Raw genomic sequence first — 134,745 nt, 5'->3', positions numbered from 1 at the left:
AGAACGAGGTGCTTGGTCGGATCAAGTCGTGGAAAACGATAATCGAAAAGCAGATAGGAAAAAAGATCATGTGCTTGAGAACTGACAAAGGGTTAGAATTCTGTTCTAAAGAGCTTAGTCGGTTTTGCATAGAGGAAGGCATGGTAAAACACCGCACTGCTGCCGATTCACCACAGCTAAACGAAGTTGCAGAACTGATGAACAGAAATATATTGGAGAGAGCTCACTCTTTACTCTCCAATGCTGGATTAGAAGAAGATTTCTGGGCTGAAGCCATGAATACCGCTTGTTGGTTAGTGAACATATCACCATCACCAACAGTTGATTAGAAAACTCCTGAGGAAACGTGGTCAGGTAAGTCTGCTGATTACATTGGATTGAGAGTGTTCGGTTGCCCTACTTATACTCGTGTGAGTGATGGCGCGCTAGAGCTGAGGGCAAGGAAGTGCATATTCCTAGGCTATGCACATGTGGTGAAGGGAGACAAGCTGTGGTGCACTGAGGAAAATTCACCCGATTTTATGTTAAGCAGAGATATTATATTTGACGAATCTGCTCTGTTTCAAAATAAGAGTAAGGTATCAATTGGGGGGGAAAGATCTAGACGGTGTTCAAAAACAGGAGGAGCTTCAAGTAGAGCCTAGAGATATTCAAAGTACAATTGATGTGACAATGTCTACAAAGTCGCTAGATTACATAGCAGCCGATAGTTATTCCAAGGTCACTAATGATGAAGTTTCGAGGTGGTCAGCGGAAGTGGATGAGATAGAACGACAGTTGTAAGCAAAAATTTGAAATAGATAATTTGGGTGCAGTAGAGACAGCTTCGGGTTTGGAGATGCAGAGAGAGATTGCTAGAATGTTGTGAGTGACTCGGAGGAGTTATGTTGGGAAAGCGTCAAAGCGCTTCAACATGCAGTTGAGAAATTCTGTAAGTAGCCTACTTGCTACACATTATAAATTGTCTAGTCTGTCACAGTGTACTTTGATGGAGGTGGAGCAATTGTCTCATGCTTCACATGCTAGTACTGTTGGTTACTTAAATTATGTCATGGATAGTACTAGGCTTGATCTATCATATACAGTCAGGAGAATGTATACGGTTAATCTAGGTATACATTGTGATGCTCTGAAATGAATCCTCCTGATTTTATTGGGGACAACAGACATTGAGGTATGTTTTGGAGGATGTAATTCAGATAGTGTGGTAGTAACTGGGCTTGTGAACCCGGGTCATGCAGGGAGCCCGAAAAACGGTTGATTACTGAGCAGTTATGCCTTTACTTCTGTTAGTTGCTCTATGAGTTGAAAAGCGTCGCTCGGAGACACTATGGTTTTGTCGACGTTTGAGACTTGGAAACATGGTAACAACGGAAGGAGTTGAAGAGGTGGTGCAGTCTAATGACTTGGTTAGTGATGTTGACATGAGACATCCAGTTGATGTGATGTTTGGTGGAGGTTAGAGATATCACTAGAGAATCGAGTTAATTGGTGATTGAAATTTCTGCATAAGAATTAGCATGTCAGGAAAGGATGTGACTGTGAAGAAATTTCTTGTGGCGGAGAATCCTATGGACATGTGGACCGAGTTCATTCCTCTAGACAAGTTCAAGCTTTGCTTGAGCTTTATAGACGTCTGTGATGGTTGAATGCTCGTCGGGGCGTTGGGAGAGTCAACGTGGATGATGAGCACTATGACTTAGCTTCAAACATCGAGCCAAGGTGGAGATTGTTAAAATTATGTCTCGAGTTTGAGTCGTTTACGGAATCCGCGGTTTAAGGATATATCTAAAGAAATCCAAAGAATTCTAATTGGATTAGAATTGTTTTTGAAGGCCTATAGATATATGTATGTTGGAGATTTGTTTCCGTTGAAACAGAAAAAAAAGGAAGGATAATATCCAAGTTTGACCGGTTGACCAAGATTACTTAACGTGGGCGCCTCTTCTTTGGTCGTGGTCAACAAGATTTCCAAAGGTGATGTTATCTTTGCCTTTCTTAGGGCTGCACATATAATATATAAGAAAAAAAGAGACTCAGCCGCGGAAGTGGAACAGAAAGAAACAGAAGGCCCGCGTGGCTTGTGGATTTATTCTGTCCATTTTGGTCGTGCACAGCAGCAAGACGTGCAGTGAAGAAATCCACAGAGGCCGCACGAAGGAGCTCTGTACACGAGTAACACACGGATTTATACTGTGAGTTGTTTTATTTGTAAACAATTTTGGGTTTGGGCGTAAATCTAGATGTGGAAAACATTTGAGCAGGTGAGCGATTGAAACTCTGTAATTCTCTGACTTGATAGTGGATTATTTGCTGCTGGCTCTCCCCATGAATGTAGGTACCGATACTCGGATCAAATCACGTAAATCTTTGGTGTCCTTTATTGTTGCTCGTTTATTTCTCTAGCGATTTCGCATTGATTTAATGGCAAGATCCGTTAGCGTTTCCGCATTATATCACAACATCAACAATAGGCTTTGTTCATGATCTGTGGACGCATCAAAATTTGCATGGTCAATCTCCAAAATGTAACTAATTTTATCGGATGTCTCTGAAATGTAACTAATGAAAAGTGCCAACTTAAATTAGTATCACTATGAAAGAGTATCATTTGATCAGTATAAAATTTAAAAATTGTCTAACCAAATATGAAATAATTCAAGCTCTTGTTGTCCATGTACTCGTAAAGCAGGATTCTCTCCTCTCCCTCAATGCAACAACCTAGAAGTCTGACGAGATTCCGGTGTTGAAGTCACGCGATCAAGAGTGCTTCATTTTTGAACTCTTCAAGACCTTGCCCTGAACTCTTTGATAGCCTCTTGACTGATAATATCTGTCCTGTCTGAAGATTTCTCTACACAATGGCAGCATTATAACGCATTTATTAGTTCGGCGTAGAACTCTATATGATGTAAGTTAAACTCCATACCTTGTAAACAGAACCGAAGCCGCCAGCTCCAACCAGATTGTCATCAGAGAAGTTGTTCGTGGCACTTACAAGGGTGGCCAGATCGTATAATGGTAAGTCAATATCTTCTTTTGTGATTCCTAGATCTAGTAAAGTAATATCCATCGATTTGCATCAGCATAGAACTATGAGAACGAGCTATCGCGCGGATTAAACCAATTAAAGCACTGCAGCTTCTAGTTTATAACGAAATCTGCCTTAATTGAAGGTCGGGCTTACCTCCAATCCTGATTCTCCTTTTCTTATGCTTTACGCACCACAATGCAGTTCCGACCGAAAGCATTCCACCAATGATTGAACTTGATGTGACACCGACTATAATTTTTTTCCTCCTAGTACGGTCACGAATGGCGACTAGAGTAGAGAAAAAGAGGTGCATAAATTAACCATTTCCACATGTCTCTTGCCCAAATAACAAGAATTTCAATAATTTAGCAGAAAAAGAGTGAATCAGCATCAGTATGCATACCTAGTATGGAAGCTGATACGCGTATGTATAGAGTTTGCACGTGGTTCTGTTCTTCGAGCACTCTCATGTCGATCGAGTCCCCAAACCACATGAGACATCTACTGCCTCCTCCTCTGATATCTGAATTAGCATAAGCCGTGCACGAACAGTTCTTCAAGCACTCATCCTTGCATTCCTTGAGGCTCATACTCTTGTTCAGTGGAACCTCTAACAGGTCGGGCAGTTTAACATTTGTAATTTCCAAGAACCGTTCTCCTTTTGAACAATTCGTGGGTGTTGTCCTCTTGCATCCGCTGGAAAACTCAAGGACCATCCATTTGTCGGGCGACTTAGGCATGAACCCTTTCACACATTCGCACAAGCCAACGTTACAGATGGCATTAGCACCACTTGTCATATATATCGCAAGCATCACTAGGGAACTCATGCATGAGATTCCACGTGAGGGTTCTCGATCTATCCAAAACGAAAACCTGCAGCACTCCCGAATAGTTTAATGTCATTTTCCAGAAGAGTTGACTGTTATGAACCTCAAACATGAAGGAGATCTCAGTTTCATCGTACACGAAAATGGGTACATCAGCTCGATTTGGTATTTGTATAGGGGGAATGCCAACAAATTGAACTCCGTTCGATTGCCCGGTTCGAAATGTTTTGCTATGCACATCCACTTGGACTACTTCATAATGAAGTAGACCCTGATTGTAGTGTAACAGATTTACATAATCTCTAGGAGAAGGGTCATCCATGCTTTTCCACACAGTCAGACGCCATTCGAGACCTGTTTTCAAATTCAAGGCCAGCTTCATACCGGCTAAAAGCATGTCCGACGGGTAATCGAAGCTTTGCCATGAGTAGGCTTCATCATAACTCGAACCAGATTTATCCCAAAGAACAAGATTTCCCGAATCCAGGAGCTGCGCAACTGGATTCCGGATGACCCTAGATGACTTTGAACACCAAACTACACTATTCGACTGGTTGAGAACAACTAGATTGCCCACATTGCTAAATGTGAGAACACCGCTACAATCGGCAAGTGGATTGTTTCTGTTAGCAACCCACATGACCGTTTCAGGACTGAACTTGTACCAAATGCCCAAGTAGCTCATACTCGAGTTGCCAGGAGTAAAGAATCCTAGTTCAAAGGTTAGGTTTGAAGAAACCAATGTTTCTCCACAACGGATGGACCAGTTCATGCCCAAAATATCGGCTGCAAGTGACAAACTGATCGCAGGGACAATGATGAAAATGTAGAATGTGATCGTTGCCATTGTTTGCAAATGTCCTCTTCTAAGTTCTAACTTCATCTTTATATGCGAATCATTTCTAAACTAGTCCACAACATGAACACAGTTTGTTGAGGAAAATCCCTAATTTGTTTTGAAGAATAACAAAACAATCTTTTACTGACCACAATTACACTTAAGTTATTTGATGCAGGTAAATGCTGAGTCATCAGACTTAGTCGATGAAAGGACTTTGTTATCAAACTCAAAATTACTCGTTAGATTCAATAAGTGTTATTTTTGGCAAGTTTATGCAGGATAATCAAATTGATATTTCAAGATATCTTAATTAGCAATTACAAGATCATTCCTTAAACACGAAGAACTACACTTATGGAAACCTTGATTTGATTGTATGGGCGATCAAATCACCTGGAGATAATGGTTATTTTTCTAATGGCTATGCATTTTCTTTTGGGAAGTTTCTCCAATGGGTTGATTTGGAGATAAAATCCTCTGAAGAATGTCCAACGGATAGTTTGGATTTAGAGGAGTATAAAAGGAGTGCAAATGTCGCACAAGGAGAGTAACCAGAATCGAGAATTCCAAAGTCTAAGTAGGGCTTCGATCTTACACACTTGTGATTACTGTATTCCACATTGTGACTTTAGAAAGAAAATTACTTGAGTGAAGAGTGTATGTGATAGTGCAGTCTATCATCTGAAAAGCACTGCTCTTGTAATCTTTTGGTGATTCAATAGTGAAACACAACCAACAGGCTGCCAGCGTGGAGAGTGGACGTAGACTTGATAAAGCCGAACCACTATAAAAATCTGTGTGCAGTATTCTCTATCCCTAAACTTTCATTTATTATTGTTGACATTATACTACATACATATCTGTCAAACGAGTTAGTTAAAACATCATCATAGTCATCAGACGCAATCATCCGACGGCAACTTATATACAAGTTTGTCATATGCATTCGTCTGATATTGATCATACGAGTTGTTGACCTCGACTATATTCATTCCGCACGTTTAAATCATCCAATTTGATAAAATCACCTATTCACCCCCTCTAGGTGATAACACTAGCCATAACATTTGGTATCAAAGCCTAGTGCTCATTTTTTTTTGAAGTGTTAATTTACTTATAAGCTAACGATTCTTGATGGCTAGTAATGCTGAGTTAGGTCACAACAATAGATCGCCTTATTTCAATAGAACTGAGTACAGTATATGGGAAAACAAGATGAAGACATTCATCTTGGGAATAGATCAAGATATATGGGACATCGTTAAACATGAAATCATTCCAAATGTTTCAACCTAAACAAAATCTCCAGAAACTTCCAAAGGGAAAAATAAGACACCTTCTGCCGAAGGAATTAGAGAGCAAATCTGACCTCAAGCTCTACTTCTCTCGACCAAGGAAATTTCCAAAAGGATCCACCTGGATGCAAAGATCAGAACGGCCATATACAATAGTCTAGCAAGTGTTGAATATAAACGAATTGCAAATCTCAAAACTGCAAAAGAAATTTGAGATCGTCTCAAGCTTGTTCATGAAGGAACAGAGAGAGTCAAGGAGACAAATCTCAATATTCTCCTTGGGCAGTACGAGTCCTTCACTCAGAAACCAAATGAAACAATTTCCGAGATGCAGAGCAGATTCACTGAGATCGTAAATGGGCTTGAATTCCAAAACAATCCCATCCCAAAACCTATGAAGGTGAACAAGTTGCTAATAGCTCTTTCAAAAGAGTGGAACAACATCAAAATTTCTATTCGAAAAACTCAGGGAATTAGACCACTTATGGTGGATGAACTTATCGAAACTCTTCAATCCTATGAAACTGAAAAATTCTTAGAAACTGAAGAACCCAAAGGTAAAAAATCCATAACTTTAAAAACTAACATTGATTCTGATGACATAGATTCAAATGAAGATGAGGATGAAGATGAAGAGTTGGCAAACTAAGGAAGATGGCAAAGAAGGTGAAGATGAATAAGTCAAAGAAGCGATTCAAGAATTCTAAGCCATCAAAAGACAAGAAGCTAAACTTTCAGAAGAAATCAAGTGGCAAAGATGAAGAAAACAAGGATGTGATATGTTTCCACTGCAAAAAGAATGGACACATAAAGCCAAAATGTCATCTTCTCAAAAAGAACAAAGGAAAGTATGAACAATATAAGAAGGCTTTCAAAGCTGAAACGTGGAGTGATTCAGATGATAATGAGAGCAAACAAGAGTATGCCAATATCTGCTTGATGGCAAATTCAAACTCAGAATCAAGTTCTGATGAAGAAGACGAAGTAAGTAATTCTAAAATTCCTGAAGCAGTTGCTAATTATATTGATGAGTTAATCTCTGTTAACAAAATCGCTTTCAAAAAGATTTCTGTATTGAAGAAGAAGATTTTGTCTTTAGGAAGTGTGACTCAAAACACGGAAATTGATGAGTCAATTGAATGCTTAAAAAAGGAAAACAATCTTTTAAAATAGCAAGATATCTCACAAAAGGATAAGATTGATTTTTTGCAAAAAGAATTTAATCTTATCAAGGAGAATAAAGAATTCCTTGAAAAGAAAAATGATTTATTGAAAAAAGAAATTTCTGATCTGAAAAATATTTCTAAGGAAAGTTTTGATCATATCTCTAATGAAAAAGAACTTCTGAAAAATGAAATTTCTAATATTACCAAGAAATTCTCAATGGGTTCGAAAAATCTTCAGCATATTTTGTCAATTCAAGTTCCCTATTATAATAAATCAGGTTTAGGTTTTGAGAAAAATACTAAATTGAAAAATGCTTTTCTCAATGTCAAAGAAAGACTAAAGAAAAGACCCCCCAAATTTGTGTATCAAAATCACTTTCAAAAGCAATTTGTGAAATTCAATGGTCAAACTTCCTATAAGTGCTCAAATTGTGGTGATTCAAATCACTTTAAGAGTGATTGTCCTAAAGTTTGGAAACCTGTTCAAAGAGACATTCTGAGAATGATTGATCCTAATCAAAATGGACCCAAGAAAATATGGATACTAAAGAAAAAGTGAGTTACTTATCTTTTGCAGGTACCAAATAAAAGAAAGAACAAGTGGTACCTTGACAGTGGTTGCTCAAGATACATGACCGGAGATCCTCTGAAATTCATCCAGTTAGAAAGAATTAAAGGAGGAAGTGTATCCTTTGGAGGCAACAACAAAAGAAAAATAATTGGTAAGGGAACTGTCAGAATCGAAAATCTCATCATCAACGAAGTCTCACCTGTTGAAGGTTTGAACTTCAATTTAATTAGCATTAGTCAATTATGTGATATTGGTTACAGAATCACTTTCCAAGAAAACAAATATTCAGGGATAAGTAAAGACAACAAACAATCATTTACGGGTCAAAGACATGGGAATATTTACTTACTAGACACAAAATCTAATGACTTGCAATGTCTCATTTCCATAAAAGAAGAATCTAATCAGTGGCACAGAAAGCTCGGACATATTAGTGTCGAGTTAATTTTCAAAATAGCTTCAAAGAAACTTGTCAAAGGACTGCCAGAACGAAAATTCAAGAGCATTGAGTTATGTTCAGCTTGCTCTAAAGGTAAATAGGTAAGAAGTTCATTTAAATCAATAAATTATGTCAGCACTAACCGAGCTTTGCAATTGCTTCATATGAATATTTTCGGACCTACTCAAACTCTAAGTCTTGGAGGTAAGAAATACTGTTTAGTTATTGTAGACAATTATTCAAGATTTACTTGGGTATTCTTTTTGACTCATAAAAGTGAAACATTTGAATATTTCTCAAAATTTGCCAAAAAGGTATAAAATGAAAAATGTTATACTATTTCGAGCATTAAATCTGATCATGGAAGAGAATTTGAAAATCAAAATTTTTCTAATTTCTGTGATGAAAATGGTATTCAACATACCTTTTCCTCACCTTATACTCCTGAACAAAATGGAGTAGTTGAAAGAAAGAATAGAACTTTGCAAGAAATGGCTATAACTCTTCTATTTGAAAACAAAACTCCAGCACATTTTTGGGCAGAAACTGTATCAACAGCCTGTCATATTTCAAATAGAATTTTTCCAAGACAAATTCTTGAAAAGACCCTTATGAATTGTTCAAAGATAAAATTCATAATGTCTCGTATTTTCGGATATTTTGATGTAAATGTTTTATTCTCAAAAATCCTAATGATCGTGTTGGTAAGTTTGATGAAAAGTCAGATGAAGGAATCTTTCTTGGATACTCAACTACAAACAAAGCTTACAGAGTATACAACAAAAACACTCAAACAGTGGAAGAATCATTGAATGTCAAGTTTGAAGATTCAATTCAGACTCAACAAGATGACTCTGACACTGAAAATCCAGTATCTGAAGAATCTGACAAAGCATCTGATGAATTGACGGTAAGTGGAAATGATTAGAATCAAAGATCTGATGAAGCTCAGGAATCATTCAACCAACAAGATAATGAAGAATCATCAAATTTCAATGATGAAAACGATGAAAGATTCAACAAAAACTGGAAGCAAAAATTCAGTCATCCCAAAGACCTGATCATTGGAAATTTAGATGAAGGAATCAAAACCAGAGCAAAGGTAAAAGAAGTCATAAATATGCTAGCTCTCATTTCTGAAGTCGAACCAAAGAATGTCGAAGAAGCCTTGAAAGATGAAAGCTGGATTGAAGCCATACAACAGGAACTATTACAATTCAAGATCAATCAAGTATGGGAACTAGTTCCTAAACCCAAGAACCACTCAGTTATTGGAACAAAATGGGTATTTCGAAATAAACTGGATGATTAGAGAAAAGTCATTAGAAACAAAGCAAGACTTGTGGCCAAAAGATGTTCACAATAGGAAGGAATAGATTACGATGAAACATATGCTTCGGTGGTCAAGTTAGAAGCAATAAGAATTTTACTAGCTTATGCTTGTTTCTGTGATTTTAAATTGATTCATATAGACGTCAAAAGTCCATTCTTGAATGGATACATCAAAGAGGAAGTATATGTAGAACAACCTTCAGATCTTGAAGATCCTCACAAGCCTGATCAGGTATATACTCTCAAGAAAACATTATACGGTCTCAAACAAGCACCACGTGCTTGGTACGAAAGACTGAGCAGCTTTCTAGAACAAAATGAATTCACAAAAGGTAATATAGACACTACCCTATTCATCAAAAGAAATGGTAAAGATATTTTAATTGTTCAAATATATGTAGATGATATTATTTTTGGTTCTACAGATGAAAACCTGTGTAAGAATTTTTCTAAAATGATGCAAAGTGAATTTAAAATGAGCATGATGGGTGAGTTAACTTTCTTCCTTGGCTTCCAGGTTAAACAAACCAAAAATAGCACATTTCTTTGTCAAGAAAAGTATGCCAGGGAAATTGCGAAAAAGTTTGGTATGGTAAATTGCAAAAAGACAGAAACTCCAATGTCATATTCCATTAAACTATACAAGGATGAAAAAGGAAAACCAGTAGATAAAAAATTATATAGAAACATGATTGGCTCACTTTTATATTTAACTGCTTCAAGACTAGATATTCTGTTCAGTGTTTGTTTATGTGCAAGATTTCAGTAAGAACCAAAAGAATCTTATCTTATTGCAGTCAAACGAATTATTAAATATATTGGCACCAATCCTACACTTGGGTTGTGCTATCCAAATGAATAAAATTTTACTCTTATTGGATATTCTGATGCTGATTATGCTGGTTGCAAGATAGATAGGAAGAGTACTTCCGGAACGTGTCAATTGCTAGGACACATGCTTGTTTCATGGTATTCAAAGAAGCAACAAACTATAGCCCTTTCTACAGCAGAAGCAGAATACGTCTCACTTGGAACTTGCTGTGCTCAAATTCTTTCGATGAAGCAATAATTAAGAGACTTCAACATCAAAGAGTCAACCGTGGAGATCAAGTGTGACAATACCAGCGTCATTAATCTAACCAAGATCCTATTCTACGTTCAAGAGCTAAACATATCAATATTAAGCATCATTTTATCCATGATCATATTTTAAAAGGAGATATTAATGTTCAATTCATAGACACGAAGCAACAATTAGCTGACATTTTTACAAAACCCCTAGATAAGAAAAGTTTCGAGCTTATTAGAGACAAACTAAACATTATTAACCCGCTTTATTGAGCTGTACAATATAAACTCATATTGCATCTGATGACTTATTTGCATCAAGCACATATTTAAAGCATTTAGTTTTGGCACGCAACTCATCTTATAAAAGGTATATATCTCTCATATATTTTGAATGGTATGATTGTTTGAAATAAGTTGTCTTGAATGATATCATTTGGGAATTAAAATCCCAAAATTTTCAAAATATAATTTCCGAAATTTCCATTAACTGTCAATTGACAGTTTCCAAAAAGGGTTTTGTGAGAATCGATATATTGCACTTGTCGGTTTAAACCCCTTTTCTTCTTCTCTCTTAATATCACTCTCTCCGAACACATAATTTCCTCTCTGAAACCCTAAAAATCCCATCTTTCTCTTTCGAAACCTAAAATTTCTTCAATGGCGCCTAAATCGACCTTTGAATCAAAGAAAGGAACCAAGGGCTCCAAGAGATCAAACCGTCTCGCGGGAATGTTCACCAGAGCAAAACAAGATAGAGAACCTGAGAAGATCGATATCTCTGACACGGGTTCTGACAAGGAGTCATCTGAAGATAATAAATCTCTGAGAATCCCTGTCCATGAACACGGTCGTTTTGTTAGAGTAAGGCAACTGATAAAAACCATCAAACCACTTCAAGAAAATCGAAGTGATCAGAGCACTGTCAATGCGGTATGCAAGACACTAGGTTTTCTGTCTGAACGAGAAGTTATGGATGAATATGAAAGGGGTATGAGGATTGGAAAAACACCTGCTGCTGAAAAGGGTATTGTACTTAAAGAGACATCTAATGTTAAAGAAACCCCTACGACAGAGAAGAAAAGAATTTCTAGAAAAGGAAAAGAGAAAATAGGGGTGCAGATGAATCTGTTGGTGAGGAGGAACTTCAGATTGTAGAGAAAAGCAAAACATTGACTCTAGAAAGGAGGATAATGACGAGAAATTATACACTGAGTTTGTGTCTATTTCTGAAATACCCCTTGATGATAAGAAAAGCGACAGTTTGTTCATAAACAAAACACATCAGGTTGCTTACAACTCTCTCTTAGCCAGAGGAATCATGAATAACAGAGTAGTAGACTTCAATTTCTTTGAAAACTTCAATATCAAGATTCAGAAGTTGATGGAAAATCTTGATTTTCAGAGAATGTGTTCTCTCTCCCACAAGATTTACCCTAAACTCACTCCTTACTTCTATTCTAATTTATCCTTCAATTATCCTGCTGAGATTGAATTCTCTGTCTTTCAACAAGATTATAAGTTAATAGCTTTTGATCTCTCTGCCATTCTAGAAGTAAAACATACTGAATTTTTTTTTATTCCTACCACCTCTGATTCGGCATACTGATCTTTGTCTGGTAACTCATCTTTCGTCAGAGGTTCCACATCTCACGTTTCTCACATTCTTTTTCCTCTCAACTCCATTATGTTACACAAAATCATCATAAACTATCTCAGACCCAAAGGATTTTCCAAAACTGATGTTTCTAGATATGAGGCAAAGTTGATTTGGGCAATTCAAAATACTTTTCCTATTTCTTTGTCCCATTTGATCCTTCTACAAATGTACAGATCTGTCAAGAAAAGCAAAGGTCAACTTCCTCATGGAGCTCTGATCACTGCTATTTTTAAGTTCTTAAAAATTCCCATTCCTGATGAACTCAAAGGTAAACCTCTTCAAACCATGACTGTAGGAGAACTTATAATGATTAAGATGGGATATAGGTTTGATGGAGAAAGTTGAAAGGATAAGAAGGGTAAGATTATTCTAGTCGAACTGATGAGCGAACAGAACAAGGGCTCTATTAATATCCTTCATGAATCTGATGAGGAGGAGTCGATTGAACCTCTAGTGAAAAAGAGAAAAGTGAAGCAGACTGCCTCAAGATCAAACAGACCAGCCAAAAGAATACAAGCTGTGGCCAGTGATTATGATGAAATGGAGATATCTGATGAACAATCTCAAGCTAATGACAGAAGCCTTGAGGAAATAAGATTTACGCAATGGCTACTTTATCAAGAAGCCAAGCATAAAGCTCATGTAGACAGGCATGTTGCAACTCAGCTGGAAATTCAAATGATGCGAGATGAAGATGAAAGCTTGATGAAATCACTTAGTAACCTCATCAACAAAATAGTGATGAAAAATCAGCAAGAACACATGGTCACTGCAGAAAAAGTAACTGGCGAAGGACCCTCTAGGAGATAGGGGGAGCTTGAGCATGAACATGTCATAGAGGCTGAAAGGCAAGATGAGTATGAGCAACATAATAGCTTTAATTTTCTGACATCTAGGAGGAGCAAAATCAGAATGCACAAGAGGCAAACCCTTCAGAAGCAACATTTGGAGACTTCCCCCTTGAAGGAGATGAACATGAAAATGGTCCATCTGAAGCTCAACAGAAAGGAAAAGAGAAGGAAACAGAATATGTTGACATTCAAACCACAAACACTCCCTCTGGTTATAACATCTCCTCATCTATATCAAATCAGGTAGCTATTACAGATCTGAGATGGAGGCAAGCTGTTGTTCAGAATGAAGTCAGGAAACTCCGAAATGAATTTAAAGAAGGAATTCAGGAGCTCAATGACTTGATGGAAGTAAGAATCAATAATCTAAAGATACAAGTAAGAACTGATGTATAAATTGTAGCAATTCACACTGCAAATATGTGAATTGCTGCAAATATTGAAGGACAGATTCATCAGCTCTCCTTACATATTGAGCAACAATTGAACCAACTTTCTAGCTTCAATCTTGTCCAAGTGCCTTTCCCACCTGCACCTTTTGGACCTTCTTCATCCGAACCTTCAGGACCCTCAGCTCCTCCAGCAAATCAACCAAACTAATCACATATCTTCCCATCAATTAGTTTCTGAGCTATTTGTTTCAGCATTCAATATTTGTTTTTGTTAAGTTTTTCACTTGGTGTGATCTTTGGATATTGACTTGTGATTCGACACTAGTTGTTAAACTCTTATGTTGAACTCTTATTGCATTCTTATTAATTATGCTATTGCTACTAATCATTTATGCTGATGTCAGAAAAGGGGAGAAGTATTATAAAGATTATAAATGCAAATATGGCGTGAGCGGCAGAATGAGAACTGATTATGAATGCAAATGTAGCGTGAGCGGCAGAATGAGAATTGATATACTTAAATATTATGTTGGTTTCAAAAATTAATAATGCTTTGTATACTTTGAATGTTATATCCTCTTAATAGACTATTTTGTTCAGCATATGGATAGTTTTGTCATCATAAAAAAGGAGAAGAATGTTGAGGAAAATTCCTAATTAGTTTTGTAGAATGACAAAATAATATTTACTGAACACAATTACACTTAAGTTATTTGATGCAGGTAAATGCTAAGTCATCAGACTTAGTCGATGAAAGGATTTTGTTATCAGACTCAAAATTACTCGTCAGATTCAATAAGTGTTATTTTTGGCAAGTTTATGCAGGACAGTCAAATTGATATTTCAAGATATCCTAATTAGCAATCACAAGATCGTTCCTTAAACACGAAGAACTACACTTATGGAAACTTTGATTTGATTGTATGGGCAATCAAATCACTTGGAGATAATGGTTCTTCTTCTAACGGCTATGCATTTTCTTTTGGAAAGTTTCTCCAACGGGTTGATTTGGAGATAAAATCCTCTGAAGAATGTCCAACGGATAGTTTAGATTTAGAGGAGTATAAAAGGAGTGCAAACATCGCACAAGGAGAGTAACCAGAATCGAGAATTCCAAAGTCTGAATAGAGTTTCGGTCTTACACACTTGTGATTACTATATTCCATGTTGTGACTTTAGAAAGAAAATTACTTGAGTGAAGAGTGTATGCGACAGTGCAGTTTATCATCTAAAAAGCACTGCTCTTATAATCTTTTGGTAATTCAATAGTGAAACACAACCAACAGGCTGCCAGTGTGGAGAGTGGACATAGGCTTGATAAAACCGAACCACTATAAAGATTTGTGTGCAGTATTCTCTATCCCTAAACTTTCATTTATTATTGTTGACATTATACCACGTACATATCTGTCAAACGAGTTAGTTAAAACATTATCATAGTCATCAAACGCAATCATCTAATGACAACTTATACAAGTTTGTCATATGCATCAATCTGATATTGATCATATGAGTTGTTGACCTTGACTATATTCATTCCGCACGTTTAAATCATCCAATTTGATAAAATCACCTATTCACCCCCTCTAGGTGATAACACTAGCCGTAACACAATTCAAACGGGTCCTTGAAGTCTTAAACATTTTTTGTTGCCTTTCGCTTTAAGACTTATCGGTTCCTTGTACTGGTTTCCGCCCATATTCCCTTGGTTCTTTGTTCTTTTCTAGCTAAGATGTCAGATGAAAGTCAGAGACTTCAACGTGAACATAACACGTTTGTCTCTATCAAACCCATCATTCCTTGGAGGGTTGTTTTGACCCTTCAAATGGGTTGGATGGTATGGCAAAAAGAATTAGACGAAAGCAGCCGACATTTGTGGATAGCAGTTACTATAATACTTGGAATTAGAATAATGAAATAAGAGGCCAAAAGCCCAAGTTTTATTTAAGCCAAGCCTCAGCCCATTTTTCAATTCTCTCTCCAGCTGGAAAAGAGATAAATAAGTGAACAGAAGGAAAAGAAAGAGAAGAGGACCGTCAAAAAAAGGAAAAGTGTCAGAAAAGTCATAAACATATTATATTGATGTCAATGTAGTTATAAACTTTTTTTAGTGCCAATTCAGTCCTCCAGACTAATTTTAGTCGGATATTACTGACGTGGACACCGGCTGCCCTACGTGGCACCGCCAACGATGACGTGGATAAATTTTAATAATATTTTAATATTTTTCGAATTATTTATTTATTTATTCTTTGTTTCTTTCTTTTCCTTTCTTCTTCCTCCAACCAGTCGCCTGTCCGGCAACCGGTTGGAGGCTAGGGTCAGCGAGGGACCTCGTCGGCCTCTGGCAAGCCCCAACGGCCACTGGCGAGGCTTACCTTCGCTAGTGACGGTGAAGGCAAGCCTCGCCCACCCGCTAGGTGTCACGCCCCGAACCCTACGGACGTGCAACATCCCACTATGGTCATCACAATGCGACGTCACAGGACTCGTTACCGACCCTTCATTTTATCTTTTAATTACGCATGCGGAAGCGATAACAACAATCACCCGGACAACTACAATAAATAAGGATAGATAGGAAAAAGATTCACAATAGTTAAACAACAACACCAATTTTTAGTGTTCACTTGATTAACCCCTGGGAACATTTTTACAGGCCCACTACAGGCAATACCACAAAAGCCATCAAAAAGATACCAGGCTGGGGCCAATCTACTTCACCAACAAGCCGATCTCAAAAAGCTAGCTTCCAGACCCCCGAACCAAACTGGGTGCACCAACATGATAAGGGCCTGAAAAATGGTTAACAGCAACAAATGAGACGAAAGTCTCAATAAGTTAACGACCTAAGCCCCGTTTAGAAGGCCAACTCGCACGGAGGTCCCTAATCATGTGACCACGCATTGGACACAAGTCATTAATCAACCACAGGCATCCTTACCCTGCTTTGGCACACGTATAATGCATGACATAGGTAGTCATATGCCACAGCGATGCATCAAACATATCATATAACCAGAGCATATAATAAGAATTCGCATACATCAATGCATCACAGTCACGCGTGTCTTGATTATAAGGCAAAACCCACTTGGGCACGTCTCATACCATGTCTAGCAGTTTCTACCCCATAATCAATCATTATGCATCACACGTATTCCAGTTATTATGCCCCCTCGGGACCACTACACATCAAGCATCTGCAGCAAGATGATAGTCTTTCGGCATGACCGGGCTCCGTCCCGCCCCGTCGGGCACGGCTACGTCAAACAATACACAGGATGACAGCATTCTAGTACGGCAACATTAAACGATACAGAGTAAGATGGTATCCCGTAAGGAGCATAGGATCCGCCTTCGGGCCGCGATCCGGCATCCGGAGTATCGTCAATCCAGATAATCTCCAGGCATCCGATAAACCGAGCGCGATACGCAGCAGACCTCGATAAATCGGGCATCGTCAAGCGATACACAGCGAGACGGCTCCAACATGTGATCACACGAGCACACGAGCATTCAAGCCAATTCTTATCTTTTCAATTAGCCAATGCATATATGAACCGTGCTCATGATAATGCCACATACAATTTCACGTGATCACATATGTAAATAATCGCTCAACTTTGTAAAAATATCATTTCAAAACATGTTTTATTTCTCAAGGCATCAAATTCATTTCTCAGACATAACTCTAAAATAATTTATTTCAAAGATTCAAAATCTTTTCTTGAAAATAATTATTCCAATAATTTAGCTAAATACGCTAATTTTATACGGTGAAATTCAACCTCAAAATCACAATCCATGCATGAAACAATTGCAAATCGATAATAAAAATCATCCGAAAATATTAATATTTAATTTTCAGAAATTAAATTTATTATTATTATTATTATTATTATTATTATTATAGAATAAAATATTATTATTTAATTCAGAAAATTAATTTATTTAATAAAATAAATAATACTAATAAAATAATTGATAACTTATCATTAAAATAGCGATAACTTATCACAAACACAATAATAGCTTATCACGCAAATAATAATAACTTATCGAACCATTACCGATAACATATCGCTAAAAACACCGATAACCTATCATCCAATCCCCGATAACCTATCGTCACATCCAAAAATAACTTATTATACGAACGATAACCTATCGCCAAAGGTTATCTAATAATCCAATAATAACTTATACACTAAACTTACTTAAATAACCATTAACCTAATCTAAACCTAAATTAAACCACCCTAAGCAAGTTTGACACCCTAAATGAGGGATTAGGGGTTAACTTACCCGCTTAACGACGACGTTAACACGAGAACGACGTCGAGAATGCCGGCTCGCTCGCGATGGCTCTGGTTTTGCGTTACGAGCGATGAACGGCGGCGATCCGGGTGTGGCGAAGGAGCGGCTGCTGTGGTGGCTGGTCGGGGCTGCTTGGGGGCTGTTCCGGGCGTGAAATGGTGGCTGGTGGTGTCGGCTAGGCGGCTGGACAGCAGCGGACCAGCAGCTGCAGCGGCGGGGACGGACGACGGACGATGAAGTTGGCGTTCCAGTAGAAACCAGCCGGCTGTGGGCGGCTATTTGGCGCTGCTTAGAGGGCTGAACCGGGGACGAAATGGCGGTTGGTGGTGGCGTCTTGATGGCTGGGACGGCAGCGGACAAGCGGCTCAACCGGCGGGGCAACCGGCGAGCAACGAAGCTAGAAACTCGGCTGGAAAATAGCCGGCGACGGGCTGTTCCGAGGCAGCGGGGGCGGTGCTGCACGGCTAGGGAGGAGCTGGGGTGGCGGTGGTTCGGTGGCAAGGTGGAGCGGTTCTCGGCGTGGCTCTTTACGGCGAGAAATGGACTGGTCCGGCGATTGAAAATGAGAAGCAAAACAAAGAAACAGAAACGAAGAGGAAGCAGCAGCAGCAAAGGAGCCGAGCGGAAGGAAGACCAGCCGAGAAGAAGAAAGGAAAGAAGAAGAAGAAGTGGGGGAAATGATGGGTAGTTGGTGGGGGCTGGTGGGGGTGTCAGCCGAGAAAAGAGGGAAGGGAAGAGAGAGAGACGAAAAGTCAACATTCTTAAGCCCACAAAAATAAAATATTTCCAAACTTCTTCTTTGATTGACACGTGTCCCACTAAGTTCAATTTTTTTGAAATTTTCACAGGTAAACTCGCAAAATTATGAGGCGACCTAAGGTTCTGTCCGTAAATCCTTGAAAATTCGACACTAAAATCGGATCGTAATTTGTGTTCGAAATCGATTAATCGCAACTATAATAAATCTCGAACTAGCGGGTGATTTTTAGGAATAAATCCTCAGTAGCTTTTTCCCTTTGGTTAGTATTCTCTGGATGATCAAGCCAGAGTAAGAATTACTAATAGAGCAATCGATGAAATCACCATTTCATATATCACCAAATTGTGTTGAATTTTCAAGATATTACACTAGGCGAGGCACGACCTTGTCGGATCTAGCCAGGTTGGGCCTCACCCATGGCCAGCAAGGCTCAACCCTCACCGGCCCAACACGAGGCCACCCTCGCCGCTCTTGGCCTCCAGCCGGAGGAAGAATAAAGGAAAAGCAAAAATAAAAAATAAAAAATTAAAGAATTTAAAAATTAAATAAAATATTCAAAAAAATATTAAAATATTATTAAAAGATGTCCACTTCATTGCCGGTTGTACCACGTAGATCGACCGGTGTCCACATCAGCAATATCCGGTCAAAATTAGTTAGAAGGACTGAATTGGCATAAAGACAAAAGGTTTAGGACTGAATTGACACCAAAAAAAAGTTTATGTTATAAATTGGCATCAATTTAATAAGTTTAGGACTTTTTTGACGCTTTTCCTAAGTTGTATTTAAGCCAAGCCTCAGCCCATTTTTCAATTCTCTTTGTAGCCGGAAAAGAGATAAATAAGCGAACAGAAGGAAAAGAAAGAGAAGAGGACCGTTAAAAAAACGAGAAAAAAAAAAAAGGGAAGAACGGAGGCCGGTGAAGTGTCAAACGAGAAATATGAAGGGTTAATACCACAAAAAATCTCTAAACTAATAAGTCTGTGATAAATTTACCATAAACTAATTTTTTGATCATAAAAAACCTCAAACTGATACATCTGTGACAAATTCACTCTAAACTAATTTTTTAACCACTAAAAACCATAAACCGGTACACTTGTAACAGATTTACCTTTCATTAGTTTCTATTAAATTAGATAATATCACAAAAAATCACAAACTAATTCACCTGTGACAAACGGATGATAAAACCCCAAACTGGTATACTTGTCAATTGTCACATGTCATCCAGCTCAACAATTTTACGTTAAACTTTAACAGAAACTAATGAATGGTAAATTTATCACATGTGTATCAGTTTGAGATTTTTCATAATATGAACCCAAATAGGAAAGGGGTTCATCGTATCCATGCGTTGGAGGCCTTCACAAGTGAGATTAACTCCATTTTATAGCACCCAGTAAGGATTCATTCTCTTTAATCATCTAATAAGTTTTGGAGTTGAGCCCTAAATTCGGATCCATGTATTTTTAAGTTTCTGTGTCTAATTTAGCAATTGCTTGGCTGTGAAATTATGTGGGAATGATAAATTAGGGTAATGTGGAGCCATAAGATTTTACAGAAGTGGATTCTGAGTAACAATTTCATCAAAATGAATTTTTAGAGTTTTGCACTCTTTACTGCTCGGTTTCCAATTTATGTTTTTGGTGATAATTTTCGCTTGGTTCGGCCTTCTTTTGAGTTGGTGAAATTTACAATTTTTTAGTACTTTGATTAGGTTCTCTGTTGACAGTAAGCACACTTGAATTTGAGTTCAGTAGAGAGAGATATGATGCAAGAGTTGCTATTCGTCGGAGTTGGCCATTCTTGAGATTTTTTGTTGGCTTGTAGTGAATGATTTGACTCGGAAATTGTGTCACCTAGTTGAGTCTTAGTTAAGGTGATTATTTACTTGAGTTATGATATCATTTCTCATTGTAGGATTTCGAGTTTGTCTACTTGAGATGACTTTTGTGGTTTGATTTAAACTTTTCCAAGTGAGTGATGCTTATTTCTTCTTTGAATTTGTAAACTTATGTCTTGAAAATGATGGAGATTAAATACATTATAAGTTATTAAATGACATTTTTATTGTATAAAATCTATATTTACTACTCTTTTGATTATTTTAATTTGGCATGGTAAAGCATTTTTAGAAATTAATGAATTGATTCTTTGTGAAGAAGGTTTGAGAAATGCTTTATGAAAGGAATTGCAAAGCGCTATTTGTATTAATTCGCAGACATGGTTTATGAATTGTATTCCATTTTGAAAAAGTGTATGTTTTGGTTTGTGTAATGCATTCTAATTTATTATATGGTTCTAGATTAGGGTGAATTATTGGAAGATGATTGTATTATACTTATTATCTCTGTGAACTCAGTTATGGTTTTCTGTGCATTCATATTGGTTTCAGGATATCCTTTTAGACTGAGCTACCGGCTAATAATAGGTGGATACCTTGCCAATGGGAGAATCGTGGTCACCTTGTCATTAGGTGTTATGTCGTACCATTATTGATAGTGAGCATAAGACTGATCAATGGAATGGACCCTTCACGTGTGATTTGAAATTGATCAACGGATGGACCATTAATGTGTGATTCGATGTTGTCGATTTAAATGACTATTTCTGATACATAAAAAGCTATATTGTAATGAAATAACGTATATTCAATTTGTACGCATGTTATAATATGTCTTTGAATTATTTAGCTTCTGGTATTGTTTTATGCTCAATCTATTTAGAGAAAATATGTACTACTCACTAAGCTGTGGTTACTCACTCCATTCCTTCCAGATCTTTTTCAAATTCTTTAGCTAGCACCAAATAGAACGAGAGCGATATCGACATAGAATTTTTGTAATTAAACTTTTAGGTATGAGTTGGGATATGTTGATATATGTCCGAAATGGTATTTGTTGAGGTTTAGTTTGTTTGTTGGGGAACATATATATTCTTGATGGATTTTAAAAACTCCAATTCTGTAACCAACTCACTGTTTTATCAGATATATCACTATTTATGTTGTATTAATCTAGTAATTCAGATAAATGTTAGACAGTGGTTACGGAAAAGGTCAATGTGAACAAACTTGGAACATTTCCAATTACTTTTTAATTAAGCCTAGTACGTGCACTAGTATCGGACGCGAGTATGGACTAAAAGGGCTAGAAATCATTCACATGCAATGGATGTGTGGCATCAATTAATACAATCTTCGTGTTACTTCTTTTGGCTTTCTTTTCTTTATTCCCATTTGAGGAGTGAAATTACTTCGTTTTGTTTCGTCCGGAGGTTAGTATAATGCGGGTATGTTATGTTCTAACAATGATATTTCGGAACATGGGATCAGGCGTAATGTATGGGGATGGAATGAGGAGCTTCAATGGATGGTTAGAGCAACAAGAGGTAAAGATTTGGCAGCGAAACTCCTCAAAATATCTTTCCTAGCGACTGTATATTGCACTTGGATGGAGCACAACCATAGGCGGTTTCAAAACAATCCAACTGACATTCAGATTATTTTGGCGAAGGTGCGGAAAAATGTAAGAGGTAGAGCTTCGCTATACCAAAAAATCAAACCTTCGCAAGCAAACTTTGTTTTAGCTACTTTATGGAGACTTCTTATCTCCATATTCTCGAATTATTAGTACTAGTTGTAATGCCGGGGAATGCCTCTAAGGCTGCGCATGACAACTTGCCAAACAGTGTTTGATTCTGTTCTTTTGTTCCCAGAATCAGTTTGGGAACAGAAATGCGTTTGTTTAATTTTTTGATTCTGGGCACAATTTTGTCAAAAATTGTTCCCAGAATCAGTTTTGGAGCAGAATCAAGAATAAAAAAAAAGTAGCTTCTTGATTCTGGGAACAATTTTGAGAATCAATTTTTTTTTCTTCTTCCTTTTCTTGGTTTTTAATTTAGCTTCTAATGTCCGGCCCGATGACCGCCACTCGCCGGATCTGACGAGAATAAAATATTTTAATAAAAAACATTATTAATAAAAAATATTTTACCAGCCATGGCCGACGACCATGCCATGGCCATAAAAAAGAAAAATATATATTTTAAAAAAATATATTATTAATAAAAAAAATATTTTACCTGCCATGGCCGGTGATCAGGCCATGGCAAAAAAAGAAAATATATATATTTTTAATAAAATTATTTTAATAAAAAATATTATTAATGAAAAAAAAAATTTACCGGCCATGGCCAAAAAAAATAAAAATGTATATTTTTAATAAAAATATTTTCAAAAAAATTATTAAGAAAAAAAATATTTTACAGGCCATGGCCAACAATCAGGCCATGGCCAAAAAAAAGAAAAATATATATTTTTAATAAAAATATTTTAATAAAAAAAATATTTTACCAGCCATGGCCGACGACCAGGCCATGGCCAAAAAAAATAAAAATATATATTTTTAATAAAAAATATTATTAATAAAAAAAATATTTTACCGGCCATGGCCGGCGTCCAGGCCATGGCCCAAAAAAATAAAAATGTATATTTTTAATAAAAATATTTTAATAAAAAATATTATTAATAAAAAAAAATATTTTACCGGCCATGGCCCAAAAAAATAAAAATGTATATTTTTAATAAAAATATTTTAATAAAAAATCTTATTAATGAAAAAAAAATTTACCGGCCATGGCAGGCAACCAGGCCATGGCCAAAAAAAAATAAAAATATATATTTTTAATAAAAATATTATTAATAAAAAAATATTTTACCGGTAATGGCCGGCGACCAAGCCATGGCCAAAAAATATAAAAAAATACTTTTAATAAAAATATTATTAATAAAAAATATTTAACCGGTCATGGCCGGCGAGCAGGCTATGGCCAAGAAGGAGGAAAAGAAAAAAAGAAAAGAAAAAAAGAAAGAAATATTAAAATATTTAAAAATATTATTAATAAAAAGAAATTTTGTGGCGTTACCAAACGCATTTCTGTTCTTTTTCTATTCCAGGGATGAAATTTTGGGCCGTTAACAAACGCCTTAAAATGCTCAGAATCAATTCCGGGCACAGAATTAAAAAGAATCATTTCTGAGCAGAATCTGTTCCCGGGCACAGAATCGTTGTCATGCGCAGCCTAAGCTGCTGTACATCATCTGATATATACTACTTACATTTTACACAAAAAAAAATGATATTTCGGAACGTAGAAACTTGAAATAAACTATCACGGATCTGTATGTCGAACCCTAGTCACAAGATCCGGAAGACTCTTTGGACAGGTTTTTGGTCTAAATTTTTGGGACAAGTTTAAGAGTTCTGGTAAAAAAGCCTAAAATAGCGCGATCGGTCCCTAGTCAAAGCCTAGCCCTATCCAACCCGAAGATTTGCATATGAAAATTTTATGTGACTTTTCTTAGCTTCCACTTTTGGAAAGGGGAAAAAGAAAAATTTGAATAGTCAAAGAAGCAGAAAGTGGAAGCCTTCAATTTATGGAAAGGGGCCGAGAGCTAGGCCACAGAGAGAAGAAAGAAAAAAGAGAGAAAGGAAAGACAGAAAAGAAAGAAGAAGGAAGAAAGAAGAGAGGTTTCGCGTATATTTCATGGAAGTTTCATCAAATCCAATTAACTACATATCGCAACACCCGGTAAATGCTCGCGCCCTTTATTTGTCTAATCGGAGTAATTTTCGGAATTATATTGTGACATCCTGAATTTTATTCATTTGGGATTTATGAAATATTTGGTTCTATGAACGCACTCGTAGTTAGTTCTTGCCCGGAACTCATCATTCCTGGGATACTAACCATTAGGGAAAGGCTAACTGGGGATTTAAATTCGTGCGACTAAGAGAAAATTCGATCGTGAATTGATTTTCGATCATAAAATCGCCGAGGTGACATTTTGAGCCATTGTAGACCGATCCAAGGATAGCTAGGGGCCAGTTCGCCACTGTCATAGTAGTGGATCGCGGGTGATTCCGCTGGACCACGAAATGAATTGGCAAACGATCCTGAATCTATACCAAATGATCATGCCCCTCGGATCTAGCGATTGATCCTCGCGATTTAAATGACAACCACAGTCGTCACGAACCAAATGAACTTGCACGTGACTCGATTTATTATAAGTCATAGGTCGAATATACGAATTTCCCCAAAAAGCCGTCCGTTAGTTTGAGAAACAATCGAGTTGCGTTTAATAAAATTTAATTATTTAATTGAGCCCAAATTGGACATCGAAAAATTTGGAAGTCACAACGGGACGTTAGGACGACGTTGTGGTTGGGACGTGCAACTTTAGAATGTCCCGAATCCTTCAGAAAAAGTGACCAAAAATGGAAAAGTGACCATTTTACCCTTGGAAATTTATGAAGGGCATGTTTTATGAGGGAGGGGTATTTTGGTCATTTTGCCCTAACTTTTTGGTTTGACATTTTTGCCCTTGGAATTTTATGAAATTCTCAAATTGCCCTTGTATATTTTTGGGAAAGATTCAATCTCGGCCGTCGGTTTCAAGATAAAATCGAATATGGACCGTCGATTTAGATTGTGAGAGAGGGGCAAGATGGTAATTTGCCACTTTTGGTCAAAGTTTGAATATTTAAGTCCAAGAGTCTCTCTCTCTCTTCATTCTCTCTCTCTATCTCTTGGCCCATCTCTCTCTCCCCTCCCGATCGCCCTCCTCCCTCTTGGCCGTCCGCTGATAACCACCGCCGCCGGTCACGCCGCCGAGCCACCGCCCGTCCGCCGCCATACCGCACCACCGCTACCCCCTCCCCCCCACGCCGCCGTCCCTCTCTTTCTCTCTCTCTCTCTCCCGCCCATGTGACCGTGGGTCACGGCCAAGGAAACCGAGGCCGCCGCCGTACGCCGTTCGCGCCGCCAATCGCCGCCGCTTTCCGCTCTAGCCGCGTTAGTCTAGAGCTCGGTAAGTCGCGCCCTAAACTTATTCAGGACGTCGGGTATCGACTGATAATTTTCTGGTGAAATCGGGTTTAATTAGGTGCGAAATTGTACGATTTAGGAGCGGAATCGATTAGCGAGCCTTAGAATTGAATTTGGGAAATTTTGGTGGAAATTTTGAGGTCGAAAGCGGGCTGTGGATGGCTGATTTGAGTGCTGTGATGCTCGGTTTGGTACGCAAATTGGATATTTAGAACCGGCGAATAATTGGGGAAAAATGTTGTGAAGAGCCGGAACTGATTTGACGTAGTTTGGATATGGAAAAATGTCAATTTGTATGTTGATTGTGTGTTTGTACTGTGGTTGAATTGTGTTGGTGAAATTGGGTGCATTTATGTGCAATTGATTGATTGAAATATGCCTATTGTGTGTACGCTCGGGCCAGATCGAATTAATTGTCAAATTGGCCATGTTGAATGCTTGTTGAGCATGAAAAATATATGTGAATTGTTGCGTGCACGGGCCACGTGTGATTGGCCAATTGATTGGCAAGTGAGTGTTGAGCATGTAAATGAGAAAAAGATCGTGTGTGGAATGGTATGTGTGGCCGTGGAAATCCCTGAGGCGGTATTACTATGCGGGGATGTTTCCGTCCTGAGGCGGTACTACTACGCGGGACGATGCCCGGTATTACCGGAAAACTGCCAACCTGAGGCGTGTACTTCAACGCGGGTTGTGCAGTAGGTGGTAGATGTTGAGCCTGAGGTGTGTACTGTAACGCGGGCCTTGGAGTGTACTAATGAGATAGTCGCAGTGAACCGAGGCTTGTACCGTAATGCAGGTCACTGGCGAATGGTGTGGAACAGAATGTGATGAGGCAAGCATAAATGCGTGAAATGTGAATTGAATGTACATGTGATTGGAAAATATAGTATTATGGCTAACGTGCAGGTTGCACGCTGAGAAGGCCAGGTAAGTGTTGATTGTGTGCCTGCTATGTGATGGTTGGGTGTGTGATTGTGTTTTGTGATTGTCTGGAGGTACGTGATAGCCTAGGTGGGGTTTAGGGGTGTACTTACTGAGATATAATCTCACGGTTGTTTCAACCAAACATTTCAGAACCTCAGCAGGAATAATGAATCCTCAACCGCCGCTGCCACCTGAGCGTTTTGGAGTACCAATGCACGCCGAGCATGATGTCGTAGAGTTTCCTATGGAAGACAATATGACATGGACTAGGCATACTACTGTAGTGTTTGTAGATGTAGGATTACCCATGTGGGAGCCCCATACATACACCGCCTGGTTCTTTAGGGACGGGGTTAGATGAGTTCGGTCCTGTCCACGGATTTAATGTCCCTTTGATGGAGTTGGGGACTGGGACCCTTCTGCGATTCCTCCCCCGGATGGCGAATTGACTAGTGTAGAGACCAGTCTGGCGCAGTCAGGACAACATCCGGCGCCCGTAGCACCACGGTCTTCGGGGGCTGAGCACGAGCCAGAGCCAAAAGGGTCTCTAGCGGGAGACGACCCCATGGATGTGGATCTTGAGCCAATTCCAGAGGAAGAACCGGAACAAGAAGGGGCAGAGGCCGAACCCAAAGATGTACCTGCAGAACCGGAAGACGAGCCTGCAGAAGAACCGGAGTATATACTCCCGTTTGAGCAGTGGATGGATCCCAATTTTGTACCCGAGGACGATTTCTTTGAGGAGCCGGTCGAGGAGGAACAGATCGAGGTTCCAACTGAGTTTGGTGATATAAACCACTCGATCGAGATAGTGGCAGAGTCGAAGTCCTCGGAGGAACAAGCTGATCAGGGAGGTTCAGATTCAGAGAACGAGGAATCAGGCTCAGAGTGGACGTCGAGTAAAGGGCGTAGGGGGTTAGCGTAGGGGTTGGAAATAGGTTTTGGGAGATGTACCATTTTTGGCGATAGAATATCCAGGTCATCGATCCTTTTTGGAAAATCGGTGGTTTTGTGGTATGGTGTGCATATGTATGTGGCGGATGTAAATTGTGAATGTTGTATAAGTTTGGTAAATGGAAATGAATATGGGTATTCTCCCTGATTCCCCAGTCTTTAATTGTCCGGGTATCTGTGGTTTCCACTGTTGATTTAAATCTCTGATATTTATAAGTAATGTCGGCGATACCCTGGGATGTCGCACAAATCGACCAGTGTAGGGTGTCGCGAGCTCGATGAGGTTCGGGGTGTGACATCCCCGTTCGAATTGGTATCAGAGTAAGGTCAGCTCAATATAAACTGGTCGAAGTTGGAGTGATATGGAGCAGAGACCCTGGGGTAGTAATTTAGGGAGACTTTAGTGAGTTATACGGCGGAATAAGCTATACGTGCCTCCAGATTGTTTGTTGTGGTTGATTGAGTGAATTGATTGTGGTGATTATTGAAATGCAGGTGCGTCTGGACCTGAGGTATGTGTTCAGACCCTACTGATTGTGGCCTTGTGACTCTAGTGATCGATTGCCTGCTAAGTGAATCTTTGCGTTAAATTCACTGCCTAGGACTAGACCGATCTAGTTGGCCTAAGTTACTAATTCCTGAGTGGAATTATAGCAGGTAAGAGAGTGATAGGAAGCTGATACAATGAGCAGCGAAGGAAGAGATGTAGAAAGAGTCCCAAGAAGCGGCGCAGGAAGAGGAACAAGAGGTGGAGGTCGTGCTCGAGCTAGAGCTGTAGAGGACCTCCGAATGTATGCTAGAGCAGTAGAAAACCCTGGAATTGATGTTGGAGTTGCAGTGGATCCCAGAGTTGATGTTAGACCTGCAGAGGATCCTAGAATGGAAGCGGTCATGAGGACCCTAGAGCAGATTGGTAACATAATAGGACAGCAGACTCAGGAACGAGCTGCTACGATTGCCCAAGCTACCGAGGCCGCTGCTGCTAATAATAACAATGGAAATCAAGGGCAAGGGCAAGTGAATGTGAATAGACCAATGCACCAACTGGTCGAGCAGTTTATGAAGCTAAAACCGCCTAAGTTCTTTGGAAGAGGTGACCCTGAGGCTGCACCCCGATGGGTAGAGGAACTTGAGAAAGTCTTTGAGGTGTTAGAGTGCACCGATAATGAGAAAGTAACCCTGGCGGTATACCAGTTACAGAATAACGCGAATGATTGGTGGAAGGCCACCACAGATAGAATATTTCCCGAAGGTACCGCCCGAACTCGGGCTGCTTTTACCGAGAGTTTTTATGAGAAGTATTTCTCGGCCAGCGCTAGGGAGAGAAAGCTAGCAGAGTTTATGAGATTCCGCCAAGGCCAGATGACGGTAAATCAATATGAGGCGGAATTTGCTAGATTATCTAAATTTGCGCCGAGAATGGTAGAGCATCCCGATGACAAGGCGCGAAGGTTTCGGGATGGATTGAAAGCTGACATTCGCAGCCAGTTGTTACTGGTGAATTTGAGGACTTATGAGGAAATATTTGATAGGGCTCAGGTGCTTGAGCATGATCAGGTAGATAGGGCAGCCGCATCTGGGTCGCGATTTGTCCAGGGTAGGGACAATCGTAATCTCGGGAAGAGGCCGATGTCGAGTAATAGACGTTTTGTCCCTCCTATTAGAAGGAATATCAGGAAGCCGGCCCGTAATCAAAATAGTCCATGTAGGGTATGTGGGGAAAGGCATGGAAATGGACCTTGTCCAACCCGAGGTGGAGCATGTTTTGGGTGTGATGGATTTGGTCACCACATAAGAACTTGCCCCAATCTCAGGCAGAATAGATCGCCTGCGCTGCCGCCACCTCGGAACGGGAATCAGACTGGAGCGGCCCAGACAGAAAATCAGAATAGGCCACAGGCGCAAGGACAAGTGTATGCCATGGCTAGAAGAGAGGCTGAGAACGCGCCAGGGGTGGTCACAGGTACGATTTCTCTGTGCAACCATGCTGCATATGCTTTATTCGACCCTGGGGCATCACATTCTTTCATATCTAAGCAGTTTGTTGAGTTGATTGAAATAGAACCGCAATTGCTTGATGTCGTGTTATACGTGACGACTCCCTTGAATGATAAGATGCTGGTTTTATTGGGGTGTCCAAATTGTAAAATTGTGATTGAGGATAGGGAGGAAAGGATTGATTTAGCGGTTCTAGCTATGTACGATTTCGATGTGATAGTGGGAATGGACTAGCTGTCTAAGCAAAGGGCCATAATAGATTGCAATAGCAGGGTGATCCAATTTAATCCCGTTGGACATCCGGAATTCAAATTTGTAGGAAGTCGAGGAGGACCCTCGATTCCATGGATTTCATCGCTGGAAATGACGAAGTTGTTGAGTGAAGGGTGTCAAGGATTTCTAGCGGCTGTAGTTGATTCGACGGCTGAAGAGCCGAGGCTTGAGGATATAGCGGTAGTGTGTGAGTATCCTGATGTGTTTCCTCAGGAATTGCCAGGATTGCCGCCGGAAAGAGAAATAGAGTTTGTAATCGAGTTGGCACCCAGAACTGAGCTAATCTCAAAGGCACCTTATAGGATGTCGTTGTCGGAGTTAAAGGAATTAAAGGTGCAGATGCAAGAATTATTAGACAAGGGATTTATTCGTCCGAGTGCGTCCCCGTGGGGAGTGCCGATCTTATTTGTAAGGAAGAAAGATGGATCATTGAGGCTATGTATCGATTATAGGCAGTTGAATCAGGTGACGATCAAAAATAAGTATCCCTTGCCGAGGATTGATGATTTGTTTGATCAGTTACAAGGGGCTTCGGTGTTCTCTAAAATTGATTTGAGAATGGAATATCATCAGTTGAGGATTAGGAAGGAGGATATACCGAAGACGGCATTTAGAATGAGATATGGACATTATGAATTTACAGTAATGCCGTTTGGATTGACAAACGCCCCTGCTGCCTTTATGGATCTAATGAATCGGATGTTTAAGGAATTCTTAGATCAGTTCGTGATCGTTTTTATAGATGATATATTGGTGTACTCGAAAAGCCTAGAGGAGCATGAATTTCATCTGAGTCGAGTGTTGCAGACTTTAAGAGAGAACGCGCTGTATTCTAAGTTTAGCAAGTGCGAATTTTGGCTCAATCGAGTAGCATTTCTCGGACATGTGATTTCTGGGGAAGGAATCTCGGTAAATCCATCGAAAATTGAGGCAGTAATGAAATGGTCTAGACCGACGACGGTAACAGAAGTTCGGAGCTTTCTAGGTTTGGCCGGATATTATCGTTGTTTCGTGGAAAGATTTTTGGCGATAGCAACACCGTTAACACATTTGTTGAAAAAGGAAACGAGATTTGAGTGGACCGACAAATGCGAAAGGAGTTTTCAGGAATTAAAGCATAGATTGACAACGGCACCGGTGTTGACTATTCCATCAGGACCTGGAGGATATGAAATTTATAGTGATGCATCGTTGAAGGGATTGAGGTGTGTACTCATGCAAAATGGGCAAGTAGTGGCCTACGCGTCAAGGCAGTTAAGACTGCATGAGTTGAATTACCCGACGCATGACTTGGAATTAGCCGCAATAGTATTCGCCCTGAAGATTTGGCGACATTATTTATGCGGAGAGAAATTTCAAATCTATACCGATCATCAGAGCCTCAAATATTTGTTTTCTCAAAAGGAATTAAACATGAGGCAGCGTCGGTGGATGGAGTTGCTGAAAGACTACGATTGCGATATATTATATCATCCCGGGAAGGCTAACCGGGTAGCCGATGCTTTGAGTCGGAAGTCGAGCATCACCCATTTGATGGTCAAGGAATGGACATTGTTACAAAAAGTGCGAGACTCGGAGTTCAGATTTCAAGTAAGTCAAGTCTCGAGCTTGCTGGCTACTCTTAGGATTGAACCGGAAATTCAGGCTAAGATTAAGACCTTGCAGTCTGTGGATGGGGAAATCCAAAAGATTCTAGAGATGGATAAGGCCAAGAGAAACCCAGATTTTCAGGTATCTGAAGATGGGATATTAAAGTTTCGTGGACGATTATGTGTGCCTGACGATGCGGAACTTAAGGAAGAGATTCTGTCAGAAGGGCATCGTAGCAGGTATAATATCTATCCAGGTAGTACTAAAATGTATCAAAATTTGAGACAACACTACTGGTGAAACGGTATGAAGGGAGATATAGCCAGACATGTGGCCAAATGGCTGACGTGCCAGCAGGTGAAGGCGCAACATTGTAAGCCCAGAGGATTATTACGACCTTTGGAAATCCCAGAGTGGAAATGGGAGCATATAACTATGGACTTTGTGACGGGATTGCCAAGGAGCCAAAGAGGCCATGATGCTATTTGGGTGATTGTCAACAGATTGACTAAGTCGGCACACTTTTTGGCTGTGCGAAAAGATTTCGCATTAGATCGGTATGCTGAGTTGTATGTGCAGCAGATAGTTCGTTTGCATGGGGTACTAGTGACTATTACCTCAGATCGTGATCTTAGGTTTACCGCCATTTTTTGGAAAAGTCTATAGACGGCATTAGGATCCAAGTTGCAGTTTAGTACAGCTTACCATCCTCAAACAGATGGCCAGTCTGAGAGGACAATTCAGACCATAGAGGATATGCTTCGGGCATGTGTGTTGGATTTTCAGGGTAAGTGGGAACAGCAACTGGCCCTAATAGAATTTACTTATAACAATAGTTTTCAGCAGAGCATTGGAATGGCGCCCTTTGAAGCGCTATATGACAGGGCTTGTAAGACGCCCGTGTGCTGGAACGAAGTAGGAGAAAGAAGCATAACCGGGCCAGAGTTGGTTCAACAGTCGATTGAGGCAGTTAAAGTTATTCGCGAAAGGCTGAAAACCGCACAAAGCCGTCAGAAGAGTTATGCAGACAGAAGGCGAAGGCCTTTAGAGTTTCAAGTGGGGGATCACGTATTTCTTAAGGTATCGCCCATGAGAGGACTTTCCAGATTCGGTAAGAAGGGTAAATTGAGTCCGAGGTACGTGGGACCTTTTGAGGTTTTAGAAAGGATCGGGGATTTAGCGTATCGCCTTGCACTTCCACCGAATTTGTCGCAAGTGCATAATGTGTTCCACGTATCAATGTTGAGGAAATATGAACCAGACCCAAATCATGTGTTAAATTATGAGGAGATAGAAGTCGATGACAAGGTGTCATATGTCGAGAGACCAGTAAGGATTGAGGATCGGAAGGAACGGGTTCTAAGGAACAAGACGATCCCGATGGTCAAGGTTATTTGGGAGCATCACGGGACTGAAGGCGCAACTTGGGAAAGTGAAGAGATGATGCAACGTCAATACCCCCAGTTGTTTGAATAGTAGTAGGATTTGTAAATTTCGAGGACGAAATTTTTGTAAGGGGGGAAGAGTTGTGACATCCTGAATTATATTCATTTGGGATTTATGAAATATTTGGTTTTATGAATGCACTCGTAGTTAGTTCTCGCCCGGAACTGATCATTCCTAGGATACTAACCATTAGGGAAAGGCTAACTGGGGATTTAAATTCGTGCGACTAAGAGAAAATTCAATTGTGAATTGATTTTCGACCATAAAATCGCCGAGGTGACATTTTGAGCCACTGTAGGCCGATCCAAGGATAGCTAGGGGCCAGTTCGCCACTGTCATAGTAGTGGATCGCGGGTAATTCTGCTGGACCACGAAATGAATTGGCAAACGATCCTAAATCTATACCAAATGATCGTGCCCCTCGGATCTAGCGATTAATCCTCGCGATTTAAATGACAACCGAAGTCGTCATGAACCGAATGAACTTGCACGTGACTCGATTTATTATCAGTCACAGGTCGAATATACGAATTTCCCTAAAAAGCCGCCCGTTAGTTTGAGAAACGCTCGAGTTGCGTTTAATAAAATTTAATTATTTAATTGAGCCCAAATTGGACATCGAAAAATTTGGAAGTCACAACGGGACGTTAGGACGACGATGTGGTTGGGACGTGCAACTTTGGAATGTCCCGAATCCTTCAGAAAAATTCAATTTCGACAAGAAAATGGAAAAGTGACCATTTTACCCTTGGGAATTTATGAAGGGCATGTTTTATGAGGGAGGGGCATTTTGGTCATTTTGCCCTAACTTTTTGGTTTGACATTTTTGCTCTTGGAATTTTATGAAATTCCCAAATTGCCCTTGGATATTTTTGGGAAAGATTCGATCTCGGTCGTCGGCTTCAAGATAAAATCAAATATGGACCGTCGATTTGGATTGTGAGAGAGGGGCAAGATGGTAATTTGCCACTTTTGGTAAAAGTTTGAATATTTAAGTCCAAGACTCTCTCTCTCTTCATTCTCTCTCTCTATCTCTCGGCCCATCTCTCTCTCCCCTCCCGATCGCCCTCCTCCCTCTTGGCCGTCCGCCGATCACCACCACTGCCGGTCACGCCGTCGAGCCACCGCCCGTCCGCCGCCGTACCGCACCACTGCTACCACCCCACGCCGCCGTCCCTCTCTTTCTCTCTCTCTTTCTCCCGCCCGTGTGGCCGCGGGTCACAGCCAAGGAAACCGAGGCCGCCGCCATACGCCGTTCGCGCCACCGCCAAGCCGCGCCACCGATCGCCGCCGCTTTCCGCTCTAGCCGTGTTAGTCTAAAGCTCGGTAAGTCACGCCCTAAACCTTATTTAGGATGTCGGGTATCGACGGATAATTTTCGGGTGAAATCGGGTTTAATTAGGTGCGGAATTGTACGATTTAGGAGCGGAATCAATTAGCGGGCCTTAGAATTGAATTTGGGAAATTTTTGTGGAAATTTTGAGGTCAAAAGCGGGCTGTGGATGGCTGATTTGAGTGCTGTAATGCTTGGTTCGGTACCCAAATTGGATATTTAGAACTGGCGAATAATTGGGGGAAAATATCGTGAAGAGCCGGAACTGATTTGACGTAGTTTGGATATGAAAAAATGCCAATTTGTATGTTGATTGTGTGTTTGTACTGTGGTTGAATTGTGGTGGTGAAATTGGGTGCATTAGTGTGCAATTGATTGATTGAAATATGCCTATTGTGTGCACGCTCGGGCCAGATCGAATTAATTGTCAAATTGGCCATGTTGAATGCTTGTTGAGCATGAAAAATATATGTGAATTGTTGCGTACACGGGCCACGTGTGATTGGCCAATTGATTGGCAAGTGAGTGTTGAGCATGTAAATGAGAAAAAGATCGTGTGTGGAATGGTATGTGTGGCCGTGGAAATCCCTGAGGCGGTATCACTACGTAGGGATGTTTCCGTCCTGAGGCGGTACTACTACGCGGGACGATGCTCGGTATTACCGGAAGACTGCCAACCTGAGGCGTGTACTTCAACGCGGGTTGTGCAGTAGGTGGTAGATGTTGAGCCTGAGGCGTGTACTGTAACGCGGGCGAGAGACATGGCCTGAGGCGTGTACTGTAATGCGGCCCCTGAAGTGTTGTGATGAGATAGTCGCAGTGAACCTGAGGCGTGTACTGTAACGCGGGTCACTGGCGAGTGGTGTGGAAAAGAATGTGATGAGGCAAGCATAAATGCGTGAAATGTGAATTGAATGTGCATGTGATTGGAAAATATAGTATTATGGCTAACGTGCAGGTTGCACGCTGGGAAGGCTAGGTAAGTGCTGATTGTGTGCCTGCTATGTGATGGTTGGGTGTGTGATTGTGTTTTGTGATTGTCTAGAGGTACGTGATAGCCTAGGTGGGGTTTAGGGGTGTACTTACTGAGATATAATCTCACGGTTATTTCAACCAAACATTTCAGAACCCCGGCAGGAATAATGAATCCTCAACCGCCGCCGCCGCCTGAGCATTTTGGAGTACCAATGCACACCGAGCATGATGTCGTAGAGTTTCCTATAGAAGACCATATGACCTGGATTAGGCGTACTACTGTAGTGTTTGTAGATGTAGGATTACCCCTGTGGGAGCCCCATACATACACCGCCTGGTTCTTTAGGGACGGGGTAGATGAGTTCGGTCCTGTCCGCGGATTTGATGTCCCCTTTGATGGAGTTGGGGACTGGGACCCTTCTGCGATTCCTCCCCCGGATGGCGAATTGACTAGTGTAGAGACCAGTCTGGCGCAGTCAGGACAACATCCGGCGCCCGTAGCACCAGGGTCTTCGGGGGCTGAGCACGAGCCAGAGCCGGAAGGGTCTCTAGTGGGAGACGACCCCATGGATGTGGATCTTGAGCCAATTCCGGAGGAAGAACCGGAACAAGAAAGGGCGAGAGGCCGAACCCGAAGATGTACTGCACGGAACCGGAGGACGAGCTCACGAGAAGAACCGGAGTATATACTCCCGTTTGAGCAGTGGATGGATCCCAATTTTGTACCCGAGGACGATTTCTTTGAGGAGCCGGTCGAGGAGGAACAGATCGAGGTTCTAGCTGAGTCTGGTGATATAGACCACTCGATCGAGATAGAGGCAGAGTCGGAGTCCTCGGAGGAACAGGCTGATCAGGGAGGTTCAGATTCAGAGGACGAGGAATCAGGCTCAGAGTGGACGCCGAGTAAAGGGCGTAGGGGGTTAGCGTAGGGGTTGGAAATAAGTTTTGGGAGGTGTGCCATTTTTGGCAATAGAATATCCAGGTTATCGATCTTTTTTGGAAAATCGGTGGTTTTATGGTATGGTGTGCATATGTATGTGGCGGATGTAAATTGTGAATGTTGTATAAGTTTGGTAAATGGAAATGAATATGGGTATTCTCCCTGATTCCCCAGTCTTTAATTGTCCGAGTATCTGTGGTTTCCGCTGTTGATTTAAATCTCTGATATTTATAAGTGAGGTCGGCGATACCCTGGGATGTCGCACAAATCGACCAGTGTAGGGTGTCGCGAGCTCGATGGGGTTCGGGGCGTGACATATATCATATATTCGAAATTTTGTGAAAATCACGCCGCGTAGTCCGATTATTGAGTTGTTGAGTTGTGGGATTTCATGGAAATGGTAGATTATGGCATTGTAAATTTTCCCAGGGTTGTTTTTTAACTTTTCCCAGGGTTGCCTATTACATTGTTAGAAGCCTAAAACCTACCAACGATGTTCATCATTCCATATTTGGTAGCAAGTTAATCTTATTCAATACTCCATATTCAGCTATTATCAAACAACATGGCTTGTTTGCTTGGATTTAAAATATAAAAAAATCGTTTTCCTGACAATTTTTAAAGAATTTTTGGAATTAAAAAAATATGGGAATCTACTTGTTAAAAATTGAGTGTGTGAAAGTTTTTGGAGTTTCGGTTAAAAAAATTATCAAAGTGCGCTGAAAACTTATAATTTAGCACTTAATGAGGTTAAACTTGGCTGATAACTTAGCATTGAGTTGATATACTCAATTAAGTCAAAAATCCACTTAATGTGGTAAGTAATGGAGGGATTACTTAATTCATTCAACAATAAAAAAAAATTGATGGCAACTAAAATTGCCAAAATTGTCATTGCTATAGCTTTGGTAAGAAATCGAAAAAATTTAGCTATTACTTTTCAATTATAGTCAAATGATTTTGTTTTCTATTTTCAACACTTAAAAATTAACTACTTCAATTTTCAGTACCCTGTTTGACAAATTTGTTATTGAAATTTACACCATCATATGCTTCTTCTGCCCTTTGAACCCGAAAAAAACCAGTCTACAATCTGCAGAGACATCCTCGACGGCATTCTATCGACCTTCTGGCAATGTGACCGTAATAACGTTGAGTGTGTAGCCTTCTTCCTTAACTAAAGATGCATCTGAGCTACCTGAACTCCTCTCCATGAAGAAACCAGGCTCTTTAGGCTGGGGCAAGGTTGCTCCTTCATTTGCCAACATGAAAACAACACTGGACATTGTCGGCTTATCTTCAGGAAACTTTTGGACACATAACAAGCCCACCTGAGCGCATCTCTCTGCTTGAGACTCGACGACAGAGTCGCATAAAGATACATCAATGAGTTCCATGGCCCTTCCTTCACTCCATAGCAACCAAACCTGAAAAATTTTAACTATTCAAGATTACCACTGCCTGTGCATCAACAAGAAAACATGTCTACGGGTACAAAGAACATATGGGATGAGGTTTTAGGAGAAACTAAATATCTCATCTTGCTTAGCGAAAAAGAAATGGCAGATCTTAATAATCCTCGACCACTTACGTGCCCAAGAAGGTTGTGATAACGATCAAGATGCTGGAATCCTCTATTCCTTTTGCTACTTACCGTCTCTAACAAAAGTACACCAAAGCTAAAAATGTTGGACTTCACAGAGAATTTTCCGTCAAATGCATACTCTGGGGACATGTAACCACTGCATCAAGCAAATCAGGCGTCAGTTCCTCCAAATACTTGTGGATAGTGCACTGTTCGAATGAATCAAGATAAGAAACTTACTATGCACCAACTATTCTTCTCGTCTTTGCCTGTGTCATGTTCTTGAAAGTTCCTTGTCAAGCCAAAATCCGAAATCTTTGGATTCATGTCAACATCTAACAAAATGTTGCTTGTCTTAAGGTCTCTGTGGATAACTTTTAGTTTTGAATCCTGGTGGAGATGGAGAAGTCCTCGAGCGATTCCTAAAACAATGTCAAATCGCCTTTTCCATTCCAAAGAGGAACTCCTATCATGATCTGCACACACTCAACCCCATCAAAAACTAATTAAGTTTTTAGCAGTTGGCTGTATTTTCTGGCGAAGGAATCAATGGATAGAACAAAAGCACAAGGAATCAAGTAAAAAGGAACTCACGAAGATCAAGTGGTTCTGACCAAAGATGAAATAATCCAAGCTTTTGTTTGGCATATATTCATAAATTAACATTCTTTCTTCTCCCTCAATGCAGCAGCCAACAAGTCCAACAAGATTCCGGTGCTGAAGTCTGGCAATAAGGACTTCATTCATAAACTGATCAAGACCTTGTCCTGAATATTTTGACAGCCTTTTTACTGCTACTTCTTGTCCTGTGGAAAGGCTTCCCTGCATGTATTTTACTCATTATGGGCCTCTTTAGTTATTTGAAATCATTGATTTATAACTTATTACCTTGTAGACCGAACCGAAGCCGCCTGCTCCTAGCTTGGTTGCTTGAGAGAAATGGTTGATGGCAACAGCAACGGTTGCAAAATCATATAATGGCAAGTCAATGTCATCCATCTCACTTGGCAAGCCTACAACTACAAGGGATGTAAATTAAATTCTCAAACCATACCATAATATTAACAAGCAATCCGGAATTTGACCACATGAAGTAAAATAAAGGTAGTTAGCTTACCTCGTCTTTTCATTCTCCTCTTCCAGATTATGCTCAATGCCGTGCCCATTATAAGCAATCCCGAAATGGCTGAAGCCACTGTGATAGTCAACAGTTTCTTGGATGGACTGTGGATTGAATCTAGCATAAAGGAAGAAGTGAAGAAACTAATTCGGAAAAAGAGTTGATGTGTAAGCTGATGGATCTATCTCCATTAGATGAGATATAAATACTAAGTAAAAGAGCAATAGTTCAGTCTGGCATTGACAAAGGACGCATCGATGTAATGAAAGTTTAGAATAAAGAAGAAAAAAGCAAATTGACCAAACCAATTAGCTAATTTAGATTCAATATATGCATTTACCTAATTCAAAAGCAGGTAGCCGTAGGAAGAGATATTGCTTATTTTCAATCTCGTCAATTTCCTTAATATCAATGAGATCACCAAACCATATCAAGCAGCCTTCTCCTTTAATATTCGAATTAGCATAAGCCAGGCAAGAACAATTCTTTAGACACTCAATTTTGTACTCCTCAAGGCTCATATTCTTGAATAGCTGGAAATCTACCAAGTCAGGTAATTTCACCAGTGAAAGTTTCAGAAAGCTGTCGCCACAAATGGAATTTTCCTTATGCACCCTTCTGTCGAATTAAGCATGTCCCACTCATCTCGTGACTTGGGCTTGAAACCCTGCAAGCAAAGGCATCTTGGTCTTTGGTTAACTCTGCACACGCCATTAGAGCCGCACTGTCCATAGCTGTCACAAGGATCATGAGGGAATGAGTAAATTAGATCCCACTCCGTGCTTCCACTCTTCAGTAGATGACACTCAATGATACCATCCCGGCTTATCACAACTTTGGCAGTGATGTCTTCCTTTAAAGTTTTAATCGTTAAATAGGCATCTGTTGAATTGTTAACAATGACGGGATTAACAACACTATTCGCCTCCATGGAAGCACCGCTGAATGCAACTCCATTCCATGGCCCAGTTCGATATACTTTGACGGAACCCTTGCTGACAACTTCAATTTGAGGTAACCCGTCGATTTTGTATGTGTATGTAAAATCTCCACGGGAAGGATCGTCTGTACTTGTCCAGGAAGTCAGATGATGCTCCAAACCAGTCCTAAAGTTCAACCCCAGCTTCATTCCGACTAAAAGCGTGTCAGACAGGTAGTCGAAGCTTTGCCACGAATAGGCTTCATGAGTACTTGAACCGGAATTATCCCAAAGAACAAGATTTCCCGAATTCAGGAGATGCGCAACTGGATTCCGGAGGATCCTGGACGACTTTGAAGACCAAACAACAGCATTCGACTCGTTGAGAACAACTAGATTGCCCACATTGTTAAATGTGAGAACACCATCACGATCGGCTAGCGGGTTGTTTCTGTTAGCAACCCACACAACCGTTTCAGGGCTGACTTTGTACCACATACCCAAGTAGCTCATACTCGAGTTGCCAGGAGTAAAGAATCCTAGCTTAAAGGTTAGGTCTGAAGAAACCAATGTTTCTCCATAACTGATGCATCGGTTCGTGCCCAAAGTATCTGCTGCAAGTGACAAACTGATTGCAGGGACGATGATGAAATTGGAGAATGTGATCCTTGCCACTGTTTGCAAATGTTCTCTTCTAAGTTCTAACTCCATCTTTATATGCAAATCATTCCGAAATTATCCCCAACATGAACACAATTCAAACGGGTCATCAAGGTCTAAACATTTTTTATTCCTTCCCGCTAATATTTATCGGTTTCACTTTATTTATAGCAGCTTTTTTGAATTCCAGTCGGATAATAAGGGGTAGGAACTCATGCTCACGGACCACTTTTCATTTCGGCCATGTTCATATCCTAAGTAGCACCGACATCGACACGCGACACGGAACACGGCACGACACGTGATAGTCATTTCTCAAAAAATAGATAATTCCGACACATTGGGACACGTTATATATTAAATATATACATTTATATATACATAATAAATTGTTATTTTTAAATTTGATTCAAATAAGTAAATAAATGATAAAAAAAAAAAAGCCTAGAATGAATTTACCCTAAAAACATTAAACACATGCGAGCTTAGTAAACATAAATTTTAAAAAAATAATTATGTGTAAATAAATAAATTAGTTAAGAAACTAAAAGTAGATAATCAAATTAGAAAAAAAGGAAAGTACAAGAACAAAAATAAAAAAAAGCAGCCGATTGTTGGAAGCCCAGCCCACTTTCATTTGTCAAAACCCTAATAACATCTTCCTTTCTTTTTCTCCGCCTCCTGCTCTCTCTAGCTTCCTCCTTCGCGCCACCCGCAGCCTCCTCCCATCTCTTCCTTCTCCTCCGTCGCCGGGGAAGCGCAATTCAAAGGAGATGATGACGTGAAGGGCGTCGTCCTCGGCGCCGGAGAAGCCGGAGGCGAAGGAGATGACGGATGTGGAGGGCGTCGTCCTCGGCACCAAAGATCTGGCACCTTCTTCCTCATATCTCTCGGTAACGAAGGGACACGCGTGTCGCCAGCGTGTCCGATGCGTTGACCGTGTGTTGGATGTCCGACACCTGTTAACCGCGTGTCCGAGTGTGTCCGAACGTGTTAGACGGTGTAGGACACTCTGGCTCCTAGAGCGTGTCGGTGCTACATAGTTCATACCTCGTTCTTTTCCAGTTAAATTATTCAACGTCTGCTGAAACAAAGAAAGTTTCACATAAGCATGACACGTTTGTCTCTACCAAACCCATCATCCCTGGTCAGGGATAATTTCAGGGTCAACCATGCCCGTTTTGATACGACATGCGAAGTTAGCAATTCCTTAGTGGGTCGGTTTAACCCTTCCAATGGGTTGGACGGTACGGCAAAACCGGATTGGAGGCTGTAACGTAAAGTAGGGATTATTAAGATGAGATAGGCGATTTGTCCGTTCAAGAGTTATTTATATATGAGAATTTTCGTGGATGTCACTCATCCAAGAAATAACTCTTGAACGAACAAGAGTTACAAGACTATAAGATTATATTTTGATGTTCGATATGAGTACTCCGATGTTCCTTTAAGACGGATCTATCGTCTAATAATTATAGTTTAAGATATTGATGAGTACAATAAATGGATTCTTCAGACCGTGCATTTAAAATTAATCACACCTAAGTTGTTGGCCGCCTTGACGCATACCCTTCTCCGCGTGCATCGTCCTACACACCGAAGTAGATCAAGAAGGGACTATAACGATGATGACCAATATTTGTGAAGTTAGACCATAGACCACTATTATAGTTCCATCCGTTAAGAAGCCCACAATATGCTTTAGCCGGTGTAGAGCTATCCGGGTACAAGCCTCCGTCTTTCACCTTCGGATCTTTAATCCATGTTAGGATTTTTCATGTGATTACTTGAACCATATATGATCTTTAAATTTAGTACTTTGGCTAAATGTTAGACCATGGTTAAGGAAAAGGTCGATGCGAACATTTTTAAAGAGCCTTATTTGATGCAGCAGACAACCTAATATGTTTAGGAGTTCAATTACAGTTCGTCATATCACTACGTAGATAGAAGTTAATAGCCCAAACTTTATATATCAGGCATTGCTAAAAAAAATATATCCTCTAGGTGATGGTAAAAAAAAGTTGGCATAAACTCTCCGTCTCTCTAGAGTATAGGTCCTAGTAATATAATTTTGCCCAGCAAACTGTAGTCTATTAATCAGCACATCCGTGCTAAGCTAGTTGTAAAAGTAAATTGCACATGATATTATATGAGTGAGTTAACACTGAGAGAAATTTATCACTTGATATATATATATATATATATATATATATATATAGATTTGGGTGAGTCACATAGGCACTATCTTAGGCAAAATAAATTTTTTAAGTCTATTTTGAAGTTCTCATCAAAAGGTATGTAAAGAATTTCGAACTCATGTTTCACATGTATTGTTTGAATGTTTATGATCAACAGAGAAGCATCTAGTGAAGGAGTCCCTGCATGGTCAAAGAAACAGCAATTAATCAACTCTCTTGCTCGCCTAGCTGTTGGAGAAAGTATTCACGGAAAGAGTCTGTGGTGTGGTGCGATGTGCTGTGATTCATGTGGTGTTGTAGATGGAGATGGCATCACTCTAATGAATGATTCATTCAGTTGAGAATTCCATGGAATGGGCTTCCCAGGTTGAGTTAAGATATATCATCAAATAATTCACAGGCTCAGGCTCAGACTTCAAGCACAGAAATTGTCAATTACGGCACTACATTATTACTTGCCCGTTATTTCCTGGCAAAGGAATCGGCGGACAGAACAAAAACCATAAGGAATCGAGTCAAAAGGAACGGAGAAAGATCAAGTGGTTCTGACCATAAGTGAAATAATCAAGACTTTTTTTCGGCATATTTCATAAATCAACATGCTTTCTTCTCCCTTAATGCAGCAGCCAAGAAGCCTGACAAGATTCCGGTGCTGAAGTCTGGCAATTAGAAGGACTTCATTCTTAAACTCATCAGGACGTTCTCCTGAATATTTCGATAGCCTTTTTACTGCTACTTCTTGGCCGGTAGAAAGACTTCCCTGCATGTATTTTGCTCATTGGGAGCTTGTGTTGTTATTTGAATTCACTCATTATACATTGTCCACTTTGACCCGTCTTATACAGAGTCTTACGGTTTTGTCCCTTGAAGTTCCAATGTTAAACATTGTCGTTACGTTAAAAGGCATCTCTCTTATGAGTTAATTTCAGTCTCACACACATATATATGCCAAGAATGCTCTCCCCTCAATGCGCAACTTAGTCTGTTCTTGTCTTTTTTGCCATCCCAGAAGCCTGCCAAAAGCCGCTCCTAATCTAGGCCTCTAGCCCCGGTGAAGGAAATTGAAAAGGTTGTCCAGTTTCTTAATATCACCCAACCACATCAAGCCAAACCCTAAATTTAGTTAGTTCACTTCTTCCAATATGCTAAATTCAATCCGTAGTCCATCCAAGAAACTGGCAATTTTTACAGTACTTCGGCCTTATGGATACTTCTTATAGTGTAACGACCCGGTCTCATGAGTACATTGAACAAATTAAAAGTTCATGGACTGTTTGTATTATTATCCCATACTTTTATCGTTTTGTTGGCATTTCCTGTCAAGGTCAAACTACTGTGCGTCCGCTCAGGACGTTCTCCTAACTATATAGAGAATCAAGTCATAGAATTTTGAATATCTGATTTTGGACGATAGTTTCCTATTGATTTTTTTTTAATTCTTGGACGGGTTCTATGAACATTTGGACATCATCTGAAAATGTTTCACAATGAGAGATCACGCGTTAATTGTAGTTTCATCTCAGTTGAAATAACAGAAGACGTAGCATAGGAAAATGATCCTTTGTTTGATTGCTTTGAGATTTCCTCATAAGTGACATTGAGCAAGCATGCAATGGAAGAAAGAAAGGACCACTCGATTCAAATGAAATGGTTTTTATACACGAGTTCAGGTGTAACTGTAACTCTCAAATTCTATTCAATTCCAGAACATACTAATCCGCAAAATTCACTGGCCTCTTCTATTCAACTCAGCACTAGTCCTGGCATGATCTGGTGTACGCCTTTTAATTTGATGATCTCTTAGATAGTGGATCTTTCATAAAATCCACACTTAAAATACGGAATTTCTGATTGGACCCAGAAGAATTTGACTCCTGAAAACCAAGCTACTAAAGTTTCAAGAAAATTGGGATGCTGTCACTGCTACTGGTAACTCGTGACGAGATGGTACAATTTTCTGAGTCACATAACTTTGTTAGACTAGCTTTGAACAAGTGCCTTAAACAAATTTTGTCAACACTAAAGATAAAAAGTTGAGAGGCATGCCATCATATGTCAACATTGGGGATAAGAAATGAGAGGTGTGGTGATTCCGTGTAGAAAACACAACGTATTCTGCTCCGGCACGTTGCAATTTGCCCCTGCTAAACCAAATATGGATACAAAATCTCTGTGAACACAAAACCTAGTAATGTATCGCAATACGAAAGTTTCAACTCTATACCACAGAATGCCTACCGACATTCCGGCATAGTCAGAGTGACTGCATTTTGCGTATTCGAGTCTCCCTTTGATGTAGCCCCATCGGAGCACACCGAGTTTCTTTCCGTGAAGTAGCCGGGCTCTTTAGGTTCAGGCAGCACCCATCCACAATTGAGTATCATACAAACTGCAGATGACATAGCCGGCCTATCTTCAGGGAACTTTTGGACACACAACAAGCCCACTTGAATGCATCTTTCTACTTGGGTTCTGTTAAATGAGTTGTGCAGGCATTCATCCATTAATTCCAAGGCCCTACCTTTACTCCAAAGCAACCACGCCTGAAGAAAATTGAGAACTCGGGTGCTTAGTCATTGAGAATTTGCCCCAGATGAACGTGTAAAAGATCAAAGAGAGATGGAAAGCCAGTATTAATTGTGTCTGTTTACTTACATGTCCAAGCAGGTTGTGGTGATGGCTTGGATGGGAAAATCCTCTATTCCTTTTGCCGCTGATTATCTCCAACAGGAGCACGCCAAAGCTATATATGTCCGACTTCAAAGAGAATTTCCCATCGAAAGCATACTCAGGGGCCATGTAGCCACTACATTTTGGGAAAAGAAGGTTTTTAGGCTTTGGTCCTCTAATGATGTGTTCTTCATGTCAAGAACCAAGAAAAGAGCCGAAAAGGGAAGACTTACTAAGTTCCAATGACTCTTTTTGTTCTTGCTTCTTTTTGGTTAGCTCCAAAGATTCTTGCCAAGCCAAAGTCGGAGATTTTAGGGTTTAGGTCGCCATCTAGTAATATGTTGCTTGCTTTTAGATCTCGGTGGATTACTTGAAGTTTGGAATCATGATGAAGATAGAGAAGTCCTCTTGCAATGCCGACAACAATGTCAAACCGTCTTTGCCATGTCAACAGAAGGCTTTGATCTTGATCTGTGGACAGCTCAAAATTCGCACAGTCAATCTCAAAAAACAAAAAAGCCTAATGAAAAGCGATAACTTCAATTGGTATCACTATGAAAGAGTATCATTTGATCAGTAGGGAATTAAAACGTGAAATTGTCTAACCAAATATGAAGTAATTCAAGCTCTTTTTGTCCATGTACTCATAAATCAAGATTCTCTCCTCTCCCTCAATGCAACAACCCAGAAGTCCGACAAGATTCCGGTGTTGAAGTCGCGCGATCAAGAGTACTTCATTCCTGAACTCTTCAAGACCTTGCCCTGAACTCTTTGACAGCCTCTTGACTGCTACTAGCTGCCCTGTATGAAGTTTTCCCTACACAATAGCAGCATCTTGTTTTATAATGCATCATCAGTGCGGCGCAAAATTCTATATGATATAAGCTAAACTATGTACCTTGTAAACAGGACCGAAGCCGCCAACCCCAATCATATTGTCATCAGAGAAATTGTTTGTGGCACTTACAAGGGTGGCCAGATCATATAATGGTAAATCGATGTCTTCTTTTGTGATTCCTAGATCATGTAAAGTAATATTCGTCTTTTGCATAAGCATAGGACGATGACAACGAGCTAGCGCGCCTATTAAACAAATTGAAGCAATGCAACTTTGAGTTTATAACGAAATCAGCCTTAATCGAAGATCAGGCTTACCTTCTATCGTGATTCTCCTTTTCCTATGCTTTAGACACCACAATGCAGTTCCGACCAAAAGCAATCCACCAATTATTGAACTCAATACAACAGCAACCATAATTATTTTTCTCCTGGTGTGGTCACGAATGGCATCTAGAGTAGAGAAAAAGAGCGGTGAAGATTAACTCTTCCCCGTTTCTCTTGCCCAAATAACTAGCATTTCAATAATTCAGGAGAAGTAAGTCAATTAGCATAAGTATGCATACCTAGTTCAGAACCTGATAGGCGTATGTATAGAGTTTGCCCGTAATTCTGTTCTTCGAACACTCTCATGTCGATCAAGTCCGCAAACCACATGAGACAGCCCCTGCCTCCTGCTCTGATATCTGAATTAGCATAAGCCGTGCACGAACAGTTCTTCAAGCACTCGTCCTTGCATTCTTTGAGGCTCATACTCTTGTTCATCGTAACCTCCAACAGGTCAGGCAGTTTGACTTTTTTAATTTCCAAGAACCCTTCTCCTTTTGAACAATTCGTGGGTATTGTCCTCTTGCATCCGCTGGAAAAATTAAGGACCGTCCATTCGTCAGGCGACTTAGGCATGAACCCTTTCACACATTTGCACAAGCTAAGGCTGCAAATGGCATTAGCACCGCACTTGCCATAGGAATCGCAGGGATCAATAGGGAACTCATACATAACATTCCACGTGGTGCTTCTTGATCTATTCATCAACAAAACCTGCAGCACTCCCGAATAGTTTAATGTCATTATCGAGAAAAACTGACTGTTCTGAACCTCAAACATGAAAGAAATCTCAGTTTCATTGCACACAAACGTGGGCAGAGTAGCTCGATTTGGTGTAAAGGAATCTCCAACAAATTGAACTCCATTCCATTCCCCAGTTCGAAATTTTATGCTAGGGACATCCACCTGGACTAGTTCATACTGAGGTAGAACCTGACTGGAGTTTAACCCAGAGACATAATTTCCAGGAGAAGGGTCATCCATGCTTTTCCACGCAGTCAGATGCCATTTGAGACCCGTTTTCAAGTTCAGCCCAAGCTTCATACCGGCTAAAAGCGTGTCAGATGGGTAATCGAAGCTTTGCCACAAATAGGCTTCATCAGAACTTGAACCGGAATTATCCCAAAGAACAAGATTTCCAGAATTCAGGAGCCGCGCAATTGGATTTGAGAGGACCCTGGACGAATTCGAAGACCAAACAACACCTTTCCACTGGTTGAGAACAACTAGATTGCCCACATTGCTAAATGTGAGAACACCCTTAGGATGGGCTATCGAGTTGTTTCTGTTAGCAACCCACACAACCCTTTCAGGACTGAACTTGTACCATATACCCAAGTAGCTCATATTTGAGTTGCCAGGAGTAAAGAATCCTAGCTCAAAGATTTGGTCAGAAGAAACCAATGTTTTTCCATAACTGATGGACTGATACATGTCCAAAGTATCGGCTGCAAGTGACAAACCGATCGTAGGGACAATGATGAAAATGGAGAATGTGATCTTTGCCATTGTTTGCAAATGTCCTCTTCTAGGTTCTAACTCCATCTTTATATGCAAATTATTCCAAACTTATCCACAACATGACCACAACTCCAACGGGTCCTCAAAGCCTAACTTTTTTTATTGCTTTCCACCTAAAGATTTACGGGTTCCTTGTACCAGTTTCGCCGCATATTCCTATGGTTCTCTGTTCTTAACTCTGACTTCCGATCTTTTTCCTTCTCCAAGTTCTCCATGTTCCACTTTATCCACTTTGTTTATAGCAGCTTTTTTGGATTCCAGATGGATATTAAGAGGCAGGAACTCATACTGACGGACCACTTTTCACTTCGGCCATGTTCACACCTTGTGCTTTTCCAGCTAAATCCTTCAATGTCCGATGAAACTCAGACATTTTGACATGAACAGTAACGCGGTTGTCTCTATAAAACGCATCACTCCTGGTCTAGGATGATTTCAGGGTCAACGGTTTGGACTTTCATGAAACGACGCGCGAAATTGACAACTGGGCGGCGTTTGGGTGCATTTTCATCGCACGTCGTTTTAACCCTTCAAATGGGTTGGACTGTATGGCAAAGAAAATAAAACACCAATAGCCGCCATTTGCGTAGGCTGTAACGTAAAGAAAGAATTACGAAGAATAAGATGGGCGATTGCTTCCTCCAACTGTGAGTATGCGGAGCGATATGATAAGAAAAAGCATGAAAAATAATTTACATGATCATATATCTTTTTTTCGATATTCGTATAAGAGAAAACTCTGAAATTTATTTAACATTGACTAATTGTCTGATAAGTCTAATGTAAAGTATTGATATAAGTATTTGGTGAAAAAGCCTAACACAGCTTGATCGGGCCCCAGTCACAGCCCGGCCTGGCCCGAAGATTTGCATATAAAAAATTTTACGATGGATAGGCTTGGCAAAAATTTAAGACCAACCTTAAAGCTCAGCTTGATCCCGCTCAATGATCACCTCTAATTTAAAATTAAAATTAGTGCACGTTTACATGATTTGTCGATATATAATATGGTCAATCATTCTGAAAATAATTAAACAAACTTAATCTGTGATTGTCATATGATTTTACTATTTGTACCTTGTAGATGATAAAACAAAAGTAAGGGTGCAATCAAATATGATATGATGTGCCATAGTTCAATAAGATCTAAAGTTAGATTCATCTTACTTTTCCTACCTTCCACTTTTAAGTAGCTCTTCCCATCTTTATGCTTGATATAGAAATCATGCTTCTTAAGAGAAACTAAGAGACTATGTACCAGGTCAGGCAATTCAACTAGCAAAAGTTTCATAAAACCCTCACCACGACAACAATAGAAATGGAATTTTCCTCATGCGCCCCTCCGTCAACTTAAGCTAATCCCATTCTTCTTACGACTTAGGCATAAAACCCTGCAAGCAAGCAGAGGCATATCTGATACCTTGCAATCTGGCCTTGCTAAACCAAGTATGGATACAAAATATCTTTCAACAGAAACTGAGTAATTTATCGCAATATCACAGTTTCGACTCCAGTAGCATAAGATGCCTACCGGCCTTCCAGCATAGTCAGAGTGACTACATTTTGCGTATGTGAGTCTCCCTTTGATGATGTGCCTTTGGAGTACCCCGAGTTTCTTTCAATGAAGTAACCAGGCTCTTTAGGTTCAGGCAGGACCCATCCACAACTGAGTATCATACAAATTGCAGACGACATTGCCGGCCTATCTTTAGGGAACTTTTGGACACACAACAAACCCACTTGAATGCATATTTCCACTTGGGTTCTGTCAAATGAGCTGCGCAGACATTCATCCATTATTTCCAGTGCCCTACCTTCTCTCCAAAGCAACCATGCCTGAAGATAAATTGGGAACTTGTGTGCTTAGTCATTGAGAAATCCCCCGAATAATCATGCAAAATATCAAATAGAGATGCAATGCCAGGGTTACTAGCGCCTATTTAACTTACATGTCCGATGAGGTTGTGGTGATGGCTAGGATGGGAAAATCCTTTGTTCCTTTTTCCGCTGATTATCTCCAACAGGAGCACGCCAAAGCTATATATATCCGACTTCAAAGAGAATTTCCCATCACAAGCATACTCCGGGGCCATGTAGCCGCTACATTTCGCAAAAGAAGGATTTTAGACTGCGGCCCTCTATCATAATGAGTGCTTCATCTCAAGAACCAATAAAAAAAACAAAAAAGGAGAAACGAAAAAAAAAATGGCCTTACTAAGTTCCAATCACTCTTTTTGTGCTTGCTTCTTTTTCGTTAGCTCCCAAAATTCTTGCCAAGCCAAAGTCTGAGATCTTAGGGTTTAGGTCTCCATCTAGTAATATGTTGCTTGTTTTAAGATCTCGGTGGATTACTTGAAGTTTGGAATCATGGTGGAGATAGAGAAGTCCTCTTGCAATACCAACAACAATGTCAAACCGTCTTTTCCATGTCAATAGCAAGCTTCGTTCTTGATCTGTGGATGGCTCAAAATTCCCATGATCAATCTCAAAACAGTAACTAATGAAAAGTGCTACCTTAGATCGGTATCACTGTGAAAGAGTATCATTTGATCATCAGTAAGGAATTAAAAAGCGAAATTGTCTAACCAAATATGAAGTAATTTAAGCTCTTGTTGTCCATGTACTCGTAAAGCAAGATTCTCTCCTCTCCCTCGATGCAACAACCTAGAAGTCCGACAAGATTCCGGTGTTGAAGTCGGGCTATCAAGAGTGCTTCATTCTTGAACTCTTCAAGACCCTGCCCTGAACTCTTTGATAGCCTCTTGATTGCTACTTGTTGTCCTGTCTGAAGATTTCCCTACACAATAGCAGCATATTATTTATAATGCGTCATGAGTTCGGCGCAGATTCTATGTCACAAGCGGTAAACTCTGTACAATGTAAACAGGACCGAAGCCGCCAGCCCCAATCATATTGTCATCAGAGAAATTGTTCGTGGCACTTACAACGGCGGCCAGATCGTATAACGGTAAATCGATATCTTCTTTTTTAATTTCTAGATCAAGTAAAGTAATATCAGTCAGTTTGCATCAGCATAGGACTATGACATCAAGCTAGTGCCTATTAAACCGATTAAAGCAACGCAACTCTAACGCTCCGTTTATTTCACAGAAAATGAACGAATTAAAAAATATTTTTTTAAAAATGATAACTTGCATTACTTGAAATAATTAGTTATTGAAAAATATTTTTATTACCGATAACAATTTATGTCTAAAAATTTTCATAAATGATAAAAATATTTTTTGTTTATTTATTTTTGTAAACGATACAATTGATTATTTTTAAAAAATATTTTAAAATTATTCATTTTTCGTAAAACTAACGAAACATGAGTTTATAACAAAATCTGCCTTAGTTGAAGGTCGGGCTTACCTCCTGCGCTGGTTCTTCTTTTCCTATGCTGTACGCACCACATTGCAGTTCCGACCGAAAGCAATCCACCAATGATTGAACTTGATATGACAGCATCGATAATTATTTTTCCCCTGGTGCGGTCACGAATGGCATCTAGAGGAGAGAGAGTTGCGAAGATTAACTCTTTTCACATTTCTCTTGCCCAAATGACAAGTTAAACAATAATCAGCATAAGCATGCATACCTAGGCCGGAAGCTGATAGGCGTATGTATAGAGTTTGCACGTCGTTCCGTTCTTCGAACACTCTCATGTCGATCAAGTCTCCAAACCACATGAGACAGCCCCAGCCTCCTCTGTTATCTGAATTAGCATAAGCCGTGCACGAACAATTCGTCGAGCACTCGTCCGCACATTCCGTGAGGTTCATACTCCTGTTCAGCGTAATATTCAGCAGGTCGGGCAGTTTAACCTTTTCAATTTCCAAGAAGCCGTCTCCTTTTGAACAATTCGTGGGTATTTTCCTCCTGCATCCGCCGGAAAAATCAAGTGATGCCCATTTGTCTGGCGACTGGGGCACGAACCCTTTCACACATTCGCACGAGCTGAGGCTGCAGATGGCATTAGCACCACACCTACCATAAGTATCGCACGGATCACGAGGGACTTCCAATATGATATTCCACGTGGCGCTTCTCGATCTATTCACCAGAAAAACCTGGATCACTCCCAAATAGTTTAATGTCATTTTCCAGAAGAGTTGACTATTAAGAACCTCAAACGTTATGGAGATTTGAGCTTCATCGTTCACGAAGATGGGCGCAACAGCTGGATTTGGTATAGGGGGAATGCCAACAAATTGAATTCCGTTCCATTGCCCGGTTCGAAATTTTTTGCTATGCACATCCTCTTGGACTACTTCATACTGAGGTAGACCCTGACGGTAGTTTAAAAAATTTACGTAATCTCCGGGAGAAGGGTCGTTCATGCTTTTCCATGCAATCAGACGCCATTCGAGGCCTGTTTTCAGATTCAACCCTAGCTTCATACCGGCTAAAAGAGTGTCAGTCGGATAATCGAAGCTTTGCCATGAATACGCTTCATCAGCACTCGAACCAGATTTTTCCCAAAGAACAAGATTTCCCGAATCCAGGAGTTGCGCAACTGGATTCCGAAGGACCCTGGACGAATTCGAAGACCAAACAACACCGTTCGACTGGTTGAGAACAACTAGATTGCCGACGTTGCTAAATCTTAAAACACCGTTACAATCAGCTAGCGGGTTATTTCTATTAGCAACCCACACAACCGTTTGAGGACTGAACTTGTACCATATGCCCAAGTAGCTCACACTTGAGTTGCTAGGAGTAAAGAATCCTAGCTCAAAGGTTAGGTTCGGAGAAACCAACGTTTCTCCAAAACTGATGGACTGGCTCGTGCCCAAAATATTGGCTGCAAGTGACAAACCGATTGCAGGGACGATGATGATAATGGAGAATGCTATCTTTGCCATTGTTTGCGAATGTCCTCTTCTAAGTTCTTACTCCATCTTTATATGCAAATCATTCTAAAGTTGTCCACAACATGATTACAATTCTAACGGGTCCTTAAAGTCTAAACATCTTCTTCTTCTTTTTGTGCTTTCCACTTTAGGTCTTATCGGTTCCTTGAATCGGTTTGCACGCATATTAATTGGTTCTCTGTTCTTAACTGTGGCTACTTACATTTTCCTTTCTCCAAGTTCTCCATGATATACGGTATCCACTTTGCTTATAGCAACATTTTTGAATTCCCGTTGGATATTAGAAGGCAGGACCTCATACTTGCGCATCCTTTTTCACTTCGGTCATGTCTATACCTCTTACTTTTCCAGCTACATAAGTCGACATCATATGAAACTCAGACACTTTAACGTGAACATAACACGTTTGTCTCTATCAAACCCATCATTCCTCGTCAAGGATGATTTCAGGGTTAGCTGTGCCCCTTGGACTTCATGAAACTAGAAACACCGTAATGGGTTAAAGAGATTTGTACACCCGATTTGAAATTTATCATTCTTGATGCGGAATGACAACAATCCAAAGCTCAAGTGCTTCTTATTTGTTGCCTTCTAAATCACTAGCTCAGTGAGACTGCTGCTCATGTCGCAATTCTATAACTACTCCTTGTGTGAAGTTGTTTGTGCATCGGGATTAAAAGAGAGACTTCAACTCTATTTATGGAGCTTTCAGCCAGGCCCTCTCATCACGGGCCGGGCTCAACTCGATCCACACAAACCAGGCCCATATTAGACTAATCAAGAATTTTATATCTTACCTTATTAAACCAAGCCCGTAAAACTGTTAATTACAATCTCAATTAATGTAAGTCACATAAGAAAAACTCTTACAGAAATAACATGCAAAGTTGACACTTGCGTGACATTTCGGTTCACTTTCTTCGCAAGTCATTTAACCCATCAAATGGGCTGGACGGTATGGCAAAGAAAGGCAGCAGCAGCCATTGGAGGCTGTAAGAATTATGAAGGATGAGATAGGTGATTTATTGGTTCTGGAGTTATACATATAGGACTTCTCGCACATGTCACTCCTCCAACAATGAGTATGTCAAGTGATAAGATAAAAAACCAAAGAATGGAAAACAAATTTTTAAGATCATATTTTTTTATGTTCGATATGTGTAAATGAGAAAACACCTGATCATTTAAGAGTGGCGTATTGTCCGATTATTATAGTTTAAAACATTAATAAAGGTAAATATAATTTAAAAAGTTGGCTTACTATCCAAATCAATAATCATGGACGTGGAATCATGGATTGCACAATAATGGATTGCATGGATTGTGTACTTAGAATTAATCGCAAACAAAATGAACCAATATCTGTAAGTGAGAGACCGTAGACTCACTTTATTGTTCAATCCACGTAATCTTCAGGAGAAGGGTCGTCCATGCTTTCCACGCAGTCAGACGACATTCGAGGCCCGTTTTCAAATTCAATTTGTGATTAATTGAAGATTAATCTTCATACCGGCTAAAAGCGTGTCAGACGGGTAATTGAAGCTTTGCCTATTCAAGGCTTCATCAGCTCTCGAATTGGATTCATCTCAAAAAAACAAGATTTCCCGAATCCAGGAGCTGCGCAACTTGATTCAGGAGGACCCTAGACGACTTCGAAGACCAAACAACACCGTTCTACTGGTTGAGAACAACTAGATTGCCCACAATGCTAAATGTGAGAACACCATCACGATCGGCTAGTGGGTTGTTTCTGTTAACAATCCACACAATCGTTTCAGGACTAAACTTGTACCATATACCCAAGTAGCTCATACACGAGTTCCTTGGAGTAAAGAATCCTACCTTATAGGTTAGGTCCGAAGAAACCAATGTTTCTCCATAACTGATGGACTGATTCATGCCCAAAGTATTGGTTGCAAGTGACGAACCGATCGAGTGGGTGAGGATGAAAATGGAGACCGCGCGATCTTTGCCATTGTTTGCAAATGTCCTCTCCTGAGTTCTTACTCTATCTTTATGTGCAAATCATTATAAACTTGTCCACAACATAAACACAAATCAAACGGGGTCCTGCATTTTTTATTGCTTTTCCATTTTAAGATTTACTGGTTTGGATGCATAATAGTTGCGAAAACAAGTGATCGAATAGTAAAATAGAAAAAAATAAGAAAATAGATTTTACACGGTTCGGTCGATATAACCTACATTCACGGAGAGAGCAGCAAATAATTCCACTATAAATCAAGCAATACAATGGAGATTACAACCACAGTCAAGTCACTTAAATACTCTCAATGTTTCTCAAGCTCTAATTACACCCAATAACTCACACATTATTTAACTCTACAATTCCTCACATACTAATATCTCGATCTCACGAAAGAATTCACAGATCTTACCACAAGATTTGATCATAATCCGAATATAAGTTTGTATTTAAGTCACAATATTTAACCCCATAATTGTCCAATTCAAGTCCATATTGGAATTTCCAATATTAGTCCAAAAACTTTAATAATTCGAATATAAGTCTGTCAATGTATTTCCTTTTTCTAGTTTGCTTGGCAAATTCCAATTTGATATCAGGAGAAAACAGGAAATATCCAACTTGGACTTTAACAAGGAATAGGAAATATGTATTTTCATGGCACACATTCGGATGTCCACAAATAACAATTCATCTCGGATCGGGTTTCGTTCGCAGACTCAAACTCAAGATATATTTTAACATTCCCTTAATTTTCTGTTCTTAACTCTGACACTTACATTTCTTCTTCTCCAAGTTTTTCCATGTTCTACTTTTATTAACTTTGTTTATAGTAGCACTGTTGGATTCCATTTTAAAAGGCAAGACCTCATACTCACGGACCACTTTCACTTCGGCCATGTTCATACGTCGTACTTTTCCAGCTGAATCATAAGTTAATCCAACGTCAGATGAAACTCGGGCACTATGACATGAACATAACGCGTTTATCTCTATCGGGTTCCGTCATTCCTGGTCCAGGATGACTTCAGGGTCAAGCATGTTCCTTTTGGACTTCATAAACGACATGCGAAGTTGACACTTCAGTGACGTTTGGGGGAACTTTCTGGGCGGGTGGTTTTAACCCTTCAAATGGGTTGGACGGTATAGCAAAAAGAAGTAAACAGCAGCAGCCGCCAGAAAATTAAGTCCATATTAGAATCAATAATCATGGACGTGGAATCGTGGATTGTACAATAAAGGGTTTGTAAGAGTGTATTGACAATTAATCACAAACAAAATGGACCTATGTTTGTAAAGTGAAACACGAGAGACCCACTTTAATAGTTCCATCCATAAAGAAGCCCACGCAATGCTTTGGCTGGCGTAGAGCTGTCAGGGTACGAGGGCCCTGTCTTTCACCTTTGGATCTTTAGTTATGGTCCAAAAATGGGGTAATTATTTTTGTAGGATGACCATTTAGGATTTCGTATGATTATTTGAGCTGTGTGTGTTACTTTAATCTGGTGATTCGGCTAAATGTTGGGCCGTGTTTAAAGAAAATGTCGATGCGAACAATCTTGGAACATTTTTGTTGACTTTTCAGTATAACCTGGTATATGCACGAATATAGGACACAAGTATGGACCAAAAAGGCTAGAAAATATTCAGATGGAATGGCTGTGTGACATCAATTAATATCGGTCTCCGAGTTATTGCAATTTGGGTATATTATTTTTTGACAATGAGATTTTGGAACGTCGTAACTTGAAATAAACTTTCATAGAACTGACTGCCCGGCCCCACCCACAAGGTTCGAAGAACTTTTTGGACGGGTTTGAGTAAGACTACCTGGTGAAAAAGCCTAACACGGCCTGATCGGGCCCTAGTCAAAGATTGGCCCAGTCCAAAGATTTGCATATAGAAATATAAAAATCTTACAATGGACATGCTTGGCAAAAATTAAAGACCGACCTTAATGCCCAGCTAAGCTCGAGCTTGCTTGATGATTACCTCTAACTTGAAAATAGGAGTGAATATGGTTCTACGATAGAACCAGGAACCAAAGAACAGGACCGGTGGGAACTGATCTGGTTCTAGGTTTCAAGGTATGCAGGTTAGGTTTCGGATTCCAAAATTAAGGAACCGGTTTGGACTGGAACTTGGAACCATGCGGTATTTTATGGCGTGCGATAATGAGTGCTTACTTTGAAACCACTACTCAGACTTATAGTTTGTTAATGTTTCATATTATTTGTGTGTCTAAATATGAGTTGTGATCAGTGATTTGTATAAGCAAATGATGGTCATTAGAGGTGATTATTCAATGTAATTATTCAATTAAGAATACAAAGTGAAATCTAGGTAGGCTTTGAAACCAAGCCTAGAACATGTGACAGGGTAGGTTCCAGATTTAGAGTGTGCAAGAAAGATTCTTGGTTCCAAAAATTTGGAACCGATTCGGACGGGTATGTTCCGGATTTTAGGTGGAATCTGGAACCTTGAAACTGCTCACCCCTACTTGAAAATGAATTAGTGCATATTTGAATGATTTATCGATATATGTTACTAAAAATAATTAGGAAAAAAATTGAATTTAAAGTTAGATTTATTTCACTTTTCTTAGCTTCCACTTTTAAGTAGCTCATCCCATCTTTGTGATTGATATAGAAATCATGCTTCACAAGAGAAATTATGAGACTTATATACCCGTTCAGGTAACTTAACCTGCGAAAGTTTCATAAACCCTCGCCACAAGAATAATTCAACGAAATTTTCCTCATGCATACCTCTGTCGAATTAAGCAAGTCCCACTCGTCTTGTGGCTTAGCTAGAAAACCCTGCAAGCAAAGGCATCTCTGATTCTGACCAAAAAAATGGCATCTCTGATACATTGCAATGGCCCAGCTAAACCATACATGCAAACAAAATCCCACGAAAAACCTAGTAATCTATAGCAATACCGAACTTTCAACTCTTATGGCCACGGATGCCTACCGACCCTCCGGCATTGTCAAAGTGACTATATTTTGCATATGTGAGTCTCCCTTTGATGAAGCCCCATCTGAGTTCCTTTCCGTGGAGAAACCAAGCTCTTTAGGTTCAAGCAGGACCAAACCACAATTGAGTATCATACAAATTGTAGAGGACATAGCCAGACTGTCTTCAGGGAAGTTTTGGACACACAATAAGCCCACTTGAATGCATCTTTCCACTTGGGTTCTGTCAAATGAGCTGTGTAGGCATTCTCCATCATCTCCAAGGCCCTACCTTCACTCCAAAGCAACCATGCCTGAAGAAAAATTGGTAACTCGTGTGCTTGGTCATTGAGAAATCACCCTGAATGACCGTGCAAATGATCTGAGAGAGATGGAATGCCAGTGTTAGTAGTGTGCCTATTTACTTACATGTCCGAGGAGGTTATGGTGATGGCTTGGATGGGAAAATCCTTTGTTCCTTTTACCGCTGATTATCTCCAACAAGAGCACACCAAAGCTATATATGTCCGACTTCAAAGAAAATTTCCCATCCATTGCATACTCAGGGGCCATGTAGCCACTGCATTTCGCAAAAAGGTTTTAGGCTGTGGCCCACTATAATAATGAGTGCTTCATGTCAAGAACCAAAAGAAAAGACTCACTAAGTTCCAATGACTCTGTTTGTTCTCGCTTCTTTTTCATTAGCTCCAAAGATTCTTGCCAAGCCAAAGTCGGAGATTTTAGGGTTTAGGTCGCCATCTAGTAATATGTTGCTTGCTTTAAGATCTCGGTGGATTACTTGAAGTTTGGAATCATGGTGGAGATAGAGGAGTCCTCTTGCAATACCAACAACAATGTCAAACCATCTTTGCCATGTCAACAGCAGGCTTTTTTCTTGATATGTGGACGGTTCAAAATTCGCATGGTCATTCTCAACAAAATAACTAATGAAAAGTGCTAACTTAGATCAAAATCACTAAGAAAGAGTATCATTTGTCTGGCCAAATATGAAGTAATTCAAGCTCTTGTTGTCCATGTACTCGTAAAGCAAGATCCTCTCCTCTCCCTCGATGCAACAACCTAGAAGTCCAACAAGATTCCGGTGTTGAAGTCATGCAATCAAGAGTACTTCATTCTTAAACTCTTCAAGACCTTGCCCTGAACTCTTTGATAGCCTCTTGACTTCTACTGGCTGTCCTATCTGAAGCATTCCCTACAAAATGGCAGCATCTTTGTTATATGCATCATCAGTTTGGCATAGAATGATATACACGAAACTCTATACCTTACAATCAGGGCCGAAACCCCCAGCCCCAATCATATTGTCATCAGAGAAATTGCTCGTGGCACTTCCAATGGCGGCCAGATCATATAATGGTAAATCGATGTCTTCTTTTGTGATTTCTAGACCTAGTAAAGTAATATGCATTGATTTGCATTAGTATAGGACTACGGCAACGAACCAGCGCGCCTATCAAACCAATTGAAGCAATGCTACTTTGAGTTATTAACGAAATCTGTCTTAATCGAAGACCATGCTTACCTGCAATCTTAATTCTCCTTTTCTTATGCTTTACACCCCACAATGCATTTCCGACCGCTAGCAGTCCACCAATGATTGAACTTAATATGACAGCTACTGAAATTATTTCCTCCTGGTGCGGTCACGAATGGCATCTAGAGTAAAGAAAAAGAGTTGGGAAGATTAACTATTTCCAAACTTCTCTTGCCCAAAGAACAACTATTTCAATAATTTAGCAGAAAAAACGTCAATTAGCATAAGTATGAATACCTAGTTCAGAAGCTGATAGGAGTACGTATAGTGTTTGCACGTGTTAAATATGTCTTGAATTTTATGTACTCGGTCCGGTTGATGACCTGACCTGACAATTTTTTTGGGGAGCACTATTTATACCGCGGCTAGATTTTCTCATTGATGTACAAAGAGAATTTTATTTTCGAAGAGTTTTGTGAGCCGTGAGCTTTTGTCGTTGTTTCGACTTCTGAAAACTGTACTCTTTTTTATTATAGTGGAATCTTGTCTTACCTCGCCCGTGGACGTAGATCACGTTGTGATCGAACCATGTAAATCCTCGTGTTCTGTGTTTGCTTTTTCGCGTTTGCTTCAACAGCACATAGTTCCCTTCTTCAAGCACTCTCATGTCAATTAAGTCCCCGAACCACATGAGGCAGCCACTGCCTCCTCCTCTGACGTCAGAATTAGCATAAGCCGTAAACGAACAATTCTTCAAGCAAGAGTTCTTGCATTCCTTGAGGCTCATACTCCTGTTCAGCGTTACCTCCAACAGGTCGGGGAGTTTAACTTTTTTAATTTTCAAGAACCCTTCTCCTTTTGAACAATTCTGGGGCGTTGAAATCACGGACCGCCCATTCTTCAGGCAACTTAGGCATGAACCCTTTCACGCATTTGCACAAGCTAAGGCTGCAGATGGCATTAGCACCGCACCTGCCATAAAAATCGCACGAATCACTAGGATACTCGCTCATGACATTTCACGTTGCAGTTTTCTATCTATTCGCCACAAACACCTGCAGCACTCTCAAATAGTTTAATTTCATTCTCGAAAAAAATTGATTGTTCTGGACCTCAAACATGAAGTATATCTCAGTTTTATTGTACACAAACGTGGGCACTTTAGCTGGATTTGGTGCAAAGGAAACGCCACCAAATTGAACTCCGTTCCAATCCCCGGTTCGAAATTTTATGCTATGCACATCCACTTGGACTAGCTCATACTGAGGTAGACCCTGACTGTAGTTTAACCCACCGACATAATCTCCAGGAGAAGGATTGTCCATGCTTTTCCATGCAGTCAAACGCTGTTCGACACCCGTTTTCAAGTTCAACCCAAGCTTCGTACTGGCTAAAAGTGTCAGATGTGTAATCGAAGCTTTGCCATGAATAGGCTTTATCAGAACTAAAACTGGAATTATCCCAAAGACTAAGATTTCCCACAGCTCCTGGATTCCAGAGGACCCTGGATGACTTCGAAGACCAACCAACGCCCGTTCAGCTGGTTGAGAACAACTAGATTACCCACATTGCTAAATGTGAGAACACCGTTAGGATCAGCTAACGGGTTGTTTCTATTGGCAACCCACACAATCGCTTCAGGACTGAACTTGTACCATATGCCCAAGTAGCTCATACTTGAGTTGCCAGGAGTAAAAAATCCTAGCTCAAAGGTTAGGTCCTAAGAAACCAATGTTTCTCCATAGCTGATGGACCGATTCGTGCCCAAAGTGTCGGCTGCAAGTGATGAACCGATTACGGGGACGATGATGAACATGAACAATGTGATCATTGCCATTGTTTGCAAATTTCCTCTTCTAACTCCATCTTTTTATGCAAACCATTCTAAACTTATCTAGAACATTGAACACAATTCAAACGGGTCCTGAAAGTTCTAAACATCTTTTATTACTTGCCGCTTTAAGATTAATCGGTTCCTTGGACCGGTTTGCGCGCATATTCCCTTGGTTTTCTGTTCTTAACTCTGACTACTTATATTTTTCCCTCTCCAAGTTCTCCATGTTCCACTTTATCCACTTTGTTTATAGCAGCTTTTTTGAATTCCAGTTGGATATTAAAAGGCAGGAACTCCGACTGACGGACCACTTTCACTTCGGCCATGTTCATACCTCGTACTTTTCCAACTAAACCATGATTCAATCGTCAGATGAAACTCAGACAATTTGACATGGGCATAACTCGATTATCTCTATCAAACCCAGGGTCAACCATGCCCGTTTGGACTTCATGAAACGACAAGCGAATTTAACACTTTTTTTTTTTTTGGTCTAGGAATTTAACACTTGAGCGGCGTTTGGGTGCACTTTCTTCGCCTGGGTCGTTTTAACCCTTCAAATGGGTTGGACCGTACGGCAAAACGAATTAAACGGCAGCAAATTTGCGGAGGCTGTAACGTAAAGGATTTATGAAGAATGAGACAGGTGACTTGTTCACTCAAAGAATCACATATGTGTGTATATATATATGAGGTTTTTGCGCACGTCACTCGTCCAACATGAGTATATAAAGTGATAAGATAAAAAAAAAGCATGGAAAATGATTTACAAGATTATATTTTTTTATGTTCGATATGTGTAAATGAGATAACTCTTACATTCATTTAAGAGTGACCTATCATTTAATAATTATAGTTTAAAACAATGATCTGGATAATTATAATTTAAGAAATGACTAATTTGGTGCGAGGGAAACGCCAGCAAGTTGAACTCCATTCCATCACCCACTTCGATAGTTTTTGCTATGCACATCCACTTGGACTAGCTCACACAGAGGTAGACCTTGACTGCAGTTTGACATAATCTCCAAGAAAAGGGTCACCCATGCTTTTCCACGCAGTTAGACGCCGTTCGAGACCCGTTTTCAAGTTCAACCCCAGCTTCATACCAGCTACAAGTGTGTCAAACGGGTAATCGAAAATTGGCCACGAATAGGCTTCATCGGTATTCGAACTGCAATTATCCCAAAGAATAAGATTTCTCGAATCCAGAAGTTGCGCAATTGGATTGCAGAGGACCCTGGACGAGTTTGAAGACCAAACAAACACCATTCGGCTGGTTGAGAACGACTAGATTGCCCATATTGCTAAATGTGAGAACACCGTTACGATTGGCTAGCAGATTGTTTCTGTTAGCAACCCACACAACCGTCTCAGGATGAACTTGTACCATATGCCCAAGTAGCTTATGCTCGAGTTGCTAGGAGTAAAGAATCCTAGCTTAAAGGTTAGGTCTGAAGAAATCAATGTTTCTCCATAACTGATGGACCAGTTGGTGCCCAAAGTATTGGCTGTAAGTGACAAACCGATCATGAGGACGATGATGAAAAATGGAGAATGCGATCTTTGCCATTGTTTGTAATGATAAAACTAAGCATGATCTAATTATGCATTGAAGAATGTAAATTCATGCATAAGAGAATCAAATGCCAAAAAATAAAAATATGAACCATAACCTCCAACGATTGATTAAGCTTGGTTGGAATTGAATTCGCAGAGCTTTGACAAAAAAAAGAAGGCACTAGTAATCCAATATTCTCTCTCAACTTGATGGTGTGTTTTTCTTTACGAGAGAGCTTGGCTTAGATCTGTTTCCCATATCCCATTTTTAGCTTTTATAACATCCTTCCATCAGGTTGTTATTTAAATTGTGGGAAGTTATCACACAAGGATATGAAGGGGTGATAATTATCACACACAATCATTTATATTAATTGTAATTGATCATATTAATAGGAAGAGGTGACAATGGAGAAGTGAGGATACGAAGATGTGATAATTATCACATAATTAATTACATTAATTGTAGTTAATCACATTAATAGGAAGAGGTGAATGTAATCACAAGGATATGAAAAGGTGAAGAACGTGAAATAACTGAAGTGAGGAGGAACAACGTGGGTCCAGAAAGCGTGGGATCACGACATCAAAATGATAACATGTAAATGTCCTCTTCCAAGTTCTCACTCCTCCTTTATATGCAAATCATTCTAAACTTAATTAACAACATGAACACAATTCAAACGGGTTGCTTTCTGCTTTAGGATTCATCGGTTCCTTGTACCGGTTTCCGCGCATAATCCCTTGGTTCTCTGTTCTTAAACTCTTACTACTTATATATTTTTCTCTCCAAGTTCACCTCCATGTTCTACTTTATCCCCTTTGTTTATGGTCCATTTTTGGATTCCAGTTAAAATATTAAAGGCAAGAGCTCATACTGACCAACCACTTTTCACTTCGGCCATGTTCATGCCTCGTACTTTTCCAGCTAAACCCTTCAACATAAGATGAAACTCGGACATTTTGATATGAACGACAACAGTTTTGTCTCTATCAAACAGGTCACTCCTGGTCAAAGATGAAACGACATGCGTAGTTAACAATTGAGCGGCATTTGAGTGCACTTTCTACGCGGGTCATTTTAACCCTTCCGGTGATTTGGACGGCATGGTAAAAAGAATTAAACGGCAGCAGTCGCATATGTGGAGGATCTAAAGTAAAGAAGGTATAACGAAGAATGAGATAAGTGATCTGTTCGCTCAAAAAGTTCTTTAGTTTTCGAATTTATTGCACACGTCATTCATCCAATGATTCTAAAAATTGAAAAGATAAAAATGTAAAGCGTGGAAAATGATTTACAAAGTTATATTACTTCATATTCGATATGCATAAATGCGAAAGCTCCGAAGAAGCCCACGCAATGCTATATTAGGATTTTCATACGATTATTTGTACTATTTTATGTTCTTTTAAACTAGTACTTCGACTTAATGTCAGACCGGGGTTAAGGAAAAGGTTAATGCGAACAATCTTGGAACATTTCCGTTGACTTTTCAATTTAACCTAGCACATGCAGGAATATAGGACCCGAGTATGGACCAAGAAGGCTAAAATCATTCGTAAGCAATGGCTATGGGAGCGTCAATTTATTTTCGCTCTTTTTTTTTAACCTTTTGGGGGCTGAAGTTCATTTGTTTCGTTCCGTCGGTTGGTTATTATAATTCGGGTATATAATTTTCTTACAATGAGAATTTGGAAGGTGATGACTTAAAATGGACTATCACGAATCTGACTATTTGGCCCTAGCCACGAGGTATCGAAGACTTTTTGACAGGCTTGAGTAAGAGCAATTGCTGAAAAACCTGACATGGCCCGAAGATTTACATATAAAAAAATTTATGATGGATAAGCTTGGCAAAAATTTAGGACCGACCTTAAGGCTCAACCCAGCTCAGGTACGATTTTACAAACTTAATCTTCGACTGTCATTTGATATTACTATTTATACATTGTAGATGATAAAACGAAAGTGTGTGAAATCAAATATGATATGATGTGCTATAGTTCAATATGATCTAAAGTTAGATTTATCTGACTTTTCTTAACTTCCACCTTTAAGTAGCTATTCCCATCGTTATGCTTGATGTAGAAAATCATGCTCCTTAAGAGAAACTAAGAGACTTAGGGTGTATTTGGTAACTATTCGTTCCCATACACAATTTCGCTCATAAATAATTTTTTAACACCGGGGTTAAGGAAAAGGTTAATGCGAACAATCTTGGAACATTTCCGTTGACTTTTCAATTTAACCTAGCACATGCAGGAATATAGGACCCGAGTATGGACCAAGAAGGCTAAAATCATTCGTAAGCAATGGCTATGGGAGCGTCAATTTATTTTCGCTCTTTTTTTTTAACCTTTTGGGGGCTGAAGTTCATTTGTTTCGTTCCGTCGGTTGGTTATTATAATTCGGGTATATAATTTTCTTACAATGAGAATTTGGAAGGTGATGACTTAAAATGGACTATCACGAATCTGACTATTTGGCCCTAGCCACGAGGTATCGAAGACTTTTTGACAGGCTTGAGTAAGAGCAATTGCTGAAAAACCTGACATGGCCCGAAGATTTACATATAAAAAAATTTATGATGGATAAGCTTGGCAAAAATTTAGGACCGACCTTAAGGCTCAACCCAGCTCAGGTACGATTTTACAAACTTAATCTTCGACTGTCATTTGATATTACTATTTATACATTGTAGATGATAAAACGAAAGTGTGTGAAATCAAATATGATATGATGTGCTATAGTTCAATATGATCTAAAGTTAGATTTATCTGACTTTTCTTAACTTCCACCTTTAAGTAGCTATTCCCATCGTTATGCTTGATGTAGAAAATCATGCTCCTTAAGAGAAACTAAGAGACTTAGGGTGTATTTGGTAACTATTCTGTTCCCATACACAATTTCTGCTCATAAATAATTTTTTTAATCTGTTCCCAGAAATAATTTCTGAGCATTTGAAGGCATTTGGTAATTGCCTAAAATTTCTATTTCTGGAACAAAAAAGAACAGAGATGTGTTTGGTAACTACTCAAATTTTTTAATAATATCTTGATTTTTTTAATATTTCTTTCTTTTTTTTTTCTTTTTTCTGCTTTTTTTCTTTTTCTTCTTCCTTAGCCTATGGCCCGGCGGCACAGCCCTCGCCCGCCAGCCCTCGGTGAGGGCCGCCCTTGCCCCCCCCCCCCGAGGGCCGCCCTTGCCCCTGCACCCACGGTGCGAGCCGTGCCTGCAGGGCGTGCCGGCGAGGGCGACCCTCGCCTGCATCGCGAGGGTTTAGCCCTAGCCTCGCCCGTGGCTGGTGAGGCCCCTCGCCGGCCATGGCCGAAGACCAACCGACGACCAATCACAGACCAAGAAAGGAGAAGAAGAAAAAAAAATTGGTTTCTGTTTTGATTCTTTTTTTGGTTCCCAAAAATAAGAAGCAATTTTTTTTTATTCTTGATTATGTTCCAAAACCATTCCTGGGAACAAAAAATTTACCAAACGGATTTTTGTTCTTTTTTTTTTTCCGGGAACAAAATAACAGAATCAAACACTGTTTGGCCGGTTACAAAACAGCCCTTATGTACCAGGTCAGGAAATTTAACTAGCGAAAGTTTCATAAAACCCTTGCCACGACAACAATACAAACGAAAATTTTCCTCATGCACCGCTCTATCAACCTAAGCAAGTCCCGCTCTTATTATGACTTAGGCGTAAAACCCTGCAAGCAGAGGCATCTCTGATACCTTGCAATGATACCTTGCAATTGGGCCCTGCTAAACCAAGTATGGATACAAAGTCTCTATCGACAGAAACCTAGTAAGCTATAGCAATACCGAAGTTTCGACTCCAGTACCACAAAAAGCATACCGGCCTTCCAGCATAGTCAAACTGATTGCATTTTGCGAATGTAAGTCCCCCTTGGGTGATGCCCCATCGGAGTACCGCGAGTTTCTTTCCATGAAATAACTGGGCTCTTTAGGTTCAGGCAGGATCAATCCACAATTGACTATCATACAAATTGCAGACGACATGACCGGCCTATCTTCGGGGAACTTTTGTACACACAACAAGCCCACTTGAATGCATCTTTCCACCTGGGTTTTGTCAAATGAGTTGTGCGGGCATTCATCCATTATTTCCAAGGCCCTACCTTCACCCCAAAGCAACCATGCCTGAAGAAAAATTGGGATATGGTGTGCTTAGTCATTGAGAAATCGTCCCAAATGACCGTATGAAAGATTAAAGAGATGTGGAATGCTAGGATTACTAGTGCCTGTTTACTTACATGTCCGAGAAGGTTGTGGTGATGGCTTGGATGGGAAAATCCTCTGTTCCTTTTGCCGCTGATTATCTCCAACAAGAGCACGCCAAAGCTGTATATGTCCGACTTTAAAGAGAATTTACCATCTAAAGCATACTCTGGGGCCATATAGCCGCTGCATTTCGGTAAAAGAAAGCTTTTAGGCTGTCGTCCTCTGTTATAATGAGCGCTTCATGTCAAGAACCCAAAAAAAAAAAACACAGAGAAAAGATTTACTGAGTTCCAATGACTCTTTCTATTCTCGCTTCTTTTTCATTAGCTCCAAAGATTCTAGCCAAGCCAAAGTCGGAGATTTTAGGATTTAGGTCGCCATCTAGTAATATGTTGCTTGTTTTAAGATCTCTATGGATTACTTGAAGTTTGGAATCATGGTGGAGATAGACAAGTCCTCTTGCAATACCAACAACAATGTCAAACCGTCTTTGCCATGTCAACAACAGGCTATGTTCTTGATCTGTAGATGGATCATGATTCACACGGTCAATCTCAAGAAAAAATAACTACGAAAATTTGTAAGTGAGATCAGTATTACTATGAAAGAGTATCATTTGATCGGTAGGGAACTAAAAAGTGAAATTGTCTAACCAAATATGAAGTAATTCAAGCTCTTGTTATCCATGTACTCGTAAAGCAAGATTCTCTCCTCTCCCTCAATGCAACAACCTAGAAGTCCAACAATATTCCGGTGTTGAAGTCGTGCAATCAAAAGCACTTCAGTCTTAAACTCTTCAAGACCTTGCCCTGAACTCCTCGATAGCCTCTTGACAGCTGCCAGCTGTCCTGTTTGAAGATTTCGCTACACAATAGCAGCATCCTTTTTACATTGTGTCATCAATTCGGTGCAGAATTCTATATGACATAGGCTAAATTATGTACCTTGTAAACAGGACCGAACCCGCCAGTCCCAATCACATTGTCATCAGAGAAGTTGTTCGTGGCACTTACAATAGCGGCCAGATCGTATAATGGTAAATCGATGTCTTCTTTTGTGATATCTAGATTATGTAATGTCCGTTGTTTTGCATCAGTATAGGACTATGACAACGAGCTAGCGCACCTATTAAACCAATAGAAAGGCAGCTTTGAGTTCTGACGAAATCTGCCTCAATCAAATATCAGGCTTACCTCCAATACCGATTCTCCTTTTCCTATGCTTTACACACCACAATGAAGCTCCGACCAAAAGCAATCCACCAATGATGGAACTCAATATGACAGCGACGATAATTACTTTCCTCCCGGTACGGTCACGAATGGCATCTAGAGTAGAGAAAAAGAATTGCGAAGATTAACTATTTCCACATTTCTCTTTCCCAAATAACAAGTACTTCAATAAGTAACAGAAAAATAGTTAATAAGCATAAGTATGCATACCTAGTTCAGAAGCTGATATGCGTACGTATAGTGTTTGCCCGTGGTTCTGTTCTTCGAACATTCTCATGTCGATCAAGTCCCCAAACCAAATGATACAGCCCCTGCCTCCTCCTCTGATATCTGAATTAGCATGAGCTGTGCACGAACAGTTCTTCAAGCACTCCTCCTTGCATTCCTTAAGGCTCATACTCTTGTTCACCGTAACCTCCAACAGGTCCGGCAGTTTAACCTTTTTAACTTCCAAGAACCCTTCTCCTTTCGAACAATCCGTGGGTATCGTCCTCTTGCATCCTCTCAAAAAATCACGGACAGTCCATTCATCAGGTGACCTAGGCATGAACCCTTTCACACATTCGCACAAACCAATGTTGCAGACAGCATTAGCTCCGCACCTGCCATAAGAATCGCACAAACCACTGGGGAACTTGTGTATGACATTCCACACAGCGCTTCTCGATCTATTCGCCACAAAAACCTGCAGCACTCCCAAATAGGTTAATGTCATTCTCAACAAAAGTTGACTGTTCTGAACCTCAAACATGAAGGACTTCTCAGTTTCATTGTACACGAACATGAGCACATTAACTGGATTTGGTGCAAAGGAAACATCAAAGAATTGAACTCCGTTCCATTCCCCAGTTCGAAATACTTTTCTATGCACATCCACTTGGACTAGGTCATACTGAGGTAGACCTTGACTGCTGTTTAACTCATAGATATAATCTCCCGGAGAAGGGTCGTCCATGCTTTTCCACGCAGTCAGACGCCGCTCGAGACCCCTTTTCAAGTTCGACCCCAGCTTCATACTAGCTAAAAGTGTGTCGGACGGGTAATTGAAGCTTTGCCACAAATAGGTTTCATCAGACCTGGAACTGGAATTATCCCAAAAAACAAGATTTCCCGAATCTAGGAGCTGCGCAACTGGATTCCAGAGGACCCTGGACGACTTGGAAGACCAAACAACAGCATTTGACTGGTTGAGAACAACTAGATTTCCAAAATTGCTAAATGTCAGGACACCGTCACGATCGGCTAGCGGGTTGTTTCTGTTAGCAACTGTTGGCACCTAAATTTTTTGCCCAAAAATCATTTTCGAAAAATTGGAACTTGTTTTTCCACAAAAATATTTTGGAATTATTCTACTAAAAAAAACGGAAGAGCAAGGGCCAAGGATTCGAGGGTAGCTAGCCAAGACCTGAGGGATCAAATTGCAAATGAACCAGCAAGTTGGGGCCAAAATGCAATTTCCAAAAGTTGGGAGACCAAATTGCAAAATTTGTAAAATTTGCCCCCAAGCCCTTAAATCATCATTTTTACCCCTAATCAAGCTTGAAATTGAAAACGGGCAAGGTAAAATTGATCAGATCAAGCCAAAAGGACTAAATTGGCTCAAATCGGGCATTCTTGGGCAAGAAAATGGCTAATTTTGAGGGACTTTCCTGCAAAATTGGGCATGGAAAATTGCAAATTCTGATTATCATCTTAAACTAATATGCTTCAAATTTCAAACTGATAAAAAATTCCGACCAAATTAATGGATTAAAGCACTTAAATCAGCTTCCAAAAACCGGTCCACGATTTGGTCTCAATTCGAGGCTGCTGAGTAGCCAACTTTGTGGCCCCACCATATCCTACTCAGCCAGCCGATCAGCGTGAACTCTGGCCGAGGTGTGAGACCATCATTAGGAGTGAAAATGGACAAAAATTTGCCAGGGATTAGCTGCTGAAGGCACGGGATAATCTCAGTCAAACCTGCTCACTCAACAGCTGCAAAGTATGATGATTTTGGAGTCAGAGTTGGTGAAGAGACTCAGTTTGCAGGCTTGGTAAGTGGGCAATCACGGGCTAAAAATCTGGTTGGATTCGGTGGATAGGATCTCTGAAGCACGTTATTTTGGGGGATAAAAAGAAAGGGATGAGACAAGAGGAGGGGAGTGGACGGTAGTTCCAAAAACACCCTCAGACGCAACTCAAACAGAAAATGAACCCAAAAAAAGTTCCAGATTGGCTTTTGGAGAGAAAAGGGAGATTTTCGTGAACTTCGAGACAAAATTAGCCAAAACCTTCAACTAGAGAGTGGAACTACATTCAAATAAATTTCCAACCATAGGTCGCACGTCCCAAATGGATGTCGGGAAGCCACCCAAAATCCCCTCGAAAAGCAGCCCATTTTCGGGTCAAGAGAGACCCAGAATTTTCTAAGTGTTGAAGTCAGACGGTTACTGGTGAGGGAAAGTGGGAGTTTTTGAGAGACATGAGGAACATATGAGCATACCCTTGACTTGGAAATTGAACTAGAATAAATCTAGTTGGGGTTGGTGTCAAATTAGTCAGAAAAAGAGGTCGTTGATTCTGGTTTTGTAGACCAACAAAAACCTTCGTTGTCAGTTCTTTCTTTGCAGATCTCATTTTCCAGTCTGAAGAAGCTTATTTCCCCGCGCCCTTGGAAGACAAGTTTTTTGGTTCCCTCGGCCAAGGGATACTTCAAAGAGAAACTAGGAAGCAAGGTGAGTATCCTACATGTATTTTTGTTCAATTTTGAACATGTTTTAGTCATGAAAAATCAAGAGAAAACCAGCCCAGAGAACTGATTTCTGAGGCTGGAATTTTTTAAGTATTGGAGCCCCTTCATGAGCCCTATATGTTTGACTTGCTACTCCTCTTTGCATGCGTTTTCTACCTTCATGAGCTTGATGAATGTTATATGGGTGTACAAATTATGCTGAGATCCACTTGGTTTGGTCTTTGAAGCCCCGTGTGAACCATGAGATCGCTTGCAACTTGAGTAAAAAGCCAAGCTAACCCACATTGATTCATGGCTAGTCATTATGAACCATGCGTGTATGCTTCTTGGAGGGGTTGTTTCGACGTGTTCACTTGATCATTCTCCATGATGTTTGTTTCATTTAAAAGTAGATGTTCTTTCGGATGAAGTGATGTTTCCCATAGATCTTGCACGTGATGAGTGTCGGGGCTTAAACCTGGGCATGCAACAGGTTTGCTTGACCTGGGTTTAACCCCAGATTTGCAAAAGCAGCCCAAACCCACATATTGGAGGCCGATTCCAACTTGGTTCTTGTGCTTTTTAGGTTGTGATTTCTAGCTAATCTTGTTCTTTGCATGTGATAATATAACCTTGATACTTTGGTTCCACTTGATATTACACACGAAGTGAGATTGAAGGCCACGAATATGGCTCGAAGAAGCCATTTGGGGCAGTTTAATGCACACCAATTGCTCGACGAAATGCCCAAACCAAGCTTCGATCTTGAAACGGTTGATTTGAGCCCGGTTCTCATAATATTCATACTCTGAGTTGTTTCATGTTCACGTAAACCGAGCATAGGCCGATTTAGGGAATTATTATTTTTTAAATAAAAAATGAAAAAATGAAAAATAAAAAAAATTGGAAAATTTCAAAAAAAATGAAAAATGTTGGATAGTATCAAATTATGCAAAAAATGACATTTATGAGATTTTTCTAATTTTATAAAGTCATTTCCCTAATTTAATGCTATTTTGGTATTTTATTACTATTTTTACAACAACAAAAAAATCCATTTTGCATAGACTAAAATTACTTAGAATAGTTTTGTGCAGCTAGAGTAATTTCATGCATATTTAAATTCTCATTTCGCTCATGGGGGTCCTGTCCCGGGGCGTGATAACGAGGCCATGTAATATTATTTGCCCGACTTGTATCGGGTTTTCTCTTTCCGCGTTTACTTTTAAGTCATTTTAATTTCTTGGATGTTTACTTACTGCTCTGCTTTTCGATAATTTGAGTGTTAATTTCTTTCCTAAATTAGGTTAGTATTAATCTAGGCATTGAAGAAAACACTCCCACAAAAACATTTGCAAGGACACTTAGCGGCTTTGATATCATAGGATTATAATTGATGATCAAGATCGCGTGACCACTTAGATAATGCACTCTCAAGTTAGGTACCGAAAGGACGCTAATAGAAATGTTAGTGTAAACAAGTCACCGGCCCTAGAATCTCTGGTTGCGTAGGAATCGAGGCGACACTCCCACGTCTTGATTGGTTTCTAGCCGACCCCAATAGGCTAGTGGCGACTCCTAGAAGTACTTAAGTTATCGAGAATTCAAAACGAAATCCAACGTTGCGCGGGCTATGAACTTGGGGAGAGTTCGCGCCTAGATCGTCCGCCTTTTTGGGCAATACCACCTAAACCCGTTCCTTTTTCCCACGACGGAAAAAGAGGGTCGCGACAGCAACCCACACAACTATTTCGGGACTGAACTTGTACCATATACCCAAGTAGCTCATACTCGAACTCCCAGGAGTAAAGAATCCTAGTTCAAAGGTTAGGTCCGAAGAAATCAATGTTTCTCCATACCTGATGAACCAGTTTGTGCCCAAAGTATCAGCTGCAAGTGACAAACCGATGGAAGGGATGAAGATGAAAATGGAGAATGTGATCTTTGCCATTGTTTGCATATGTCCTCTTCTAAGTTCTAAGTCCAACTTTATATGCAAATCATTCTAAACTAATCCACAACATGAACACAATTTAAACGGCTAATTCCAAAAAAAAAAAAGCACCAACTTTACCTTCAGTGACAATTCTGACCTGAACTTTTTTTGTCTCAATAAAAAGCACCAACTTTTACTCGAGCCCTAAATATGGCCCCCTTGATATGAAATTTTCAAATTATTCAGGCCAAATTTGAGATTTAAGTGAAATTTTGTGATTTTTTATAATACAAAAAAAATTCGTATCAGAATTGTCACTCAAAATAACGTTTGTGTTTTTTTTTAAAATTATGCCCAATTTAAACGCCTCCTCAAAGTAACATTTTTTTTATTGCTTCCGCCGTAAGTTTTACTGGATCCTTGTACCGGTTTTCGTGCATATTCCCTTGGTTCTCTGTTCTTAACTCTGACTACTCATATTTCTCCTTCTGCAAGTTCTCGATGTCTACTTTATTCACTTTGTTCATAGCAGCAACTTTGGATTCCACTTGGATATTAAAAGGCTGGAACTCGACCACTTTTTGCTTCGGCCATGTTCATCCAGCATACTTTTCCAACCAAATCATAAGTTAATCCAACATCAGATGAAACTCAGATACTTTGACATGAACATAACACGTTTGTCTCTATCGAAAACATCGTTCCTGGTCAAGGATGACTCAGGGTTAGCTATGAACGACTTGAGAAGTTAACACTAGAGCGACGTTTGGGTGAACTTTATTGGTGGATCGTTTTAACCCTTCAAATGGGTTTGACGGTCTGGCAAAAAGAAATAAAAAGCAGCGGCCGCCATTCTTAGAGGCTGTAACAGTATATAAAGTGCTAAGATGGAAAAAAAAACATGGAAAATGATTTGCAAGATTATGTTTTTTGAAGTCTTAACCATTCATATGATATATTATAGTTTAGAAAATTGACTACATATCAGTGAAAGACCATAGACCCACTTATATAGTTCCATTCACAGGAAAATTGTTCAACAAGTCCTAAAATGATTGTACGGAGGTCAATTCAGTTCTAAATCTTTTAATTGTGCTAATTTAGTCATAAACATTTAAAAAATTTGCCAATTTTATTCGAAACCTTTTAATTGTGCTAATTTAGCCCTAAAACTTTTGATACTTTGCCAATTTAGTTATAAACATTTTGACGATTTATCAATATAGTCCTGCTGACCAAATATTCAAATAATAGGTTTATAATTAAATTGGCAAATTTTCAAATGGTTTAGGACTAAATTGACACAAAAAAAAAGGTTTATAACTAAATTGGTAAATCATCAAAAGGTTTAGGACTGAATTGGCATAATTAAAAAGTTCAAATGGCCTAAAGCTATCAAGGTACAAGCAACTCAGCAAGGGCCCTTTCTTTCACATTTGGATCTTCAATCATTGCCCAAAATGGGGGACAAATTTTGTAGGATGCCTGTCTTAGGATGTTCATGTGATTACTTGAACTGTTTATATTTTTCTAACCTTGTACTTCGACTACATATTGGCTATGTTTAAGGAAAAGATCCATGCGAACAATAATTGGAACATTTTTATGACTTTTCAATTTGACATTGTACATGCATGTGTCACGGACCGTGATTCTCTCGTACTCTTATACCCTTGTGAGTGGTGCTCGGGATTATCGAGTGAAAAGTAAGGATGCAGAAGGGATAAATACAACTGGGTCGTGAGAGTAGTGTCAGGATGGTGGGTACTAGAAGTTATAGAATGAAAATAATATACCCTTAAGAGCTCTGAAGGCGGGGTTGGTCTCCCGTGCACAAACTAGTCGAGAACTAATGTCGCTCTTTTGATTAGGCCATGGCAGGCCGAAACCAATTGTGATGCCTAAAGTATTCTAGGTGTCTCGCTCGATGAACTTGACATTGAGCTTAGTTGGGCATGGTACGACCCGATACGAGGAAACTATTCACCGTATTGTTCTTTGGAACAACTATAGAACGAGGGTTGGCCTAGTGTAAACAACCCACCATGCACTGCATGGGCTAATCCACGGCCAAGGAACTGTCGGCCTGTGAAAGATAGTATCAGAGCAAGATCCCTCCAGTAGGTGAGTGAGTCAAAGAAAACCTGTGGTCTACCCGATCCTACAAGGGCGAAGAGTGAATTGCCAAAGCCAAAAAATACTCAAAAAAAATGCAGCTCTCAACCAGCTTGTAGGATGACAATGGGGGCACAGAAAAGGATCAATTCCTCACTAAATAGGAAAACGTTTTTGGATCAATTTGGCGAGTCTCAAGAAGGGTCTACTACCACGATATCAATAAGGAGAAAAACCTCCATTGGTCTACTGAGATCATGAGAATCCAAATGTTAGTGAAGAATGGTGCTGCCAAAATGGTGCAGCTGGCGAATGTCACACTTGTCAAGGAAAGCACAAGTGACCGAGGGTACCAAACGGCTCTGATCGAGAAAAGCTACCTTGTTTTGTTGGGCGAGCGTCACCACTTATGTAAGTCCCGAAAAAGCGATATTGATGGTCAAGAAGTGATGCAGGGAAGCGACAAAATAGCTCGCAACAAAGGCGTTGCTGAATTGAGTCGGGAGAATATCATGGACCGTAATTTTATCATACTCATGTACCATTGTAAACGGTGCTTGAGGTTATTGGGTGAAGAGTGAGGATACAGAATGGATGAATACAACCAGGTCGTAAGAGTGGTATCAAAACGGTTGGTGTTAGGAGTTCTAGAATGGAAAGAATATACCCTTAGGAACTCTGAGGGCAGGATTGGCCTCTCGTGCACAAACTGGTCGGAAGCTAATGCCGCTCTTCTGATGAGACCATGGCAGGTCGAAATCAATTGTGATGCCTAAAGTACTCTGCGTGTCTCGCTTGATGGACTAGACGCCCGAGCTTAGCTAGGCATGGTACAATCCGATACGTGGAAGCGAATCACCATATTGTTCTTTAGAACAACTATAGAATGAGGGCTGGCCTTGTGTGAATGACCCGCCAGGCGTCGCACAGGCTATTCCGCGGCCAAGGAACAGCCGGTCTGTGACACATGCATATAGCATGCAAGTATGGACCAAAAAGGCTAAAAAAGAAAAGCACTCATAATGCTTATGATCAATTAATACCTTCTTCGAGTTACTTCTTTTTTTCCCCTTTTGGGGGCTGAAATTACTTTCTTTTGTTTCATCCGTTGATTGTTACAATTAAGAGGGAAAATAACTAAAAAAGTTTTAAACCTATTATACTTGTGCCAATTCACTCATAAACTTTTTAATTGTACCATTAAGTCCAAACTTTTTCGCGTTTTGCCAATTAAATCCATCCGGCTAATTTTAATTGGAATTCACTAACATGGACACCGAAAGTGCCACGTTGGACGGCCGGTGATGGCGTGGACAATTTTTTATAGTTTTTCAAGAATTTTTTTACTTTTTTATTATTTTTTATTCTTCTCCTTTTCCTGAAATAAACTATCATGGATCTGAGTGTCCAGCCCCAGTCACAAAGTCTGGAAGACTTTTTGGACAAATCTGAGTAAGAGTATTGGGTGAAAAAACCTAACACGGCCCGATCCTAGCCAAAGCCTAGCCTGGTCTGACCCAAAGATTTGCATGTAAAAATTTTATGATAGATAGGTTTGGCAAAAATTTAAGACCAATGTTAATACCTATCCAGCTTGAGCCCACTCAATGACCATCTCTAACTTGAAAATGAAATTAGTGCGTATCGATATATAATTGACAATCATTAGGAGAATAATTTTATCTAAAGTTAGATTTATATGACTTTTCTTAGCTTCCACTTTTAAGTGGGTCTTCCCATCTTTGTGCTTATATAGAAATCATGCTTCTTAATAGAAATTATAAGACTTATATACCAGTTCAGGTAACTTCACCTGCAAAAGTTTCATAAAACCTCTTTATCGAACTGAGCAAGTCCCACTCTTCACGTGGCTTAGCCAAAAAACCCTGCAAGCAATGGCATCTCTGATACATTGCAATGGCCTTGCTAAACTAGATATGGATACAAGTTCTCCTGAAAAACCTAGTAATCTATCGCAATACCAAACTTTCGACTCTTATGGCCCAAATGCCTACCGACCCTCCAGCATAGTCAGAGTGACAACATTTTGCATATGTGAGTCTCCCTTTGATGAAGCCCCATCTGAGTTTCTTTCCGTGAAGAAACCGGGCTCTTTAGGTTCAGGCAGAACCAAACCACAATTGAGTATCATACAAATTACATATGACATAGCCGGCCTGTCTTCAGGGAACTTTTGGACACACAACAAGCCCACCTGAATGCATCTTTCCACTTGGGTTCTGTCAAATGAGCTGTGTAGGCATACCTCCATCATCTCCAAGGCTCTACCTTCACTCCAAAGCAACCATGCCTGAAGAAAAATTGGGAACTCGTGTGCTTGGTCATTGAGAAATCACCCTGAATGACCATGTGAATTTTCCGAAAGAGATGGAATGCCAGTGTTAATAGTGCCTGTATACTTACATGTCCAAGAAGGTTGTGGTGATGACTTGGATGGGAAAATCCTCTATTTCTTTTGCCGCTGATTATCTCCAACAGGAGCACACCAAAGCTATATATGTCCGACTTCAAAGAGAATTTCCCATCCATAGCATACTCAGGGGCCATGTAGCCGCTGCATTTTGCAAATACAAGGTTTTTAGGCTGTATTCCCCTGTAATAATGAGTGCTTCCTATCAAGAACCAAAAGAAAAGACTTACTAAGTTCCAATGACTCTGTTTGTTCTCACTTCTTTTTCGTTAGCTCCAAAGATTCTTGCCAAGCCAAAATCGGAGATTTTAGGGTTTAGGTCGCCATCTAGTAATATGTTGCTTGCTTTAAGATCTCGGTGGATTACTTGAAGTTTGGAATCACGATGAAGATAGAGGAGTCCTCTTGCAATACCGACAACAATGTCAAACCGTCTTTGCCATATCAACAGCAGGCTTTTTTCTTGATCTGTGGATGGTTCAAAATTCTCACGGTCAATCTCGACAAAATAACTAATGAAAAGTGCTAACTTAGGTCAGTATCAATATGAAAGAGTATTATTTGATCAGTAGGGAGCGAAATTGTTTGACCAAATATGAAGTAATTCAAGCTCTTGTTGTCCATGTACTCGTAAAGCAAGATCCTCTCCTCTCCCTCAATGCAACAACCTAGAAGTCCCACAAGATTCCGGTGTTGAAGCCGTGCAATCAAGAGTACTTCATTCTTGAACTCTTCAAGACCTTGCCCGGAACTCTTTGATAACCTCTTGACTGCTACTAGCTGTCCTGTCTGAAGATTTCCCTACAAAACGGCAAAATCGTTGTTATATGCGTCACCAGTTCGGTGCAGAATGCTATGTACAAAACTCTATACCTTATAAACAGGACCGAAGCCGCCAGCCCCAATCATATTGTCTTTAGAGAAATTGCTTGTAGCACTTGTAATGGCGGCAAGATCATATAATGGTAAATCGATGTCTTCTTTTGTGATTTCTAGACCTAGTAAAGTAATATGCATTGATTTGCATTAGCATAGGACTATGACAACGAACTAACGTGCCTATAACCAATTGAAGCAAGGCTACTTAGAGTTTATAACGAAATCTGCCTTCCCTATGAAGCTTTACTGTTCCTCGGATTGGCTTTGGGTCGAAGGTCGGGCTTACCTCCGATACTGATTCTCCTTTTCTTATGCGTTACACCCCACAATGCAGTTCCAATCGAAAGCAATCCCCCCATGATTGAACTCATTATGACAGCTACTGATATTATCTTCCTCCTGGTTCCGTCACGAGTGGCATCTAGAGTAAAGAAAAAGAGTTGGGAAGATTAACTATTTCCAAACTTCTCTTGCCCAAAGAACAAGTATTTCAATAAATTAGCAGAAAAAAAGTCAACTAGCATAAGTATGAATACCTAGTTCAGAAGCTGATAGGCGTACGTATAGTGTTTGCACGTAGTTCCCTTCTTCAAGCACTCTCATGTCAATCAAGTCCCCGAACCACATGAGGCAGCCACTGTCTCCTGTGATATCTGAATTAGCATAAGCCACGCACGAACAGTTCTTCAAGCACTCGTCATTGCATTCCTTGAGGCTCATACTTCTGTTCAGCGTTACCTCTAACAGGTCGGGCAGTTTAACTTTATTAATTTCCGAGAACCCTTCTCCTTTTGAGCAATTCGTGGGTATTGTCCTCTTGCATCCACCGGAAAAATCACGGACCGCCCATTCGTCAGGCAACTTAGGCATGAACCCTTTCACACATTCGCACAAATTACTGCTGCAGATGGCATTAGCACCGCAGCTGCCATAAAAATCGCAAAGATCACTAGGGAACGCACACATGACATTCCACGTGGCACTTTTCGATCTATTGACCACAAAAATCTGCAGCACTCCCAAATAGTTTAATTTCATCGTCGAGAAAAGTTGCCTGTTCTGAACCTCAAACATGTAGGAGATCTCAGTTTCATTGTACACAAATATGGGGACATAAGCTGGATTTGAGTCAGAGGGAAGGCCAACAAATTGGACTCCGTTCCATTGCCCTGTTCGAAATATTTTTCTATGGCTATCCACTTGGACTACTTCATACTGAGGTAGACCCTGACTGTAGTTTAAACCGTGGACATAATCTCCAGGAGAAGGGTCATCCATGCTTTTCCACGCAGTGAGACGGCGTTCGAGACCTGTTTTCAGGTTCAACACCAGCTTCATACCCGCTAAAAGCGTGTCAGATGGGTAATCGAAGCTTTGCCACGAATAGGATTCATCAGAACTCGAAACGGAGTTATCCAAAAGAACAAGATTGCCCGAATCCAGGAGCTGCACAATCGGATTCCGGAGGACCCTGGATGACTCCGAAGACCAAACCACACCATTCGACTGGTTGAGAACAACTAGATTGCCCACATTGGTGAATGTGAGAACGCCTTTACGATCCGCTAGCGGGTTGTTTCTATTAGCAACCCACACAACCATTTTAGGACTAAACTTGTACCATATACCCAAGTAGCTCTTACTCGAGTTGCCAGGAGTAAAGAATCCTAGCTCAAAGGTTTGGTCTGAAGAAACCAATGTTTCTCCATGACTGATGGAACGGTTCATGCCCAAAGTATCGGTTGCGAGTGACAAACCGATCATGGGGACGATGATGGAAATGGAGAATGTGATCTTTGCCATCGTTTGCAAATGTCCTCTTCTAAATTCTAACCCCATCTTTATAAGCAAATCACTCTAACCTCTTCTAACACACTTTGACATGAACCTAACGCGTTTGTCTCTATGGAACCCATCATTCCTGGTCAACGATGATTTCAGGGTCAAGCCTGCTCGTTTGGACACCATGAAACGGCAAGCGAAGTCAACATTCCGCTCTTGGCGCACTTTCTTCGCGGGTCGTTTGAACCCTTCAAATGGGTTGGACGGTATGGCAAAGAGAATTAAACGGCAGCAGCCGGCCATTTGTGGAGGCTTTGTCGTGGAAAATGGAAAAATATGAAAGAATTATACAAGTGATTATATATCGGGTTTCTTGCACATCATATCACTCATCCTATGATGAGTGTATAAAGTGTTGAGATTTGAACAAAAAAATTGGGAAATCACTTTTAAGATCGTAAATTTTTTCATGTTCGAAATGCGTAGACGAGAAAACTTTGATATATATTTAAGGGGATCTATAATCTGATAATTATAATTTAAGACATCGACATAGGTAATTATAATATAAAAAATCGACTAACCATCTAAATCAATAATCATGGACATGGATCGTGGATTATACAATAAATGGGCTATATGAATTGTATGCTTAAAATTAATACACAATTTTTTTCCTTTTAATCTAGCACTTCGGCTAAATGTTAGACCATGTTGAAGAAAAAGGTACGTCCGAAAAATGTGGGAACATCTTTGTTGACTTGTCGATTTGACCTTGCACGAGCATGCACATAGAACACGGTACGGACCAAAAATGCAACGCAAACATGCGCACGTAATGGCCTGGACCCAGCCGCAAGGTCCCAATGACTTTTTGTACAGGTTCGAGTGAGATCATTCGGTGAAATAGCCTAGCTTAGCGAACCCGAGTCAAAACCCTGTCCGATCCGGCCCGAAAATTTGCATGTAAAATTTTTTATGATCAATTGGTTTTGGCAAAAACTTGAGACTGAACCAGGGCCCCGCCTAGCTCGAACCCGTTCAATGAACGAGCTGCAATTTGATAATGAAATTACTGCATTTGAATGGTTTGTCGATATTATATTAGCGACAATCATCGGCGAAAATAATTGTATAATTTAATCTTTGATTGTCATATGATTTTATTATTATTACTGTATAGATGATAAAAAAAAAAAACAAAGTGAGGGGTGCAATCAAATATGATATCATGTGAAATTAACGGGGGTACAAGGCTAGCAGCTGGTTATACCAAATTGTGCAAAGCACACGCTAGCCCTGCAGGAGCCGAAACTCTCCTATGTCACACCAGGCACGAAAAGCTACTAAACATTCCTATCCAGATATAGTCAGCCGAATATGCGTGGTGTTTACCCTCACCACCGATAGGCTCCCACATTCCCACCCCCTTATTTTTCTTCCAAGGCTAGGTAGGAATACGAGGAGAGTTCAAAGGAAAAAACCTCTACCATACCAAGGAGTTCCTTCCCTCGTCTCGCCTTGAGTCTTTTAAGGACCTGCTCAGGTCCATATTATTAGTAATGTATAGATGATAAAAAAAAAAAGTGAAGGGTGCAATTAAATATGATTCATATATTTCAATAATATCTAAAGTTAGATTTATTTGACTTTTCTTGGCTTCTAACTATTAAGTAGCTCTTTCCCGTTTATATGAGGAAAATTATCCCAAAATCAGCGGAGATTCAGATTTTATCACTCAATGGCTACTTAATCTTCTTAATATAGATATGTCCAGCAGGTAGATTGGAAGACGATCTTCTAGAAACTGTCCAACAGCTAAATTAAAAGTGGATGAGTATAAAAGGAGACCAAAGTGTTGAGGAGCAGAAGCAAAAGACAAAGTCCAAAATTTAGAATTCCAAAATCTGAGCGATCTTCGATCATTTATACTTGTCTTCCGTGAGCTTAAAATTTTAATCATTTGAGAGGTGCTGATAGTGTAGTAAGTGTGTGCTTAGGTGTGAGATAGTGTGATCTATCAGCTTAGGTATAAGCAATACCAGCTTTAGGTAGAAGCGCTTGGATATAAGCGGCACAACTTGACTATAATCTCTCATTGATCATTTAGTAGAATCCAACCAATAAGCTATCGGCGTAGGAGAGTAGATATTTCCTTTGGAAAAATCAATGTGAAAAAATAATTTTGGTTACTATGATAGACATACAAAATCAAAACTATGGACTAGACAACAACTTACATAGCACAGCAATGAGCATACTCTCTCTCTCTCTCTCTCTCTCTCTCTCTCTCTCTCTCTCTCTCTCTCTCTCTCTCTCTCTCTCTCTCTCTCTCTCTCTCATGCATATCTAAAGAGTGGTAAAAGCTCTGCGAAGGTAGGTCGAATAAAATAAAAGGGATGTCCATGAATCTGTCACAGGAGCATATATAAAGCTTTCTTGAAGCAACTGCAAAAAGGCATGCAAGAAGCTGATATGCATGTACTTTAGCTGTAGGAAACTGCAGAGATACCTTCTCTGTCTGTGAACTTCTACTTCAGAAGATCCACGACAAATGGTTCCTCACGCACCCTCTTATTCAAAAGAAAATCGAAGCACAAAATCCAAAAAGGAGAAGAAGAGATTTATCACAAGCTTTCTCGTCCATCCACTTATATTGTAATTCCTCAATATATTAATACATATGTGAAAAAGTAAATTTGTCACTGGGGATCTTATAATAAACACAAGTTTCTTCCTACTTTATTTTTCTACCGCTATTAGTTATATCCAATGTCGCGACATCAATAATAATATGAGTCTGTACAAATTACTTTTATATCGTCATGCATTGCCATGGTGTTCGCGGTGCCAGCCATTGTTTATCTGTTTTCCTTTTTTATTTGCTTTGGACTTAGATTATGCATGCCAAAAGAATACAGCGGCAAAACTGTGTACTAACATTTCTTCAAGCACTCGTTCTTGCATTCCTTACTTCTCATACTCTCGTTCAGCGTAACTTCCAACAGGTCAGGCAGTTTAACTTTTTTTATTTCCAAGAACCTTCTCTTTTTGAACAATTCGAGGGTATTGTCCTCTTGCATCCTCTGGAAAAATCACGGACCGCCCATTCGTCAGGCGACTTAGGCATGAACCCTTTCGCACATTCACACAAACTACGGCTGCAGATGGCACAGGAATGCACCTGCCATACGGATCACTAGGCAACTCATGCATAACATTACACGTGGCTCCTCTTTGTGTATTCACCACAGAAAACCTGCAGCATTCCCAAATAGTTTGATTTCAATCCCTCTGAACCTCAAATGTGGAGGAGATCTCGGTTTCATCATACACAAACATGGGCACTTTAGCTGGATTTGGACCGCCGACAAATTGAATTCTGTTCCATTGCCTCATTCGAAATTTTTTGCTATGCACCTCCACTTAGACTACTTCATACTGAGGTAGACCGTTACTGTAGTTTCACCAATTGACATCGTGAGAAGGGTTGCCCATGTTTTTCCATGCGGTCAAAAATGCCGTTCTAGACCCGTTTTCAAGTTCGACCCCAGCTTCATACCGGTTAAAAGCGTGTCAGACGGGTAATCAAAGCTTTACCACAGATAGGCTTCATCAGAACTCAAACGGAGTTATGTGAAATGACAAGATTTCCCGAATCCAGGAGGACCCTGGATGAGTTTGAAGACCAAATAACACCGTTGGACTGATTGAGAACTGGATTGTCCACATTGCTAAATATGAAAAAAAAGTCACAATTGGCTTGCAGGTTGTTTCTGTTAGCAACTCACACAACTGTTTTAGGACTAAACTTGTACCATATAACAAGTAGCTCATACTCGAGTTCCCAGGAGTAAAGAATCCTAGTTCAAAGGTTAGGTCCAAGGAAACTAATGTTTCTCCATAACTCATGGACTGGTTCGTACCCAAGGTATTGGCTGCAAGTGACAGACCGATCGAGGGGATGAGATGAAAATGGAGAATGCAATCTTTGCCATTGTTTGCTAATGTCCTGTCCTAAGTTCTTACTTCATCTTTATATGCAAATCATTCTAAACTTGCCCAAAACATGAAGACAATTCAAACAGGTTCTCAAAGTCTAAACATCTTTTATTGCTTTCCTCTTTAAGATTTACCGGTTTGCGTGCATATTCCCTTAGTTCTCCGTTCTTAACTCTGACACTTCTATTTCTCCCTCTCTAAGTTCTCCATGTACTACTTCATTCACTGTGTTTATAGCAGCAAGTTTGGATTCCATTTTAGAAGGCAGGAACTCATACTTACGGACCTCTTTTCACTTTCGCCGTGTTCATACGTCATACTTTTCCAGCTAAACCGTAAGTTAATCGAAACCGTCGTTCCTGGTCAAGGATTACGTCAGGGTCAGCCATGTCCCTTTGGACTTCATGAACGTCATGCGAAGTTAACACTAGAGCAGCATTTGGGTTAGCTTTCTTGGCGGGTGGTTTTAACCATTCAAATGGGTTGACTACATATCAGAATCAATAATCATGGACGTGGAATCGAGGATTGTAGAATAGAAGGTTTGAATGAGTTGTGTATTTTGAATTAATCACTAACAAAATGGATCGATATTTGTGAAGTGAAAGACCAGAGACCCACTTTTATAGTTCCATCCATAAAGAAGCCCACACGATGCTTTGGCTGGCCTAGAGCTATCAGAGTACGAGGGCCCTCTCTTCCACCTTTGGATCTATTAGAATATTTAAGTAATAAATCACGCATTCATCTAACAGTTTAAATATTCAAAACAGTTGATAGTGGTCTCACAAAATCCCACATGTTATCAAAGCTAAAGGTCCTGAGTCCGAATCTTTTCACGCTTTATTTGTCCTCACAATTAAATATTTTCATGCTTAGTACTAACTGCTAGACAAAAAGACCATACCAAAAGTGAGGGGGAGCGTTAAAATATTTATATAATAAATCACGCATTCATCTAACAGCTTCTTGCAGGATCTTTAATCATTGTCCAAAACGGGCTAATATTTTTTGCGGGATCCCATTTTAGGATTTCATATGATTATTTGAACAATTTATGTTACTTTAATCTAGTAATTAAGCTAAATGTTAGACCAAAGTTAAAAAAATGTCAATGCGAACAATGGCTGTGTGGCATCAATTAATTCCGTCTTCGTGTTATTACAATTCAAGTATACCATTTTCTGACAATGAAACTTTGGAACGTATTAACTTGTAATAAACTATCACAGATCCGACTGCTCAACCCTAGTCACAAGGATTAAGACTATTCGGTAGAAAAGCCTAACACAGCCTGATCGAGCCCTAGTCAAAGCCTGGCCCGACCCAAAGATTTGCATATAGAAAATCTTACGATGGACAGGTTTGCAAAAATTTAAGAGCGACCTTAATGCCTAGCTAAGCTCAAGCTTGATTAATGATCACCTCTAACTTGAAAATGAAATGAGTGCATGTTTGAATGGTTTATCGATATATATATTACTGACAATCATTAGGAAAACAATCTCATTTTAAAGTTAAATTTATTTGACTTTTCTTAGCTTCCACTTTTAAGTAGCTCTTCCTATCGTTGTGCTTAATATAGAAATCATGCTTCTTCAGAGAAATTATGAGACTTTTATACTAAAAGTATCATAAAACCCTCACCACAAGACTAAGCGGGATAGATGTTCCTCAAACATTAACCTCTGTCGAATTAAGCGAGTCCCACTTGTCTTGTGACTTGGCCATAAAACCCTACAAGTAGAGGCATCTCTGATACATTGCAATGGCCCAGGTAAACCAAAACATCCATACAGAATCCCATGAAAAACCTAGTAATCTATAGCAATACTGAACTTTCGACTCTTGTGACCCAGAATGCCTACCGACCCTCCAGCATAGTCAGAGTGACAACATTTTGCGTATGTGAGTCTCCCTTTGATGAAGCCCCATCTGAGTTTCTTTCCGTGAAGAAACCGGGCTCTTTAGGTTCAGGCAGAACCAAACCACAATTGAGTATCATACAAATTACATATGACATAGACGGCCGGTCTTCGGGGAAATTTTGGACACACAACAAGCCCACTTGAATGCATCTTTCCACTTGGGTTCTGTCAAATGAGCTGTGTAGGCATACCTCCATTATCTCCAAGGCTCTACCTTCACTCCAAAGCAACCATGCCTGAGGAAAAATTGGGAACTCGTGTGCTTGGTCATTGAGAAATCACCCTGAATGACCGTGTGAAAGATACGAGAGAGATGGAATGCCAATGTTAACAGTGCCTGTTTACTTACATGTCCGAGAAGGTTGTGGTGATGGCTTAGATGGGAAAATCCTCTATTTCTTTTGCCGCTGATTATCTCCAACAGGAGCACACCAAAGCTATATATGTCCGACTTCAAAGAGAATTTCCCATCCATAGCATACTCAGGGGCCATGTAGCCGCTGCATTTCGCAAATACAAGGTTTTTAGGCTGTGGTCCTCTGTAATAATGAGTGCTTCCTGTCAAGAACCAAAAGAAAAGACTTACTAAGTTCCAATGACTCTGTTTGTTCTCGCTTCTTTTTCGTTAGCTCCGAAGATTCTTGCCAAGCCAAAATCTGAGATTTTAGGGTTTAGGTCGCCATCTAGTAATATGTTACTTGCTTTAAGATCTCGGTGGATTACTTGAAGTTTGGAATCACGGTGAAGATAGAGAAGTCCTCTTGCAATTCCGACAACAATGTCAAACCGTCTTTGCCATGTCAACAACAGGCTTTTTTCTTGATCTGTGGATGGTTCAAAATTCGCACGATCAATCTCAACAAAATAACTAATGAAAAGTGCTAACTTAGATCAGTATCAATATGAAAGAGTATTATTTGATCAGCAGGGAGCGAAATTGTTTGACCAAATATGAAGTAATTCAAGCTCTTGTTGTCCATGTACTCGTAAAGCAAGATCCTCTCGTCTCCCTCAATGCAACAACCTAGAAGTCCCACAAGATTCCGGTGTTGAAGTCGTGCGATCAAGAGTACTTCGTTCTTGAACTCTTCAAGACCTTGCCCGGAACTCTTTGATAACCTCTTGACTGCTACTAGCTGTCCTGTCTGAAGATTTCCCTACGAAACAGCAACATCGTTGTTATATGCGTCACCGGTTCGACACAGAATGATATGTACAAAACTCTGTACCTTATAAACGGGACCAAAGCCGCCAGCCCCTATCATATTGTCATTAGAGAAGTTGCTTGTAGCACTTTTAATGGCGGCCAGATCATATAATGGTAAATCGATGTCTTCTTTTGTGATTTCTAGACCTAGTAAAGTAATATGCATTGATTTGCATTAGCATAGGACTATGACAACGACTAGCGTGCCTGTAACCAATCGAAGATCAGGCTACTTTGAGTTTATAATGAAATCTGCCTTAATCGAAGATCAGGCTTACCTCCAATCCTAATTCTCCTTTTCTTATGCTTTGCACCCCACAATGCAGTTCCAACCGCTAGCAATCCACCAATGATTGAACTCAATACGACAGCTACTAATATTATTTTCCTCCTGGTTCGGTCATGAATGGCATCTAGAGTAAAGAAAAAGAGTTGGGAAGATTAACTATTTCCAAACTTCACTATTTCCAAACTTCTCTTGCCCAACGAACAAGAATTTCAATAAATTAGTAGAAAAAAAGTCAACTAGCATAAGTATGAATACCTAGTTCAGAAGCTGATAGGCGTAAGTATAGAGCTTGCACGTACTTCCCATCTTCGAGCATTCTCATGTCAATCAAGTCCCCGAACCACATGAGGCAGCCACTGCCTCCTCCTGTGATATCTGAATTAGCATAAGCCGTGCACGAACAGTTCTTCAAGCACTCGTCCTTGCATTCCTTGAGGCTCATACTCCTGTTCAGCGTTACCTCCAACGGGTCGGGCAGTTTGACTTTTTTAATTTCCATGAACCCATCTCCTTTTGAACAATTCGTGGGTATTGTCCTCTTGCATCCACTGGAAAAAACGCGGACCGCCCATTCGTCAGGCGACTTAGGCATGAACCCTTTCACACATTCGCACAAATTACTGCTGCAGATGGCATTAGCACCGCAGCTGCCATAAAAATCGCAAAGATCACTAGGGAACGCAAGCATGACATTCCACATGGCACTTTTCGATCTATTGACCACAAAAATCTGCAGCACTCCCAAATAGTTTAATTTCATCGTCGAGAAAAGTTGCCTGTTCTGAACCTCAAACATGTAGGAGATCTCAGTTTCATTGTACACAAACATGGGAACATTAGCTGGATTTGATCCAGCGGGAAGGCCAACAAATTGGACTCCGTTCCATTGCCCTGTTCGAAATATTTTTCTATGCCTATCCACTTGGACTACTTCATACTGAGGTAGACCCTGACTGTAGTTTAAACTGTGGACATAATCTCCAGGAGAAGGGTCATCCATGCTTTTCCACGCAGTGAGACGCTGTTCGAGACCCGTTTTCAGGTTCAACACCAGCTTCATACCCGCTAAAAGCGTGTCAGACGGGCAATCGAAGCTTTGCCACGAATAGGATTCATCAGAACTTGAAAAGGAGCTATCCCAAAGAACAAGATTTCCTGAATCCAGGAGCTGCGCAATTGGATTCCGGAGGACCCTAGACGACTTTGAAGACCAAACCACACCATTCGACTGGTCGAGAACAACTAGATTGCCCACATTGGTGAATGTGAGAACACCATTACGATCCGCTATCGGCTTGTTTCTATTAGCAACCCACACGACCGTTCTAGGACTAAACTTGTACCATATACCCAAGTAGCTCATACTCGAGTTGCCAGGAGTAAAGAATCCTAGCTCAAAGGTTAGGTCTGAAGAAACCAGTGTTTCTCCATGACTGATGGAACGGTTTGTGCCCAAAGTATCGGTTGCAAGTGACAAACCGATCGTAGGGACGATGATGAAAATGGAGAATGTGATCTTTGCCATTGTTTGCAACTGTACTCTTCTAAGTTCTAACCCCATCTTTATAAGCAAATCACTCTAAACTTACCAACAATGTGAACACAACTCATACGCACCACTTTTCACTTCGGCCATGTTCATACCTCGTACTATTCCAGCCGAATCATTCAACGTCAGATGAAACTCAGACACTTTGACACGAACCTAACACGTTTGTCTCCGTCGAACCCATCATTCCTTCTCAAGGATGATTCCAGGGTCAACCAAGCCCGTTTTGCCTTCAAGAAACGGCATAGGAAGTCAACACTCGAGCGGCGTTTTGGCGCACTTTCTTCGCACGTCGTTTTAAACCTTCAAATGGGTTGGACGGTATTGCAAAGAGAATTGAACGACAGCAGCCGTCATTGTGACGTGGTAAAAGGACAAATCTGAAGAATTAGATTGGTGATTATATATCCGGCTTCTCACGCGCCATGTCAGTTGTCCGTTGATGAGTATTTTAAAGTTCTAAGATTTGAACAAAATAGAATGGAAAATCGCTTTTAAGACGGTAAACTTTTTTATGTTCGATATGTGTGAACGAGAAAATTTTGATATTCATTTAAGATGAACCCATCGTCTTATAGTTATAATTTAAAATATTGATATAGGCCATTATAATACCAAAAAGAAAATTGACTATCCATATCAATAATCACGGACTTGAACCATGGATTATACAATAAATGGGCTATACGAATTGCGTATCAATGCGCACGTAATGCCTTCGTGGCATCAATTGATACCCTCTTCGTGTTACTTTGTTTCGTTTTTTTTTTTTTCCTTTTGGGGTGGAAATTACTTTGTTTTGTTTCGTGCGTTGATTATTACAATTCGGATATATTCCTTTCGTAGGCCAACGACATTTTGGAAAAATGGTAACTTCAAATCACGGATTTGACAACCTGGACCTAGCCATATGGTCCCAATGACTTTTTTTGTGCAAGTTTGAGGTAGAGCATTTGATGAAAAAGCCTAGCTCAGCCCTATTGAGCCCAAGTCAAAATCCCTATCCGATCCAGCCCGAAGATTTGCATAAAAAAAAATTTATGATCAACAGGTTTAAGTAAAAACTTAAGAGTTAAGACCGATCCAGGCCCGCTCAGCTCGAACCCGTTCAATGAACACCTGTAATTTGAATGGTTTGTCGATATTATATTAGCGACAATCATTGGGAAAATAATTTTATAATTTAATCTTTGATCGTCATATGATTTTATTATTAGTACTATATAGATGATAAAAAAAAATAAGGGGTGCAATCAAATATGATATCACGTGATATATTTAGATAAGATCTGAAGTTAGATTTATTTGACTTTCCTTGGCTTCTAACTTTTAAGTAGCTCTTTCTCATTTATATGGAAAAAATTGTCCAAAAAGTCCTAAACCTATTGGATTTTTGTCAATTCAGTTTTAAACATTTAATTATGCCAATTGAAATCTAAATATTTTCATATTTTACTAATTGAGTTCATTCGATCAATTTTAGTTAGAAATCGCTGACGTGGCATAACCGTCGCTGATGTGGATATTAGCCGTCTTACATGGCATAACCGTCGCTGAAGTAGACAATTTTTAATATTATTTTATTATTTTTTAATTTTTAATTTTTTTCCTTTTTTTTCTTTTCTTCTCTTTTCCTTCTTTACTTTTTTTCTTTTTTTTTCCTTTTCTCTTCTTTTCTTTTTTCTTTTTACCCTCCGCTGACCTCACACGAGGCAACCCTTGCCTAGATGAGGGTCACCCTCGCCAGCCTAGCCCAAGCGAGGGCGGCCCTCGCCAGATCAAGCAAGAGTTTGCACTCACCAGCCCAAGCGCGAGCGGCCCTCACTTGAGGCTGGCAACCTCCACCGGCCATCAACAAGGCCCGGTAGAGGGAAAAAAGAAAAGAAAAAAAAAAGAAAAGAAGAGAGAAGGAAAAAAGAGAAAAAGTAAAAAAGGAAAAGAGAAGAAAAGAAAAAAGGGAAAAATTTTATCAAAATTCGAAAAAAAAATATTAAAATATTATTAAAAATTGTCCACGTATCAGTCGTGCCACGTAAGACGGCCAACGTTCACATTAGCATTTTTCGGCCTAAATTGATCGAATGAACTCAATTGACTAAAGTGAAAAGATTTAGAACTCAATTAGAATAATTAAAATGTTTAAAATTGAATTGGCAAAAGTACGATAGGTTTAGAACTTTTTGGACAACTTTCCCCATTTTTGTGCTTGATATGGAAATCATGCTCTTATGAGAAACTATGAGACTTATCTGAATGTATCAGTATTCTCTCAAGTATATATATGAGTCAATTGGGCCTCAAATCATGACTTGTGATTTTAATAAATACATGGATGGTTGAGTTGCATTTGAGGTGATATGCTGTGATTTCAATGAGACTTTTTACTAAATGGAATAAGTTCACCCTTCCTAATTGAACAGAAAGGATCTCAATCTTTTTCGACTACTCATCGTTTTTTTGTTAAAATCAGAAGCAACATACATCTCCTTTTGCTATTTGCAGATTAAACTTTGAATTGTTAATGATGACTAACGATAGTTGCATGTGACAGATGGCCAAAGCATATACGCTTGTGTATGGATTATTCTAGCTAGTATCGATAGATCATATATGATTTGAAATCATTGGTGGAAATAAAATCTTTATTTTCTCTAAGATCATTGCGAAAAGCATATATTATAATTCTACAGGAAATGAAAATAAAATCATTAAAAAATTTATTTCTCTTTTCTTAGAAGCACGCACAGACAGTTCAAATCAAGATACATATTGATATAGGTGGTTATCTGATATGCAAGTGACATATGCCTTGATTTCAAGTTCACTTCTGTGAACAGATCAGTGTTTAAAAATAATTTTTGTCACTAATGATAGGCATACAGAATCAAAACTATGGACTAGCCAACAACTTACATAGCACAGCAATGAGCGTTGATCTCTCTCTCTCTCTCTCTCTCTCTCTCTCTCTCTCTCTCTCTCTCTCTCTCTCTCTCTCTCTCATGCAAATCTAAAAGGGTAGCGAAAGCTCTGCGAAGGTAGGTCGAATAAAATAAAAGGGATGTCCACGAATCTGTCACAGGAGCATGTAAGCTTTCTTGAAGCAACTGCGAAAAAGGCATGCGAGAAGCTGATATGCATGTACTTTAGCTGAAGGAAACTGCAGAGAAACTTCCTCTGTGAGTGAACTTCTCCTTCAAAAGATCCACGACAAATTGTTCGTCACGCTGCTCTCAGTATCACGCGCCCTCTTATTCAAATGAAAATCGAAGCACAAAACCCAAAAGAGAGGAGAAAGATCTACCACAAGCTTTCTCGTCCATCCACTTATATTGTAATTCCTCAAAATATCAATATATATGTGAAAAAGCAAACTTGCGATCTTATAATAAACACAAGTTTCTTTGTACCCTATTTTTCCACCATTGTTAATTATATCCAAAGCCACGACATCAATAATAATAATACGAGTATGTACAAAATACTCTTTTATCGTCATGCGCCGCCGTGGCGTTGCCAGCCATTGTTCATCTGTTTTCCTTTTCTATTTGCTTTGAACTTAGATTATGCATGCCAAAAAATTGTTCGATGAAGCTAGCACACATATTGAATTTAATCTGAACCGTCAGATCTTGTGGGATCCACATGAGACCGACCGTTACGCTCATGGAATCTTATGGATGCGTGTAAGTGAAAGCGACAAGAGGTTTAATTGCATGTCATGATTGGATAGTGACTTATCAACGTGTAGCACAAGCCAGTCATATGGCATGATAACCTACATAACCTACCGATATCGACAAGCGAATATATCTATTAGCACTTCATGGTAAATATAAGTCGATGATTAAATAGCTCATGGCATGACTTGGATCCTTAGTTGGTGGCTACAATGGTAACCTCACCAAGGGGTTGTTTCCAACCAACAAGGGATGTTTGCGCCTGTCTACTAATATGACAGGTTACCTAACTGCGTTCATTATTTTAACATACCGGTACCCACACATTCTGCTCCCTCCAATCCTCCCTATATATTTATCTTCTCCAGGAGGAGGGAGTACTCCCTTGTTGCTTCACATCCCAAGGATGCCGAGGTCTGCACAAAACCTCAGACGAAACAGTCTTAACTCATGCTTAGGAGGAGTTCTTGGTAAATATAAGTCGATGAATACATAGCTCATGGGTAGAGAAGAGACTAGGAAAGCGAAAAGCCAAGGTCTTCGATCCATCATCAACTAGCTATTTTGCTTGTACTGATACGACAAACTAGTGCGAAGGACAGTGAAGGATACGGCTTGTACGAATGATATGGGACCACCAAAACGAAGGTGAAACCCTAGCATTTAGTGAATACAATGTCGGACATGGCCTCAACTAGCCAAACCTACAACGACATGCATGGACCGGTTTGATTTGGTGGTATGTTCTTGATGAACGACATGAATATGTTGACAGGATGGCTTCGATAAAATGCTAGAGGTTTGATAGGACCATGTTACGTTGGCAACATAGAGTTTAGGGTTGAGATTTGTCGAATTTAGAGAGAGATAAATGGGATTTCCCTTAAGATCATGACATGTTATCATATTTAAAAGAAGTTGAAAATAATTATCGTGATTAAGTCAAGGATTCCAGAGAATCTCAGCTCACTTAGGCTAACTCAGCATGATTTTTCTTACTTTTGAGATCATTTTTAAGAGAGATTCTCCTACAGTAGTTGAAAGTTGAAACTACGGTTTATTTGAAAAAAAAAAACGATTATATATACTCATGTCTGGATTTTCCTGATTGGTTCATGTTCTTTCAAAATTTAAAACGGTTAAGATTTAATTGCAAAAGAAAATTTCATTATTGGACTGGGTCTAATGATCCTTGCCTAATTAACATTGCAACTCAAAAATTTAAAACTGTATTTACTTCATTCCCATGTAAAATTTCTACAGGGCTTATACCCAGTTCTGATATTGTATCAAATAATTCACATTCATATGTTTTAGCTATTAAGTTGTCACAGTATCTGCATAAGATTCATACTCACTTCATTTGGGTAAAGCGAAACTCTGGCGAATAGAGAAATTAATCATCCATCCATATATATAAATGGTTTTCTCACTATACATTTTCAAAATGTGTGCGGTGCAAATCATGTTTCAAATGACATGACGCACACGTGACACTCCAACAACTCGAGATGGCTGTACACTACTTCCCCTTAAATGTTTGTATGCTTCTTGATTATGTTTACTTGCGGATATTAAGTTTTACAGCCAGAGAAATTGCACTACTATCCTTAGATGCTCTCCTCTTTTAGAAACCAATGTAAGTAGTGATGAATCATCAGATTACACACGATCCTTATAATTAATTGCCATTTCCATAAACCAATCTTATTAGATAGCTTAAGACCCAAATATAAAGCCCCGAATGAGCGGCAGCAGCCAGTACGAATCGCCGGTTTCGTCGACGGGGAACACGGAATTCACCTTCGCCACGGTGATTGATCTCTCTCTCACTGTGTGCAGATGCGTTTACGCCTCTCCTGTACACTTGTTAACACAAGAGCTGACGTGTGCTTCATCAAAGAGTAAGTCTGACTTAACCCGCCCATGCAACTTCCAGGAAAGAGAAGGCGTCTCCACGGGTCAGGAGATAGGAAATAAACAAATAAAGTAAGCAAACCAGAAAATGAAAGATGGTCGAAGCTCCCTCTTTCAATCTAGATTCATCAAATCCGTTCACAGTCCCTCTGTGCGTACCTGCTATTCCTTGGTTTTAAATGCCCCTCCCTCCTTCCACGAACATTCCATCCATCTCTTTCTCTCTCGCAAAAATCATTTTAAAAACCCTTGCTTGCTCTCAACACTGTCACTCCCCAGCTGAGATCACACCCACCACTCCACCCGAGAACACAACACGACCCTTTTTCCCTTGTCTGTTTGAATAAGTTCAAACACCAGAGTTTCTCATTAACCTCCAAATTCTTGACCATATTTATATTCATTCAATGGCAGCTTATGAGAGCACGATGAGCGCGGTCGACTTCGAGGACTACTTCCCCTCGATGATCGTCAGGCTCGGGGCCGAGGGCTTCATCGGGGAACTCTGCAATGGGTTCCAGCTCCTGATGGACTGCGAGAAGGGGCTGATCACGTTCGAGAGCCTGAAGAGGAACAGCTTCCTGCTAGGGTTACAGGACATGGGCGACGACGAGTTCGTGTGCATGCTGCGAGAAGGCGATTTGGACGGGGATGGCAATCTGAACCAGCTGGAGTTTTGCATCCTCATGTTCAGATTGAGCCCTGGGCTGATGGACGGGTCCAAGCAGTGGGTGCAAGCTGAGGTAGATCATGTCATGATTTGAGTAATAATTTATAATAATAAGGCACCGTTTGTTTCGCAAAAAATAAATTTTTTGGAAAATATTTTTTTAAAAATAATCACTTGTATCACTTACCAAAATAAATAATTGAATAATATTTTCATCGTACACGAAAATATTTAAACTTAAATTATTATCTATAATGAAAATATTTTTCATTAGCTTATTATGTCGAGCGATACAAGTGATATCATTTTTAGGAAAAAAATTTCCAAATCATTTTTTTTTTCGTGAAACAATCGGATCCAATAGAGGTAACAATGTAATCCTCTCTCCTTATTAGTTTTTTTGCCAAACTTGTTGCCAATAAAATTGGTAATTCCCGTTGTGATCTTGAACGAGCAAAGAGGAATAAGACCCGATCCTCAATTTTCGGACTTAGATTTTGGCATGGAAAAATCTCGTGCATGGATTTGCAGGTGTATGTTTTGGTTTTCGATCGATGATAGAACTTGAATCATGGGGCATGCTGCTTCTTCGACGGCCGTTTCTTTGGGTAAGAGAAAGAAATATAATGACTATCTAGATAGAAATCAATTTAAAACACATATCCAAAAGTGAGCTTTAAATTTTTTTTCTAAACTTTTTAGCATTTGGTATTTGACTCTCATTTAATATTAACCACTATGATATTTTTGTAATCTTATATATTTTACTCATCGTTGGAGCGATCTACCCCACTCTAAGGGTATTAGTGACTTCTTTTGTTGTGCGTTGGGTCATGCGGTCGAGAATCGTATGATTTCTTTTTCTTCTTTTTCAAGATCACGCAACTACTTTTACATGAAAAAATAAAATATGAGAACTTAATCTTCCCAAGATTAGTCCTTAAGCTCAAACTTTAACCTTAAAGTTCATAAATGTTGATACACTGCGATCTTCTTATTCAATAAAAAAAATTCGATGGTTTCCATTGATCAATTTTGTCTAAAAAAATTTCATTAAACTAGCCTTGTAAAATTTGTCACTTGTTGATGCACGATCCCATCTCGAAAAATTTATCGAAGACCCCACCTTGAGATGGACCTACACCGTCAAATACGAGTTAGGGTGTCCGAGTTTTTGATCCGGATTGGCCCTCTGATGTTTAAGTTAGAGATTTGGGAGGGGAGTATATATTGTGGAGTGCACGATGGGAAGAAGAAACTTAACTAAGTGGCTGAGTCACTCTTTATAGATGAAGGTGATCAAGGCTAACCGGGTGTTAGTCGACGAGTAGGGATCTAGTTATGTTGTCATTCTTTACATTTAATCGCATGCCACCATTACTAATTGTATCCGATTGTGAAGAAAATTTAGATATTAATTGTTGTAATTCTTAACATACTCAAAGCAATAATCGTCTTGATATGTAAGAAAACATGCTCATAATTTTGTTGGTTGAATAAGTTCAGACTTGGAAGTCTTTCAATTATCCAGATGGAGATTTTTAGCTTGGAATTTGGAGATGATGCTTGAGTTCCACCAACTGTATCCAAATTGTTCTGGATCAATGCCAAATACACAAATCAAAGGCTTGAATTTAATCGGTTCATGAGTTGTCTTGAATGATTCATGGACCTTCAGGTAGCTAATCAAGCTCCCACACTTGTGCCCCTACTTTACCAAAAAATGGATGCTCATTTTCAATCGAAATAAGTAAAAGAAACAAGGATTGTTGCGACGAACAATAGAAACCCAATATCTTATTCTCGAAAAATTGCCTAAGGGGGGACTATGCTTCATTAGGATGTAGGGTTAATACCATGAAAACCCCAAACTGGTACACTTGTGATAAATTTATCCCAAACTAATTTTTTAACTACCAAAAACTTCAAACTTGTACACCTGTAATAAATTTACACTTCGTCAATTTTCGTTAAATTTTGCCGTCAAATTGTTGAGTTTGATGACACGTGGCAAGCTTGCAGCTAACGGGTGCACCAATTTGGGATTTTACCTCTCCGTTTGTCATAGGTTTACCAGTTTATGATTTTTCGTGGTATTAATCCAATTTAACGGAGGATAAATTTGTCCCAAGCGTACCAGTTTGGGGTTTTTTATGGTCAAAACATTAGTTTGGGGTAAATTTATCATAGGTGTACCAGTTTGGGATTTTTTGTGGTATTAACCCTATAATGTATAATTTAATATGTATTTACTCGAAATTAAATCATTGAGTTATGAAAGAATTAAATATTTTAATTTCTCATTACACATCAATTATCCGAAGGGGGACTATGCTTCATTTAACATATATCCGCTCGCATACTGTAGACAACCTGGCATCTTCCATATTTTCGAGTCTATTCTTCTAAGTTGTATGAAAGAAATTTATAGGTTTTTGAGGCATTGGATTCTCACCTATGTGGTACGGACATAACAAGTTGTAAGGTTGCTATAGGACTCATAATTTTGAGTGACATTTGCTTAATTTAACAGAGAAAAACCTGCTTGTTTTGTTTTCTCACTCCCAATTATTCTTCTCGCGGTTCAACTTAGTTGCTTCCCTACGATTTATTAAGTCAATTTCTAGTACGATGAGCATCGCATAGACTACTCAGCATACCACGACTAAGCCTAACCAAACCGATCACATTTAAAACATTTGGGGAGCCCACGCTAGCTATCCCTAGAAGCCTAAAACTAAAGGCACAAGTTTCCACTCAGTTTCTTCACCACATCATCCATAAACTAAGTCTGTACGATATTTTTTCAAGTATGACACTCGTATACATCCTCAATTTCGTTTTGGCAACTCGAGAGCCAACCAAGATGCAATTATATTACTTACGGCGAGTATAAAAAGATGCCATTAAATACTAGTTTTATCTTAGATCATTAAAAGTACATCTAAGTGTTCAATGTTGCTACTGTCTGCAATAAAATAATGCCTTATTATTTTCTATAAAGTAAAATAATCTCCTAGGACTAATCGTGCTATTGCCTAACACCATGCGAAAATAAGACTGCCGAAATAATTTCTTTGGGTGTCTTTTCCGTGCTTTCATTAGAAAAAATGACACGAAAATGGGTTGCTGCATTTATCATCTAACCCTTCACCTACTAAACTAGGACACCGTCCTACAAGTCACGTACTTAGTATGATGCACCGAAATTTCACAAGTCGAATGATAATAAAGAAAAAACGAGTTGTAACGGGTACCCATATTTTTGGGAAAGCAAAACATTATTTGGCGCCATTTGATTAAAAAAATGTGTAATTTATTTTAAAAGTAGTCTTTATATGCATAAAACCCTCAAGTTTCCCCTCAGATGAGATCATTGAAGAGGGCTTAGGATGTTATTTATAAGAAAAATGCCCCGTCTCTCAATGTCGGAAAGTCCAAGCTTGTCCGACAAGGATCGGGAGTGATTACCCAACCGAGAGGTATCAGATAATTTGCAGCTTTATTGGCATTTTATGGAAGGTGAATGGGTGGGTAGGAATCGAATTGCATGTCACATATAGCAGAAGGAGAGTGTCATCGCCGAGCGACAGGGGCCAACACTAACGTCGTTCTGAGTGCCATTTCACCAGTTTGGCCCGTGCGAAGCGGGACAGGTGTTTGAACAAAAAAAAAGCGAGACAGGTCATTAGAGCTGAAAAATCACTAGTGCTCGCAGAGGACATCTATGCATTTATATGGGCAAAAAATGGAATAAGGAGAAGACCGAGGAATTAATGGAAGACAGGATGATATGATTGTGGGCCTCCAAGTCCAAGAGAAATTCGAATGTTCAAGCCTCATACCACCATCACTATGGTGACGGCCACACCATGTCGAAGAAGTCATTTGATCGAACAGAGTTTAATCGTGATCTGCATGACTGATGACCATTTCAATGCACTATAAGCACCATGGTTTTCGGAAAAATTGTGATTTGATCGGTTTACTAAATATGTTTAAGGCGCAGATATGGCGAAGGACGTACTTAGCCAAAAAAAAAAAAAAGAACGGAAGGAAGGAAAGGAAAAGAAAAGAAAAGGGATATATGTGACAGTCTAATAGAGTTTAATCTGGAAAAATGACTAAGCTACATCGTGTCATGACTAAGCTACATAATCGCAAACAAATGAAAATCTTATAGCAGTGATGAATGGGCAAGCTGATGATGACCTTCGATTCGATATGGGTGACCTCAAATGGAAGGTTGTCATACTCAAGTGATCCATGAAATCAGGAACGCCGCAAGATATGATTCAATCGGGATTTAAATCCAGCCAGGCACACTGCGAGGTATTATCCATTTAGGATTTGCAATCCATCGGCAGTAGTCACCATTGCTCAAATTGTGCCTCTGTTCCTTCATGTGCGCGTGCGCGTGCGCACACAGGTGACATTGGGCCCTACATAGAGAGTGCGATGTATTTACACACGGGTGATAATTGTGTCGTTGTGCTTGAGTTGTGAGGGCTCTTAGCCACATGGCTAGTTCAATGTGCTCATCAGTGCCTGACCCTAAGATGTGAATCTTCCAAGGCATTGAATGTTGTTGTCAAAAGTGAGAAGCTCGATTCCTAAAGGAGTGAGGTTTTCGTCCAACAATATGCATATGAGTGCCTTTTTTTTTCTTTTTTTTAAATCATAAAAAAGAACCTCATTAATGCTCATGCATACGATTGTTTAACCAGGTTCTACAACTGCATGACATTCCACTTTCTTCCTCTTTAGAGGGGAAGAGTTACATAAAAATGGATAAAAGTCTCAACCCACGGGATGTTCAACAAAGAGAGACGAGACGAACCAGGTAAGCAAAAGATTGACAAAGAGAAGGACGTTATGGGGATGCTAACGACATTAGAAGCTCTCGATCCATACCCGTGAGCAACTAGGTAGAATAGTGTCTAGGGGGTAGAAGGAAGAAGACGAAGTAGGGAAGTTCCAATGGAGGTTGGTATGATTGTCTTACAAGGTGAAAAGACAATTGAAAGTGGGGCGCGGCCGGACCACAAATGTGTTGTGGATAAGGAGGGGGTCTTCTGCAAGGACTGCGTATGGGTTGAGCTTCTAAAGCAAATGAAGAAGAAAAATGATCACATGGATGAGGAAGACCTCGAGCATTTATCTCTTCGAAGGTCACACTCATATACGATGAGATGAAAAGTAAGTGACTATGTAAAAAAAATTGACTTACAATACATGATAATGGCATATTCAGATCCGAGTTTCCGTGTTATTCATCTGAAACGTGAAACGTCAACTTGGAATTTGCCGGCTCCTCCACTTGCTTTTGGACAAGTAGTGGAATCTTTTCAATCTGACTCTTTCTGAGGCCAAGAACTTCGTATCTATCTGAGGAAAGATTTGCTTGTGTAGACAAAAACTCAAATCAATCCAATCAAAACTTTTTTTCTAGAAAATTTTGCATATGGGTCAAGACTCTCAAAGAGAATCTTCCAAACCAGCCAATAGACCCACCTACCACATGATATTTCTCATTTTGATCTTTTGACTGGTGAAAAATCCCGTATGGACCCCTATCCATTAAAGACACTTCATCTCTCGTGCCATCTCCACATAGCAAAGTTCCTATGTTCAATTCTGAGAGAAGGCGTCGATATCAAGTTTTCATTTCAATTTTATCTAGGGTTTTGAATTCAATGCTTGATCCTAGGGAGATAGCAATGGTTGTTGCTAATGCCCCTTGGCTTGATTATTTAGATCACTTCATAAAAAGAGTTTTTTCAACCAGAGTTTGAGATACTAGAAAGGGCCATCTCGATTTAATGTTGATGCTTGAAAAATACCTTTCGATGATTGATAACCAGAGGCGAAACCAACAAAACCATATCCCGTGATCGCTTACTCTTGGACATTAATTTAGTTCATCTCCTTCTCTTACTGATGTGGCAGTTTGCCTTCAAACATCTGATTCACTAGCATTAGAAATTTACTCAACAGCTAGGCCAACAAGCCTAAGGGGAGGGAAGAGATTGTTAATTGGAAGGGGAAGATTTCGAGCGAATTCAAAATCCAAAGCTTCAAGCTCCTGCCATTTTGAAATTGCCGAGAAAGAACTCCACGGGACAATGGCTATTGAATGGGTCAACAAGCGTTCGAACAAATCAAGATATACTTTGCAAATCCTCCTATTCTTGTCCCGCCGGTGTGTGGTGCTCCTCCTCATCAATAGGAACATCACTTCGACTTGCCTCCTAGTCTAGACTGCATCGCCATACTCTTTTGCTTTTTTCAGGATAAAGGCCGGTCCTCTAATAGGCATAGGCATTCGTCTTTTGAGTTGTTGTTCGTTTCTCATTGTTTCGATCCAAATTTTGAATAAGCATAAGATCACTCAATGACTCGATGAATTTCTTTTCTGAGAGCTCTCAACCAATCCACAACACTAAAGAGATACTAGGTGGAGGCCATCTGCCCCAATCTAAGTAGTTAGGGGTTGGGCTCCCGGCAACGACTCGACCTTGTGGTAGATTGCGGGGCACTTGTCAACTCACTCATGTGGGCGAAGATATCCCAAAATTCCTAATGTACTTGATGCACTTCTCGAGAAAGAAGTCATCTCGGTATTGGATCCGCTCTTTTTGTTAGCATAAAAATGAATTAGATTTTATTTGTCTTCTTAACGGAACAACCCCCCCCCCCCCCATCCAAACCATTCTCAAGACCACCGAGCCCTCTCGAATGGGTTCTACCATAAAAGCTTTCAACATAGACCCGGGAAAATGTCTTTGCCTCGCCATGCAGCGAAACCCCGCGACCAGTCACACGAATTATTTTGGAGATCGTAAATTCTGGGAGTTTCGGTCGCTCCATGCATAACACAAAAAACATTTACTTCTTTTTCATTCGAGCATTGGAATAAAATCGTCGGGCAGAAATTCAAATTCGCACTCCCCCCCCCCCCCCCCCCCTCCCCCAAAACAAGGATCCGAGCACACGTCTCTTCGGGTCCCTTCCTTCGTCCGCATCCTCTTTCATCGTCGTCGTCCCCCCCACCCCACCCCACCCCAACGCCATCCGTCCATCGCCTTCGAGAGGAGATGTCCATTTCCCGAACAGTCCGTCCCATGACCACGACCCAATCAATTCTCTCTCGCATCAATCGAACCTCTGATCAAAGCACAAGCAGCAAGTGGCGGGCCTTCACTGCCCATGTCGCGATCGCGTCAAATGCGTCAAAGGCGTCGACTCCCCCCCCGGTCCCTCCCTCCCCTCCTTCCTCGCACTTCGGATTCAAGTCTCCATGCAGGGAACCCACCCCCTTCTCTCTCTCTCTCTCTCTCTACACCTCCTCCACAAAATTTACGAATTCTCTCTCTATCTCTATCTCGCAGTCCCACATCGACACATATTCTGACCTTGTGGCCACCGTTCGCCCGTCCCCCTCCCCTTCCCTCTCTTTCTTTCTTACGGATTTCCCCCTCCTCGGAATCCGAACCCGCGTTGTGCCAGGTAGGACTCCCTTCACGTGGTGCGCGGCCACGTCATCGGATCATCATTCCACCACGGCATATCAATCAATCATCCCGCTTCCCCCAGAGGATGATGTTAAAAAAAGGAAAGCAGTACTCGCATCTCAGCCGCACGATATGGCTTCTTTTTTTTTTTTATCGTCTTCCTTGCTCTTAATTACTATAATACCCTTTATCCCTTCTATCCAAGTGCGGATTTGATCGGTCCACGTCGGACCCCGTCAAACGAGCCGGGTTTGACTCGGGTCGAAAATGACCCGATCTAAATAAATCGGTTTAATCGGTTTTGATCTATTGTATAAAACTCGATTTATATTACTAAAATATTTTCATATTTAAGAAAACTCGTATATAAACTAAAATAAGAGTGCGCATTAAGTAAGCGTGAAATTTAGCGAGGGCTAGAGAGAATGAAATGACAATTACAATAACGGGCTAGATCTAAGTAAATTGTAAATCCATTTAACAATTATATTATATTTAAACTCGTTTATAATCTATTTACTAAATATAACTAGTCTACATAACGATTCATTATATCCTATATGAGTTAAGAAACGAGTTTATTACCTAATTTTATAAATTCAGTATATGTACATAGATGAATCCCATATACCACGATGCCCGGCACACACTGCGACGCACGACACGAATCGATCCACGAGCAACACCCCCCACACCTTTCGTGGCCCATCGCGAGATGATTATTGGGCACAGGGTCCACGGACACAAATTCCCTATCCTTTTTTTTTTATCCTTCCAGATAATAAAGCTAAAATAAAATATATGAAAATAAAAAATATTAAGAAAGGACCGGGCGTAAAAAATAGTTGGACGGCGAAAGGCGTGGCCGCGGGGGGGGGGGGGGGCGGCGTGGGCGAGGATGAACGGGGCGAGATATGGGCCTCGGAAGACACGTCAGGGGGCGCGCCCCGACCCAGCCCAGGTGGGCTTCACGTGGCTCCGTCGGACCGTTGTGGCCTCAAATCTTCCACGTCGGATCTCCCCGAATCTTCCGCCTCTGACCCCACTCTCTTCTCGTCCTCAGAAATTTAAAAAATATATATATATCTCCACCTCTCGGGAGGAAAAGATCTTTGCAATTATGCCCCCGAATTTAGCTGTCCTCCACGATTTGTAGCCGCCCCCACCTCCTCCGAGTCAATTATTTATTTTTAATGCCTTTTTTTTTCTTTCTGCAATGCGAGTCGATTTTATTCCTCTTAATCAATGGGATGAATTATTCGATTAAGTTCCATAAATAATATTCAGGATATGTTTAATATTTTTCGACAAGCTATTGATTTCATCATTCAGAAATATTAGTCGACGGAGAATATTTAAATTACAATTGCGAATGATTATTTTTTGGCAAAGGGATGTTTCTAAAATCTTAAATTTGTCGCGAAATTAGCGTCGCTCTTTATATTCAAATTCAAGCGGCCAAGCCGTTTACGGTTTCCTCTCAAATCGGAGATCTCTGTTATCCGGTAAATTCCGTTTCTGCGCTCGTCCGCTTCCCCCCTTTCTATCCGGAAGCAAAGGAGCGATATTTCCCCTGCACCTTCGGAGGACACGTGCCGCTCTAGAAGCCGACGTGGCAGGGGCCCCCAGACGCTCGGGGCTGGTAGGCTGTCTCGAGCGAGAGCGCGTGAAAGATTCCGCGTAGGCGCGTACCCTTCAGTTCCCCACTTCCGTCAACCGAGTCAATGGTCGCGTCCCGCGTGGCGGAAAATTAACGGCGGTAACAGGAGAGGCTTGGTGAGCCCCCGGTCCACACAATCGAAGCTTCCCCCCCTCTCTCCGCGGTCAGTTGTTTGGGTAAAAGATTTTTTTTTTTTTTTCTTATTTCCCGTCTATCACCGCGCCCCCGGAAATGACGGGACTGCCCCTGGGAAGCGGTGGAAGAATCCCCGGATTTTAGGTTTGGATATTTCCCCGTATAATCCGTTGAGGATTTCGCAACAAGTTGCTCGAAACTACTTTCCTCTTCGTCTTCAACCTCGTCGCTTCCTGCAAATCATCATCGTCGTCGGAGCGCGCGCAGAGAGAGAAGCCGAAGCCGAAGCAGAAGCAGCAGGAGCAGAAGAAGGAGCGCGCGTGGAAGCTTTGCGACGCAGCGTTTCGAGGCGGGGGAGGGGGGCGAGGATGAGGAAGCGGTGCGAGCTGTGCGATCGGCGAGCGGCAATGCACTGCGAGTCGGACCAGGCGAGCCTGTGCTGGGGCTGCGACGAGAAGGTCCACGGCGCGAACTTCCTGGTGGCGAAGCACGCCAGGGCCCTCCTCTGCCACGTGTGCCAGTCCCCGACCCCGTGGAAGGCCTCCGGTCCGAGGCTCGGCCCCACGGTCTCGGTGTGCGAGCGCTGCCGGCGGATCTGCGACGAGAAGGCGGCGCCCGGAGCTCGGGGATGCGCCGGCGGCGATGAGGAGGCGGGGGATTGCGACGGTAACGACGCGGATGAGGTGCTCAATGACGACGATGGCTATGGTGACGAAGGCGGAGATGAGGAGGAGGAGGAGGAGGAGGAGGAGGAGGAGGAAGAGGTCGACGATGAAGAGGAGGAGGAGGAGGAAGAGGAAGAGGAGGACGGAGAGAACCAGGTGGTTCCGCTGTCGCGCGATTCGCCGCCTCCGGCGACTTCTTCGAGCACCGAAGATGAATCCACCAGCAGGTCTGTTGCGGTCGCCGGCGACGGGCTCTTCGCCGAAACAGTGGCCCGCGGTGGGTTGAGGATGAAGCGGTCGCGCCAAAGCGAAGATCTCGACTCCGACGTATGTCTCTCTTCATACTTTTTGCCTAATCTCTGTTTCCTGCATCATTGTCCTCTGTTTCAGTTGCACTTGAAGCACCACCGGAAGCTTCACATATAGTCGAAACGCTCGTCGGAAGTAGATCGATCGGATGTCCTGCTCTCAAGCTTTAACGTTTATATGGCTCGAAACTGTTCACGGCCTTTCTACTCCGGTCTTCTTTTAGTGCAGTTTCCTACTCATAGAATCCAAATACGTGACGCCCCTTTAGCTTTATCATCTGCAGAATCTCTGTTTCATCTGTGTTTTTCGGTTCAAAAGTTACGGAAGCATGAAACTGTGGCTAAGTTCTTTTGGGAATTTTCGTCCGGATCGCAGGATGAAGTCGGCTGTGCTTCGTCCGGATTGAACTCGAGAGCATTGGATAACGAGGAGGAAGCGACCTCTTCGTCAGCCTTGTCGAGACCGACGAAGCGGCAACGAGTGGCGGCGGCGGTCGAGACGAATCCGATCGCGACGAGCGGCGGCGGCGGCGGGCGCGTGGGGGGAGCAGAGTCGCTGATGAGCGCCCTGAAGAGGCTGCTGCAGAGGAGCGCCGCCGCGGGCAATGCCGCCGCGGCCGTCTCCGGCATCTGCAGGCTGAGCGGATATCACCAGAGCCGCTGATTCGATCCGACCCATCCGCCCAATCCGTCCAGTTAGTCGACCCCCTCTCGCTCCTAACTCTCTGCTAGCTAATTTCCTGACCCACACGCGCATGAATTATGTTCTTTGAGAACATGGGCACTTCTCCTTCTGGTTACCACCTTCTTCTTCTTCTGGTTCCTTTGGTTTTAGATCATTTCGTATTATAGAGGATCGAGGCCACCGTTACATAGCGAGTGCAGTAAAATTCATCGAGCGTTTTTTGTCCACCGTGTGTTCTTGCATTGCTCCCTCGTCCCTTCCATCTATGGAAGCGTTGATGTGATTGTTGCTAGTGATTATCAGTGAGAGACAGTGACGATAAGGTAGGTATGAAGTGGCCAATTCGACACAATTGGTGGGTGTGGTTGGAGACGTGAAGTGCTGCTTTTGTATTTTGTCGATTTTTTTTCCCCTGGTTTACGGAAGTCAACCTCGGTTTGTGTTGGTTCGTATACTTGTCCTCTTCCCTTCGTGCCATGAAAAAATCATATGAAGAAAATTGCTCAGAATACCGCGATTAATCCACAAAATTAGAAGAGAGCAAAACACTTCCAGGATTCTCTCATCTGTATGGGGGTCGAACCCCGCCAAGATTTTCTATAATTTCAGCCTGAGAAACGATTGATATGGGCTCGATGCCTCATTCCGAGATATCCCGATTTAAGCGGGTGTTACGGCGGTGTGTTGCCGAGCTAGTTCCCCTTTAGGTAGCCGACTAATCATGGTCGCGGTCCTAGATTTAGATTATATTATTAACATGAATTCCTCTGCCGTACTTCGCGTGTGTTATTTGACTGGAGAGAACCCTTCAAGCTGCTTTCCGCAAGAAACGTGTGTCGATCTGAAAACATGTAATTTATATAGAAGAGAGAAACCACATGGGCCATTTCTCACTATAAAATAACGATGGCCGCCTGACCTCCCCTCCTCTCGTTTTTTCTTATGTTTAACGTTTTGGCCACGCTTTGGATCGATTCCTGGCGAATTGGTAAATCACGCGGGAGAATTAATATTCTTCTTTTTAGTCGCGATTATCGGCTAATACGAACTTTGGACGAGACTGAATGGCCTGGATTAAGCTCGTGCTTATCTTGGATTAAGCCATTAATTAATTTAATTATGAAAACCAATGAGGGGGCGCTCTCACGCGGTCCATCACCATCAGACGAAGCAAAGCTTTGGATTGCAGCTCAGAAGAATTTAAAAGGGGTGTGCTGAGAAATTAGGACCCAACGATTTGACTATCGTCTGCACGTATCTCTAACTAACGCATACCGTTTGTTGGATTTAAGTCCAAAGATTCCTTTTCCTTCGTTTCTCCTCTTTTGCTTAAATAAATGACGGGAAAAGAAAGTTTGACTTCGGCAAACATTATAATTCTTTGGGTTGGGCAGTGCGGTGGGAACTTGTGTCTACATTATTGAAGCTCGAGTCCATGTGAAATTCACCGTAAGAATTGGATTGAATTGACAAATCTTTCGCTCCCTTTCGGAAACGACAAAAAGTTAGTGGGACGAGATTCTTGTATTATTTTTCCAACTTGCCAATGTTATCCAGGGAAAATTGACCTGAAAGTCCTCAATATATAACACTTTTTACCGATCTGATCATAAACCTTTCGATTTTACCAGTTGAGTCATAAGTTCTTTTTAGATTGTGCCAAATGAATGGATCTAGCCAATTGTGATTTGAAATTGATGACGTGGACGCTAGTTGTCCTACGTGATACAGTCGGCACTAACGTAAATATTTTTTTAATAATATTTAATATTTTTCGAATTTTTTGAATTTTCTTTTATATTGTTTATTCTTTTTACACCTCTTGCCAGCCACAAGCGAGGTCCTTCGTGCCCTCACCAACCACAGGCGAGAGCATCGAGCCCCTCACCTGTGGCCAATGAGGCGTCGCAACCCTTGTCTAGATCTGGCTAGGGCAAAGGCCATGACGAGGCCAATGCCCTCACATGTGGTCGGTGAGAGCTGCGACACCCTCCCCTAGATCTAGGTTGGGGCGCAAAAGCCTTAATCCGTGGCCTGTGGGGGTCACGCAGTGAAAGGTGTAAAAGAAAAGAAAAAAAATTCTAAAAACATTAAAATATTATTAAACTGAATTCCTCCAGAATAGTTAAACAACGCCATCCGCGTTCTTAAGAATGCCTGAACATTGTCAAGCTTCTATTTTCAATAAATGTAATCTCCTAACAAGTAAAACAAGAGCTCGGAGTCCTCTGGTTCCTCTGGTTCATATCGTCCATGATTTGTTAGTTTGAAATATAAATGATCTTTGGAAAGGAAGGGCGCATAAGGGGGTGTCAACGGTTCAGTTCAGATCGAGTATCCACCGAGACATTAGCAAAGTGTGCTTACTACGGCCCAACCCAAGATCCAAACTGAAAACTCGGTTTGATTCGGTTCGGTTTCTGGTCCCCCTATCTTCTCCTTCTTATTTTTTGCTGCTTTGCTTTATTCAATATTTTCTACCAAAACAGACAAAAGAACTCACCTTGCAAGCTTCGAGGCTTGAAACTCCTGAAGCCAAACTGAGCCAAGCAGTAGCACCATCCATTTGAGAGTAAAATGATTTTCTTCCAAATAGACTTATCGTGGCCGGAGAAGCAGCAGCAGAAGAAGAATGCTAGGGCTCACTTGTGCGTCTTCCTTACATCCTTCAATCCTACGGATTCCATCGCCTCCTCTTGCAATCAGCCATCACCATCTCATTCCCATCTTCCTCTTTCAAAGCCCCAATCTCAATCCACGAAAACCCTTCAAGATTCACCGTTTTTGCCAACAATGGTAACAACGTTGACATTCGGAATTAAGAATGGAGAACGTCAAACAGCGAGCGAACCGGTTCAATGGAGGAGTGGGCAGTGGCCGTAGCGAAGAGAGGGTGCTCCCAGAGGGTCGAAGAATCGTCGAGTAGGGTGGAGGAAGGACAAGATGATGCTGTTGTGGAAACGGGAGGAAAAGATGAACTGTAACAATATCCGAACTTTTTTAACTATTACCCGAAACAGAATGAAGCCCGACCCGAAAAGGCCAGATATTTTCGGGTCGGTTTTTTTTATTTTTCGGCAGCCCTCCATAAGATCACTAGATGATATGCTAAAGGTGTAGAAAGAAGAAGCAAGCTAGGCTACCTCTAGACCATATTAACATGGCATCCAACAATGAATCGTCTGCGTAAAATCATAATTAAGATAATCAGTTAATCAACGTGTCACCTCTTATATCATGAGGGTTCACATACATCGGACCCAAATGCACCGAGATCATTTAAGAATTTTTCCAAATCTAGTGGCTGTGAGAGCTTCTTGCATTCCCCAGGTCAAAAATGTTTAGCTCGAAAGTTAATAGAGAGACAAGCCAGTTTTCTAGAAAGCAATAACTACATTCCGCGACCCAAATAGTATCTAAAAATATTTATTCAACATCTCGGGCAATATACACTCATTTGCATCTTAAGGAATAAACCAAATTCCCTAACTTCAGCAGCCAAAAATGGAGCTAGTTGAGAAAAACAATTCTTAACATAGAAAACGATACGATGTTTGTATCACAAATAGGTCGAACAACACAACGCCCCACACAACATTATCTTGAACCTCAAAAGCACACTTAGTTGTTCATCCAAACCTCCCAAAGTTCATACACAACAAAACAAAGGCCAGAAGTGATCAAACAAGTCCTACACCGCTTACACAGCGAGATTCATCTCATTCATTAACTCCTCATCGGTTCAGCTATGCTCTCATAATTAGCTATCGCATCCCATCGGAGAGCCAAAAGAAACAGCTTAGCTGCTTGTGAAATCTAAATTGCAGTCATGCTTGCAACCCCTGTATCATCGCATGAAAACTAAAAGAGGTCATCACAAAGCAATAAATGGTTGGGAAGGGCTACAGTAACCTCTGCTTCTAAGAGAAATAGCAAAACCAAAAGACCAAAGAAGGAACTGCATGTGTGATGTTCAATCCAAAGAAGCATACCAGCACATATGCCGATCAGGCGTCACTCCTGGTTGATGCTAAGCATCTGCGACATTATACATGTTAAAATGTGATGTCAGTCACAAGAATTGTAATACGAGTAGGGGTCATCTGGACACAACAAGTTTCAAAAGAGAATCCCCATTCAACCAACCAGCAAATGAAGCACTTATCATAGGAAATCACACATAATATTCTCGGGATAAATCATGTAACTGCATTTACAGCAAGATAATCAGGTAATTCATTATGTATATCATCTTCAGAGCCCAAGCACCTGCCACTCTACAATTTTTGTGGCAAATACGGTAAAGCCACACCAAAAAACCAAGACAGAAACTGTAGTTTCAGGACAGTGTCATAGCTGGAGATAAAATTTTGCTGCATGGCAACCAACATAGCAAGTCAAGTGTAGCAAACCACCAGTGGACAAAACCACACATTTTATAGAGCCTGCCTTCCTACAGTTCTGCTCAGAAAGGAAGAGTGGCATAAATAAGGAGGAGACCAACATAAACTTTACAACTGCTACTGTATTAGATGAAAATTATAATTTTCCTTGTGATTTCCCTGATGGTATGACTGCAAATGCCACCAAATTACAAGGAAAAGCTAACGATCGCCATGGTCTACAGCAGCTCCTCGATAGAGGAACATACTATAAGTTGGTTAACAGTACGTAAGGTTATATAAATGCATATATAGTACATGGTGTTCCTTGTGACTCTGTAGCTGGAATCACACTGTCATCTAGATTTACCAAAACTGCTCAATCAGGAAAATTAACGACCTGACCTTCACTATTTCTTTAGCAGACATCTCCACTCCTCGAAGAAACTACCACTTCCACCACTGTAACTAAGCCACATGGTAACAGCAGCACACTGCCCGAGTTACCAGCACACTGCCCATTATCTTTGCATGACGTATGCTACTGATTGCAGGGTGCACGGATGGCATATATAGTGATTGACGAGTAGTTACTCTTGCCTGACTAGTGGGCCCCCAGAATAGCTCTAACAGTGAAGTGCTTGAAGCGGACAATGTAAGCACTTCGACCATATAATGACCATACAATCACTGTAAACCCTTAAAGAAGTCCCATAAGGCTAGAGAGCACGCAGCTTATCTAAAACTTCCTGGAAGGTTACATTTGAAAGTCATGTGTCAGGTGTGTAAACAGATAGTTCAGAAGTTTCAAATTAGCTCTTAGGAATTATAAAACATAAATCTACTGGAAACTTATATTGTTTTGCCCCAAGAACAGTAAAACTTAGTGGGTCAAATTCTGCAAGATGTGTTGCTCTTCACATACAATATGAGTATCGGCACACCAAAGACCTTATCTCTAAACAAACACAAATCCCCTGAGGAAAGGGTCCACTAAACAAGAAAAAACAACATGACCTCAGGGAATGCAAAGGTGTAGTTTTAGCAAGAATGAGAAGTCCTAAACCTAAACATTAAACATGATAGCAGGGATGCGAGGGCCTTCTACTACAACGTTTGTCCACCAACACAATCTATAGTGACAATAAGTTCATAACTGTCTGTGCTCAAAACGTTTCTTGGGGATATTTAGAATCTAACTCAGCCACCAATTAAATGAAATGAAACTAACTACAGAGGAAATTTTTCAGTAAAATCAAACAAAGGACTCTTAAGAACTCATCAAATGAACAATCAATGGTAGCTAGTAAGGATAAATTACGAATCCATATGGACTAGAACCACAGAACTACATCCTAAGGTTCAAGTGGTGACTCTCCCATTCTACCTACTATAACAAGTCAAGCTATCTATAAAAAATATTAAAAATTCCATCATGTTAGTGCTATCATTGCCTAGTTATAGACTCGGAGAATACATCAAACTCAAAATGTAAATACTTAAGTGCTCGCTCTGGTCCGGCAAAGAAACATCTTATTACTTCTACCACTATTAGGCTCTGCATCTCGTCTCTACACAAGGGAGAACGGTTTCAAAATCCCAAATACCCCAAATTGCACCATGATAAGTTAAAGAACGGATCAAAACCCCGCTTGCATTGCGCCGAACCTCAATTAATTTTGTACCTTCAAAAAGCTCCCGCGGAGAAATTGTCTGGAAGACGTAGGAAAAAACCTATCTAAAGTATGGGGACGGGAATCAATATCATGCGAGTATTGGCAATCAAAGCCAAAGTTCCTATAGCATGCAGACCTCGGCCTTTTCAAAGCACAACCAGCACCCCAAACAACATAATTTAAGCTTGAGGGAGTTCTGGGACACAACACTATCCATATAGTAGCAAATTATTCGCGCTAAATAGCATGATCAACAAGTGCATACCTCATCACTAGGCTTTCTGACTTAACTTCAAACCAGGAAGCAAGAAAATTAGCTTATAACAGTGCGAGGTCATATATCACAGAGAAGCAACATCAAATGAGATTGGATACAACAAGCAGTCGACAGCAACACCCAAGGTGCTAGCTGCAATTCTCAAGCTACACATAAAGCACGAACACATCCTCACGCCTGTCGTGATTCATCTCAACCGGAAATATCAGCATCATCATCATCACCATCGATTAACACAAGAATGGGGAATTTCTTTTTTTTAACCTTTCTGCTTCTGCTCGTCTCTGGCCACGCTCACGGCCACCTCATCCTCCTCCTCGGCGACCTCGTTCACCGCGACGATGGGTTCGCCGCCATTTCCACCATCTTTCTCATCGGGGTATCTGACAACCACAACAGGGCAAACGCAGTGATGCACGCAGTAATCGCTCACGCTCCCGAGCTTCCCGTCGCTCCCTCGCCTCGCGGCGCCGAACCCCCGGCTGCCCATGATCACGGCGCTCAAGCCCAGCCTCTCCACCTCCAAGCACAGCCTCTCCTTCATGTCGTGGTCCTTGACTATGTGGATCTTGTACGGTATCTGGGCGTCCTTCAACGGCCTCGCGAGATCGGCGACCTTGGCGCTCGTGAAGGCGTCGAAGTCGTCCTGGGACTTCTGGACCTCCTCCGGCCGGTTCTGGTGGTTGGGGCTAGGGTTAGGGTTTAGGGGGTGCTCGGGGGAAGGGGCGGCGGTGGGGAGGTGGGGGAGGGGGCCCCAGTCGGCGCCGAAGAGGACGGAGGTGGGGCTGACGTGGAGGAGGATGACGGCGTCGCCGGGGCGGAGGTAGTGGTCGACGGCCCAGCGGACGGCGAAGGCGCTCTCGTCGGAGAGGTCGACGGCGACGCCGATCCTGCGGTTGGCGCCGGCGGTGGGGGTGGCGGAGGAGTGGTGGTGGCGGGGGGAGGAGGGGTGGTGGATCTTGATGGTGGGGAGCTGGGGGTGATCGGAGTCCTGGTGGTGGTGGTGGTGGTGGTGGTGGTGGTGGTGCGGCGGGGGCGGCGGCTGCTGCATTGTCGGAGTGGGGCGGCGGCGGCGAAAGGCGGAAGCTTTGGTGGAGAGAGAGAGAGTTTCTTTGATTTTGATTGAGCGACGGAGTCTTTGCCCTTTCGATTACTTCTTTCTTTTATTAACGAAACAGAGAGAGAGAGAGAGTGTGTGCGCAACGGGAGAATATGCTTTGACGATTTGTCTGGGCAACGGCAGCTACGGCAGCAGGAGGAGGCAGCCAGCCCAAGCCCAAACGATTTCTTGTGGGTCAAGGCAAGATCTTTGCCACCCATGGTGGGGGTTTTTGTTTTTTTGCAGGGGTGCGCCGGTGACGCGTGAAGAAATAAATCAATCGTTTTAATCTTGACTAGGATGGGATGCACGTCGTTTGAATCTTTTGATTGATCGGTCGCATCGTTTGTTATGGTACTTGCAATTGTCTTTGGCTATATAAAAGAGAGAGAGAGGGGGGGGAGTTGTAAGCCTCAGTTTTGTTTGTCCCTTATGTTTTCTTCGAGTGTTGTTTCTCGAATTCTCGGCGATTTATCTTGTGGAATCCATTTGCTCCGTCTAATGTAGGGGCTGAAGTCCATTTAATTGTTATTAGTTCTTTATGTGAAGATAAGTTTTATTGGTCCAATTGGCACGGACAAGTTCCATGTCGGAACTCTCTATTAGGGGTAAGCACCAGTCCCAAATTGAATCGCGAATCAGATCGAATTGGTTGATTCTAGGTGGTTTCTTTGGGAATTGGTCCGGTTCCCGATTTTAGGAGCGGGACCGAAACGGACATGTATATATTTTATTCGGCAAACCCTCAATTAAACTCAAATTTTACCTTGTAGAAATAATTGCCTTATTCTCCTATAGAATCATTTTTGGACTTTCATTGTAAAAAAAGTTATTTCCATGTAGGGATTAGAAGAAACCAAACAAAAAAAAAAACTGCTGACTCTAGGGCTAGGTGGGTTGGTTCCCGATTCTACAAATCGAAAAATCGATCCTACCCGATCCACTTCTAAGTTTCAAGGTGGTAACCGAACCACCCCGGAACTAATCATCCTTACCTTCTACTCTCATCCGTATCTCCTTACGGTTTCTCCATTAATATAAGTCATTTCGAATTACTAACTTATATATATATATATAGTTGCAAAAAGAGCACAACAAGGTGGACGTGCCGGAGTGGTTATCGGGCATGACTAGAAATCATGTGGGCTTTGCCCGCGCAGGTTCGAATCCTGCCGTTCACGTTTTTTTTTGCCAAATATTTTGGCCTTCATTTCATTTTTTCGCTAGACAAGTCACGTAAATCTTCCTTTTTTTTTTGGTCAAATCTATTCATGACCAATAAATATACAACTGGGACTATGTAAAGAACGCTTCCTTTACTACCAAATATTTTGGCCTTCATTTTTTCGCTAGACAAGTCACATAAATCTTCCTTTTTTTTTTGTCAAATCTATTCATGACCAATAAATATACAACTGAGACTATGTAAAGAACGCTTCCTTTACTAATCTTCCAAGAACGTGTGGTTCGACGTATATACCCAACCCTTAAAGCAAAAAGAAAGAAAAGCTGCCGCATCAGTAAGCTCTGTAAGGCAGCGATCACTGAGCATGCAGCACCCAATGAGGAGTAGGAGGGAGCTGCTCCGAGAGAGAGAGAAGAAGGGCCAAACAAGGCCCCTCTGGCTCACAGTACACGGACACTCTCAGTGTCGATCACCTGCATATTTATGTTTCTGCTCATCACAGATGTGTACTGTCTCTCTGCGTTGTGTCGTGTGTGTGTGTGTGTGTGTGATGCCTCTTCTGCGTACACATCTCCCTGCGCTCTCTCTGTCTCTCTCTCTCTGCCGCACTCACTGATCGTTATCTACGCAGCAGCGTTCGCTATAAAAGAGAGGGAGAGAGAGAGAGAGGATCGTCTTGTAGACATTATTCATTCAATGTATATGTGTTACGGGTGGTGTTTGTACGCTTGATCTATCTCAGCTTATGTGCGAGAGAGCCTGTCCTTCCTCCACTTCATTAATTATTCCCCTCGCGTTCTTTTGCCCGGACACCCATAAACAGCAAAGCCAAGATGCTGTTTTCTTTGTTTCAGCGCATAGAATATGTAGACATACTCCAGAACTGCAATCCTCGCAATTCTCTCTCTCTCTCTCTCTCTCTCTCTCTCTCTCTCTCTTTCCTCCTGCAACGGCAGCAGGCAGAGAGAGAGAGAGATGTTAGGGTTCTTTTTTAAACAGAAGTTCTCTATTCTGAGATCCATCATTTGTGTAAAAGAAGACGCGTGTTCAATAGTATTATGTGTATCATCTGTCAATAGCATAGCTCAAGATTGTTGTTGATAGTGTAGCTAGAGTCACCTCGACAAATTGAGTTCATAATCAAAAGCAACCGATTCGGTTTTCTACATTGTTCAGTAAACGTAACACAAACTAAGTGTTTCGGCATTTTTCGGGAACGGGTACCTCTCACATATCACGGGAACCTTATCCATGACATTCGGCGTACATTTTCTGTGTTGGAGAGGATCGATTGTTCTCTAGGAATACACAATATATAGTTGTGTTACTAAATCCCTAATGCATATTTCAATCATTTCAAGCACCAGCGGATTTTGAATGTGCTTCCTTAATTTACATTTCTACTTTTTTCATAAGTGTTGCGTTGAGTGAGCGATCGATCACTCCAAACCTACTGAAAAGCAAGTAAGTCATCCAAACGAGTATGAATGAAGATGTGCACATAATTTGAGCTGACATTGGAGCTTGTGATTAACTCCACTTCAATGGCTTAAAAGATAACCATTTATATAACAAGTTTCATCATGATTTTAGAAAATTGAGTAATTTCACTTTGCCTTTAATCTAAAGTGTATTATTGAGTTAGCGTTTTATTATATTATACGATGTTTTAACCGTAACTATGACTTTTTATATATTATAACTTTATTATTAGTCTGAAATTTTCAACGTATATCACACAGATCGACATAGAAAATTCTTCAAATTATGTAATTTATCATTATGTATACATATACTTGGAAAATATCTTGCTTCATTCAAGTCAAAACCAAGTTGAAATCTAAAAAAAAAACCCAATTTTGGATACCGACACGACGAAGTGATGAATTCGATGCCTCATGCTTGTTTTTTTCTTATCAAAGGCGACGAAGAATTCATTTCGTCGAGTTTGCTTAGACCAAAGGCAACAAACAACATTTTTCGTCGCCTTTGCTTAGATCAAAGGCGACGAAACGTCCCGATTGCTCGAAGCAACAACGACAAAATTTTACGTTCGTAGCATTTAATCACGACGACATTCGCAATGACAATCTACTTTGGTCATTGTAGAGATAACCTATGGCGACAAATCACGAGTTTTATCGCCAAAGCACGGATCTGTTCTATGTTCTATCCTAACGCAACAAAGCTTAAGCTTCATTGTGCTTGGACTAAGCAATGGTGACGAAATATTAGTTTCGTCGTGTTTGGTAAGTTCCTAGTCTTATCAAAGGCAACATGCTGTAAGATTTTGTTGTTGTTTCTCAATGCAATGAGGACGAAAATTTGATTTCGTCGCCTTTGCTCAATCCAAGCATGATGAAATCGATCTTTTTCATTGCCCGAGGTAGTTTCTAATCTGATTTGACGCAACAAAACTGATATTCCATCACTATAAGGTGGAGTAATGGCAAAGAAATTTACGTGTCGGTGCAATTGGTGTCTCTCGAGAACGACAAAATCCATGCTTCGTCGCTATTGCTTGGCCGAAGGCCAAGAAGTTTGTTTTCGTCGCTCACTATTGCCTGGCCTAAGGCAAATTGTTTCCGTCGCAGTATCTCCATATCTGTGAGTACACAAAAGACCCTAAGATTATGTTTAGTGACATTTGGAATTTTAAACAATCTCATTTCTCCAAAGTTATCCAATGTGTTGATAAGGATCCTCCCTATACGTTTGGATATGTCAAAGCTTAGGAACCTTTTCCATAATTCTCTTCTGCAAAAAGAGAAAAGAAGTACTTGTCACCCAATTGGGTCATGAACGTCAGGCCAAGTCTTTTGATATATGCCTTGTTAATAGCAATATGACAGCAACAAGTAGGAATTGAATAGGACTAGACAGCACTCTAATCGAACAGGGATATAGGGCAACAGCAAGCAGTGGAGTTGCAGGAAGTACATGGACATGTTTAGGTGTATCATAGGGCAATACCGACGCCATTAAACATTCAAATGTGAAAAATGAATGATGCAATCTCCCACAGAGAGAGAGAGAGAGAGAGGTCAGAGCAAGCAATGATCAGTGATTGTGCTGCACTATTTTGGTGAGGGAGATGTTAGTTCAACAGCAAGATGGAAAACCAAAAGGCTGACCTGTGTTCTGGGTCACATGCAGCTACACACAATTGTGTAAAGTGAGACACAACAGAAACTATACACAGAGAGAGAGAGAGAGAGAGAGAGAGAGAGAGAGAGAGAGAGAGAGAGAGAGAATGGGGGCAGATTCTCTTTCTTGTTCTTGTTTTTTCGTTCATGGGGTTTGCTTAGCAAGAAAGCTTGAGTGATAAATCGATGGAATTGGAAGCTTCACCGCCATCTTCGGAAGCATCAGTATCAGCAGCGGCTTCTTCTTGTGCAGGAAAGTTCAGACCCTCGGTCCAAGTGCTCCTCCCACTTTTTCCAGGAAAAAACTCGTATTCCATGGACACCCCACCGCCGGATATGTTCACCCTCCTCCTTATTGCCGTCACCTCCACGTTCTGCAACAAACCCCCCAGGAAGAACAAGAAAAGAGCAATCAATCTCTCTCAACACTACACAAGACAGGAGAGAACGATGGTTGACTTTGATTTACCTGATCATCATCATCATCGAGATTGTGAGCGGTGTAAATGGGAGTCCTAGCCGCTGCTTTTGATTGCGGAATCTCCAGATTCAGTCCGAGAAAATCGCAGTTACCGACCCGCATTTTCTCTGGGTAATTTTCCCTGGCTCTGTTAACGAACAACCCAGCATTTTGAGAATCCATGCGCTTTTTCTGCAGGCCAAAAAAGAAGTGGTCTGTGAAATCGTCGCCCAATAGAAAACAGACAAGAAAAGAATAAACAAAACGAAAAGCGCTGCAGTATCTCCTAGCCTTGAAGCCTAGCCCTTTTGGCAGGAACGCGTATAAAAAGAGAACACCTTTCAGTAGTCTTTTACGTTTCATCATTTAAGATGGGACAAAAGGGTCCATCGCCTCCAGAAAAACAAAATACTAAGACTCGTTAACAAGACAAGAGGGCTCATCATCGCTCACTCATCAGCTAATGTAACAGTAACTAGTAATCTCATGTTCTCTCTACTCGTCCTAAATGGAAACCCCCTAAAACCATCATATCAGTTCTCCACAAGAATACTCTTAACAGGAAGTAGACGAAGAAGAAGATTGAAATGCTTTGGTTGCCGTATAAAATGGACAAAGAGAACGAGGACCTTAGTTTGGAATTAGAAAATGGGGATCACACCTTGAGACAGACGTCGCAGCGGTCAGACATGCACTGCTGAGCATTTGGAATTGAAGAGAGCTCTCTCGAGGTCTCCACCGCCTTACTACTCCCGCCTCGGCCCGCCGGAGCCCCGGCTCCGAACGCATCGAACATGACCTGGCCCGGAGCCGATGCCGGCGCCAACCTCCCGTGATCACCCCCGCCATCGTCTTTCCTCTGGACCAGAAACCCCCTCCCCATGCCCAGCCCCAGCCCCAGCCCCGTGCTGACCGGGGACGGCGGTCGGGTAGGCGGTGCGCAGTACTGCTGCACGGGGACGCCGCCGGCCGCGTCGAGAGGGCCCGGGAACGAGAACCCGGGGCGTTGGGGATTGCCGTGGAGAAGGAAGTAGGGAGGGTAGGGTTGAGGGGGGACTTCGGGCATCTTGGTCCAGCGCTCCTGGTCCTGGAGCCGCAGGCGCTCCAGCTGCGCCACCCCCATGCCCCTCTGCGGCTGCTTCTTGGGCGGGTGCTGCTTGGCCATCTTTCTCGGCCTCGGCTTGGATGGCTGCTCTTGCCTGTTCTGATCAGCCCCTGGAGTGACGATGCTGTTGGTAGTCCTTTCGAGCCTTGTGGGCTCGGTTGCGGCCATGAGGAGCGGATGAGTTGCGGCAGAAGTAGCCATGGGAGAGGCTGCAAAACCTTGGAGAGAGAGCGAGTTCTTTGAGGGAAATAAGATCTCAAGAGGGGAGAGCTAGATTTCAGACATGGAGGGTTTTTGTGGTGGGCCTGATTTAAAGAACAGGTTGAGAGAGAAAGAGAGAGAAGGACATTAGGGGCAACATGTGGATTATGCCATGAACATGTTCAGATTTTGCATGTCTTAATCGTGAGTAAGGTGTAATATGCGTCCAACCCCAACCCCTATCCTATGTTCATGCCATTTAAGCTTTTTCCACATTATGGTAAAATCTGTGTACTTTGCATTTTGTTTGTTTGTGGTCCAATACTCCAATCCAATGTGGGTGTTTTTTGTTTGTTTGGAAACAAAAAAAAAATAAGGAGGGAACTCCATGTAAGAGAAACTCGTCTGGTTTTGGCAAATGATTTGTGTTGGGGATAAGATGCTGATTCAAGAGATTAATGGATAAACTTCATCTTCTCATTACCATATAACAATCATTGTATATATCTCTAGCATTGGGGTAATTTTCATTTCCTAGTTATGCTGTGTAATGACCTTCCCATTGTTGTGCGTATTATGTATGTACATGCGCCTGCATGCTAGGTCGATATATGGAAATGCCTATTGGGATTATCTTTTCATATATTATAATGCTCGTTCCTTTTTCGAAACATAGTTTGCTCGTGTAATTAGTAGAAAAAACAACAACAAAAAAAATCCTATTATGTCTTGATTTGGACTACCCAATTGGCCTTGGGGAAAGCCTAAGGTGAAGAAACCATCACTTGTGACTTGTTATCATCAGTGTCAGCTCTTTCATTCTTCAAGAAATAAGCCGTCGAAAGGGTGGTTTTGTGTAAGTTAATGTAAAAGTTATATTTATAAAGCGTGTAAATACTCAAAGTTTACATGTAGTAAATAAGTAAGGGTGTGTACATCTAATCAGTAGGTGGTCCCTAAGAGATTTCATGTGCCTGTGAGATTTCTAATATGAGACCTACGAGCCTATAAGTTGACATCGAGTATTCTCCATACAAGGAAAATTTCTCAAAATTTCACAAAAAAAATCAATTTCATAACAGGCCTACGAATCCCTTAGTCTCCACAGCTCGGCTTTTACGTTTCAGTGAAATCCTTTGTATGGATCCAATCGACCAAAGACCAAATTAATCATTCAACTTTTCTCAACATTAATTTGAAAAACTCGCAATAAATTTCTTCTATTCACTACCCATCACGAACAACTCGGTCTCGATCTTGATTTAGTTACAAGTTATTATAGGAAGTAGAAACTAGCCGCCCTTCTTCTCTCTGAAATTACTCTCTTAAGCATACATTGTGTTACTCAATTCTTATCCCTCTCGACCGTCCATCCGTCCATCTCATCCGTGATTTTTTCCATACCCATAAGTGTACTCTTCCATTAGTTACCTACGGCTCCAATTTTTTTCAGTCTGATAAGCACGCATATTAAAAAGAAAACCATAATAATCGAGTCGAAACATTTGAATATACTTGGATTAATAAATAAATAAATAAGAGGGTACGTGAGATTAATATGTTAAGAGTTTGATTTATGAATTTGTCATGGGTTTGACTCAAATGACCCTACTCATGGAGCCTATGGAGGGGGGAATAGACTGAGAGAGAGGGGCGCATTATTCCTTTGGAAGTTGCTATAACAAGAAAGTGGGCGCGCCACAGCCGCCCAGCTAGGCCTTGGCAAATTTCAGCATGTAATCATTTCCTTTCCTCCAATAACAAATGGCCCTTTTGGACACTTAAGTATCAAATAAATTCAAACAAAATAAATTATACACATTTATATAAATATATATATATATATGCACAATGCAGTTAAGATCCTCTGATCCAAAGATCCTGTAAATTTATAAAAATATTTATACCAATATAATATTTGGACAGTGACCGGGCAATCATTTAGAGTAAGATTTGTTCATGAATGTGTGAATCTTGCCTATGAATAGCACCGTAATGATGCCTCCACATGCCCTTTGATTTATTAACCATAATTAATGCCAATTTTATAATGCTTAGTGTTTATTAATTGCTTCGCGTTTAATCATTGTTGGTCTTAGGAGTTAGAATTCGTTTTTGCAGCTCATTTGTTACGTGCATTATATGGTCAGTGAGCATGAAGATCTTTGTTAAGAGATTTAATAGTCGAGTTATCTATTTTCAGAAGCACGCTTGCTTCCGAGTTTCAACTGCATCTTGCTGAGATCCACAAAATCAATGGAAAGTATTCCCGAAAAATTGACGATAATTTTGCCTATGTTCAATGGAAAGTATTCCCGAAAAATTGACGATAATTTTGCCTATGTGCAAGAGTTTGAGCAAAGAGTCTAGAGTTTACCACAAAGTCATGTTGAGGGTCCACTTCTCCAACGAATGTTGCTTTAAAATGACATACAAAGAATGCCATATGGACGCGTATTTTTTTTCCGAATTACCATTTCCGTGCACATAAGTACAAGTGTCGAATTTAGAATGGAAAACTTGTTGTATTAGGGTTAGGCCCGGGGACCATCGTCTTACTTATTAATCTTGGAAAAAAAAATTTAGAGGCCCTTGTTATGAAATTGAAACCGCGTGACCAGCATGGGTCGCATTTGCAAATTTTGGCATAGAGCTGTGGCAAGGAATGAGATCTTTGAATGCCCAAAGTCCATACATGCCAATAGTAGTCCAGATTCTCTCAGATTTTGGCACAGAAGATTGAACTAATTTGCTTGATTTTATGTAAGCATCTAGTTTATAATCGTGCTGGACATCTGGTTTCTCCGCGCGAGTCAACGATGACCGCCTAGACATGATTTTCTCTTTATTTGGCACGTCATATACATTAATGATGTTATGTCATATATATACACACACAGAAAAGATGTGCGCACCCATAACAATGGCCCGTAGTAACTTGGGGCATAGTAATTACTTGGGGGCTGTAGAGGAATTTGGGGCTACCGCGAGGTAGGAACTACCTTTCGTATCGAACTGGGACGAATTTGTGTAGAGCTGTCCTTAGCAGCTCCAATTTCTCATCCGAGGTTGAAAGTTCGTGTCACATTTGTGACAATGGGAAAAGATTGCGTAACTTCGTGTTTGATTGTGGGAACGATGGTGGACCGTCGTGTATTGTTCTTTGCTAATTGGCCCGGGAAAAAAACCGTGGGGGCGACACGTGGAGGGGCCGTTTCGTGGTGGTTGTTGCCAGGGTTGGGCAGACACGGTGGATTCGTCGGGGTCTGCGGCGGAGATTGTGCACACCCCCCTTGTCCGGTCTGGAATCATTGGGATCTGTGCTGTGTATCAAAGCTTGTTTTCTATGTCTGAAGGCAAAAGCTTAAATACAACATAGATCCCCCAGGACGAGGAGGGGGAGGTTCGACGATGTGATGTGTTCCCCCTAGGGCTAGGACCACCCCCAACATTAGCTACTCCATCCCCATCAAACGAAGATGCATGTTGCATGTTTACCAACACCGCCGGTTGGTTTGGATTTAGCCAGAGACATTGGTTAGCTGGTGGCCCTAGGTAAATAGAAAGAAACATTGGCGATGAACCTTTGAGTTTTGCGGACCGATTTCTTGTCTCCCTCTCTCCTTGTGACTAGAGTTTGCTTGGTGATCTCTACCGAGAAAATCTTGTCAAATCGTCTTGTCTCGACTTTTCAATCGATTGAAACCTCACGAATTGGATGTCGCGTACCTTTTATCATAAACTCGGTTCGAGGGTATTCATGCCACAAGCGAGTTGGTTGGCGAATGCTTGCTTTTCAATGATGCAAGGAGATGCCTAGATCTTGCCCGTTTTCTCGTTAGGACATCAAATGAATCTTCTAAAGAAGTCTTTGTAAGTAAATTTGGGGGGATCTTACTATTAGGGAAATGCTCTGAAGCACTTTTCATGCATTCTAAACACCAAATTGACGAGAACCCACTTCCCTAAAACATCTAAAAGTGAAAAGGAAAAGGAAAAGAAATTCAGGGTCGTCAATGAAAATCGGAAACAGATGAATTCAATCCCTTGGCATTTTCTTCCGAGAGATTGCTGCTACGAGGGCGAGGCTTAAGTGGGGTGGGAGCAACTGATAGTCGTGGCTTTACGCGACCTGCGAAAGTGAATTGCCGTTTCGGGATAAAGAAGGCAAAACTAGACTCGGCTTCTACATTTCTGCAACCAATTTGGCTCGCCCACCTGGACCACCGAAAGACATCATTTCTCCTTACCTGAATCTCCCCCCAACTGAGATTCGCACCCCCCCCCAACTCCTCTTCCTCTGCCACAACCCTTCGTTTCCACCGCCACCTTGTGGACCAGATCTGCCCCTCTTCGGGACGCGGATGGAGGGCGAACTGGGTATTTTTCGTGGGGCTCGCAGCAAGATTTTATTAGGAGGGGGACAGCATCGACAGCACGCAGTTCAAGAAAAAGGGCAGGAGGAAGGTGAAAAAAAAACACGAGGGAGTTGCGATCTGGACCGTCCAAGAGAGGACGGATCTGTGCGAGATATATTCGGTGGGGGAATGGCGTTTTCGGAGCGGGGATGGTGGTGCTGGTGCAATTGATTGATGCATGTAAATAGCGTCGCCATCATCTGTTAGTTGTGTTGGTAGTAGTACTGCAAAGCGGTACAAGAGACGCAGAGGGACTTCGCAGACATGGAAAAAGCAACGTTTGTCTGTGAAGTGTCTGGTTCTCTTTAGGCCCCCTCTCCTACATATAATAAGAACCGAGCAGCTCTCCCTCTCCCCTATCCACTCGATGCTGCTTCAGACATGGAGAAAAATGATCAAAGCTTTCGAGTCTAGGGATTAGTAGGAGGCCCGCTATTATCTTTTTTTCTCTTTCGGGGATGACTCGTTTTATGTGAAGATGGTCTACGCTCGTTCGCCATAGTCTATTTTATAGATAGCGGGCATCATCCCCACTATTAAAACGGGTATCACAAATGAACCTAAAAATGGATTGCCATAAGAGTTTGAGCCCGCATTCTGCATTTTCCCTCGGACTATAAGTGTTTAATGGATCGAGTAAGTTAGTGCTTCTTTGAAGTATCATGATCACACTCCGAAATCTTATGCGATTGGTTGTGAGTAGATGATGAATTTGAAATAGATGCCGTCGCGAGACCAATTAACTCTCTCGGTCATCTGTTCTCTCGAAAGTTCACTTTTATAGCATCAGAAAGAATCACGACTATATTGTGTAAGGCATGTACAGGTGTTAAATTAGATTTGCTATTCCTTAGGGGTCAAATATTATTTTGACAACGTTGTGCATATTCTCATTTCTTGGGTAACCAAAAGATGGAGCTACAATCTTCGAGCCCCATCAACCTTTTTGCATGACCATGGCCCAAGCCCAGAAACTCAATGCATTTCCATCGGCTTCGAGCCTTATTGAAACCTACCAAAATTGATCGTTTTTATCGGGAAAAATTATAGGGACAAGGACACAAATGATCCGTGAGCTTTGACTTAGGGTGCGCATGACAATCATTCTGTGCCCGGGAATTATTTCTGAACAGAAATGATTTTTTTTTATTCTGTTCCCGGAAATAATTTCTGTGCATTTGAAGGCGTTTGGTAAACTGTCCAAAATTTCTATTCCTGGAATAGAAAAGAACATAAATACGTTTGGTAACTACACACAAATTTCTTTTTATTAATAATATTTTAATAATATTTTGAATTGTTTAATTTTTTTTTCTTTTTACCCAGGCCATGGCCGGTCGCCGGCGACCGGCGGCCGGCGATCGGCCACAGCCCAGGGCCGACGAGGGCGTCACGGCCCTCGCCGGCCGCCGGTGGAGGCGAGGTCCCCCGCGCGGCGAGGGCGAGGGTCGGACCCTCGCCGCACCGGGCGAGGCGGCTTGCCGTCGGTCATGGCGAGGTCGGCCTCGCCCGGATCGGGCGAGGCCGAGCCTCACCGTCGCGACCCACGGCGAAGCCGACCTTGCCGTGGGTTGCGACGGCGAGGCTCGGCCTCGCCCGGATCCGGCGAGGCCGAGCCTTGCCGCCGCGACCCACGGCAAGGTCGGCCGCCGTGGGTCGCGACGGTGAGGCTCGGCCTCGCTAGATCTGGGCGAGGTCGTCGCGACCCACGGCGAGGCTCGGCCTCGCCAGATCTGGGCGAGGCCGACCTCGCCATGACCGACGGCGAGCCGCCTCGCCCAGGCGGCGAGGGTCCAGCCCTCGCCCTCGCCGGCAAGGGGGACCCTCGCCTCCGCCGGCGGCCGGCAAGGGCTGTGACGCCCTTGCCGGCCACAACCCAAGAAGAGCAACACAAAAAAAAGAAAAGAAAAAGAAGAAAAAAAACTGATTCTCAAAATTGTGCCGAGAAACAAGAAACAACTTTGTTTTACTTCTTATTTCTCTTCCAAAACTGTTTCTCGGCACAAATATTTGCAAAAATGTGCCCGGGAACAAAAAGTTTACTAAACGCATTTCTGTTCCCAAACTATTTCTGGGAACAAAAGAACAGAAATTTTCACTGTTTGGCACGTTACCAAACGGGCCCTTAATGTATAATTGATTCCTGAACTTTTAATTTATTTAATTTGGTCTCTGGACTTTTAGTACATGTTCAACTTAATTCATAAACTTTATAAAAATATTTAATAACACAAAGTTCAGGGACCATATGTATCATTTTCCCAAAATTATACTTCTCGTCCCTATACTTTCAGGCTATTTTTTTAATCAAATCTTTGTGGACGCCATCATGAAAATAGTTTATGGACGTAAAAAAAAAAAGAACGACGTCGGAGCATGCTATAAAGACAACATGTTTAATGTAGTTGCAACAGACAAAAAAAAAACATTTCAAGGCTCCACACTCCGAAGATCATATCTGCTGGATTTCACCGGATTGAATTTCAAAGGAACTTAATTATAAAATTTGCAAAAGTAAAATAACTCGATTAGACAAATCAGAAAAAATAAGAAATTGATCAGAGAAAACCTAAAAGCAGAGGGATGATAAATAGAATTTATCCTAGAAATGCACTGCTTTTGAGTACTGCACTCGTAAAATTTACTTGACTTTAGGAAAAATTTATCAAGAAAAAGTCATAAATCTATTGTACGAATACCAATTCAGTTTTAAACCTTTCAATATGGCCACTTTAGTCCTAAATCTTTTAATGTAACCAATTCAGTCCGAAATATTTTGACAATTCGCCAATCGTTTTTTGTTGCAAATCGCTGACGTGGATATCAGTCATCCTATGTGGCACGGTCGACACTGGCTTGGACAACGTTTACAATATTTTATAAAGTCCGAATTATAATTATTTTTTTAATTTTTAATTTTTTTTCCACCGAGGCCGGGTCGCCAGTGCCTCGCCAGACACTCAGCAAGGGCCTGTGTTGCAAAAATTGTCCACATTAGCGCCGGCTGTGCCACATAGGACGTCCGGCGTCCCGGGTGTCCAGCCAAAATTGACTGGAAGGACTACATTGGCAAAAAAATTTAAGGCTAAATTGGTCAAATTGAAAGATATAGACTGAATTGACATCCGTACAGTAGGTTTATAACTTTTTCTAACAATTATCCCAATAGTAAATGTATAGATAAAATAATCCCAAGTGCGCATTTCAGATTGTAATCGCAATTTTCTTGGTCATGAATTTCATTTTCGAAAAAGCAGCACCGGCGAGCAAGATAGTTTTTTTCTGTTTCTTCGAAAAAGAGTGGGAGTAGCAAATGAAAGGGACGTTCTAAATTTCGATGTGCCACGTTCTCCAGGTCCCATCTTTCATTGTACTTTTCTTTCGCACTGAATAAAAAAGTCAAGTAAAAAATTGCCAGGACAAGTTGATTTCCCACATGATCCGAGGCATTAGTTTGACGATGAAATCCAATCAAACCAGTGCTTGGATCAATAAGTTACAAAATTATGATCAAAAGGGGTTTACCCAGATGAATCCTGAAGAAGAAGACCACTTCAGAGCAGAACAGAACTCACGCAGGAAGAACGTGAAGCAGAAAAAAGTGCAAAGAGGGGAAATCAATGCACTTCAGTAAACCTTCCACGGAAAACAATATTAATAATTCGATTAAGACAAGAGAAAGTACGTTTCATTCTCGTATTTACATTTGTATAGTATCAGGACTTGACTAGATTCCGATGTTACAGGCTCAGAACACAACAATGGCTTCCCAGTGCAGTTCGAGCAACCCGGATCACAAGCTAGTAGACCGCAAAAATGATCAACATAGTTAGAAAAATATAAGCTAGAGTTCGCCGGTTTCAACGATCCAAAGCTTCTGAACCCGGGATTTCCCCGACATTCTCCAGAATTAAGCGAGAAACCGGCGAGAAGAATCCCTTCTCCTTTCCTGTAGGTGTTATAGTTTCCGAACCTCGAACGAAAAATCTCATGAAGCTCGAAAAGAAAAAAGAAGCAGCACCATTGATGTACATGTTCCAATGTGTCGCGAGTCATGAGGGTTGTGTGCCGCGCGACCGTTTCCTCTGTAACAGACCTTCCAAGATGATCTTCTTCTTATACTCTGCAGAATCCACGTACGACGAATCGTCGCAGCTCTCCAATGGGGACTTTGTGCAGTTGATTATGCTCCACCGGGGCACCAAGAACAGCCAGGTCGATGTGCAAACGATGGCACAGACCTTGCCCCACAAGACCAGTACCAAAAGGGTCAGCAGGAGCAGGCAGATCGCGGAATTCTCGGACGACAAAGGCCGCTCTTTACCGTCCTCTACGGCGCTCAGTTGAATCTGCTTCGAGTTGAAAGAACTAGACCGAGTTGATAACTGGGTCCTCTCTCTCAGGGAAGAATTCGTGCTCGAAGACCGTGAAGAGCTCAGGGAAGGCGATGTGGTTGTGGCGACGGAGGAATGCAAAGACGTAGAGGCATCGGACTCGGTTATCCGGACATCGCCGTTGTCCAAAACTCTGCCGCCCGAGTTCTGATGCATTAGCTTCAGAATTCTATCTGCTTTCGTCGACAGATTGTTGATTGATTCGAGTGAGTCCTTCGTGCTTTTTCTCTTCTGCATCTTCTTCTCCTGTCGATCACCAAAAATTCGAAGTCGGGAAGGTAAGTCCAGCGAATCATTCGCGACTGTGCTAATCGAATTGCTCCAGAAGTTCCACCAGATCATTGTCGAAGATGGTAATTAAGATCTGGTGATGATGTAGAATCGAAATCGACTATTGAAGACAAGACGTTGGTCAACAGTCGAGCCAAACCAGAACGCAGATTCAACAAACCATCATTCCAAAATGGTCGGTGGATTGAAAAGACACGACCGGATAAAATAACTTCCAACTTCATTAGAACCCAGAAAAGTAAGAAGGCAACGCAATTAAACGAGCAAATGTCGATGCAGCAAAAAAGATGATCAAGCGAACAATGCTCCGCGCCACGCATGATCGCGTGATAACACCAACATCCATGCGCGAGATCAAAGTAGAGAAACACGCGATCGTCGTTGGAACTTGGACAGACGATCATGCGCGCTTCGATGTCCATTTTAAGGAAGAAAGAAGCATCACGGCAGGGAGAAGACTCACCAGAGATGTCTCGAAGAACACGGCCTTGGAAGCACGCGAAAACAATTTCAAACCTTTCTTCTTCTTCTTCCGGCGATCATCCGAGCCATCGTCTCCTTCACCCCCCGGCGGAATCTTACTCACAACACGGCCGTCGTCTTCCTTCGCGGCTACGTACGCGAACAACGGCTCGTCCGAACCCCGCTTTCCCTCGTCGTCGCCGTCGTCGTCGGCGACGGCCAGCTTGAAGCACCGGAAGAACTTGCTGCTGCTGCGGCTCATCGCGGGGCTCGGCCTCTTCGCCGCCTCCGGAGGCGAGCCGTCCATCGTCGCGAGGCGCTAGTCTAGGCTATGCGAAACGGAGATTAAAGAAACAGTTTTTCTTGGTGGGTTCTTCTTCTTCTACTACTTCCTCGTTCGTGTGTTGAATCGTGGAGGGTGATTGTCATCTCATTGCCGGCGTTGCCGCTTCGGATGTTTTGGTTTACCCGTTCAAAACAATGTGGCGAGGATCGAATGAAGAGTTTCTTGGCTTTGTTTATAAAACTTGCGATTTATTATTTATTTATTATTTATTAAATTCGCTTTTTTCTTTTTGTTTTTTTTATTGGATCGGAATTTGGATTCGGCTTTTGAGTTGGTCGTCTATTTCGGACAGGATTCAAGTCTATCCATATTCCTTTTTCCAAATTAGATTATGCAATAATCCCCAGAAAATTAGGAGGAGATAAAAAGACGGAAGATCGAGAGCCGCTCTATCCCCCTTACATATAGGCATTTCCTATTTTTAACCAATAAACCGACACGAAGATTGCGCAATCCGCATTTCTATGTATACATACGTCGGAGACACGTATTTATGGCCGCTTCAAAAACTAAAATTAGGAGTGCGCTGCTTAAGGTCCGAAGCATGCAACACGGGTGGGGACACATTAAGGAAATAGGGGGATGCGCGTCCGGGTTCGATTTCTTCTGAGCAGTGCGCGAGCGATACCGTGAAATTTCCGCTGGAAGAATCTTGCATTATTGTCTACCCATGATTTTATTTTTCGTTTATTCCAATATTTAATGTTTTTAGTTTGATAATAAAAGAAAGGCGGTTTTTCATTGACCGGGTTTACTTTGACCGGGTCATTGCAAAGACTAGACTGGCCCGGACGAGCATCAATCGTGCAGGATGGTGATGACAAGGGAATTGGGGTCAATGCTTGGAATAACGTAGGGACAGTGCAATTGCCCAAATGGGGACGCTCTGGAGCATTTTTTTTCAACACAACGCGCCTTCGGGTGGTCCACGTCAGTGTCGGTTGCGTCATTTAGGACCGGCGGCGTTCATGTCTTCGGTTTCCGATCAAAATTGTGGCAAAACATGAAAATGTTTAGGGTTCAGTCGGTACGATTAAAATGTTTAATGCCGAATTAGCAAAAGTACAATTTTCCCGGCCTTTGGGGTATCCCGGTCTCCACTCTTTTTAGTACTTGGTGGTGCCAAAGTCCCAGGAGTAATCTTCAAATCATCTCTTCATTATGCTTTAAGACAGCTTTTCTGTAGACCTCGTCTTCTTATCTTGCCATACCCAATTGCTGCAAAATTCTCCCGCTCGTACATGGTCAGGTGACGGAGACGTCGTCGTTTATCATAACGAGCCCGCCTTGTTAGAAAAAGTGCGTCTGGTGTGGTTTTCGCGAGTTTTCGCGGTGTTCTCTCTTGAAAAATCCGGCCATTTGGACTTTTTCTCCGGGTATTATCTGGAAACAGAGTCGTGACCTAAGCATGCTTTTCCAATCGCAAAAAGGCGAATTAGTTGGTCGCCGGAGATGCTTTAACTGGATTCAATGTTGCTAAACCATGCGTTTCTGTTTTGTTAGTACATACTTGACCATATGGATGATTAGTGCATTGACCTCGAAGTCAAAGTTTTATGGTTGTCGTGCCAGAGAAGGAGCATCGACGAGGCACCCCATGGGATTCAAGGAACAACCTCAAAAGTCACGACGCTTTTACGTGTTTGCAAGTTGATCTAGGAAATTGGGAGGAAAGGGAAATTGAGGGGGTGCGAAAGGGAAATTAGGGTGCGTTTGTTTCGCGAAAAACTCAATGATAACGGAAAATGATTTCTCGAAAAGCATTTTTTAGGAAAATAATCAGTTTTCCTTTGTTTGTTGATATGCGATTGAAATTATTTTATGATGTTTGGATTTCATTGGAAAATGATTTCAATCTCCAAGGCCGGCGACAAGCGGCTAGAAGGAAAAAGAAAGAAAAAAAGAAAAAGAAAAGCAAAAAAAGAACGAAGAACGAAGAAAAGAAAAGAATAAAATATTAAAAAAGTTACAATGAGCAATTCCGAAAAATGTTTTCACCTCCTCAGATTAGAGAATTCACTTCAATTATATTATACATGATGTTTTCCTTGATCGGAAAGTGTTTTCCGTTAACTTACCATTTTCGACTAACCAAACGGGTGAAAATCCGAAAAACGAATTCCCGAAAAACACTTTCGCTCGAACAAATGGATTTTTAGTGAAAAAGATATAATGCTTTTCGTCCATTTACTTCCCAAAAAAGAAATTAAAATCTATATTGCTTTCGAGTTTCGACAATCCCGATCATTTTCCAAGCTGAGTGTAAACGCGTCGTGTTCAGATTAGTAGTAGGCAAAGAAGTTATAGGACGCGTTCGTTTCATAGGCACCGTCACAATCACAGACTTGAAAAACCCCTGAAATTGTCGAGGAGTTGGAACAGTCCTAAGTTCACTTGGCATTTCCCGGAGGAATATGGTTGGCCAACCCCTTTGGCACGCAATTAACTATCAAGGCTCGGTTTTTTTTTTTTTGTCTGTTCTATCTCTGGCTTTTCTCGTTCTTTGACTTTTGCTCTGCCTCTTGCAGAGGACGGGAGTCGAATCCTGCACTTGTGATACTAGCGTCCCGGCCCCTCCTTAATTCCTTTACCAGCAGGACCGCATGCCTATTGGCATTTTTTCAAGATTCGTTTGTTTCGCGGAAAATGTGATATTTTTTCGGGAAGCCAATTTTCACGAAAATGGCAATATCTTTTGCTATATGATTAAAACCTAAAAATGAACTAGAAAAATTTTCTACCGTTTGATATGAAAAATCTGATATGATTTTCTTGGGGAATACCAAAAAAATTCGATTTCTTAATCTTGTCTTTTTTATTCTTTTCTTTTCCCTTCTTCCTCGGCCAATCGCCAGCCATGCCAATGGCCGGCCAAGGCAAACGCCGACGACTGGCCACAGGCGAGATACAAGCTTGCTAGATTCTAGCAAGCCGAGCCGAGCCGAGCCGAGCCGACTCATTGGATTGGAAAGCTCAAGGACTCACTAGAGGTCAACGAGGTCGAGCTCGCTGCCTCCTCGTCGAGCTTGAGCTAGAGGTCAGCGAGTCGCGGCGAGCTCGAAATTAGCAACGAGAACCTCCGATTACTGTCGTTTACATTTGCTATGAGATCAGAGAAAAGTTCCAGAATCGATCCAGCACAAAGAATTCTTGTCGTGTTCGTCCCCTTCTCCAATTCAATTTGGTGATAAGTTTAGTTCAGCTATTTGATTCATGGATGTGTCGAACTCATGGGACGCCCTTCGCAACGAGGTTCTAGTTTTCTTCGTTGTTGTTCTCGTTGGAATCGATTTGACTACCTCGGGCTAGGTCTTGAGCTCGTGCCAGAGGTCAGCGAATCACGAAGAGCTCACTTGTCGTGCCACGCGACGCCTCAAATTCATCAAATCTGGCAAGCTTGAGCCTCGTCGGCCTCAGGCGAGCTCATCCCTCACTTGTGGTCAATCGCCGACCGCCGCCATGCTTGGCCACCAGCAAAAGAAGAAGGAAAAAAGAAAAAAGAAAGAAAAGAAAAAATAAAATAAAATAAAAAGAAAATTATTTAAAAATTATATATTTTTAAAAAAATATTTTTATGAATATGAATATTTCATTAACTAAGGACCCGAATCTGAGCACCTAGGACCCATGCTCGGCCTTTGTGAACTCGGACTTGAGTGCTGGGAACCAAAGCTCGAGTATTGGAGACCCAAGCACAGCATTTATGGACTTAGGCTCGGGTAACGGGATATCGGGCACAAGCACTAAGGCTTCAGGCCTAGCTTGGATGGAGTCTTAGGCTTGGCCTTGATGGACTCGGGCCCGGGCGCTAAAAACCTAGATTCGAACATCAGGGACCCGGGAACCAGCGTTGAGGTTTTGCGTGCTTGATCGTAGAGTTTCGCGTCTAAGCACCGATATCCAGTCATATTTTAAAAAAAAAATTACGATTTTTCAAAAAGGAAATCATTTTCCTGAATTTTAAGCATGGGTTTCCCGTTGACCCATTTTTCTAAGCTTACCAACTCCAAAAAATGAAGAAAATGATTTCCCAAAAAATGTTTTTTCCAAAATAAACGGAGCCCAAGAATTATGGTCTAATTCTCTAAAAAAACTTCCAACTTTATGTCTAGTCCCAATTCTGTATCTAATTTTTTTTTGATTTGAAAATTGGGGAAATTGGGGATGACTAATGACAATTTTTGGATGGAGGGCTAACAGGGGCGGATTTGAGACTAGATTGAAAGTTGATGATTTTATAGCAAAAGGAAAAAGTTCAGGACAAATTTGGGTGTTTTTTGAACAAAAGAAAAGTCTGGGGCAGATTTGGACTGCACCAAAAGTTGAAGCTTTTTTTAGATAAAAAAATTTCGAAACAGCATTAGGACTGGCCCTAAAATTGGGGTATTTTAAAGGAAATTAGGCATAAGAATTATGGATTCGTACGACTCAATAATTATTTGATCTAACATGGACTGAAAATGGTTGTATGTAACTGGGGAATTAATCAAAAGCCAATCAGCGCCTACCTTCTAGATTTAATCATGGATTTGACTATCCACGTGCCCAACGGGATCACAAAGGCTCGAACGGCACTTCTGGGCCGAGCCATCACGGACTCAATCGGGTTAATAAGCCTGACCCGAGGGTCCAATTCGATTCTACTCACTTATCGATCAACTCTACTAGCAAGTAGCAACACTTAAATTAAATGAAAAATAACACAAATAGTCCATGAATAAGAGAATTACCAAAAAAGTCCTAAATCTTTTTTTTGTTAATTGAATTCTAAATCTTTTGCATTTGTACCAATTTAGTCCATTCGGTCAATTTTGGCTCGAAATCGCTGAAGTGGATGTCAGCCGTTTTGCGTGTTGTAACCGCCTAATCGATGCTAATGTTAACATTTTTAATAATATTTTAATATTTTTTAGAATTTTTTTTTATTTTTTTTTATTTTCTTTTTTCCTTCCTTCTTCCTCTAGCCGATCGCCGGACCTTGAAGACCAGCCAAAGGAGAGGGCCGGTGAGGGCAACCTCACTGTCTCTGGGCGAGGGTCAACCTCGCCATGCTCATCCTCGCCAGCAATGGCGAGGTCGACCTTACCATAGTTGAACTGAATTGACACAAAGCCTGACCCAAGGGTTCAATTCGATTCAGCTCACTCATTGATTAACTCTACTAGCAAATAGCAACACTTGAATCAAAGTAAATAATCCTTCAACTGTAGCCTAATGTATAACGTGGTCCATGAACTTTTTGTACATATTCAATTTAGTCCCTGAACTGTTCAATGTCGTCCCTGAATTTGAATTGATGACATGACAAAAATGAATATTTTTAT

At 41.0% G+C, this 134,745-nt stretch overlaps 14 protein-coding genes, 1 non-coding gene and 4 pseudogenes across 19 annotated transcripts; 3 read left to right on the top strand and 16 right to left on the bottom strand.

Moving 5' to 3' along the window:
- Positions 1 to 3,399: 3,399 nt before the first annotated feature.
- Positions 3,400 to 4,747, bottom strand: LOC115687664 (G-type lectin S-receptor-like serine/threonine-protein kinase At4g27290; annotated as a pseudogene).
- Positions 4,748 to 37,007: 32,260 nt separating this feature from the next.
- Positions 37,008 to 37,624, bottom strand: LOC130134536 (receptor-like serine/threonine-protein kinase SD1-8). Its single transcript, XM_056317213.1, has 2 exons — positions 37,544 to 37,624; positions 37,008 to 37,316 (listed from the first exon to the last, which is right to left on the bottom strand). The coding sequence occupies exons 1-2, from the start codon at positions 37,622 to 37,624 to the stop codon at positions 37,008 to 37,010; spliced, it is 390 nt and encodes a 129-aa protein (XP_056173188.1).
- On the bottom strand, positions 37,488 to 39,115 carry LOC115687665 (G-type lectin S-receptor-like serine/threonine-protein kinase SD1-1; annotated as a pseudogene).
- Positions 39,116 to 39,168: 53 nt separating this feature from the next.
- Positions 39,169 to 40,224, bottom strand: LOC130134453 (G-type lectin S-receptor-like serine/threonine-protein kinase At4g27290). Its single transcript, XM_056317212.1, has one exon. The coding sequence runs from the start codon at positions 40,222 to 40,224 to the stop codon at positions 39,169 to 39,171; it is 1,056 nt and encodes a 351-aa protein (XP_056173187.1).
- A 4,384-nt stretch (positions 40,225 to 44,608) lies between these two features.
- Positions 44,609 to 53,274, bottom strand: LOC115687666 (G-type lectin S-receptor-like serine/threonine-protein kinase At4g27290). The gene is made up of 15 exons (XM_030613303.2): positions 53,250 to 53,274; positions 50,606 to 50,724; positions 50,316 to 50,526; positions 49,945 to 50,182; positions 49,679 to 49,829; positions 49,261 to 49,565; positions 49,150 to 49,166; positions 48,906 to 49,004; positions 46,448 to 47,656; positions 46,200 to 46,334; positions 45,943 to 46,061; positions 45,651 to 45,861; positions 45,278 to 45,515; positions 45,030 to 45,180; positions 44,609 to 44,917 (listed from the first exon to the last, which is right to left on the bottom strand). The coding sequence occupies exons 1-15, from the start codon at positions 53,272 to 53,274 to the stop codon at positions 44,609 to 44,611; spliced, it is 3,537 nt and encodes a 1,178-aa protein (XP_030469163.2).
- LOC130139731 (G-type lectin S-receptor-like serine/threonine-protein kinase At4g27290) lies at positions 46,425 to 47,753 on the bottom strand. Its single transcript, XM_056317353.1, has one exon. It carries the CDS (start codon positions 47,751 to 47,753, stop codon positions 46,425 to 46,427), a length of 1,329 nt encoding a protein of 442 aa, XP_056173328.1.
- A 4,428-nt stretch (positions 53,275 to 57,702) lies between the features above and the next one.
- LOC115687667 (G-type lectin S-receptor-like serine/threonine-protein kinase SD1-1) lies at positions 57,703 to 58,979 on the bottom strand (annotated as a pseudogene).
- Positions 58,980 to 59,319: 340 nt separating this feature from the next.
- On the bottom strand, positions 59,320 to 60,882 carry LOC130139685 (G-type lectin S-receptor-like serine/threonine-protein kinase At4g27290; annotated as a pseudogene).
- A 5,370-nt stretch (positions 60,883 to 66,252) lies between these two features.
- LOC115687669 (G-type lectin S-receptor-like serine/threonine-protein kinase SD1-1) lies at positions 66,253 to 68,012 on the bottom strand. Its single transcript, XM_056317211.1, has 7 exons — positions 67,984 to 68,012; positions 67,878 to 67,900; positions 67,629 to 67,747; positions 67,338 to 67,548; positions 66,969 to 67,206; positions 66,717 to 66,867; positions 66,253 to 66,603 (listed from the first exon to the last, which is right to left on the bottom strand). The coding sequence occupies exons 1-7, from the start codon at positions 68,010 to 68,012 to the stop codon at positions 66,253 to 66,255; spliced, it is 1,122 nt and encodes a 373-aa protein (XP_056173186.1).
- Positions 68,013 to 68,103: 91 nt separating this feature from the next.
- On the bottom strand, positions 68,104 to 74,017 carry LOC130139684 (G-type lectin S-receptor-like serine/threonine-protein kinase At4g27290). Its single transcript, XM_056317210.1, has 3 exons — positions 73,970 to 74,017; positions 72,368 to 72,634; positions 68,104 to 69,192 (listed from the first exon to the last, which is right to left on the bottom strand). Exons 1-3 carry the CDS (start codon positions 74,015 to 74,017, stop codon positions 68,104 to 68,106), a joined length of 1,404 nt encoding a protein of 467 aa, XP_056173185.1.
- A 2,674-nt stretch (positions 74,018 to 76,691) lies between these two features.
- Positions 76,692 to 87,075, bottom strand: LOC115687670 (G-type lectin S-receptor-like serine/threonine-protein kinase At4g27290). Its single transcript, XM_030613306.2, has 12 exons — positions 86,932 to 87,075; positions 86,649 to 86,859; positions 86,289 to 86,526; positions 86,052 to 86,202; positions 85,647 to 85,938; positions 78,527 to 79,675; positions 78,277 to 78,411; positions 77,985 to 78,109; positions 77,702 to 77,912; positions 77,342 to 77,579; positions 77,105 to 77,255; positions 76,692 to 76,991 (listed from the first exon to the last, which is right to left on the bottom strand). The coding sequence occupies exons 1-12, from the start codon at positions 87,073 to 87,075 to the stop codon at positions 76,692 to 76,694; spliced, it is 3,345 nt and encodes a 1,114-aa protein (XP_030469166.2).
- On the bottom strand, positions 78,504 to 79,829 carry LOC130139593 (G-type lectin S-receptor-like serine/threonine-protein kinase At4g27290). Its single transcript, XM_056316858.1, has one exon. It carries the CDS (start codon positions 79,827 to 79,829, stop codon positions 78,504 to 78,506), a length of 1,326 nt encoding a protein of 441 aa, XP_056172833.1.
- A 355-nt stretch (positions 87,076 to 87,430) lies between the features above and the next one.
- LOC130139592 (G-type lectin S-receptor-like serine/threonine-protein kinase At4g27290) lies at positions 87,431 to 88,759 on the bottom strand. The gene has a single exon (XM_056316857.1). The coding sequence runs from the start codon at positions 88,757 to 88,759 to the stop codon at positions 87,431 to 87,433; it is 1,329 nt and encodes a 442-aa protein (XP_056172832.1).
- A 5,694-nt stretch (positions 88,760 to 94,453) lies between these two features.
- LOC115687677 (calcium-binding protein KRP1-like) lies at positions 94,454 to 95,504 on the top strand. Its single transcript, XM_030613309.2, has one exon. The coding sequence runs from the start codon at positions 94,749 to 94,751 to the stop codon at positions 95,103 to 95,105; it is 357 nt and encodes a 118-aa protein (XP_030469169.1). The 5' UTR covers positions 94,454 to 94,748; the 3' UTR covers positions 95,106 to 95,504.
- Positions 95,505 to 104,444: 8,940 nt separating this feature from the next.
- LOC115687718 (uncharacterized) lies at positions 104,445 to 106,379 on the top strand. 2 transcript variants are annotated; one of them, XM_056317529.1, is made up of 3 exons: positions 104,445 to 105,084; positions 105,136 to 105,312; positions 105,670 to 106,379. In XM_056317529.1, the coding sequence occupies exons 1-3, from the start codon at positions 104,689 to 104,691 to the stop codon at positions 105,955 to 105,957; spliced, it is 861 nt and encodes a 286-aa protein (XP_056173504.1). In that variant the 5' UTR covers positions 104,445 to 104,688; the 3' UTR covers positions 105,958 to 106,379. The 2 variants fall into 2 exon arrangements, with proteins under 2 accessions (XP_056173504.1, XP_030469223.1); XM_030613363.2 differs by having other exon boundaries at positions 104,445 to 105,312.
- Positions 106,380 to 109,492: 3,113 nt separating this feature from the next.
- LOC115687636 (universal stress protein PHOS32-like) lies at positions 109,493 to 113,379 on the bottom strand. Of its 3 annotated transcripts, none has more exons than XM_056317271.1 (3): positions 112,578 to 113,379; positions 109,971 to 110,016; positions 109,493 to 109,839 (listed from the first exon to the last, which is right to left on the bottom strand). In XM_056317271.1, the coding sequence occupies exons 1-2, from the start codon at positions 113,362 to 113,364 to the stop codon at positions 110,009 to 110,011; spliced, it is 795 nt and encodes a 264-aa protein (XP_056173246.1). In that variant the 5' UTR covers positions 113,365 to 113,379; the 3' UTR covers positions 109,493 to 109,839; positions 109,971 to 110,008. The 3 variants fall into 3 exon arrangements, with proteins under 3 accessions (XP_056173246.1, XP_030469128.2, XP_056173245.1); XM_030613268.2 differs by having other exon boundaries at positions 109,493 to 109,820; XM_056317270.1 differs by having other exon boundaries at positions 109,493 to 110,016.
- Positions 113,380 to 114,511: 1,132 nt separating this feature from the next.
- On the top strand, positions 114,512 to 114,593 carry TRNAS-AGA (transfer RNA serine (anticodon AGA)). Its single transcript has one exon. It is a non-coding gene; the product is annotated as a tRNA-Ser (tRNA).
- A 2,474-nt stretch (positions 114,594 to 117,067) lies between these two features.
- On the bottom strand, positions 117,068 to 119,580 carry LOC130139736 (uncharacterized). 2 transcript variants are annotated; one of them, XM_056317361.1, is made up of 4 exons: positions 118,866 to 119,580; positions 118,214 to 118,396; positions 117,950 to 118,118; positions 117,068 to 117,355 (listed from the first exon to the last, which is right to left on the bottom strand). In XM_056317361.1, the coding sequence occupies exons 1-4, from the start codon at positions 119,508 to 119,510 to the stop codon at positions 117,330 to 117,332; spliced, it is 1,023 nt and encodes a 340-aa protein (XP_056173336.1). In that variant the 5' UTR covers positions 119,511 to 119,580; the 3' UTR covers positions 117,068 to 117,329. The 2 variants fall into 2 exon arrangements, with proteins under 2 accessions (XP_056173336.1, XP_056173335.1); XM_056317360.1 differs by lacking the exon at positions 117,068 to 117,355 and having other exon boundaries at positions 117,839 to 118,118.
- A 7,985-nt stretch (positions 119,581 to 127,565) lies between these two features.
- Positions 127,566 to 129,591, bottom strand: LOC115687638 (uncharacterized protein At5g23160-like). Its single transcript, XM_030613270.2, has 2 exons — positions 129,077 to 129,591; positions 127,566 to 128,568 (listed from the first exon to the last, which is right to left on the bottom strand). Exons 1-2 carry the CDS (start codon positions 129,380 to 129,382, stop codon positions 127,981 to 127,983), a joined length of 894 nt encoding a protein of 297 aa, XP_030469130.1. The 5' UTR covers positions 129,383 to 129,591; the 3' UTR covers positions 127,566 to 127,980.
- Between the last annotated feature and the right edge of the window lie 5,154 nt (positions 129,592 to 134,745).

The sequence above is a fragment of the Syzygium oleosum genome, unplaced genomic scaffold (assembly GCF_021117445.2).
Source record: "Syzygium oleosum isolate NSW1041296 unplaced genomic scaffold, Sole_v2.1 Sole_v2.13, whole genome shotgun sequence".
Classification (NCBI taxonomy): domain Eukaryota; kingdom Viridiplantae; phylum Streptophyta; class Magnoliopsida; order Myrtales; family Myrtaceae; genus Syzygium; species Syzygium oleosum.
The sequence above is the reverse complement of the archived record's forward strand: the minus strand, read 5'-3'. Positions and strand labels throughout refer to the sequence as shown.

Coding starts and splice junctions, on each gene's coding strand:
- LOC130139684 (XM_056317210.1), bottom strand. CDS start 74,017: ATGATTGAAGATCCAAATGTGAAAGAAAGGGCCCTTGCTGAGTTGCTT. Junction 72,635..73,969: donor GGGCCCTTGCTGAGTTGCTT/GTACCTTGATAG, acceptor GGATTAGTTTAG/AATGATTTGCATATAAAGTT. Junction 69,193..72,367: donor GTCCCGAAATAGTTGTGTGG/GTTGCTGTCGCG, acceptor CAAAAAATTTAG/GTGCCAACAGTTGCTAACAG.
- LOC130139592 (XM_056316857.1), bottom strand. CDS start 88,759: ATGGGGTTAGAACTTAGAAGAGTACAGTTGCAAACAATGGCAAAGATC.
- LOC130139593 (XM_056316858.1), bottom strand. CDS start 79,829: ATGGGGTTAGAATTTAGAAGAGGACATTTGCAAACGATGGCAAAGATC.
- LOC115687666 (XM_030613303.2), bottom strand. CDS start 53,274: ATGCACAAACAACTTCACACAAGGA. Junction 45,862..45,942: donor GCTTCGGTCCTGTTTACAAG/GTACATAGTTTA, acceptor GCTATTGTGTAG/GGAAAACTTCATACAGGGCA. Junction 45,516..45,650: donor CTTGAATTACTTCATATTTG/GTTAGACAATTT, acceptor AGCTGTCCACAG/ATCAAGATCAAAGCCTTCTG.
- LOC115687638 (XM_030613270.2), bottom strand. CDS start 129,382: ATGGACGGCTCGCCTCCGGAGGCGGCGAAGAGGCCGAGCCCCGCGATG. Junction 128,569..129,076: donor TGTTCTTCGAGACATCTCTG/GTGAGTCTTCTC, acceptor GGTGATCGACAG/GAGAAGAAGATGCAGAAGAG.
- LOC130134536 (XM_056317213.1), bottom strand. CDS start 37,624: ATGTCCCCAGAGTATGCATTTGACGGAAAATTCTCTGTGAAGTCCAAC. Junction 37,317..37,543: donor GTGTACTTTTGTTAGAGACG/GTAAGTAGCAAA, acceptor AAAATTTTTCAG/GTTTGGTTGCTATGGAGTGA.
- LOC115687677 (XM_030613309.2), top strand. CDS start 94,749: ATGGCAGCTTATGAGAGCACGATGAGCGCGGTCGACTTCGAGGACTAC.
- LOC130134453 (XM_056317212.1), bottom strand. CDS start 40,224: ATGGAGTTAGAACTTAGAAGAGAACATTTGCAAACAGTGGCAAGGATC.
- LOC115687669 (XM_056317211.1), bottom strand. CDS start 68,012: ATGCCATTCGTGACCGTACCGGGAGGAAA. Junction 67,901..67,983: donor GTGACCGTACCGGGAGGAAA/GTAATTATCGTC, acceptor TGTAAAGCATAG/GAAAAGGAGAATCGGTATTG. Junction 66,604..66,716: donor ACCACAACCTTCTCGGACAT/GTAAGTAAACAG, acceptor ATTTTTCTTCAG/GCATGGTTGCTTTGGGGTGA.
- LOC115687636 (XM_056317270.1), bottom strand. CDS start 113,364: ATGCAGCAGCCGCCGCCCCCGCCGCACCACCACCACCACCACCACCAC.
- LOC130139736 (XM_056317360.1), bottom strand. CDS start 119,510: ATGGCTACTTCTGCCGCAACTCATCCGCTCCTCATGGCCGCAACCGAG. Junction 118,397..118,865: donor GCTGCGACGTCTGTCTCAAG/GTGTGATCCCCA, acceptor TTTGGCCTGCAG/AAAAAGCGCATGGATTCTCA. Junction 118,119..118,213: donor TCGATGATGATGATGATCAG/GTAAATCAAAGT, acceptor GGTTTGTTGCAG/AACGTGGAGGTGACGGCAAT.
- LOC130139731 (XM_056317353.1), bottom strand. CDS start 47,753: ATGGAGTTAGAACCTAGAAGAGGACATTTGCAAACAATGGCAAAGATC.
- LOC115687718 (XM_030613363.2), top strand. CDS start 104,689: ATGAGGAAGCGGTGCGAGCTGTGCGATCGGCGAGCGGCAATGCACTGC. Junction 105,313..105,669: donor GCGAAGATCTCGACTCCGAC/GTATGTCTCTCT, acceptor TCCGGATCGCAG/GATGAAGTCGGCTGTGCTTC.
- LOC115687670 (XM_030613306.2), bottom strand. CDS start 87,075: ATGCATATTACTTTACTAGGTCTAGAAATCACAAAAGAAGACATCGAT. Junction 79,676..85,646: donor CACTCTGACTATGCTGGAGG/GTCGGTAGGCAT, acceptor TGGTTTCTTCAG/ACCAAACCTTTGAGCTAGGA. Junction 78,110..78,276: donor AAGGAGAATCAGTATCGGAG/GTAAGCCCGACC, acceptor TTACTTTACTAG/GTCTAGAAATCACAAAAGAA.